Source organism: Tachypleus tridentatus, chromosome 5 (genome assembly GCF_004210375.1).
Source record: "Tachypleus tridentatus isolate NWPU-2018 chromosome 5, ASM421037v1, whole genome shotgun sequence".
NCBI classification, from domain to species: Eukaryota; Metazoa; Arthropoda; class Merostomata; order Xiphosura; family Limulidae; genus Tachypleus; species Tachypleus tridentatus.
The window spans coordinates 21,848,579-21,992,757 of NC_134829.1; the positions used below are offsets into that span (position 1 = coordinate 21,848,579).

The 144,179-nt window shown below is 33.9% G+C and overlaps 1 protein-coding gene and 1 long non-coding RNA gene across 2 annotated transcripts; one reads left to right on the forward strand and one right to left on the reverse strand.

Annotated features, from left to right (window-relative positions):
- The first annotated feature begins 338 nt into the window (after positions 1-338).
- LOC143250686 (uncharacterized) lies at positions 339-77,394 on the forward strand. Its single transcript, XR_013028307.1, has 3 exons — positions 339-970; positions 20,096-20,252; positions 75,209-77,394. It is a non-coding gene; the product is annotated as an uncharacterized LOC143250686 (long non-coding RNA).
- A 7,760-nt stretch (positions 77,395-85,154) lies between these two features.
- Positions 85,155-126,898, reverse strand: LOC143251282 (uncharacterized). The gene is made up of 17 exons (XM_076502720.1): positions 126,858-126,898; positions 119,528-119,625; positions 116,534-116,716; positions 108,012-108,095; positions 106,952-107,060; positions 105,123-105,194; positions 99,747-99,818; positions 94,571-94,642; positions 93,956-94,027; positions 93,749-93,820; positions 92,922-92,993; positions 92,146-92,217; positions 91,357-91,428; positions 88,797-88,868; positions 87,297-88,141; positions 86,024-86,268; positions 85,155-85,395 (listed from the first exon to the last, which is right to left on the reverse strand). Exons 1-17 carry the CDS (start codon positions 126,896-126,898, stop codon positions 85,267-85,269), a joined length of 2,382 nt encoding a protein of 793 aa, XP_076358835.1. The 3' UTR covers positions 85,155-85,266.
- Positions 126,899-144,179: the final 17,281 nt, after the last annotated feature.

Genomic DNA, 144,179 nt, shown 5'->3' on the forward strand with positions numbered 1-144,179 from the left:
GAATGCAAGAACTGATGAGTCGTTGATATATCTGTTATTCGACTGATTTTTCCTGTTAAAACACAACAACACGTGAATGCATAGCACATGTTAACTTAGCAAGACGAAAGAATTTTCTGCTCTTTGAACTTGAATGATAGCTTCTTTTACGTTGTGAAGTCGCTCTCTGTTACAGGTTTGAAGACCGTTTCGCCCCCGAAGTGCCTGGATACGACAGTATAATCGAGATAAGAAGTACAACGATAAGCATCGCGCGCATTTTTTTGCAATCGTTCTTCGTTTAATTGGCGCTATTTCTTGCAGAACGTGATCTAATGTGTTCTCTGTTCTAAAACTACAGGAGTCGGCTTTGGCTTTGAAGTTGTACAGCCCTCTTACACTACGAACGGGAAACAAACCTTAAACAGGAGAAGCAAACAAGGGATCTGGTAAGGGCGAGCTCTCCTAGCTCAAATTACCTTAGACTCGTTGTGTCCCCGGCGTGGTGAGCATCAGTAGCCGGAAACGGAGCTCACTAATGACGGCCAAGAATTCCACCTCTTTTCGGCGCCGCTGCTCGAGTTAATGTGCGTGGAATTTTTCTCTATCCTTGCGCGCCACGCTCTTGTCAGAAGTGACGGTTTTGTAAGAGTTTGTGTATTTCTCCGGTACGTCTTAACTATCATCACCGCTTTTCTCCTATACTGCTCAACGTTTCCTTTGGCGACTTATCCTTTATCGCAACACAACATAAGCGCTTTCTGTGCTTTATCTTGTTTTCTACTTTAACCCTTCACTCTAAGCTAAAAGCGATAACACATTCTGGCACTAACAGTGTTGAATCTTTGACGCTTTGATCGCCCCGATTCCCTCCTGAGCTTCATAATAGGGTCTTTCAAAGCACACGGCTATCACAAAAATCGTAACACCAGAGGCTCAAACTGGCAGTTGTTCATTCTGTTTACGGTAACCAGAGATTTCCTTATCAGAGGTAAGTAATATAACATTAATTAGTGACAACCTTCTGTAAAGACGGGCAATAGATAAGAAGAACTCTTTTCTTGAAACATAGACCCATGTGAAAAAAAAAAAAAATCTTCGGCGTTTAGGGTTAGCAACAATCACAAGTTTCATCACAAGTGTTATCACTGAATTGTTCAGTTACATCCTCGACCTCTACAAACGTATTACCGTTTAAAAGTGAGAGCTGTACATGTTGAAACTCTGATAAAAAAAACATGATAAAAACGTGTGCAGTATTAAAGGCCACATCGTCTGCTGTTCTTGCGTCGTTTTTTTTCTTTTCTTTCTTTTTGACTTGCAGAACTTTAAATTAAGATTTTTACAATTTTTGACGCTTTCGCACTGAAGATTATTAATTTTAAAAGAAAATGTAGAGGGCGAAGAAAAATTATATATGTTTATGGATCTCAGAAGGAAAATATACGATAAAAAATATCATGCAGCCAGACATTTTAGAAATTCTTCTTGCCAAAAGGAAATTCTTTTCATCGTTTCTTACCCACATGCATTCAAAAATTGCAGACTTGTCACCGACTAAAATACACACGATCAATCGAATCATTAGAAGAGAGAGGAAGGGGGGTTAAAAATAGACACGTGTTCAAAATTTATCGTTAGGTAGAATTTAGGTTTACTCGTTAATAGATGTTTTAATCTTGTTTTTTGTCTTCCCCCCGTTTTATTATGTAACGTACATGAATGGAAACTGAGAACATAAAGGTTAATTTATCGATGATGTCGTATTTAGGCCTAGAGGGATATTGAATATAACTGTAAGGGTAGGATTAGTGTACATTAATCTGCCAATACAGTCTTCGCGTATTATTCTTGTAACATTCAATAAAACATTCTTGAAAGATAAGATTAATAGGATTTTTTTTTTGTATTTGTTGAAACAGCTGAACTTATTTAGTGGACTGTGTGGAAATATGTAAACAGTTACTATTAAACAGTAGTAGTGAAAATGAAATAGAGCAGATACTGTTTATATGTGACAACACGTGTTTGTATAATTTTCATGGCTGTTTTAAAGAACTATTTATACCATTGAAACATTATAAGTGGCTAAAAATACTTCGGTTGACAGTGCTTTCCAAGTTTACGTCAAATCAATTAATTTCTTTGCAGAATTCAGAGCACAATCATTTGTCGGTATAATGTTACGTTTTTTAACAAGTTCATGTGTGGTACGTTACCCACGTGTATAAGAAATGTAAGTTGTACAAGTACAAAACCGGAATAAAAGATCAAACATCATGCTTTATTTAGCTCTATACAAGTCTATTTTAAACACTGTTACAAACGGAACGCTTTAACAACCGCGGTTTAAAAAACCTGGTATGTTAGAAATAAATGGAGGGCATCTTTAAACAATGTAAGTAAGGCTTTTCTGTTATATATCGGGTTCATCTCTCATCACTTGCTGATGCCTATCGCTCGTATAGTTACCATAAACGTCTTCACACCAAATTCTTGGCTTATCCCAACTCATTCGTATTGTACACACATACCACTTTAGAACCATCTAATTTTCTGTCTCCGACTAATTTTTTCTTTACAAATGTTTTTGTATTTCTCATTCGTCTCTGAACAACACAAAAGTACGTCCGTGGCTTCACGGTGTATTAGACCCTAAACTTCATTCAGTGGTATAAATACGTTCCTAAATCTAGATGACGAAAACAGCTTTGAACTGAATAATGAGGTTACCTATCTTGATTTGGTGTTCTGCAGCGCTTGGGCTTAAACATGAAATTTTACAAGAGCAGCAGTTACTTTTATCATTGGCCATACGATTACTTTACCCAATCCACTTCTCGTGTTTAGCCATGTTCGTAGACAATTCTAATGAAATGATTCAGAATACAAAAGTGGCATATCTTATAGTATGCTTGTTGTAACAACCCAAATATGTGAAACCATGTGACAATCCTTCCTACCGTTATTAAAAATACACTCGTGTAATCGTATGGCATTTTTTATTGTTACTGAACGAGCCAAGTGCGTAAAATCGTATGGTAATTTTTTATTGCTTCCCATTGACACAGCGGTAAATCTGAAGACGTATTAACGCTAAAAATCGGGCTTCACTATCGGCGGCTGGGACTGCGCATACAACCATTGTGTAACTTTGCGTTTAACTACAAACAATCTTTTTATTTTAGGAAAAACAACCGAGTGTGTGAAATAATGTGGTAGTCTTATTGTTGTTAAAAAAAACAAATATGCGAAATATTGTGTTGATATCATTGTTACACAAATCAAATGTTTTAAATCTTGTGGTAACCTAATTATTTTCATGATCTATTTTTGAATTTCGCTCACAGATACACGAGGAATATCTGCGCTAGCCGTCCCTAATTTAGGAGTTTAAGACTAGAGGGAAGACAGCTAGTCATCATCACCCACCGCCAACTCTTGGGCTACTCTTTAACCAACGAATAGTGGGATTGACCGTCACATTATAACGCCCTCACGGCTGAAAGAGCGAGCATGTTTGGTGCGACGGGGATTCGAACCTGCGACCCTCGGATTACGAGTCGAAAGCCTTAACCCACTTGGCCATGCCGGGCCGTTATCTTAAAAAAAACAAATCGAATGTTTATATAGTAATTTTCGTATTGTTATTTAACAAAGTGGTATTATCTTGTGGTAATATTCTTATTGTTATTTAACAAAGTGGTATTATCTTGTGGTAATATTCTTATTGTTATTGAACAAACTGGTATTATCTTGTGGCAATATTCTGTTTGTTACTGAACAAAGTGGTATTATATTGTGGCAATATTCTGTTTGTTACTGAACAAAGTGGTATTATCTTGTGGTAATATCCTTACTGTTATTGAACAAATTAAATTGTATCAAATCATGTGGTAATCTCGTTATTGTTAACAGACATGTCAAATGCTTTAAGTAGGGTCATAATCTTGTTATTTCAATGAAAACTTATAGAATTATGTGGTAATCTTCTTATATATGTTTAAAAGAAAAACACGTGTGTGTGAAATTCGTTAACATTGTTGTTTTGATAAAACCAAACCAAATTTATGAACTCAAATGATAACTAAATGTGTGAATTCGTCACAATACTCAATATACTCAAATGTATCAAATTATGATACTGTCATTCTATTAAAATATAATACAGCTGTGGGTTTATCGTCACATATAATAGGGTATGCGTGTGGTTTTTTTTTCTTGGGAAAGCCACATCGGGCTATCTGCGGAGTCCATCGAGGGGAACCGACCCCCTGATTTTAGGGTTGTAAATCCATAGACTTACCGCTGTACGAGCGGGGGACACGCATATAATACTAATATGAAGTGAAAAAAACTGAAAACATTTGCTAACACTTAACGAAAACTTAATTACGACAATAATAGTTCTGATTTAATTTTCGTTGAATTCATATGCAAAACTAAAATTATTTTTGTGTCTCCAATTTCTTTTCTTGCCCCATTTTTGCCGCAATTTCAAATGTATAATTTGTTTTTGAATTGGTGCAAGCTAAGAGTGCACCCATTATTATAATTGATATCTAATTAATTGTATTGTAACTCTGGAGAAATAACCTACAAACAGTGTATTACATAATGTATGAACAGTTTTATTCTCACTGGAAACGGGATGTTCGAATTCTCGTCACATCAAACATGCTCGCCCTTTCAGTCGTGGGGACGTAACATGTGACGGTCAATCCCACTATTCGTTGGTAAAAGAGTAGCCCAAGAGTTGGCGGTGGGTGGTGATGACTAGCTAACTATTTTCTCTCTAGTCTTACAATGTTAAATTAGGGACAGCTAGCGCAGATAGCTCTTGTGTAGCTTTGCGCGAAATTCAAAACAAACCAAACCTTACGTTTTATTTTTTCTTCATATTTATAACTATATTTTAATCAATTACAATTTGAAATGCATATTTTTTGTTGATTCTCTATCTCATATCTGATTATTTACAAAGTTACCGAAATATTTCAGTTAGCTAATAGTTTTTTTATTAAGTATGTAATAATTGACTAGTGGTATACGTAGTGCAAGAAAGACATTCCATTTTTAACTACAATAAAAAGTTTACTTATCTTTCCAGAAGACTATCTGAAGAGATATAGAAGTTGTTGTTGTGTTGTTACAAAGCACATGGCTACAGTAACAACACGGGTATCGAAATTCGGTTTCTAGCATTTAAATCCGTAAACACACCTCTGTGCTACTTAGAGGCAAAACCGTCTCTTATCCTAGTCAACAAAGTATTGTAAGGTAGAATTTTTGTGATTCGAGATAGAAAATAAAAGTGTAGTTTTAGTTTTACCAGTCTGAAGTGGAGTTTTATCAGCTTTTTCGTTTGTTTTTAAAAATACGACTCCGTTGGTTCTAAGTCAAATTTATAAATTTATAAAATTACAATATTTTTAGACACACTAACGCGAGTAAAATAACATATTGTACTGATTATTGAAGTGAATGTTCTTCGCTATATCTTGAATAGTAAAAGTTTGATAAAACATTTTGTGAAAAGAAGTTGTTAAAACATTCTGCAAATCATTGCTGTTTGTATTTTAAGTCACATGTTTGTCAATTGTCTTTCTTATAAATAAATACTTTATAAGTTCTTACCTCTAATTCTATTACTCGTTTGGGTAAGTGTTAAAAAAATGAATATCTCTCTTAAATTTCGGAAGGCTTAAGACGCTAATAACTTATTTTGTAGTTTCGTTCTTAACAAGTAAACAAATTATGTTAGTGAAAAGCAAGAGAACAAAAATATAGATTTTGTTTGTTTGATTATGAGTTTCGTGCAAAGCTAAGCGAAGTCTATCTGTGAACACCATCTCTAATTTTCACGTGGTAGACTAGGGTTTGGATTATGGTGAATTAAAATAGGTAATGTGTTTAGGCAGAATGTGAGTTTCCAGAGAGCACATAATCGTCAATTGAAATTAAGTCATATTATTAATGGTTTGAAAGATAAAATTTAATTAAAGGATAAATGTGGCATACACGTATACAATTTCATATACTTTTGGTCTTACTTGCAAATGACAGACAAATATGAACTTAAAATTTAGAATAATAAAAAAACAGCATCACAAGTGATGGAAAAATTAAAAATGGATGAATCGGCTTTGGAAAAACTTGTGGCGAATTCTACACGGTATTAACTGGGATAATGTAAAAATACTTGAACAAGTAACGGATAAAGATAAACTAAATATAAAGGAATTATATTGTTTTATTGTTAAAAACAAAATGAATATTAATAGAGAATTAGGTCCAGGAGTAAATATTTTTTAATCGTTGTTGTAGATGGCACCACTATAAAAACATGTTTATAGTGCTCGTACTCAGGTTTATATGAAACTTCATGTGTACTTCGTGATTTATTCTTCTGCATATGGTGGAATTATTTCTACCGAAACGTGTAGAGTTTTTAACGTTTTTTAACTTATATATTTTGTAAACTTTACAAATAAATTACTGTGTAAATAAAAACGTTGACGCCTCGTTTGATTAATTTCATTTAAATCACTTGGACTACTATTTACCAACGAACAATGGGACTGATCGTCAATAATAACGTCCATGTGGCTGAAAGGGCTAGCATGTTTGTTTGTAGGCGAATCATATCATTCTATGACACACAGATTGCGAGTCGAGTGCTCTAGTCGCCGGGCTATTCGGGCCAAAAAGATTGTTAAACCAAACTTAAAGATCTAAACGATAAAATGTTAGCGCTTCAGACAGCCATCTTTTACTGAGACTGTCCTTCGAAGTGTGTGAGCTCCTCTTGATATCTTAACATAGCAGTTCGACATGTTCTGAGTTAAATATAATCTTTCTTTTGACTTTTCAAACAGTTTAAATCTTACGCTGTTATTTTTGTTATGATATGAAATGGGTTTTATATAACTTTATGTTGTTTGTTGAACGTGCTTTAAGTTCCGCTGTTATTAATAAAACAAAGATTGACCTTCAGCTGCTCGTCTGTCTTACATACTGCTACGAAGATAAAAGAAAAAAATATGGTGGAATAGAGACATTAAAGTCTTTGCGAATGTTTTTAACACCACACTGATGAGAAATATATTTTATAGTAACATGTGCGTATTTCTAACGTTCTTATCTTTGTTCATTATAACCGTGTGCTACAATGGGTGTAAACACGAGTTATATTCTTTAAAACGAATAGTAATAATAATATATTAAACCTATTTTTGTTAGGTCACAAACAGATAAGTTTGTTTGTTTTGAATTTCGGGCAAAGTTACACGAGGGCTATCTGCGTTAGTCGTCCCTAATTTAGCAGTGTAAGACTCAAAGGAAGGAAGCTCTTCATTACTACCTACCGTCACCTCTTGGGCTATTCTTTTTACCAAGGAATAGTGGGATTGACGATAACATTATAACTCCCCCACGGCTGAAAGAGCGAGCATGTTTTATGTGACGACGATTCGAACCCGCGACCCTCAGATTACGAGTCGAGTACCTTAACCACCTAGATAAGTAAAAAAAACCCAACAAACACTAAATGTCTTAGAAACATTGCGATCACATTAGGGACGGTTAGCACAGATAGTCCTCGAGTAGTTTTGTGCGAAATTCAAAACAAACTAACTAAACAACTAACACAGATGTTCACAATTAAACAACGAAATATTTCAAATCCATTTTTTGTTAGAACTTATATATACTTTCGTTAAAAAAAGCAAAAACATCATATTCCATTTATAGAAATATATTACGTAATGTTTGGAGAAGGAAATAATTTCTTATTAGGGACTTGTACTCTAGCGAACCGATGCTTTAATAATAGAACAATTATGTTTTTCCTGTTTTTGTTAAACAGACAAAAAATCATTGAATAATTTAAAAACTGTAATATTTGAAATGTCGAACACGTTGACAACTGATCTTCTCAAGATTACAGAAGATATTACGTTTCGGTTTGTAAGTACATTTATGGACGAAAGTTTTACATTAGTTTAAAAAAAATCAAGACACTTTTTCGTCGTAATGTCCATAAAATATCATTTTACTAACTTAATTATTATTTTATTTGTTCATGCGTTGAACTACTCGCGTACTTTCAACTATATGCGTACTTTCTTTCAAATCTTAAGTTACACTTCCTCAGCTCTGTCGTTGGTCTGAATACAAAGAATAAAAAAACCTTCAAACTGCAAAAAGTTGAGACACGAAAGAATTAAAAGAGATGGGGTGATGGTAAGAGGGTAGTAGGAAGCAGCGGAAAGAACCTATTATTAAAGTGAAGGCGATTAAAAGAGCCAAGATTTAGCATTCGGCGCGCGTTTCATGATTGCCCTCAAACGCCAAGTTGCCACTTCTCGTAAGTCAACGGCTCTAAGTATTTCTCATGGCAGACTTTGATACTGTTACAGATAACCCGTTGTTTTATCTTTAACCCATGCAACTTGTTCTCAGTCTGATTCAGCTATTGAGTTCCGATTAGAGCAACCTATGGCTTTAGAGCAAAACTAAAAATAAGCTATTTAGATATATTTTTTTAGAAAAACTTTACTAGTTATAAAGGTTAGAATGCATTGTTCCATCAGAAGTACCTTCGCTATTCACATTTTCATCACCACGATGTGCCGTCTTCCTTAGGAAGGTTGGTTGTCACAATCCTACACATCTGCCTGTGATGTGATTTTCTCACCAGGTCTTCACATATTGTTATCTCAGTCCACCCTTTAATATTTGTTACCCCCTCTGTTGCTAGGAATCACTGGATGTTATCTCTTAATATGGCCAAATTATCCTACTTTCTTCTTCTTGATGGTTGATACAACATCTTTTCACACTTATCATACTGAGAACCTCTTCATTTGTCTCCTTGTCTGTCCAGGATATTTTTACCATCTTTCTGCACACCTAAATCTCAAATGCTTTTAGTCTATTAATCAATGCTTGTCCACGTTTTACAGCCATATACCACAGCTGACCATATATAGCACTTTATGATTATTTTTCTTGTTTGTACACTTATGTTTCCAGAAGTCAAACTTGTTTTCATACTATTAAAGGCACTTCTTGCCACTTTAGTTCTCTTCACTATTTCAGCTTCACCTGTTATGATCTGGCTCAAGTATGTGAAATTCTCTACATGTATGTATTTTTCTTCTATTTTTATCTGAACTTCTGTGTTATTATCATATATCATATTATTAGGATACTCTTTGTCTTCTTAGCATTCATTCTTCATCCTATATCTCCTTTCTATGTTATTATTCAAAATATCTTGTAAGTCTCGTTCTGTTTCAACCATTACTACAGAGTCATAAGTATATCTTAAACTGTTTATCACCATGTCACCAATCTTAATAGACGGCCCGGCATCGCCAAGCGTGTTAAGGCGTGCGACTCGTAATCTGAGGGTTGCAGGTTCGCATCCCCGTCGTGCCAAACATGTTCGCCCTCCCAGCCCTGGGGGCGTTATAATGTGACCCTCAATTCCACTATTCGTTGATGGAACGAATTTTCAATGCTGCATGATATGTTTTCTGTCTATAAATTATATACATATAAGGAGAGGACACATCCTTAACGTGCTCCTTTTTAAATTTCTTTTTAGTGATAATCTCTCATAAGATTTTATGAAAGCTTCTTGATTCTAATACAAATCTTATATCAACAGCAAACCTCTGCCCTCTATACCTAGGCTTTTCGAATATTATATCAACTTTCATGGTTGACCGTGTCGAAAGCTTTTTCGTAATCAGTGCATCTTTTCCACTCTCTAAGTATTTTTCTGTTATTGTTCTTAAGTTAAAGAATCCTTTCAGTTTTCCTTATCGTGTGATAAATCCACATTGCACTTCATTTATGTTTTCTTCAGTTGTTCGTCGATTTCTCTGTAGTATGATATGATCTTTAATGTGACCTTCAATATGAGACTCATCAGACTTAGTGTCCTGTAATCGGAGTAGTTTGTGACTTCTGCTTTCTTTGGTACTCTGACAGATGCTAAATCATTCATAAGAGATTGAATTTTAACTTCACAACGACCCTTCCTTCTTGGTTGTCGATATTAAACGGATCTCCTCTCTTATCGTAATAGAGTTCATTCACGTATTGAACCCATCTGAATCACAGAGCATCTTTACATATCTGTTACATACACAGATATTTCCACTATTAAATCTTCTTTTAATCGCCATCTCTTTCACCTTTTCTTAGAATTTTATTGTCCAGGCTCTGTTCAGGACTCGCATCTTTTCACATTTCTTGTTACACCAGGTATCCTTAGCCTTTCTAACCTTTTTTTTTTTCTGATTTCTTTATTTATTTCTTTGTATCGTTTCGTTCCATTATGTCTTTTTCTGACTCGCATTGTGTGCAATATTTCATGTGTCATCCACGATTTTCTCTTAATGTTTTTCTTATTTGGAAGAATTTTCTTTGCAAACTCCGCCAGTTTTGAAAGATATCTATTTCTGTTCAATTATTTTGTTATAAGTAATTTGCGTGACTCCTTCGTTTTTGAGCACATAAAATTAGTTGCTTATTTCCGCTGAACATAGAGTTTTGTTTCGTATTCTCTTTGTTTCAGCTGATTCATGTCTAGTTTGTCATTTACATATCACTTTACTGGTTTCTTCAATTTCATCTTCATCTCGACCATGATTGGATTATGGTCAGAGACCACATCAGTTTCTGGATAAGTATGAACTTCTTTCATGCTATTTCTGGTTTACCAGGATGAAATATGTTTATTTTTTGTATATTTCTTCAAATCTCTCTCAACAGTACAGTCTGTAGTTTTGGTGTTGAAACTATGTGTTAGTAATCATCATGTTATGTTCTTCACAAAACTGCAGTAATCATCTTCCTCTGTAATTTCTACTATAAAGGCCATGTTTTCCCACAATATCTAGATGATCTTCATTCTTAACCTTGACATTGACGTCTCCTATAACTATAACAACTTCTCCACGCTTAACATGTTCCATAACTTAATTCAGTTCATCATAGAGTCTTTCCATTTTCTCGTCACTGTGAACACTTGTTGGTGCATATGTCTGAATTGACGTTAATATTAAAAGGCTGACCTTTTAATTTTGACATAATTACTCGTTCTGTTACTGGCCAATATCCCATCAATTTTTCAGCTATTATTTTCTTCGTCAGAATTCCTACCCCAATGAAATGTTTTTCTTCTGTGTAAATTAATATATGATCCCTATGGTTTTTTCTCACAAATAGCCAAGTACATCTTCATTCATGTGTTTCATTTCTTTTTTTCAGCTTCATACACAGTTTATACATTCCATGTATTTATTCGTAAGGTCTGGACCATGATTTTCCAACTTATCCCATCAAATGCCAGCCTTCCTGATGTATTTGGGCAATCATCGTCATTATTATGAGGTGTAATTTCCGTAATACTAGATTCTTCTTCGCTTTCACGTTAAGTGAGAGGTTTGATCGCAGAGGGCCTAACTTCACCTCTATTTCCACCAACATTTGTACATCTAAGGATCATGACTATCTGTGGGGTCATACTTGATGAGGCTCCATTCTCTTCCAAGGTAACTGACCACTAGTTCTTTTCATCAGGAGTGTGACCTCTTGGATGTGCTACCCTTCTGAACCGTTGACCATTTAACGTTCAGGTTCCTCCGTTTCTTCCGCCTCTCCAGTCCTCGTACACTTAAAGGGTAAAATTCTCTGTGCGATAGCTCAGTCCGTCGGTTTTACTAGTGGTTAAATGCTTAGGGCATAAAGTGAGGATTGTGTACAACGTTCACATCCAGGTTAATGCAGATGCAGCTCACAACGTAAAAAGGGACTACTCCCAATATCACCCAGTTTTAGAACATCTAATTACACAAAGCTACAAAAAGCTTGACAATTAGTAAAAGAAAAATCTTCTTACGGGTGTGATACAAAAATGTTTATTTATTTACCAAGCTAACTACTTGTCACATTGTATAAATATCTATCTATCTATGAATTTAATATCTATATTCAGCATATACAAAGTATTCATTTTTATATAAAAATATTTGCAGGTAAATAGACTTTAGAAAAAAAAACAATTACCTTCAATTAAAGCACATAAAATATACATTGTTATATGAACAAAATCTTCACATTTTTTAAAATTTTGAATAATGTTATTATACCGTCTTCTGACACTTCTTCACACATTTGACCTCAGCTCGTATTTTTTCCTTTGTAATCTATTTCAGTATATGACTTTAAAAATCTATTCAGACAAACATGGTCTATATGGTTATCCTTTTAGTTAAAGCAAATAAGATAGACCACTGTTTATACGAATGAACAGTAAAAGTTTCTTCTCCAAATGTCTGAAGCCGTACTTTTTAAATCAAATGATTGAAGATTATATACGTATAAATAGACATACACATACATATTATTACAAATTTTTGTTTATATATATATATACACATCTGATTCTATCAATATTTTTCATAAGATGAGATTCTGTATCCAGTGAGCAGAATAAACAATGTATAGGACATACATCCGGGTTATTTGTTACAAGGGAATGGTATTTTTCCAAGCGGAAGAGTCAAGCTTTCTGAAACACCAACACAACCTCTGCTCACCCTCTTTGAAAGGCTTCGTCACGAGCAGGAGGATGAGATTTATAAAAGGTTACTCGAATGAAGCAATATTGCATATATTGACATCGGACTCTTATTGCTTACTTCCAGTACACAATATACCCGAGTAAGCTCATGCTGATGAAATTATGTGCATCGTTAGGCGTACAAGAGGCCGATTATAGACCAGGGAAACGCCCCCTCTGCACGTGCATAGGACGGACACCTGCATAGAAAATCGTATTACGGTCACTAGAACATTATTTGCAAGCCAGCGGATCCATGCTTTCCAAGCTTCAGAGAACGTATACACATGTGCATCAACGGACAAAGCCAAAGCAATGAGACCGTTTGACGTTGCACACCCGAGTGCGAAAAGCGAATCTGCACCACAAAAGTACTTCGTATACCTAACACTAGGAATGTTTTCTAAAAGAAAACACCTGCAAATATCAAGATTATTGTTAATACAAACAATTAACTGAAACCTAACAAATGGAAACACGCTAGGTAATGTTGGATGTATCATAATTACAGTTAAGAATAGCAGAAAGAATATTAACCAGATAAGTATGTAATAATAACTGGTCCGAATAATAAGGATTAGATTTTAATTAAAACTTTATCAAACAAAGACATTTTATTGATAACGAACAATGGAGAAATGACAGTAAGCATTTCGAAATAATAAAATAAACAGAAGGGTGAAATTGCTGAAAATTATTTGCCAAACCTTTTGTTAAGGTACTAATTTACAAACAATAAAATAAAACAGGTGTTTATAACAGGAAGATGTTTTCAACCGTTTTTTTTACTTATTCATACATCTCTAAAATAATGTCAAACTCAAAGAAAATTGTAATAACCATAATACTAAAATAAAATTAGAGCTGTAAAATAATATATCATTCTACAAGATCGTCTAAACCCAACTTTAGTTACTTCGCCAGGAACGTCTCATTTACACAGAGTGACCAGCGCTACCACGTGACTGATCGTTCTCATTCAAACATAGATAAGACTGTAATCTTGAGATACCTTCTTTTTTACCATTAAAGGACACCCTTGTACAACATTTATGTAAAATTACAGCTAAAACAAGATGAATTTAACGACTTTACGAACACGTTTTGTGTGAAAACTAATACTAGAAGATAAAACCACATGGTACATTTCTATACTTTATTTTACTCCAAAAGATAAATACACTATGAATTAACTATACCTCAGTGTTTAGAACATTCGCGCAAAGCTACACAAGGACTGACTGCGCTAGCTGTCCCTAAATTGAGTTTTACTAATAGAGGTAAGGCAATCAACAGCATCAAAGTCAACTGTTATTAGAGTGTAAAGCCAGATTTTTATTTGGCAACGAGATACTAACCATGGACCTTCAGTTCAACGGTCCTGGACGCTAACCACTAAACCAATCCTGTCTCACTTCTTTATATACAACATGCCTTACTAATTTTACGTAATACGTATTGGTGCTATATTATTTCAAATGTTATTGTGTGGTTAACTACTATACGTAATAACCTGTGGTTTTGGTATTCTACATGAGGTACCGTTTCATTTACTCATTCTATTTCATGGTCTATGGTCTAACAAAGATGGCCCGGCATGGCATGGCCAGGTGGTTTAGGCACACGACTCGCAGTTTAAGGTTCGCGGGTTCGAGTCCCTGTCACACCAAACATTCTTGCCCTTTCAGCCGTGGAGGCGTTATAATGTGACGGTCAATCCCACTATTCGCTGGTAAAAGAGTAGCCCAAGAGTTGGCGGTAAGTGGTGATGACTAGCTGCTTTCCCTCTAGTCTTACACTGCTAAATTAGGGACGGCTAGCACAGATAGCCCTCGTGTAGCTTTGCGCGAAATTCAAAAACAAACAATCAAACAAACTAACAAAGACGTGTAGTCTAAGGTTTAACTATAACAGCTTCTGATTTATTTACTCCACATGGTAGCCTTTAGTTTAACTATTCCATGTGGTAGCCACGTGCTACTAACTCTGTTTCTTTATTTTTTTTCCCACTAAATTTTCTTCGTAAACAAACACTACAGGATTATTTTGACTTTTTGTTGGAACTCAAGCGCTTATTTGTGAGTAAATCAATGAACTGTTTATGTTATGTCTAACTTCATTAAGATTTAACGAGAACAAATTCAGTTTATAATAAGAAATAATTAAGTAAACTTCATATGTCACCAGAACTTACAACGTTAAAACCCGGGGTTTGATTCTCTGCAGTGGACAGATTGCAGATTAGCCCAAATACAAACGAAACGACATTCCATATAAGCATAACGTGTTTAAGAAAGTAATAATATTATTTAAAAATTGTACGGTTCAATGCATTTGTTCCTCTTTTTATGTAAATGAACGTCTTTTTTATGCTGAAAAATACATTCTTGATATTTTAAAAGTATTGGTGGATTTGTTTGGAACACTACTTCCCCCCAACAAAGAACAACAACAAACCCAAAGTATTTTGATAAATACTTTACAGAAGTTCAATACTGAAAAGAATCCGTGGAGCCGAAAGAGTAAAAGAAGAAAATATATAAAATTATTAATATAAAAATCGATTATAATGTTTATAAATTATCAATCTTTAACGAGCGTGATAGATTGTAGTTTTCAATGATTTTTATATAAGATACGGTTAACTCACACGGTCTTCTGAACAAGGCCTAGTGCGTTAAGGCGTGCGCTTCGTAATCTGAGGGTCGCGGGTTCGCGCCCGAGTCGCGCCAAACATGCTCGCCCTCCTACCCGTGGGGGCGTTATAATGTGACGGTCAATCCCACTTTTCGTTGGTAAAAGATTAGCCCAAGAGTTGGCGGTGGGTGGTGATGACTAGCTGCCTTCCCTCTAGTCTTACACTGCTAAATTAGGAACGGCTAGCACAGATAGCCCTCGAGTAGCTTTGTGCGAAATTCCAAAACAAACAAACAAACATTCTGAACAAGGTATTAAAGCCCCGCTTGCTGAGGACAATCGAAATCAGAAGAGCTATTTTATTACGAAACAAATCAACAGAATTTGAATATTTGCAACAAGAAGGAAAAGATCTTATATCAGTTGTTCATTTTTCCAGCCGTATGCATAAGTAGTCACTGTATGACTATTTTTGCTCTTACGATAAAAAACAACAACACTTAGATTGCAGATCATTCACAACCGACGCTCGGAAGCCGCGTAGAAACACACATCTACAGAGGTTCATTCAACGTTTTATCCATGTGAATTGGTTTAATAAAACGTGACGCTCATTATTATTCTAAGTACGACCAAGTTCACGTTTACTCTGACAAGAAAAGGTTTAATCCCTCCTGCAGACCCGGATGGTTAGGGCGCTAGACTTGTACTCTGAGGATCTCGGCTTCGAATCCCCGTCGCACCAAACATGCTCGCCCCTTCTGCCGTGGGGTCATTATAATGTGACGGTCAATCCCACTATTCGTTGGTAAAAGAGTAGCCCAAAAGTTGGTGGTGGGTGGTGATGACTAGTTGCTTTCCCTACAGTCTTACAGTGCTAAATTAAGGATGGCTAACGCAGATAGCCCTCGCGTAGCTTTGGGCGAGATTCTAAAACAAACAAACAAACAAACCCTCCTGCAGAAAATAAATAAAAAATACTAGATTCAATACAACTTGGTAGGCATAACACAGATAGCCTATTATGCGGCTTTATGCGTAACAGCAAGCAAATTCGGCTCAGGTTTACTGAACTGATTCTAATAAACATTGTATATATGCAGAATTAATTAATTAAGTTCATCATATCCGAAATTGTTTGAAATACAAATACTTCAAGTCGTTGTTTGTTATTAAACATAAAATAAACAAAGGGCTATCTGTGCTCTGCCCACCAAGAATATCGAAACTTGGTTTCTAGCATCTGCTGTATTTAGAAAGAGAAAGCAACAATTCTCGGCATCCTCTTTTCAAGAACGTAGCCCAACTTTGAATCGAATTCACTACATCTATTGTAATGAACGCTCAGCTGAAGTCAATGCGAGTTCATCAGTATCACGTCTCGAACCTAGTACTTTTCAATTTGTAGTCTAGAAGATTAACCGCTAGGTCACGTCCAACCATGATCTTTCATCTCGGTTTAGTTATTGGAGGTCCCCATCGTCCAGGTTCATCCACTTGTATCAGGTCACGTGCAATAGAAAATAATAAAACTTAGTTATAAGTGAAACTTTTGACGTTTAGTTACTGGAAATATCGTGCGATTTTATGTAAGGTTATCAATCGGTGTACATAACTTTACTATATAAGAAGCCCGGTATGGCCAAGCGGGTTAAGGCGTTCGACTCGTAATCTGAGGGTCGCGGGTTCGAATCACGTTCACACCAAACATGCTCGCCCTTTCAGCCGTGGGGTCATTATAATGTGACGGTCAATCCCACTATGCGTTGGTAAAAGAGTAGCCCAAGGGTTGGCGGTGGGTAGTGATGACTAGCTGCCTGACATCTAGTCTTACACTGCTAAATTAGGGACGACTAGCGCAGATAGCCCTCGAGTAGCTTTGCGCCAAATTAAAAAACAAACAAACAAACTATATTAGAAAATACTAAAATATTTAATTTGCGTAAAGAATAACTTTATATTTTCGTGGATATTTAAAACTCAGTAAAATTTACCCATTTACCATTGATCATACAATAAATGAAAGTGGACAAGAGAACAAACATTTATCCAAGACTTGTTTTCCTAGAAATCTATTTTTTCAAATCTTATGTATTATTTATTCCAAATCTCTTCACATAATTATGTTCAAGACTATGAGAGGTAAGTCCCATGAACTTCTGTTTGTTTATTTGTAAGTAAGCACAAAACTACAAAACCGTTTGTGCTCTGCCCACCATAGGTATAGAAAATCTGTCTCTAGCGGCATAATCCTGCAGACATACCATTGTGCCACGATGGGATAAACTTTAAGTCTTCAAAGATATTCGCACAGAGCATTTATGAATACAAAGTGTAGCGTTATATATCAGGTCATCCCTTAAATAATGTCTGATTTTAGATTAAGAGAAAGAGAAAGGATTTCAAATACGTTTAATGTTATTTAATCAATAATGTATGTTCCATTATTATTAATCATTTCCTGCCACGACACAAGCTTCTGAATGCCACTTCTATAACATTCTTGGGGTTTGTAGGAAAAGAATGTAGATAGGATAGTTTTGACATCTTCATGTGTTCCAAGCTCTTTTCCATCAAGATAGTTCTGCAAACTTCAGAACAGATGATAATCAGATGGGACAAAGTCTGGAGAATAAGGAGGATGCGGAAGTTTTTCCCAGTCTAGCTCTTCAATCTTTGCGGACGTGATTCTTGTTGTATGGGGCTGTGCATTATCCTGGTGTAACACAACACCTTTACGACTGATCAAAGCAGGCCTCTTTCCTCTCAGTGTAACATTCAAGCGCTCTAACTGTTGACAATAGAAGTCTGATGTAATCGTTACATTGAGTGGCAGCAACTCAAAGTAGATCACACCAAATTATCTCAGCAAACGCTTAAAATGACTTTCCTAGGGTGGAAGTTTATTTTAGACTGTGCTTCAGCCAATTTACCTGCACTGAGCCATTGTCTGCGGTGCTTAACATTTTTATAATATACCTTTTTGGACAGGTTAGTGTCTGGAGATGAAAAAGATGAGTTACCTTCACGAGAGTGCAGAGAAGAGCGAATATCCACTCTTGCTCTAAGGTTGGCTTCTGTCCAAGATTTGACACCTTTTCAAGCTGTTGCAGATGACAGTGAACTGTGAAATGGGTTGAATTGAGCTTCTGTGATAGTTCTTCAACTGTTACAGCACAATCTTCATCAGGCGCAGCCAGCAACAAGTCATCATTAAACTTAACAGGACGACCTCAACGTGGTGCATCACTTAAGCTGTAGTCACCTGATTTGAACTTCTGAAACCACCTTCAACATTTTCTTTCATTGAGAGACACCATAAACACCTTGAATGTTTCGTGTAGTTTCTGCTGCACTATTGCCTTCTTCAAACTCATAAAGCATTATAGGCCTAATGTGCTCCTCAGACACATCCATCTTCATAAGGGTTTATTTGATAGTTTAGTTTGGAAGGCGATTTAATTTAACGGATGTCTTTTATGTTGTTGTTGTTAATTTCAACGATAACTTGATACTCTGCAGTAAATATTTTGGCATGCTGTTCAGTGCTGTGTAAAATTTCGTTTTCAACCTCTGTAATTTTGCTGTTTAATTGATGAATCAGATTAGTTTACTATGTCTGTCTAGGATATGAACATCAACTTCCAATCAGAACACACTGCATTTTTATAGTGAAGCTACAAGTAAACCTGGGAAATAATATAGCTAAGTAAATATACTTTTCTTAAGTCGTTACTTACAAATATTATGATGCGTTGTTTCATCAGTTGCATATTCTCCAGTTAACGATATTTTTTACCGTAACGTTTTATTTACATATATATTTTTTACTTTATAAGGTGATTTAGTTCCATACAAAATTTCATTTTGTAATATGACCTTTTTCTGTAAGCTTTTCGGTTTATCAGATTATATATTTGTACATATATATTTTTTTTTAATTCAGAAGGTCGTTTACTACTGCGTGATCATTAACGTTGAATGACGGATTATTACTGTACAATCTTTCACTTCAAATTATAAGTACTTAAGAATGAAAGTAACGAATAAAGCAATATGTCAACCATACTGTTTCCAGTACCATCGCGGTCTTTCGCCCAATACCAGGACTCTTCAAGCTGGCTGAAATACAACAGACAAAGAAGTGGTTGACATGCTATTTATATCATTAACTGCTTGAACAAAACCTGTTCATCTGTGTGCTAAATTAAGTTAGTGAGCTTGTATATATATATATATATATATTATCAAAGACCAGTTTATTACTGTGTGATCTCTTACTTTGAAAAATGGTTCAATATTGTTCGATCTTTTGTTTGAAAGATAGTTTAATACTCTGTGATATTTCACGTTAAAAGATATGGTTTATTATTGCATGATATTTCACGTTAAAAGATATGATTTATTATTGCATGATATTTCACGTTAAAAGAATAATTTACAGTTGTTTTACCTTTCATGTGAACGATGACTAGATGCTAATTTGTCTTTCTGGTTGAAATATTAAAATGGCGACATACATCTACTTGTTTAAGTATCATTATAGGTATGAAGGTGCGAACAGGAAAATATAGAATAACATTACAGATACTAAACAGCATGTGGAGTACCATGCCATCAGCCAATATATAAAATTAAGAATTTCTTAAAGTAATGTATTTTCAAGGAAACCCACAGAGCAATCCATTAAATAACAAACGAACAACTATGTAAACAAATGTATCCGTAACATACTTAAACCGAGTAACCAAATTTTGTAAAAAACAGATGAAATGCTCTCGAGTACAAATGAACACGTGAGATAAAATATGCTTAGAAACGTCATTGTACCCACTCTAGCCATGAATACCGAAAGAAATGTGCAATAGAGGGCGTTCTAAGAAAATAATTGGGCGTACTATGACATCTGAATATTAAAACCCTGACGTGATGAAAAGATTGTTGAAAATATGAGAAAGAAATGGAAGGTCTCGGGCCTCCCATATGCGTCTGAAGGGTAAGAAGAGTTGATTCATTCTTTAAATTTTGAAGATGGTTTAGATGCTGTTTAGTTTTTAAGGTTGAAAGTTGATCGAATATTGCTTAAACTTGAATACTAAAAGATAGTTTAAATACTTTTTAATATTGTATTTTGGGAAGTGGTTTAATATTGTTTAATTATTACAGTTTGAAATAATTTAACACTGTTTTAATAGACTTTGAACACTGATTTAATACTATGTAATCTTCCAGTGTAGAGCATTATTTTTATTTTAGGCAGAACTGTTTGAAACGTATATCAGTTTATGATTTATTGTTTACATTTCTATGTTTGAAGATGATTTATTTAATCTGAGGATATTTTTCCAAAAAAAAAGTTTAATAATTGTTCATGGTATTCTATTTGAAGCATGAACACTCTGGTATAAACGAGATATATGTTATACATATATTTTTATTTTTTATTGTATTATTTACGTGTTAGGAATAGAGCTACAAAAACAACAAAAAGACCCATAGATGTCTAAAACGAGGACCCCCCTCTCAAATTTTGATAAGTTTAAAAATTATCCAACTTCAACCGAGTTTTTCATTCCACGGTAATGATAAATATAAACAAATGAAGACTATAATAAAAATTTAATAGCTGGAAGTAAAAGGTAGAAAAGATAAATAGTGATTAAGGTAAAGCCTATCAGGTCATGTGAGTTATTAATTAAACTAAGCATTTACATTATATCTAGGCCTCCATTATGTATAATAGGGCCAAGTTGCCATTTCTAATTATAAAACCTTTCGTAAGAGCATGCCTTCAAACATTCATAGTTTCCTCCTGTGGAAGGCAGACACGCTATTGATAGTCTTGAATCACTTCTAACATTACTGACTTCTGGTCTTAAGATACTCAACTCGCAACCGTCAGGTTGCAGGTTCGAATCCTATCACCAAACATAGTCGCTTTTCCACTAGTGGGAACGTGGTTTTGTGCGGTCAATCTAACTATGCGTTGTTAAAAGAGTTGCCAAGAGTTGGCGGAGGAGGTGGTATTGCTTTTCTTTCAGTCTATCACTGCTAAATTAGGGATGGCTAATGCAGATAGTATTCGATTAACACTCCTACGAAAAGTGGGGCCTAATAGGCCCCAGAGCAACTTGAAAGGTTATTAATATTAGGCTAATAATTTTGTATTTAAATGAAATTGCCATTTAAATCCATTAATGAATGGATTAACGAGATTCCCACTGTCCCTATCTACTATCTAGCGAAACCACAGCCAGGGGAACGGGCTTGGAGAAATCAGGACTAGAAACGTCTTTTCGTAGGAGTGTTAACTTTGCGCAAAATTAAAAAAATAAAACAGACGAATAAAATAAACTGCTTCTCATGATACTAAAACATACTGCGTTGTACCACGATAAACTGCTCCTCATGATACTAAAACATACTCCGTTGTACCACGATTAGACACATTAATATTACTGTGTTTCTGAAATGAAAAAATTTAAATTTTACGTCGACTCGTGTTTAAAAACTGTAATCATAATTAGCGACACATGAAGTTTACACGGCCCGGCATGACCAAGCGTGTTAAGGCGTGCGACTCGTAATCTGAGGGTCGCGGGTTCGCATCCCCGTCGCGCCAAACATGCTTGCCCTTTCAGCCGTGACCTTCAATCCCACTATTGGTTGGTAAAAGAGTAGCCCAAGAGTTGGCGGTGGGTGGTGATGACTAAGTGCCTTCCCTCTAGTCTTACACTGCTAAATTAGGGACGGCTAGCACAGAGAGCCCTCGAGTAGCTTCGTGCGAAATTCAAAAAACAAACAATTAAGCTTGTATATTAACTAAACTGAACACTTAAAACACCCAAGTCATTTTATTACACTACAAAATATTCCATTTTTGTACACTGGATTAGCAGTCTGATATAATGTTGTTTTTTTATATTTTTCAACTCGGACCCTGGATAACAAATTGTCATTCAACGATACCGTTGTCTTCATGAATTCATCAGATAGATTGATGTTACTGAATTCTTGTGTTTACAGCTAGAAGCGGGTGGACAAGTTTTCGGTAGAGAACCTGACTAATATATATATATATACATTTCATTTGTGTGTTGTTTAACATTTAAGATCCATTTTAGTTAGGTGTAAGAAAACAAAAACGAGTGGCATAAGTTTTCCCACTCGCACAAACGGGTGGTTCGTAATATTTTGCATTCTTTTGTAAATGCAGCTTTTATTTCTTACGTTACACGAAATTCAAATAACACGAACTCAATGGGCTTCAATAACAACGACAGAAAATTGTTTGTACGGCTTGTTGCATAATGGAAGGAAAATAGATTAATAAAAGTAAAGAAGAATCAACAGATGGATAACTGAAATAAAAAATATAAATAGAGAGAGTGAGAAAGTGCGTATCCTTTTATAATTCTAGTAAAGTTCCAATAGACAAGCTCTAAATTACCGTGTTTTATCGAGGTCGGACTTACCGACAGCACACATTTCATGCAGTCTTACACAAGATCGAATAGATGAGATCGTACAGTATGCACACCACGAGCACAAGTCCTGTCGTAAAGAAATAATGACCTCAATGGAATGATTTATAAACCAGTTATTATCGGTGTGTACGTTAGCTGTTTATATCCAGGGCAATGTAGCCTGAAAACTCAACTGTCTCCTCCATAAGCGTCACTAGAAACGTGAAAAGAAAATAAACTTTGTCTTTGTATATATAAACACATCTGAATGTTGGATTATTTTTTAGACAAAATATGAGACAAACAGATACTCGACTTTTCAGGAATAGGAAGTAGCAACCATTGTTTTCGCGGTTATTCGGAGATAACGAATTACAGGAGAAAGAACAAATTAAAAAACAAAAAACAACTTGTGTTTCTGACCATGAGGACGTGTACTTGTTATTAATATTATTTTTATTTTAAGAATGGAAACCTATGTATTAGACTGAGGAAACTGACAAAGATGATTGGCTCAATGTGGCCTTCACTTGTCGTGGACATTTTTGACGCTTGGTCAAAATCCAGTTCACTATTTGGGCAAAATTTAAGTTTAATAGTTTTGAGACTAATTTGAACTTCAGGAATCGTACTTTGTTTCAATTTTAAAATTTTTATTGTTTTCCTGATAGGACAACGGTAAGTTTGAGGTTTTCCCCACGACATGTACAGCAGGTAGCCCAATATGGCTTTAATTTAAAATAGGTAAGAAAATAAACTTTTTTTTTGCACTAAAGTACGCACCAAGATCATATTAAATAAAGTGAAATCGTTTTACTTTAGTGTTTTCAGGCCCCATTTTGAAATCACCAGCAAAATTAACTACGTAAAAATATTTCTTACACACGTTACGCAACCAAGCTGAAAATATATCTTCTATAAATTAATATATGTATGTATTAAAACATTTTGAAACACACTAGGTTTCATTTAAGCACTGTGCTAGACAGTTCAGTTTTATACCTTTTATTGGAACCCAGTGTATGTATGTTAATAAATAATATGATGAACAAATTGACCACCAATAAGGTGGCTTACGAATTATATAGACTCCCAGTCCCATTGTTTGCACACTTTTAGTCCTATCTGCACATGTAATAGCGATACGCGAGTTGTTCTGTTCCAAATGCTTGTCTCGTCTTCGGGGTTGTCTCTCTCTTTATCCAACCATTATCAGCTAAGAAAATGAACGATGTTGGTGGTCACAGCCTTCTAATCCTGTTAACTTTTAGATCTGCCACAGAGAGGACCTACTTTAAACATGAGAGTGTTTCATTGTTGTATTAGTTATTTTTGCTTTCTTTTTATTTAAAACAGGTGCCAGAAATATAGTCTCGTGGTAATAATAAAGGCACGTGAAAAGAAAGAATGACAGGGAATTTTAACCATTTTCTCTAGCAGCAAATAAAATAACAAATATCAGTTTTGTTTTGATTCAGTTTAATATGTAACGGATTTACTATTCGATATTTATTTTCATATCGATGTTTGTTTCAGTTAAATATATATTTTAAAATGTGTGTAAGTTATAGTGTTAAATATGTGTTGCTAAATTCCCACCTATTCTTTAAATTTCTAGAAGATTCTCGAGTGTAATATATGTTTTACATAGTTATCAACAGAAATTTCTATACCCTCGCGTTAAAGTTTATAAACAGAAATGTCACGAAACAGTTTTATATTGGTTTTTTACAGTTAATGTATTATAATCCTCGAAAGCTATAACTGCTATAATACCTAATAAATGGACTCTATTATGAAATAAACATTTGGAAAGCATGAACTAGAATACAGAAGTAACGCAATTTGTCATGTTGATTAATATAACGTTATCATATAACTTAGTGTTTTTTATCATTTTAATGACAGCTGATAACAAATAATTTTAATATATATATATATATATATATAAGTCCATCCTAACAAATGCATTTATTGTTCAGGATTTTTTTTGTTTTGTTTTGTAAAACATTTTGTTGAGTGCTACACAAGAATATTTTCCGAGCCTTCTGCAGATTTCAATTTATAGACTATAAGTAAAGCATCTAATCAATGCTACTCGCTGCCAACTCTTTAGCTTCCCCTGTCAGACCATATCAGAAGATCTGACTGTTACTCCGATAACGTATTCGCATTTCAAAAGTGTGGAGCGCGATTTTCGTGTGAGGGATACTAACTGGACACGTACTATGGAACCTCAGATTCACAGCCTGGTACACCGATCGTTGAGCCACTTTTTATCTGTTCGTTAGTTTTGTAATACCATCTCGAAAAGTAAACATAGACCTAATTGGCCTTTGTACTCCATGTCGAATATTTGACGGCAGAATGTTTGCAGTCACTCGTGTAAAGCGTAGTGAAAATAAGTTAAAGATTTCGTAATTTTAAATATTATTTTACACATAAATTTCTCTTTGTGGTGTTATCTTTACTGGGTTTCAACCCCTTTTTTTAATTAAAGATCATACGATTCAATTTTCTCTATCGTCTGATATATCTATAAATTTTGCCTCCAAGCTTTGCCTAATTCGAAAATCCTCGTGCTCAAAGCATTAATCTACGCAATCTCATATTAACTGTGTAACATGGTGGCGTTCAATTAGCCGTGTAATCGGTACTCTAAGGAACAGCAGACTAGCAGGGGTGAGTTCTACTTATACCAAGCGCACGTGCAGTAATCACCCTGACATTCCGGTGTCAGGGAGGCTTCATTGTCCATCTTACGAGTCACCAATATTGTTACAGATCGAGCAGTAGTAGTGCAAGCGAATCATGTCAGCAAGAGACCATTGTTATTTGTCTGTACCTTCTCAGTGTTGGCCACCCGCCTCTTTCTCCCAGCGGCTGGAGAAACGAATTTGCAAGCCACATCATATGGTTTTATTAACTCTCATTGCCAAACTTGCTGCCTGCAATATGTATTCATGAGATAAGATATTGATTTTTGGTGGCCACGTTACCCCCTTCTTCCCCCCCCTTCCCTCATCTTCTCTTCTTCTCCTTGATACCTAAATCAGGATCCCGAATGTTTTACGCGTCTAGCGAGATCTAGCGAGATCCAATCTGGAAAAGCATCAGGAAAGCAGTTTCAGGCATCCATCAGATGAGGAGACTCCCTCCCCTCACTACGTTTCGCATTTATTTTAACCAACAAAGTTTGCAAAACCAACTATGCTCAATTGCACACAACCTACTACTCTCTACCCCGTCGAGTCTGACAAAAAAGGACGAACTGGGACCGAGGGTATGGCTTTCTGTTTACTTTGTCCGAATCGAGACAATAGAACAACCTTTTTCTGCACCTGCGCTTTCAAACAATGCGTATTAAAACTTTTAAATACACAGGCATAAAAATTATATAAAAAACAGCGTTAGGCTAAACCTCAGTTACATGAAGTAATGTGTAACAACAATAATTTGGATGAGCTACGCAATTTTAGGAATCGCATTTTTCATGACTGACTGTTGTATTGTGTGCTAAAAAGTAAGATGCGTTTGGAATAAATTAAGGTTAAAAGTTTCTTGTTTCTTGTACATTTTGATGAATAACCTGAAAAAATAAAAATTTGTTGTTGTTGTTGGAAGGGAGATACAAATTTTACGCGCAATTCTTACTTGATGTAACAAGAAAATATTCCTTTTATAATGTTGTTTAAAGTTATCTTTCGTCCACCATAATGAGCGTTTGTTTGCACAACATCTCTGTACTGAATATTTTATATAAATAAATTATTGACATAATTGTTACACGTTATTCAAATCCTGTATATTTACATATATATAGCGATAAGTAAAAACAACTCATAAGTTCCTTCCCTTTCTATAGGCCCGCCCAGCATGTCCAGGTGGCTTAAGGTGTTCGACTTGTAATCCGAGGGTGACGGGTTTGAATCCCGGTCGCACCAAACGTGCTCGCCCTTTAAGCCGTGGGGGGAGTTATAAGGTTACAGTCAATCCCACTATTCGTTGGTAAAAAAGTAGACCAATAGTTGGTGGTGGTTGGTGATGACTAGCTACTTCCCTTTTAGTCTTATACTGCTAAATTACGGAAGGCTAGCGGAGATAGCTCTCGTGTATCTTTGCGCGAAAATTCAGAACAAACAAACAATCAGATAGGAAATGGAATTCAATAAAACCGCATATAACTTAGTGACAAGTGTTGAAACGGTTAAACGTATAGGATTCGTGTTTGTGTTTTGTACGTTTCATGATGAATCCCACTGACTGACTTCGAGTTAAAGGTTCGATACACACATGGACAAGTACAATACTCTCAACTAATTAGAAAACGAACAGAAAGAGGTTATAACTTTGTGAGTGGCATAGGTTTTGTTTTCGTTGTTGTTAAAAAAGTTAACAACCAAGTACAATTCTACGAAACGTTGCTAGGTGCTTAAAAGATTGTTGGCTCGTGCTCAATGGAGCAGGAATTTTCAGCGTTTCAGTATGATATTGATCATGGTTTTCTATTCCAATTTTTCAAGAACACAATCTGGGGATTCGGGGCACTGTTAAATAGTCTTGGGGCACAAACCCTCTTGTCAGCGCCTAACGACGCCTCTGGTAATTCTATATATCTTTCGAGATGGAGACCAAAGTTAACTTAAGTTTCCCGTATGTTTTATTTTTATAAAAATTTGTCACACGCGCTTCCCATCTGACCAGGTATTTACTCTCGAACCGGAGACAATGGATGTAGCGACTTATATTTTATGCGTTCCGACATAAAACTTCTTATGTGATGTTTCAAAAAGAAAATAACCTACTTACGTGACCAGAATGAAAACGTAAAATACTAAAGTCCTTTATGTTTTAAAGTTCAATGGAAACACAAAAACTGTTTGTTTCAGATACCAGCGCAAAGCTACACAAGGGTTTGTTTGTTCGGTTTGTTTTGAATTTAACGAGGGCTACCTGCGCTAGCCGTCCCTATTTTTGCAGTGTGAGACTAGAGGGAAGGCAGATAGTCATCACCATCCACCGCCATCTCTTGGGCTACTCTTTCACCAAAGAATAGTGGGATTGACCATCACATTATAACGCCCCCACGACTGAAAGAGCAAGCATGTTTGGTGAGACGGGGATTCGAACCCGTGATCCTCAGACTACGAGTCGAGTGCCTTAACCACCTGGACATGCCGGGCCGCTACACAAGGCCTATAAGCGTCAACCGTCCCAAATGTTAAACTAACAAACTAGTTTGTCTGTTTTGTGAGCACAAACGTACACCATAAGCTACCTGTGCTTTACCCACGACGAGTATCAAAACCCGGTTTCTGGAGTTCTAAGTTCGCAGATATACCGATGTGCCACTGGGTGGGATTAACAAACAGAGAAAAGGCAACTAGCCAACAACAATTACCGTCAACATATTTTTTTCTCTGTTGTTTACTATTCTCATTGAAAAGTAGAAATTGATACGTCACTTTTATAAAGCACCAATAACCCTAAAATACAGAGCGCAATACTGTGGTAACGGGATGCAAATCAAAGATCTTCAAATCCACAATCCAACATGCTAACCATTAAGTACAAAGAGCAAAAAACAATACAGTTGAGACTGTTCAGTGTAACATCCATAGTCTAAGTTGTTTAAAATACATCACGTCAGGATTAGCGTCCGGTTATTTCTTTCCTTAAAGAGAATATGTTTCCTTAAAATCTTCATCTGTTCGGTTTTGTTTTTTTTTAATTTCGCACAAAGCTACTCGAGGGCTATCTATGCTAGCCGTCCCTAATTTAGCAATTTAAGACTAGAGGGAAGGCAGTTAGTCATCACCACCCATCGCCAACTCTTGGGCTACTCTTTTACCAACAAATAGTGGGATTGACCATCACATTATAACGTCCCCACGGCTGAAAGGGCGAGCACGTTTGGTGTGACGGTGATTCAAACCCGCAGCCCTCAGATTACGAGTCGAAAGCATTAACCCACCTGGCCATGCCGGGCCAAATCTTCATCTAAAAAGACAAGTCATTCGAACTTTAATTCTTCTGCAGGGTCATTTCCTGTACGTTATATCGAGAAGACACAGTTGTGTCTTTGTCTTTCTAGCAATGTTTACAATAGTTAACTACTAAGATACCAAAGATTCTGCTTATAAATACTTTGTCAAGGTTTGAAAAAATTTCTAATTTAAGATCTAAGTGAACCATATTTCTTTCGCTCCAATGCTAAACTTTCAAATTACTGACTAACTAATACCTCGTTCACTATCGACAGGGAATACATATTACATCACGTTGAATAATTTATTATTATTTTTACTTTTTAAAACACGTATTGAAAATAACTGATCAAGTTCAGTGGGTAAATTCGATTAGTTTGCATTCGAAAATATAAAGAATCCTTCGAAAGTAGTTGTTGTTGTTTTGAATTGAGCACAAAGCTACATTATGGGCTATCTTTGCTCTGCCCACCACGGGTATCGAAACCCGGTTTGTATCTTTGTAAGTCTGCAGACATACCGCTGAGCCACTAGGGGGCTCCTTCAAAACTAGACAGAGTAATTAATTGCAATATTGGCGATAATATGTTAAAATTTATTTGTGATTTATATATGTTATTAAAGAAATTTGTGCCTAATTAAGTCCCTGTCCTACACGAAATTTGTGCCTAATTAAGTCCCTGTCCTACACGAAATTTGTGCCTAATTAAGTCCCTGTCCTACACGAAATTTGCGAAAGGAAGAGCTTATAAAAATAGTTCAAAACACGATAACTCCAAATATTAATTCTAAGTTTAATATTGCACTTTACACTTTTAATTTAGTCTTCACTTATTTCGGCCCATCTACCGGTTTGATCAAATGAACTTTATTGTTATATTTAACAAAAAATGTGATAAAACCAGTTCATTTATTGATAAGGTTTGTTTTTTTATAAGTAGTATAAATTAGTTTTTGGTTCTACGCACTTAGTTGGGAAGGATTTCAAAACAACTTTGTGTTAAAATTGGTGGTTCAGTTAAAAACTATACATCTTTAAAATAGTTCTTTGAAATTAACCTCAACTCATTTTTCTTCTTAGCGATAATGAAGTTTATATCTCTGTTAATATTGATAATGTATAATATCTTACGTATAGTCTACATATCACAGATCATTTGATACTACTAAATATATTAGTGCAAGAAACATATAAGATAGAGTTTGTTATTTTTATTTTAGGGCGAATTTTTCTTATAACAGGACGTGTTGAAATCCACATTAAAATAACTTATGAATCTATACATTACATGTTAAATTGTTTTAACAGTGTTGAAAACGCTGACTTTGTGTGATTAATTCGACAAGATATATATTTCTGTTAATTTTTCCAATGGTCATTGCCAAGATGTATAAGGAAACGATTGAAATCGTGAGATGTCTCTGCTGGGTCAGTGGTAAATTTCTGGACATACAATACTAAAATCTGGAGTTCAATTCTCTGCAATAGATAAAGTACAGATAGATCGTTGTGTATATCTTTGTGCTTATGAACAGACAAATTAATCTTGTGAAGCGAGGTGCCTACTCCTCAGTATGTGATTATTGTCTAATTAAACACGAAAGACAGAAATACATCCACGTTGTAACGAATTTCAGTTGTAGCGCGTATCATTCTGATTGAAACGCAAAAAAAAACAAAAGCTGTGGGTATTTTGTACATTGTTACGACAGTATTGTTGCATACAATGTGCACGTAGCATATTGTTGTTGAAACGTAGCAGTTGTTGTTGTTTTGAATTAAGCACAAAGCTACATAATGGGCTATCTTTGCTTTGCCCACCAAGGGTATCGAAACCCGGTTTTTAGAGTTGTAAGTCTGCAGACATACCGCTGAGCCACTAGGGGAACAAATGTATGTGTAAACGTAGCAGACATATTTATATTAAATTATTCTTGATCATATTTCATATTTTCATTCATCATTTACATTTCATCTTTTTTATCCTTGGAACAGATAAAATTTTAAAAATAAACACAAAACGTTCATTATGAAGGCTGTTTATCATCAATATATTTATGTATTATATATGCAGATGTAAAAATAACTTTCTGGGACAGGCACTCATTTTTTTTAGTTGACAAACGGAATCTTGTAGTCTTCAAACCTTGAATTTTGCGAACTTTAACAAACAATCATATATGTAAATAAACGTTACTTTAGGGCTCGTCTTCTTGTCTGTCTGTCATGATTCTTTTATATAATGGCCTTGCTGCAAATGACGATTATAACACATTCTCCTTTGCTGTCATTCGTGATGGTTCAGAATTAGCTCAGACTACAGATGGCGATAGAAACGCAATCACTACAGTTCTGCCTTCTTACGAAACTCGAGTCTCACTACAACGCATGAACAAAAATCCGTTGTTAGTTTTACAGCGTTGCAAAAGACCGTGCCAAATGAATACAAAAACAAAATAATCCAGATTTTGGTATTTTTTATTTCTTACACAACTGTAGAATTTAGAGATATAAATGCTTATATTTGTGTTTAATAAACTTATTCTAAGTTTATGCTACAGTCAGTAAAAAAAACCTATAAAGAGGGTGCGAACGGCTGATGTTACAGTCCGTGTAACTCCTATCATTGTATAGGTTTAGCTCTTATTCATTTTAGAAGTATTATGACCATGCATGACTTGTATACTTGTATTATTACCTGGGCAAAGTAGAACATACAATCCAACATCATAATTACTGAGTATAAATGGCTGGGCATGGCCAGCTGGTCAGGGCACTCTACTCGCAATCTGGGGTCGCGAGTTCTAATCCCTTTCACACCAAACCTTACAGTCGTGGGGGCGTTATTATGTGTTTGTCAATCTCACTATTCGTCGGTAAAAGAGTAGTCCAAGAGTTGGCGGTGGGTGGTGACGACTAGCTGCCTTCCTTTTAGTCTTACACTGCAGAATTAGAGACCGCTAGCGCAGATAGCCCTTGTGTAGTTTTACGCGAAATTAAAGAAAAAACAAACAATGAGTAGAAAGAGCACAAAAGAAAACAGTTGAGGCGTTTCAGGGTGACATCTATAATTGTAGTTGTTGAAAATACATCGCGTACGCATGAAACATGTGCAACCCAAAAGGATTGACGTCTGGATATTTCGTTCTTTGCAAGGTGAGGTTAATATATCTATTTTAAAACACAAATTGTTTTCATTTTGAACCGTCACAGGAATATGAGGTTATATGATCCTAACTATGGTTTAATATTGATTCTTCGACGATGTTACACGTGTACATTACATAGAAAAGTTGCATATCGAACCATAATAGGCGCTACATGATTAACCGTTTAAACAAAAATAAAAACAAAAAAATATATATTCCGTATTTAAATCAAGTAGCCAACAAAACATTCGCAGGTTTTATAAGATATCATTTATTGTAAGAATGTATAGAGGATGAAAACACTGAAAAAACATCTCGATCTCAAAGAAGAGTTTTAAGACGCCCTCTGGCTGGAATTTTCGAGGTAAAATCCAATCACACCAAAGGTACTGAAAAAGATAACACTCAGCGCATATGACAAAATCCAACAACAAATAAGCGACAGACAGACACACTGGACAGTTGACATTTTAAACGATTTAATAATTTCGTTGCGTTAGGCCCATTAAGAAGAGTGGTTCCTTCTTTATGAAGGAGAATGAGGCCCAACAACAGACAAATGTATTTTGATAACATCTTTAGAACAGAGACATTTTAAGAATAATTGGCGTTAAGGTTCTCTTTATGTGATTGCAATATCTACTGAACAATAGCGTAATGTTGTTTGCTACTGCTGCAGTATATACAAACAATAAAGAGCTGTTTGTTCTTACGTTGCAATAGGCATCAAACAGTAGCGTACTCTTTATCTTCTATTACTACAATATGTACCAAACTATAGTGAATTGTTGTTTGCCACTGCTACAAATATATACCAAAAAATAGTGTACCATTTATTGTCTGCTACGGCTGCAATAGGTGTTAAACAACAGCGAACTGTTATGTGCTGCAACTGTAATAGTTAGCAAACAACAAACAGTTGTCTACTGTTGTCGAAATTGGTACCAAATAACAATGTGGTATTAGCTGCTACTGACGTCTCTAAAACCGTGTTTGTTATTTCAGTTTAATAAGTGAAAATTTGAAATGAACATTCGCAAAGTATTTTCAAGTAGGGCCCAGCATGGCCAGGTGATTAAGGCACTCAAGTCGTAATCTGAGGTACTCGCGGGTTCGAATCCCCGTCACACTATACATTCTCACCCTTTCAGCTGTGGGGCGGTTTTAATGTGACGGTCAATCCCACTATTCGTTGGTAAAAGAGTAGCCCAAGAGTTGGCGGTGGGTAGTGATGACTAGCTGCCTTCCCTCTTGTCTTATACTGCTAAATTAGAGACGACTAGCGCAGATAGCCCTCGAGTACCTTTGCGCGAAACTCAAACCAAACCAATTTTCAAGTAAACACGTATTAATGAATTAATTAAAGAGAATATGACACTTCAACAGAAACAAAATAAAACAAATGATTCTAGATCCTAAAGAACGTGCTTAAAGTTTATTCTTGTTGTGCCATAAGAGACCCATAAATTATTTCTCCTGCATCTGTGTTTTGTAGAGACATCTGCTGAGATTGTCTCATGTGCCAACAGCTGTTGGTTAGTCTTAGCCCCAGTTTACAGCACAAAACAGTCGACCTAAGCTGTCTGTACTCTTCTAAGGTCGATTTGAGTACTAAGAAAAACCTAGCATATAAGTTTGATTGTTCAAAATTCAGCATGCGTTAATAACAATCAGACACTTTACTCTCCTATGACCTAAAATTTTGGAACAATCTAGAGTATAAGAGCCAACCTAAGGCTAAAATATGACACTTTGTTTTATATAATCATCGTCTAACTTGTACGTACGCACTTGGGATGTAGAAATCCATGCAAGATACAGAAACCTACGTTTGATATAAACACCCAAGCATGACACAGAGGCCCATGTGAAACGGAGATATCCAACTATAATGCACATGAGCGCTAAGGACTTACACATCCATGTAAAAAGTACACACTAGTACAGGATGTAAAGGTTCAACTAGTGTGTATATACACAAAATGATTACCCTTGTACTGCAGATATGGAAAACGTTTTTTTTTTTCAGTTATTTCATGCGTGTATAACCACATACTTTTACAAGCCTATTAATACTTACTTGTTGACAAAATCGTTCATTTATGGTCACTCATCCACAAGTTCATGAGTGAAAACTTACAGATATATTTTCAATAATCAACTTCCAAATGTATATATATATAATATTCAAGCTTGATGAAAACAACAAATAGCCTGATTACCTATCATATTGTTTCCCAAACTTCCTCAACGCAATGTTTTTGTTTGTTTAAAACATTCCTCAAATGTATTCTAGAAATATTTTTGCTAGCCTCTCCTCATTTGAAAGTGGTAGACAGGACGGAAGACAGGTAGTCAATACTAACTACTGCTAACACTTGGGTTATTCTTCATCAACGAATTATGGGATTGATCGTCACGTTATAACGCCTCTACATCATGTTCAGTGATGGGATTAGACTCAAGATCACCCAGAGCATTCAGAATTCTGACCCAGACCTTCATCCAATAATTCTACAGATACTGGGTAGAGTACTGAGTATCTGTCACCGCCATCCTAACATTTATATATAGAAGTCTCATTTTGGAACTCTATGACCAAGTGCCCTTATTCACAACAATTCTTTTTCTGAAATGCATAATTTTATCAAATAGGTTTCCTACGATTAAACAACATTTTTATTCCTTTTCTAAAAAACAAATAAACTACAAAATAGTAAACAATAAAGATAAATATCCACACCCACACTACTTCAACAGAAATTCAAAAGTTCAATAAGTTAAACATAAATAAGCGTATTTTAATTGTTTGTTTGTTTTTGAATTTCGCGCAAAGCTACTCGAGGGCTATCTGCGCTAGCCGTCCCTAATTTAGCAGTGTAAGACTAGTAGGAAGGCAGCTAGTCATCACCACCCACCGCCAACTCTTGGGCTACTCTTTCACCAACTAATAGTGGGATTGACCTTTAAATTATCACCCCCCACAGCTGAAAGGGCGAGCATGTTTGATGCGACCCGGATTTGAACCCGCGACCCTCGAATTACGAGTCAAACGCCTTAACCCACCTGGCCATGCCAGGCCTCATTTTAATTGTATTCTGTTTCTTTCTTTTGGCAACATGATACAGTTCCTCTCAGTGTCGTTTTCACCATAAAACTTCGTAATGATCTTATGCTGTTAAAAACACAGCTCCACAGCTGGCTTTCTTTACACACCGCAAGCATCGTACCCTCAAATTTTAAATCATATTCATATCATGATTGGCCCTTAAGTTTTTTGCTGAAAGGGCATCGGATATTACCATGATAATACAAAAACTTGAAAGTTAGGAGTGAAAGAAAACAAACGTAATTTCATTTTTATGGGAACATCACAAATGTTTCCCTGTTGCTGGGATAAATATTTCTGCCATTGTATGGAAATAAAAAATAGAAGAAAGTTTGAAACATCAGAAGATAAATGTAATTATTGTTATTTGTGTGGTTTGGTTTATTTTTGAATTTCGCGCAAACGAACAGTGGGATTGACCGTTACATTATAACGCCCCCACGGCTGAAAGGACGAGCATGTTTGGTGTGACGAGAATTCAAAACCCGCGATCCTTGGATTACGAGTTGAGTTCCTTAACCACCTGGCCATGCCAGGGCCTCATTTGTATGTGCAACTATAACAGAAGCTCCCCTATCGTCAGCATAAAAATTTCTGCCATTGGCGTGGCAAAAAACAACATAAAAGTGAAAAGTTTGAAATATTAAAAGCCACATGTAATTATTATTATTATTTTTGAAAGTATAACAGAAATTCCCCTATTGTGAGCATAAACATTTATATCCTTGATATGAGAGGTAAAATGGAGGATGCGTGAAAAACTAGAATTTGTAATAGATAAATTATATGATTTTTTGTTTCACGTAGCGCCGTAAAATGTAAGAACGCTTGTAGCGTTGACATAGCAAAAACACGACAAACAAACAAAAACTGAAAATATAAAAAGTAAAGGGAGATAAAACTGATCTCTGGGGATACCACACAAGTTCTCCTAATTTCAGAATGAAACTTTCTAATGCTGGTTAAGGCCTTCGAAATCCAGAGAAAAGTTTATATTCATGTTTCTTTTAGTAAACAGAAAATATTTATACAGCGTAAAACATTGTAAACCATCCCTTTGGCCGAGTTACCTCGAAATACTGTGGATAGTTAGATTGAATTTTTATTATCCTTGTATATGTCTTCCATCAAAATAAATAAATATATACTTTCAGTGAAGAATAAACTAAATCTCTGAAACTTAAAGTATTTAATATTAAACACTAATTCCATAATTTTAAAACATTTTCAATATTTTAAAATTTATATAAAAATTATTCTTTAAATACACTAAGACTTTTAAATCTACGAATTTAAAGTGCTAAAATCAGGGATTTGATTCTCTCTCGACAGACACAGCTTGCTGTAAGAAAAACACGCATAAGCACTAAAACTTGTTATTGTCGCGAGACTTAAGAAGGACGGGATGTCTGTATGGTGTCAGCACAATATCGTCGGTTTTATGTTGTGCTGCCATCTCTTGTCCAGTTGTTCAACTATTTTAAAAACCTATAAAAAACAACTTGAAATAATGTGTTGCGGAAAAGGTAGGTATGGGAATTAAAAAACTTTAATTAAAATATAGTACAAGAAAATGCTTCGACGCTCTTATCGTCAGGTTTAACAGAGACAGTTGGAAACTGTTTTGGTTAACCTGAAGACGACCTAAGAAGGTCAAAACATTGTTCTTGTGTGTAACTTTAACTAAAGTTTTTAAAACTCAAACCAGTGGATATCTGCAATATATTTTTACCTCGAGCGACTTTTTCTTCATCATGAACTTGAAAATAAATTGTTTTTGTTTTTTTAAATGTTCATCAAAATCTATGCTACCATTTTAATTTGATTGTTTGTTTTTGAATTTTGCGCAAAGCTACTCGAGGGCTATCTGCGCTAGCCATCCCTAATCTATCAGTGTAAGACTAGAGGGAATAGATGACCTTAAAGCTGTACACTGGATGCGTTAACAAAAAGCTGGTTTATCGTAACTTAACCGATTTCATGTTCTGTTATGTGGTTTTTTCCATTTTCATGGATAGTTCAAAACAACTTGTTTCCGGTTTTACTATTGTTTCAAATTTATAGACAATTATTTTCTAGACTTTGAAATATATTTCATGTTGATACAGCTTCTACATATTGCAACTCGCTCGAATTTGTTTGTATTTTGTTTTGAATTTCACGCAAAGCTATTCGAGGAATATCTGCGCTATCCGTCCCTAGTTCAGCAGTGTAAGACTAGAGGGAAGGCAGCCAGTTATTACCACCCACCGCCAACTCTTAGGCTACTCTTTTACCAACGAATAGTGGGATTGACCGTACCATTACAACGCCCCAACGGCTGAAAGGGCGAGCAGGTTTGGTGCAACTGGGATTCGAACCAGCGACCCTCGGATTACGAATCGAATGCCTTAACACACTTGACCATGCCGGACCCTTCTCAAACTTATTTCAAAATTAAGGTGGCATTACTAATTGCATTAAAATACGTATTTATTGTAGCGTCATGTAATTATATTTTAACTCTATTATAGAAAAAAAAACTATATTAAAATGTTACGATTCACATTTACATAGTTGATTATTTATTAAAGGCGTCAATGATTTTGACTAAAACTCTCTATGTGTTACGTGTTTCCACGCGCTTCCAAGTAATATATAAGATTGGATTTAGTTAAGACTATTAATGGCTTTAAGAAACTTTTAATTCTGTAAATGTGAAACGTTGCATTTTCATTAGTTTTTTTATCATTTTTATATAAGCATTGTACAAGTCCCAGTCATTCATACTTATGGTATAATTCTAACAGATACGGCTGTATTTAGTAGTTTTATTGTTTGTTATATTGCATTGCAAAAAATGCAAAAAGTCTGAAAACTCTTGGCCTCTGCATGGCCAGATGTTTAGGGTTGATTGACTTGGAACCTGCAAATCACGAGTTCGAATTTCTGTTTCACCAAACATGCTCGCCCCTTCAGCTGTGGAGACGTTATAATCTGATAGTCAATCGCACTATTCGTTGGCAAAAGAATAGGATAAGAGCTGGCGACGGTTGGTAATAACAAGCTGTCTTATCTCTTGTCTTTCACTGCTAAGTTACGGACGACGAGTGTAGATAGCCCTCGTGTAGCTTTGCGCGATATTTAAAACGAACAAACAACAAAGAGCCCCTGACGAAATAAGTTAAAAACTCCAATTTCCACACGATATATAGTATAGGTTAGACACGTGGAATCTTTTATTTTTTGTGGAGTTTTATAAATTTGAAGTTTTGAAATTTTGAAAATATTTCATTATTATACATTTTAATAAACGTACACATGCTTACATTTGTGGTAAATTTTAATTGGTAATTTGTTTTTCTTTTTATATCGTTCGCCCCCCGCTAGTACAGCGGTAAGTCTACAATTTACAAAGCTAACATCAGGGGTTTGATTCCCCTTGGCGTGTTCATCAGATAGCCCGATGTGGCTTTGCTATAAGAAAAAACAAAACAAAACACACACACGCACACTCTTATATCGTTTAAGAAAATTCCATAAAGTTTTTATTTCAGAAAACTGTAAATGTAATTTGTGTTTCGGTTCGAAAAAATACCTTATTCTGTTATATAGTCTTCACTTAAAAATCACTGGTGAACACTAAATATAACTGTTTTACTATACAAAAACTATAACAAAACAAATAAACTGTTATATAACATGTTCTTCTTGGAGGTATATGTAACATGAAGGGCGTCTTTAAGAATCACAGTAGACAGATGTTTTCAGTGTCTCCGTTTAGTGCATATAGATGTGAGTTTCTTGATTTCCATGTCATACAAATGTCTATTTAGAACATATGTTTTGTTGCTTCTGTTATTTTGAATAATAAACACGTATTAGAAAACAGGCATTCTCAACATATCTATCTAGAAGGCATATGTATCCAAACTATCTCACGGTGGGACAGAGGTAACTTTAAGGAATTACAATGTTAGAATTTGAGGCTAGATTATCCGCGATGGCCGTTTCTGATAGCTTCGTTTGGTTTATTTTTAATTTCGCGCAAAACTACTCTAGGGCTATCTGCGCTAGTCGTCCTTAATTTAGCAGTGTAAGACTACAGGGAAGGCAGCTAGTCATCACCACCCATCGCCAACTTTTGGGCTACACTTTCACCAACGAATAGTGGAATTGACCGTGACATTATAACGCTCCCAAAGATGAGAGGGCGAGCATGTTTGGTGTGACGAGGATTCGATCCCTCGACCCTCAAATTACGAGTTGAACGCCTTAACCCACCTGGCCATGTCGGGTCAGTCTATTTTAAGTATATCTGACTTATAGAAGCACAATCTATAAATATCTGTTCCGTAAACATTTATTTTCAGAATACGTGAGTATCAGTATTTATGTTTAACATTTTTCTTTCAGGAAACCTTATAGGAACGTCACTTGTAGATACCACGAATAATCGTTCATTTTTTTTTCAGTGGTGATTATGTTCCATGTATTACTTCTAAAGACTGGATTTTCCTTTACAATCATGATTGACACACTTCTTCTTAACGTGAGATCAATATTTTCAGAGCACAGCCATTTAGAGAACAGCCATTCCAGTGGGTATTTTTTGTGTGTTTGGTTTTTTTTATTCTTATGCAGGTTTTCATAAACCGACTAATGTTCTGGTAGCCGGAGTGCAAATCACCTTTATGTAAGAATAATGACGCAATAACTGGTCATACGATAGGAATTTATTGCAAACTTGAACTGAAATTCATCCTTGGCTGATTCAAAAAGAAGATAAAAATAATGTAAAGACTGAAGTCTTTAGTCCTGTCTGTGTGAAACAAGACCAATGATTACTTCACTCAGACAGGATGAATGTATAGAATATATGACTGTGTTACGCTGTGGGAAGAGATCTTGATGAGAATAGAACCTGATCTAGATCAATGGTTCTCAACCATTCGTTTTTTGTTCTGAGCCCCTTTGTAAACACTGACGATCACGATCAATTTACTAGCGTTAGTGTATAAAGTGTCTGGTGTATTAAGTACTTACGGAATATATGAATACAACAACTGTTATCTATTTGCTAAATATGTTCGCTACCATTACACATTCTGACGACCCAATTTGAGATCGTGAACCATGGGTTGAGAAAGATTTATAATTACTGAGAAGCTTAACCACAGTATACCTCTCACAGAATGCACTTTTCACTCACGTTACTTTGGTCAGGTCGTAAGTAAAAGTAGGAGATCACTATCTCCAGATACTCCTAAGTTTCTAGATATGAAAATTAAAAAACTAAATATTATTTTTGTCCATTGACACCTTCCATGGTAATGCTCATCAATACCAAAGAAAAATAACATTTTACAGTGTCACCAGCACAATAATAATATGTAACAAAGCACAACCTACTTAAAACCATTCTGAATATCAAATACGTCATACCAAACAAAGTTTGGTGTGCCCAACGTTTTCATTTGTTTATTTTTATTTAATTCAAAACATATTTGCAAATTTTCATTTCCGTCTCATCTTTGGATATCTGAATTACAGGCTTTCCATTTTTAGATTGTTGTATTTGTGATGGCTCCTATATATTTACATAGTCTGAGCTTGTTTTATGTTTCTATACTTTTGTTTTCTCAGCTGTGAACTTATTTATTTAATTCTTACTTGTCTTGAAAATGAAAATATCTGGAGTCTTAAACTAACTAATAGAAAGAGTTTGTTTGTTTTTTTAATTTCGCGAAAAGTTACACCAGGGTTATTTGCGCTAGCCGTCCCTAATTTAACAATGTAAGACGAGACGGAAGGCAGCTAGTCATCATCACCTACAGATAACTCTGGGGCTACTTTTTTACCCACGAATAGAAGAATTGACCGCCACATTATAACACTCTCACGGTTAAAAGGGCGATCATGTTTGGTGTGACATGGATTCGAACCATCGACCCTCGAATTACGAGCCAAGTGCTTTAACCACCTGGCCATGCAGCGCCGTTTTGGTTTTATATCTCGCACTAACTGTCTTCCCTGTAGTCTAACACTATTAATTTAGGGACGGCTAGCACAGTTAGCCCTTGCGTGAAGTCCAATATGCAAACAAAGAAACATTCTACAACCTAAAATTTAAACAAAACCTAAACGTTATGAATGTTATTGCATACAATACAAATAATGTTGGAAACCTTCTAAGCAGTTTGGCAACGAATTTTCACTATGCAAGTTTAAAATACTGTCCTGTGGTTAAAGGGTTAACTTTCTACAGATAATTACATTAAGTTAAGTTATAAATTTAAATTGTATATAATTGTTTGGATCAATTGACTTATTTTTAATCACTTATTTCTTGTGCTTTGTACTGACTCTTATATGTTTTACGACACTCATGATTGGCCTGTAATGGCTACGTGGTTAGGAAGCTTGATTCGTATTAATCTGAGAGTCGTAGGTTCGAATCTCCGTCATACAACACATATTCGCCCTTTCATACATGATTACGTTATAAAATGACGGTCAATCCCTGTATTCATTGCTAAAAGAGTAGTCCAAGAGTTGGCGGTAGGTGGTGATGACAAGCTGCCTTACCTCTAATCTTATACTGCTAAATTAGGGACGACTAGCTCAGGTAACTTTGCATGAAATTAAAAGGACAAAAAAACAACACACCTGAACAAATTCACAGGTGCAACAACATGCATAAAAATAGCTGTTTACATGTATACTGTCATGGATAACACCAAAACAGTACTGTCGTGTTTATATATATATATATCAGTATTGTATATTATTGTATATGATTATAATATCACACAGGATTTATGATAACTCACGTGTGGAAAGTGCAAAGATTTTACATCATTATCTTTGTTTGTGCTGCCATCTATGCATCAATAAATGCAACGTTTTGTCTTGATATTATGAAATAAAAAATCCCAAGCAGAATTCAGTTAAAGTAAGATTTTTTAAGATAAAATCTTTCTATTTGGGTAAGTTTTTGTATTATCCAATTAAGCACACATTAATTGGTATACACTTATGCTAACACAGGCTAAGTACATTGACAACTACAAACGCTGCCAAATCATCACTATACTGTGTTACCATCTGTGGTCAAATCAATTCACTCATTGCAGTCAGCATCACAGAAAAACAAATGTAGGTAAAAGTCAGTGAAACAAAGTTTTTCGCTGTGATTTATCCAAAAGTGGTGAAGGGCATAATTATTTTATTGTAAAAGTGAAATTGGTGTACACGCATCATACACATTTACTAAATACTAGTTACGGTCTTCCTTGTCCCATTCATGAGATTGTTTCTTGTATCAACATCTTGTGAATGCTCATGGTGGTCCATTTCACAATACATAGTTTTGTTACAATCAGTTCACTTAGGATTAAGAAACCTTATTTGAATTAGCTGATACTATGCGTTTTTCACTTCACAAGTTATCAGATTAGGAATAAAAAGTGCATCTGTACACCATCACCCTACACAGCTCATCAAATAATTGAAATCTAAAATCAGCTCTTTGGTCAATGAAGATTTTCCAGGTGCTACTAAGAATTCTAGTCATTAGTCAACCAACGTGTCAAGAATGGACTGTACTAACATAGCAAACAATAGATAAGATTTGGTCATCCAGTTCCTACAATTATCAGCTGTATCTAGAGCAACAATTTGAAAAAGAAAGTCAGCAACTCTCTGATGGAGTTCACTACGTTTTGGTCTGATATTCCACTGGACAACACTTATGATATTTGCTCTATGTCTCAAATTGAATACATTCAGAAAAACAAACCTTTTTGTATATTATCACGCACACGTGTAAAAAATAAAATGGTTACCTTCTGTCCTTGTATTGTGCAAATTCTAATTTTTTGCTTCCTCTTCAGCAGTTTTGGTCACTAGCTGCATCAGGATGGTGTATCATGTCTCGATGAATTATAACAATAGTACAGCTCATTTATTTTCGCTTGACTGTTCTTACAGGTCTGAGGGGATTTTAATCTGCACTGCTTATCTACATGTCCCTCAGTGGCTTAACGGTATGTCTGCGGACTTATAACGCTAAAAACCGGGTTTCGATACCCGTGGTGGGCAGAGCACAGATAGCCCATTGTGTAGCTTTGTGCTTAATTCAAAACAACAACCACAACTTATCTACATTCAAAGAATCTCACTTCTCACTAGCTTTTTAACCTTGTGAGTTTTAACGTTCCTTAGCAAGTTTAACCCTAGTTTGTTAAGCTCTACCTAACGATTCTAACAGCAGTTCGTTGATTGAAAAGTGTTATCGTAGGAGGTAAATATTACTTAATAGACAGGCACAAGTCGCTGTATAATATGAGCTTTAAATATCACAGTATATCTTTTGGTATTGTTTCTAATAATAAAAGGACATGTCTTTGAGTCTGTTTATCTTTGTGTGTGTTCACCATAACTCCAAGAGAAAAAAATCTAGAAACCTGCAATTTTGCACACATATTAAACGGAACCTGAGTGTGTGCACTTGAGCATTATTATTTACCAGCGTACAAGTATACATCGTTTTATGCAAAACACCACATAGAAAAGAAATGTGGCTGCATAGTTCCAAGAACAAAGAACCTAGAAACCTGAAATTCTGCATCTATAATAAGTGGATCATCTGGATGTAAACTTAGGTATTACTATTTATCTTATCCACATGCTTGCTCGCACGCTCATATTTTTAATGAAGCAAGCTAGTGAAAAAATACATACAAAGAAGTCTTTCCTAATATTATAAATACAAATTGCAGACAGACAGACAGTGAGCGTACCTGCGTTCTTTAGATATATAACCACCATTTATTCAAGAGGAATAAACCTAGAAACCTGAAAGTTGGCACCTATATTAATTCAACCCTGAGGGTGTGCAACTGGGTATTACTTATCTTATTTTATCGACATGACTGCGCGCATGCGCTTGCTCATTTTTTTAATGAGGCAAGCTACCAAAAATCGAATCGAAAAGAAGTAGTTCCTTGTATAGCAACATATAATATATAAAAAAGGCCAGTGTATTTTGGTAGCAATGCGTTCCAATAGTAGCTTTCATGTAATGTTGCATAGCAACAAAAGTATATACGGTATACTTCTCTGCTAAAATTTGTTCAGAATACACACACATTCTATCAACCTAATAACCCAAGCAAAACCAAGTACTTTCGCTGTGCGTATAATACCAGGAATCATGAATGATTAATTACAAGAGATAAAGGAAAGGTATAATCTAATATTGTTGGGCTAAAACATTAAAAAAGACATTTCTTTGTAAACAACAACAAAAAACATAACTATGCTGGCATGAGTCGCCTCAACCTCACTAACATAACTGTTGTATTTTCTTATTTCATTCGGAAAGTTATTCAATATGTGGCTTTGGAACACAAGAGAGATTCAAAACATTCGTATTTAGTTTCAGTTTATATAAAGAAAGTAATAGCAATGCATACGATTAAGTTTCCGTTTAAATACGATTAAATGCATCCGTTTCGTTTCATTTAGAAGTAGGGTTGTTTACACTGTATTTGTCTATTTTATTTGTTCTATATCTTTTGCCCCCGCTTGTACAGCGGTATGTCTCCGGATTTACAATGCTAAAATCAGGGGTTCGATTCCCCTCGGTGGGCTGAGCAGATAGCCCTTTGTGGCTTTGCTATAAGAAAAACACACACACAAACACACTCTATATCTTTTACATAATGGAAAAAATAAATATTAGCTGTATCTAACGTTAACAGATGGCAGCACATTGCAAATTAATTGATTCTAAAATGTCTCAGTTATTTCTTTAGATATTTATTTTAATGTATTAGTAATTTTTATAGTTTAGCAGGAATAACCATCATTTAACGGGTTTTTTTTATCAGGTTAACTTATTACAGTCTGATTGGAAGAAACTTACTCTCCAATTTTTCTCGTCGTATCACCAAATATCTACATACTGAACAAAATTATCTTACGAGACTTTCATAAACAAGTGGCGAAAGATGTTATGTGACATTTATCACTACGTCACGATTCACAAAAAGAATGGTTACTTAATCCATTTGCAGTCTGAGTTATTATTCGTATATTGTTCAAATAAACAATTGTAGTAATATTTAGCTATTATATCAGTTTAAATTTACGAGCCAATCCAGCATCTTTTAGCACTAAGCCCAGGATTGGCAACAAAGGTGTCATTCTGGAAACCGGTGATTTAGGTTTACTTTGATATATATATCGATGAATGGAGCTCGGCAAAACTTCTAAAATGTAAAAGAAAAAAAAAAAACAATAACAACTAAATATTAATGTAAATGAGAGATGATGAAAAATTGTTTGTTTGTTTGTTTTGAATTTTACACAAAGCTACTCGAGGGCTATCTGTGCCAGCCGTCCCTAATTTAGCAGTGTACGACTAGAGGGAAGACAGCTAGTCATCACCACCCACCGCCAACTCTTGGGCTACTCTTTTACCAAAACCAACGAATAGTGGGATTGACCGTCACATTATAACCCTCCCACAACTGAAAGTGCGAGCATGTTTAGTGTGACGGGGATTCGAACCCGCGACCCTTAAATTATGAATCAAACGCCTTAAACCACTTGGCCATGCCGAGCCCATGTATGATGTGATCACATTTAGTATTGTGGTGGTCACTAGGAGTAATTTACATCCCGTGATCCCATAACATTGGATGTCAATAACAGGATGTCAAGGGTTTGTTTGAGCAGATAGTCTAATCTGGCTTTGCTTTAAAAGAAACAAATAAATCTGTGACAAACTTGCAGCTTCTATGATCCACATTCCTCATTATCTATTTATCCAATCATTTCCAGTTATGGCTTCGTTCTCTTCGTTTTTCTCTATTTCTCACAAACTCTTCCTCAGATGTGCTTTATTCTCACAATGTGCCAATGATGATATGTTCCTTTTAATGAAATATTTCAACACTATTCGTTAAAAATCGGTTTTACATTACATTTTTAATTATTCGTCCAGTCCACGATTTTCTCATCGCTCTCCTGTAGCAACTTTGAAACTGTACTATTTTCATCATTTTTCTTTAATGTTCAACTTTCGCAACTGTTAATAGCTATGTGAACAAAACTTTAATGATATTCTTCGATATTTCCACACAGTCATCATCTCTACCATACTCTTTATCATTGTTAACTTTCTCGTGAGCTCTATAGAACATCCTACACTGCTGTAATCATTGATCGTAGTGGAAATATTTCCACACAGTCATCATCTCTACCATACCCTTTATCATTGTTAACTTTCTCGTGAGCTCCATAGAACATCCTACACTGCTGTAATCATTGATCGTAGTGGAAATATTTCCACACAGTCATCATCTCTATCATACCCTTTATCATTGTTAACTTTCTCGTGAGGTCCATAGAACATCCTACACTGCTGTAATCATTGATCGTAGTGGAAATATTTCCACACAGTCATCATCTCTACCATACTCTTTATCATTGTTAACTTTCTCGTAAACTCTATAGAACATCCTACACTGCTGTAATCATTGATCGTAGTGGAAATATTTCCACACAGTCATCATCTCTACCATACCCTTTATCATTGTTAACTTTCTCGTAAGTTCTATAGAACATCCTACACTGCTGTAATCATTGATCGTAGTGGAAATATTTCCACACAGTCATCATCTCTACCATACTCTTTATCATTGTTAACTTTCTCGTAAGCTCTATAGAACATCCTACACTGCTGTAATCATTGATCGTAGTGGAAATATTTCCACACAGTCATCATCTCTACCATACCCTTTATCATTGTTAACTTTCTCGTAAGCTCTATAGAACATCCTACACTGCTGTAATCATTGATCGTAGTGGAAATATTTCCACACAGTCATCATCTCTACCATACTCTTTATCATTGTTAACTTTCTCGTAAGCTCTATAGAACATCCTACACTGCTGTAATCATTGATCGTAGTGGAAATATTTCCACACAGTCATCATCTCTACCATATCCTTTATCATTGCTAACTTTCTCGTAAGCTCTATAGAACATCCTACACTGCTGTAATCATTGATCGTAGTGGAAATATTTCCACACAGTCATCATCTCTACCATATCCTTTATCATTGCTAACTTTCTCGTAAGCTCTATAGAACATCCTACACTGCTGTAATCATTGATCGTAGTGGAAATATTTCCACACAGTCATCATCTCTACCATACTCTTTATCATTGTTAACTTTCTCGTAAGCTCTATAGAACATCCTACACTGCTGTAATCATTGATCGTAGTGGAAATATTTCCACACAGTCATCATCTCTACCATACTCTTTATCATTGTTAACTTTCTGGTAAGCTCTATAAAACATCCTACACTGCTGTAATCATTGATCGTAGTGGAAATATTTCCACACAGTCATCATCTCTACCATACCCTTTATCATTGTTAACTTCTTAATAAACTCCACACAGCAATCATTGTTGTTAATGGATCCTAGATATTCGAATTATCCATTCTCCTGTTTCTTATCCGTATTAATTTCATCCATTTCAATCAGTCTTCACGTGCCCGAATTATGAAGTCTGATAACAAAATTATTTATTAATTTTCTGAATGATTCTACTCTCATTTCAAACATTTTCTATAATTTTGTCACGCCGTATCTTCCACATATATATATTTTTAAAAGAACAACGTGATATAACATACCATTTAAGAACGCCCTTGTCATTACACACCTTATATTTGTAATCCCACTGTTAATGTTTACCGTTAACTCATTCCTTTTGTATAATCTAATTAATGAGAATAATACTATAAATGTAACAACATAACATCTGTGCAATTGCTTGTCAACAAACAACAACAAATAACAACTATTATTTCACGGTGGTTTGGAAAAAAAAACATGTGAAATATAATTGCTTTGTAAAGTTAATCTCACAGCTGAGAAAGTGAGTTAAATGTTTTCCATACTAATCTCTGTAAATCAACCTTGATTACTGATGCTTTGCAGAAATAATGTTTCTCTAATTACAATAGGAACTAACTGTGTTCACCGTAGGGGAGGTTTGGAGCTATTGCGTTAGTTGTTGTTTCTCACGTAAAAGTTTAATCACCAAACAGATTCCTCACGTTGTCATCCTGGTCAATACACGTAACGTTAATGTGGACACATGCGCACACGTATCACAAATTTCCAATATATTTATAGTTAGTATTAGGCCTTGTTAACTTTACAAACACTAGATTCTTTATCTGGTCCCTTAGAGATGTTCTGTAGTATTAGAAGAGTATATTATAATGATACACCATATTTGTTACATCCAAACTCGTTGTCAGCAATGGATAAAAAAATACACCAGTTTCTCTACACCAATGAAAAATATGAATGTTATTTAATTGTTGAGAGAAGTAGAAAAGAACACTATTAGTCCGTTGGTTTTAATATTGTTATACAGTTGGTGACAACTTGTACTGTTTATTTAGTGTTACGTTCATTGGTACTATTTATACTTCGAATGTCATTAATTGTATTTATTTTGATATCAGTATACTTTTATTAAGAAAATTGTTTTGTATATTAACTTAATATATCTACTTAGTTATCACCATTAGATTCCATCAACGAACATAGGGCCGCAATCGATTGCGGATTCTTCAACAAGTATTTAAGTGAGTAGGTTGTTAGCCCACTGCACCGAGCCGTCCCTAATTTAGTAGTATAAGACTAGATGGATAGCAGCTAGTCATCACCACTCACCGCCAACTCTTGGGCTACTCTTTTACCAACGAATAGTGAGATTGACCGTCACATTATAACGCCCCCACGGCTGGGAGGGCGAGCATGTTTGGCGCGACGCGGGCGCGAACCCGCGACCCTTGGATTACGAGTCGATTACCTTAACCACCTGGCCATGCCAAGCTGACCGAATCTCTTGAAATACTATTGAGATTACGGCAGGAAACATCGTTAACAAAGGAACCCAACTGATGAAACAATGCACTTTAATATTTTAAAACAGCAATTTAAGAAACGTATACTTAATTAACTACACTGACGACTAGGTTGATTTTAGATTCGCTCTGATCAGAAGTTCATATTCATTATTCTCTTTTTCCCTGTTCCAACCTCTGTCTAACAACACATTATTCAGATGCAGATCTGATGTCGAAGGTATTACCATTAGTCTTCAATATATTCTAGCCATTAGTTACATATCAACCAGCACCAGTTACGTCACTACGATTTCCAAGAACCAGTCACTCTATATAGTTGAACACCAAATAACTTATAACTAGCTACACTAATGCCCCCTCCACAGCGGGATAGCAGCGAAATGTCTGCGGACCTACACCTCTAGAAACCGGGTTTCTATACCCTTGGTGAGCAAAGCAAAGATAGCCCATTGTGTAACTTTGTGCTTAATTCCAAACAAATAAACAAACACTTTAATGAACGCGTCTTTCTTTACAACAAGTGTTGGAAGTTTGTACCTTAGGTCTCATGCGAAACGGAAAATACATTATCACGAATTTTGTACACACCTGACACACAACTACCAGTTGTATGTATGTGATTTTATGGTTTTAAAATGATCACCAACTTACCGTACAAAAAACTTAATTTAAAAAAACTTAAAATATTGCACCAAAACATTTTACTAACCACACAGGACACACTGCAGAACTAAAACATTTTATAACAGTACACAACAAGAACTATCTAAATAAGGCATTTTTAGAACTGTTTAAATGATTTTGTTAAATAATTGTGTAGTTATTAGTATAGAAGAAACAAGCTAATATGTAAACGGTTCAATGTTTTCTGTGTTATACAAGATGGTCCAGAACATAATTTTCTCACACTTAAACACTTTTGTATTTTTAACATTTGCCACCAAAATTTGTTTCTTTTACGTCAGTGTATGTGCCATGATTATAATATTGTTCACACAGTGTATGTGCCATGATCATAATATTGTTCACACAGTGTATGTGCCATGATTATAATATTGTTCACACAGTGTATGTGCCATGATTATAATATTGTTCACACAGTGTATGTGCCATGATCATAATATTGTCCCCACATAACCGGAATTAACTAAATATTGTGAAAACGTAATGTCAGGTAAAACAACGTTGTTAATTAATCTTGAAAGTTTGAAAACTTCCCTAAATCTCACTTATAGATGATCTGAGGTGTTAATTATAGATTTTTAAAGGTTTTTGAGACATAAAAGCGAGTTTATTTTCTGTTGTTTGACAGTGGAATGTTTTATATTTTTATTACGTCAAATGATTTTCATATTTTGCAAAGAGAGATGAGGCACGACCCTGTAACCATAATGAATTTGGCATAGATTTTTCCATTTAGTTTAAGTTATTAAGAAAGTGTCTGTTTCTTTCATTCATATATATATATAGTTTGTTATAACCAAAATCTAGCCGAAAGAGAATAAAAAATTCTGCATCCATTGGAATGATCCTAGGCTACAGGCTATAATGTGGGATACAAAATATACCCTAGGTTTCGGAGGTGACTGAAAAGTAGGACCTATATTGCGATGGGGATACATCGTCTATTAGTCTTAACCTCCGTTCGCCAGTCTCACATAAAAACTAAGACAAAAGCAAAATATTAGCATTGTTAAAACGTTGATACAAAAATTAATATTAAATGTATTTAATGAAGAACCTTTAAATAAAATTATTAAAGTATTTTGTAATCAGTGTGAGAATGAATTAAATAAATATAAAGATATAAAAATTTCTAATAACTATTTTTAGTTGTGAGTAACGTCATTAAACAACTTGGCACTACTTTATTTCTAATTTATATTGCTATTCCTTTATCTTATTTCTTCATGTGAGACTGGTGAACGGAGGTTAAGACTGTTAGACTGCGTACTTCCGCAATCACCTTCAAAACCTAAGGTACATTTCATATCCCACATTATAGCCTGTACCGTGGGATCCTTTCAACCGATGCAACGTTTTGTATTTTTTAATTCTGATTTGGTTTGTTTTTGGTTATAACAAACTAACATTAATCATGGGTTTGGATTTGCTGTTTTTAACGCGGTTCTTTCTCTTGATTTTGTTTGAATTTTTTCAACTCTTCAGTATTAATATTACCTTTATGGTCCCGCATGGCCAAGTGGTTAAGGCACTCGACTCGTGATCTGAAGGTCGCGGGTTTGAATCTCCGTCACACCAAACTTGCCCTTCCTTCGAGCCGTGAGGACGTCATAAATGGACGGTTAACCTCACTATATGTTGCCAAAAGAGTAGTCCACGAGTTGGCGGTGGGTGGTAATGGCTAGCTTCATTACCTCTAGTCTAACACTGCTAAATTAGGGACAGCTAGCACAGATAGCCCTCATGTAGCTTTGCGCGAAATTCAAAAGAAATCAAACCATTTACCTTTATGTTATATATGGAGACATATCTTCTTTCATTATTTAAATTGACTTAACTAACAATACTGAAAATAAAAAGTATTTGATATATATATACCAGCAAGTATAAATTCTCAAAAGAAAAAGTACAAATACGCTTAAGGTAACGTTCATGCTGAGCAGATCATTGGAGTTTTGTCGAACTTTTTCTATAAAAAAATTGTCACGTTCTAATTAGCGTCACTAGTTTCCGAAGAACAAGTTATTTGAGAGGGAAAGTCACGTTTATACATAGGCATGTACTAGTCTTAATGCATAACTGAATTTTTGCAGAACAATTATAGTCGGGTGTTTGGTATAGAGAGTCATTAAATTAAGTAGGTTAATTCTAAGTTATGCTATCTAGCTGTGTTTTCATACTGCTCTCTAATGTTTTATACGTTACTAATGTGGGTATTTAATCTTTGTGGTCACTTCAATGAGAACTTTACGTCATAAGTCTTATTTTTCACCATTAGTGGTCCGATTTAATAACCTGGTTTATTTCTTTTTTCCTGTTTTATTAAGAGTAACTGCCTTCTAACAACCAGCCGCAGTGTCGGACCATGTGAACGAGGTTATTCACTACTGCTTCTCACGTTAAATCTATTCCACAGGCAAAAATTACGAACAGAATTACCCCTCCCCAATGGTACAGCAGAATGATTGCAATCTTATTACTCTAGAACCAGGGTTTTGATACCCGTAGTGGATAGAGAGGAGATAGGCTATTGCGTAACGTAGCTTTGTACTTAGCTTCAAACAAACAAATGAGCAGAAATTGAATCTGATAGATGGGGAAGTAGAGCCTATAAAGCGATGATAAAACCCCATCTCTCGGATTCAATTTTTGCTCATTTGTTACCTCTGACCAAAGTAAATGTATGCGAATTAATATGCTTTCTTTAATCTGATATTTGACGAAGAAAAAAAGAGAACTTGAGCAAAAATTAAACGGAAATTGGTAATAAGAATATATTTATTTAGAATTTGAAAAGTGAAGGTAAACTTTAAAAAAATCAGAGAGGAGAAAAATACAAAACTGCCAATTGTAGATAGCGAGGCACATCAAGTCAATGTTGACTAACGAGAAACAAAGTACACTGAACGTATGAAAATAGGTAGAAAAATATGAACTGATATGTAGAAATGTTTATTTGTTATTAAGCACAAAGCTACACGATGAAACTATCTATGCTATATCAAACCCAGTTGTTGTTTTCAACGTTGTGATTTTTCAGATATACCGCAGAGCCTCTAGGAGCTGTTCAGAAATTAAAACAGAAAATTTTAAACAAGAAACCTGGAAAAAAAGTACAAAAAACCTGCTAGCTTTGTTTGTTTGTTTTGAAATTCGTACAAAGCTACTCGAGGACTATCTGTACTAGCCGTCCCTAATTTAGCAGTGTAAGACTAGAGGGAAGGCAGCTAGTCATCACCACCCACTGCCAACTCTTGGGCTACTCTTTTACCAACGAATAATGGGATTGACTGTAACATTATAACGCCCACACGGCTGAAAAGGCGATCATGTTTGGTGCGACGGGGATGCGAACCCGCGATCTTCAGATTACGAGTCGCACGCCTTAACTCACCTGGCCATGCAGGGCCGAAAAACCTGCTACCCTGTCAGTTTACAACAATAATGTAAGCTAACAAAATACTTGATTACAATGGTTCATTCCACGACTGATTTACCATGTTGAATAAGTACAGGGAATCCAACCTTTCGTTCTTCCTGCTACACTAGAATGAACTAAGTTCTAGGTCATATATACATTTATTTATAAAGTAAAAACCAGGTTATTTGGCATCCACAAAGTTTCTAGAAACGACTGTAGTTGGGTTAATAGATTTATTAGGCAAACGTTTTGTCTCTAGACGTGAGGTAATATCCTGAGAAATGTTTACATTCAAATTACATTTCACCAAGTAATCGTAGAATAATACCAGCTCCTTATGGGCTGTTAATATGAATAATACAAATACTATATCTCTTGATTTATTATTAGTATAAAGTTCTCATTAACTGATTTCTAATGCTCCCAAATTTTTTCTTGTGTTATGACGTTTCTATTCATGTAATAGTTTTACATAGCTGACATCGATTTTTTCATATTTTTACTGACGCTAGTCCCTTTCGTTTTTCATATTCCTTACCTTTAGCTGCTATATTTTACGTGTTTTTTTCTGTATAAAAACTTTACAGTCTAAACGTTTGACTTTATTGCTATGACATTATCAGCATTATATATTTTCAGTAGCAATTTTTGATATTGGTTTCTGGTTTAGTTAAGATTAAGCTTTTACGTTAAATTTGCTCTATTGGCTAATTAACGTTTCTTATAATGTCTACAAATAATATTGTTCCAGAAATACATTTCTTTCTAGTTTTACTTGGTTGCACTGGCTAACTTTCTTATTGTTCTTATTTTTGTCTAGTTTTCGTGGTTTATTGTTCTTGTTTTTGTTTAGTTTTTCGTGGTTTATTGTTCTTGTTTTTGTCTAGTTTTTCGTGGTTTATTGTTCTTGCTTTTGTCTAGTTTTTTCGTGGTTTGTTGTTTTTGATTTTGTCTAGTTTTTTCTGGTTTTATTGTTCTTGTTTCTGTCTAGTTTTTCGTAGTTTATTGTTCTTGTTTTTGACTAGTTTTTCTGGTTTGTTGTTCTTGTTTTTGTCTAGTTTTTCGTGGTTTGTTGTTCTTGTTTTTGTCTAGTTTCTCGTTTTTATTGTGGTTTTATTGTTCTTGTTTATTGTTGTCTAGTTTTTCGTGGTTTATTGTTCTTGTTTTGTCTAGTTTTTAGTTTTTATTGTTCTTGGTCTAGTTTCTCGTTGTTCTTGTTTCTGTCTAGTTTTTCGTGGTTTATTGTTCTTGCTTTTGTCTAGTTTTTTGTGGTTTATTGTTCTTGTTTTTGTCTAGTTTTTCGTGGTTTATTGTTCTTGTTTCTGTCTAGTTTTTTGTGGTTTATTGTTCTTGTTTTTGTCTAGTTTTTCGTGGTTTATTGTTCTTGCTTTTGTCTAGTTTTTCGTGGTTTATTGTTCTTGTTTCTGTCTAGTTTTTCGTAATTTATTGTTCTTGTTTTTATTTTTTGTTTTGTTGTTCTTGTTTTTGTCTAGTTTTTCGTGGTTTATTGTTCTTGCTTTTGTCTAGTTTTTTGTGGTTTATTGTTCTTGTTTCTGTCTAGTTTTTTCGTGGTTTGTTGTTCTTGTTTCTGTCTAGTTTTTTGTGGTTTATTGTTCTTGTTTTTGTCTAGTTTTTCGTGGTTTATTGTTCTTGCTTTTGTCTAGTTTTTTCGTGGTTTATTGTTCTTGTTTCTGTCTAGTTTTTCGTAATTTATTGTTCTTGTTTTTGACTAGTTTTTGTGGTTTGTTGTTCTTGTTTTTGTCTAGTTTTTCGTGGTTTGTTGTTCTTGTTTTTGTCTAGTTTCTCGTAGTTTATTGTTCTTGTTTTTATATAGCTTTTCGTGGTTTATTGTTGTCTAGTTTTTCGTGGTTTATTGTTCTTCTATTGCGTCTTTAATTATCTTTTGAAATTACTCATTTCATTGTTTTGAAGCGTCATTTTATGTTCTTAATTCAAACTTTTTACGTTTTCATTGATGCATGATATCAAGGTAGTTATCATACAATCTTTTACAGTTCCAATTTTTACTTTTTTATCGTGTGCTGAAAAATCGGTTTACATAAGTTTTATCGCTCTTATTCTTTTGGTGAGTTTTCAAGTAGAATCTTTCTTTCAGGTTTCTCTTAAGTTCACATCAAAAGATTTTATACAACCATTTTATTTTTTTACGTCGTAATTTTTTTGTCTTTATGCTATTTGTTAATGTATTCAAGCACCACGTGATTTCATCGTCTCTCTTAATGTCACAAACCATATCATCAATGTATTTCCACAGGAAAAGTAGTGGAAACATAGACCTATTAACTAACTGCATTTGTCTTTTTGATGATGAGGAACAGTGTTACCAATATTGGAGATAATATGGTTTCTATTCTTAAACCTTCTCTCTGTACATAGAAGCTTTTAACTGTTTTGTTTCTCAAAATATAAAACAGTTGTTGGTTCCAAATTCCAGCAGTTGTTTAACGTCTCCTAAATTTATTTTTATATCTATGTTTTAATTGTTGTCAAATATACATGACTGTTTCATTTTAATGTGAGTATTATGAGTTAGATAGTGTATACGGTTTGTTTGCTTATTTAAGTTAAGCCCAAAATTATACAATAGGCTATCTGTGCTCTGCCAATCATATGTATCGAAACCTGGTTGCTAAAGCTGTAGGTACACAAACGTTCTGCTATGTCACTGTGACGCAGTTTATATAGTGCAAATGTTATATTTAGTTATTTTTTGGAAGAATAGCTTTACGCATCGTATGTTTTGTTGCTCAATAGTTATAAATTAATGATTTTTATATTATTGTATCATATTACTAGAATATTCTGAGTCTTTCTCGTTGTTTTAGTGAAATATTATTGCATAATATCTAGCGGCTTGTGGAAATTTCTAGAACTCTGTCGGGGTTTATATATAGGTCGAATATTTAGTTCAAGAGATAGATTCTGTGTAATTGTGAGTTTAGCCATGAAAAGCGTAAAGTGGCGTTCTTAATGTAAAATTATCACAGGTTGTTTTGTAATAACAGATTATAGAAGGAAAATTCATTTCTTCAGTTGTGTTTAAAAGTGAGTGAACCAACTTTTCTTCACTTTGACGAAAGAGGTACAATTGGTCAGAGCTCTGGATACAACTGTGATATCCAACAGTGTAACGAACATTTATATATACATTTTACTTATTTTGATATAATTGTGCTGTTTGTTTATTGTTGAAATATATCGCTAACAAGTCACAAACACCTACTACGAAAAATCCGACTCAAACAAAGAAAGAGACAATTGTCTATTTTATTTAGTATAGTTTGAGTGGCTTCTTTGACTGGTATTTGAATGTGCTTTGTCTCTCTACTGAAGTTACACATATTGGTATTATGTTGTTTTTTTTTAAAAGCTAGTTGTAAACCACAGTTTTTTATTTTTTGATTATCGTTTTAAGACCCAAGCTGACCACTTACATGCCTCCTCCAGTGACACAGCGGGCTATCAGAGGACTTACAACTCTAGAAACCAGGTTTCGATACCCGTGGTGGACAGACACACATATAGTCTATTGTATATCTTTGTGCTTAGCTTCAAACAAACAGCAAAATCATTTGCATAATTCGTATAACAGATTACGTAGTTTCTGCAAAATTATTCCTTGATGTTGATTTGAAATTACAAGTCAGATCCATTACTAACTTGTTCATTATTTAAATAATCAGGTGAAACATCAGATTCATAAAACAGACCTTGCACAGTAACACTTTGCTTTTATATAATAATCATGTTCATAGTTCGTATTTCTCAGATTACTTTCTTCCAAGTTATGTCTCTTTATAAATTGTAATGAAACAAAGGAATTACGCTATACCGGAAATTAAAGCATAGTTTTTGGTAACTTGTGTCGTTCTGTATTTGACGTCGTAATCGATACCAACGTAAAATGGCTACCTTCAATAACTACATACATCATCGTTAATGTGTCTCTGCGAGTGTATATGTCTTTGGACAAAGTAACAACAGAACTCTTGTAGGGACAGAAACGATGTGATAGTGATTGTAAATACAATCAGCGATAACGAAAACCTTCAAAGTAGAAAAATAGTGTAAGTGTAGCTATAAAAAAAATGAAACATTATAACGGCTTGGGGCACGTGATGGTGTGAGAATTTTTTAGTGCAAATAAAGTAAGGGTAAATCGTATTACAGACAGGATTGTATTATCCTGTTTTATTTTGTATTTTAAATTAATCTAGTGACATTAGGATATGATTAAAAAATGTAGGTTGATTTAAAGTTAAAAGCGAAACAGAATAGTCCGCAAGGCTTTATTACTGTTAAAAACTGAACGTTACACTTTAACAAGTTTCAGAAAGTCTATTCAGTCTATTTCAAGCTAGCAACTGATCGGTGTTTAAAGAAGGATCACTGTATTGCAGTTTGTTTATAATTGTAATCATATATCTATTCAGTCTATTTCAAGCACAGTGACTTTCCAAACATCCCGTATTAAGAGTTTTGAAAACCAATAGCTTAAAGCTAAAGTACGCTATGTTTTTCTTAAATTATCAATAAGCAAGTTTACTTCAGTTTCACATCGTATTCATTTTATCACATATTCAGTACGTGTTTATCGTTTTTTATAATTTATACTTTTGATTGAATTATTATTAAATATAAATTTAATAAAGATAATTCTAATTCACATAAGATGATGCTAACTTTCCGAATTAGATGTATTTAAATGTTTGTGAAGAAGGGCAACAGTAGAAAACTATAATAATATTTTCATTGTTAAAGCCAACATATTTGTTTACGGTTGATCGTATTAATACATACGTGACTATTATTTCAAATAATTAAACTAAGAATGAGAAAACGACAATATTTTCAGCACAACTACTTTTTTTGTGTTTTTTACATCTTAGTGACTTCAAAAAGAAAACATTTGAAAATTAAATTATATATACATATCATGGTACTGTGTGTTGTCTGTTTTATGCCCATGACAATACTTCTCAGGGAGTGGATGGATCTTTACCAAAATTAGTATGGGAACTTGTTATATCCATGTTGAGGTGCATACAATTTTCAGTTTGCAGTTTTTATGGGCATTTGTTTTACCACTTTGGGTGGACCTTCATCAAATCTGACGTAAAGGTTTTGTTGGGTCCACCCGGAAATAGATGCAAACTTGCAATTTACATTTTATGTTATGTAACTTTTATGGGTATTTTTGTACAATTACGTATAAGAGAAGCAACTTTTTATGTCATAATATAACCATTCATTAATCATGAACTTACATAATTCAGAATTATCATATTTATTCAAAATAATTTCGAATAATATTTTTCTCTAATACAAATATGATATGTGTGTAAGAACACACATATATACAAAATTATAGAAAAACCCTGGACAGAAGATACCAGATAAAGTTTAAGAGAGAAAAAACACTAAATAAAAAGACATCTGTATTATTTTATTATGTTACCACCGTACGTAGTGTTTTCTGTTTCTTAAACTATGAATATCATATACGCTCCCTAGCTTAAAACGTGTTTGTTTTGCAATAATCACTACCTCGCTTGTTCTTTTCACAATATATATTAATATTTTATCACAGTTAAAATCGGGTTAATCTAAATATTAGCTCACTTAAAACGTGTTAGTTTCAAAACGTATTGATTCTTATAACAGTTATTATGTTACGTATTATCATTCATTTCGGACGAGTCCCTGATTTATTGTGTTACGTATATAAACTATGTTAACGTATTACTATTTCCAGTAACCGAAAATTTGAATTTACAAGTTTGCCAACAAAACTGATGCACATTATTTTCTTTTTTAACACAAATATATTTTAATATACAAAAAAAATACAATTTATAATAACGGCTATTACTTATACTTATTACAAATAATGATTTATATACAACAGTTTTAAAAACTTACAGACAATACTGAGTCTTATATCCATTCTAGAACTTAATATTTTATCAACGATCCAAGTCCACGACGAGCAGATTAATTTTGAGTTAATATTGTCGCACCACGTTCAGGCTAGTTAGCTTGATTGGCCTCACAACGCTGATTATGATATTTAACGTACTCGTAGAAATTATAACCTCTGAGTAATTCACTTAAGCTGAACAGTTTGTAATGTTTGAAATTTAGAAAGTTTCCTGGTCAAATTATGTGTTTTTTCAATCAATAGGCGTTAATCACAATTATAGCTTTCTAGGCCTATAGCACACTGCCTGGAGCTGACCAATAATATTAATCTATTTGTATCTCGGCGGTTGGGTTTTTATATACGAATCATGTGGGACTCTAGAACATTCACTAAAGTTCACTTGGCAGCAATACTGTCAATAACTAATATTATATATACACCTGGTTCATTGTTGATCCTTACGCTCAAGAACCTTCTACAAATTTCAAGAACAGACGGGACTTGCGCAATACGCAGTCAAGCAATCACATGCAATATATAAAAATATATATACATACACAGTAACAAGTGTAGGCACTACGGTAAAAGTATAACAGTAAATCTGTTACACGGTTGAAAAATGAGGCAACCCGCACTTGTTAATTTTCCAATATATTATTTTTTATCGCAGTTAAAAATAAAATAATCTGAATGTAATAAGCATTAGTTCATCTAAAATGTGATAGTTTCACAACAGATTAATTCTTTACTATAGTTCAAAAAAAGGAAGATAACCAGCACGTGATAAAAGCTACTTCGCTCAAAATATATTAATATTTTTATATGTAAGTTCATTATTACGTTTATGAACAGAATAATCCGAATGTTTCTTCTATCTCACTACTAAGGAAGAAAGGACAACTTTCTAAATATTCTCAGGTTATCAGCTTTCTCAATTCTGGTACGTTTTTTTAATGCTCTCTTCCTGTTTTCAGAGAACCATGAATTTTTCTATTATTAAATGTTTACAAGAAGTAGTTTTTTGTTTCAAATCTAGTTATGAGTAACCATAGTTCTTAAAATATGTTTTTTCTTTTTATACTTGTATATTTATTTGTAATATTATCCTTTCCCTAGAATCTAGTAAACATCTTAACCTAATGAAGTCTCACTACAGTACTTCTTAAGTTTTAATTCACAAATAGTATGAAACCGGCAGTAATTCTAGATTCATTTTTTCATGTCATATGACGCTGAATGTAAATATATAATAGTTGGGTGAATGTAAGTACACTAATGAGTTACATATCACTAATAAACATCAAATACAACTGTTTAAAAGTACCTGTATGCATATATTGGCTGTAAGTTAGTCCATTTTGTATATATACCGTATTACTTCGAATTTAAGACGCACTCAACTTTTAAAAAGGGATTTTCAGGAAAAAATAGAATAATAATTATATATGAGTAAATATGTCTTAAAAGAGTTTATTAACGATTCAACAACGTTAATAATGTATTTAAAATGAAATATAATAAATATATATATATATAATATACAGGAAATTAAAATTTTTCTTTACAATAACGTTTCTTCTTACTTTTTTATTTAATCGAAATGATCCTCCAATGTTTCCTCTGACTTACTGTTATATTGTGAAGTTGAAGCATGATACACTCACTATTTTATTAAAGAATTTTATGTTGCGTTCCATTTTCCGCATTGGATAAACAGCATTTTAAAACGATTTTCCAGTAATATTGCCCGACACTTCCTTATAAGCTTTTGAAATTCATCCTCTATTGTTGATGTTGATGTCCTTTTTATTTTGCCACTAGGTGTCAGCATGATTGTATTTATTCAGCCAAGCATCTTTGAATGACTTCTTAATGGACACATGAAGAGGTTGTATGTTTGTTTTTGTTTGTTTGTTTTTGAATTTCGCACAAAGCTACTCGAGGGCTATCAGTGCTAGCCGTTCCTAATTTAGCAGTGTAAGACTAGAGGGAAGGCAGCTAGTCATCACCACCCACCGCCAACTCTTAGGCTACTCTTTTACCAAGGAATAGTGGGATTGACCGTCATATTATAACGCCCCCACGGCTGAAAGGGCGAGCATGTTTGGTGCGACGTGGATGCGAACCCGCGACCCTCAGATTACGAGTCGCACGTCTTAACACGCTTGGCCATGCCGGGCCGAAGAGGTTGTAACTGACTTGTCATTCCACCTGGAATTATCACCAGATCACTGTTTTAGTTCCTTAACCTACTCGTGATTTCATCAGAGAGATGGCCATGAAATGCATCCATTAAAAGCATGCTCTGTTGCTTTAATAATGCACCAGGCTGATGTTCTCGTACACATTCCAAACACTCTTCCATTAACTCTGATGTCATTAATGTATTTTTCTCGTGCACGAACTATTACATCTTTGCAAACATTTTCTCTTGGCAATGTTTCTCTGTTTAATATTACATACGGTGGTAATTTATTTCCATCTGCAGTTAAACATAGCATGACACTAACTCTTAGCTTTTCATAACCAGTGATTTTGATTACGACCTGTTATTCTCCTTTGGCATTTACAGTGTAGTTGGGAGGCATATCGAAAAACTGCCGTTTCATCTGCGTTACTGACTTGGTTTAGGAAATATTGATTCCTTTAACGTAGACCAATAACGCAACGTTAATATTCAATAAGTTTGTTTCAAAGTCAGACGGCAATTTTTGACTAATTGTTGTCCTTCGCCGTAATGATAAACCTTCTCTTTTCATAAATTTCTCACACCTGCCACGACTAGCATTGAAAGTTTGTTTGTTTGTTTTTTGGAATTTCGCACACAGCTACTCGAGGGCTATCTGTGCTAGCCGTCCCTAATTTAGCAGTGTAAGACTAGAGGGAAGGCAGCTAGTCATCACCACCCACCGCCAACTCTTGGGCTACTCTTTTACCAACGAATAGTGGGATTGACCGTCACATTATAACGCCCCCACGAACCCACGACCCTCGGATTGCGAAGCGCACGTCTTAACGCGCTAGGCCATGCCAGGCCTAGCATTGAAAGAAATACCACTATTTCCTGTACAATCTTTTGCTTTTAACATTAAGACTTCTTTATTTCGTAACTCTCTGAAATACATTAAAATGGCAGCATTAATTTCAGGATAACTTCCTTTTCTTGGGCCGCAAAATGACCTTTTACTTTTCTTGCTAGAAAACAATTTGGTTTTCATGTCACGCCAAAGATGTACATTCGCCTCACTCACTGTATACGTTATACCGGCTGCACGATTTGCAATCTTTTCAGCGAACAAAATAACTTTTCTTTTAAATTCGGCATCTTAAGTAAAACTATTTACCATGGGTAAAATACCAATGACAAAAAAACCGAATTAAACAGCGTCTGAAGAAAAGGAAAGTCGCCCAAAGACTGACGACGGTGATATCCAACTACACCGCTAGAGGGACTGACATCGGCAAATTTCACGTTTTGTACGTATTTTTCTAGTCTTTCTGGATTAAGTTATTTTTAAAATATAGTCCAATCTGTTTGGTAATACAGGAATTTTTTGAGTTATTTGAAGAAAATGATTTTTCGAAATTTTCGAAGAGTGAAAAAAATAATACCTCGAATTTAAGGCGTACCCTAATTTTCAGGTTGGAAAAATGTGAAAAATGTCTCCTAAATAAGGTACACACACACACAAACATATACATTTTCAATTTAACCATCGTAGAAATTAGAAGCAGCTGCGTTTAATTTATCCATGAAAAGGTTTTTGTTGTTCTTTTCGACCGTCTGATTACAACAAATGTTAGAAAAGTCTTGCTTTCAGGTAAAGTGTTGCCATGGCAACTAAGAAGGAAATACTACGTCCTCAAAGCGATACAAGAGAACTGTTACAGTAGAAATTATATAGACATCCTCTATCTTATGAATACTGGTGAGTTTGTATTTAATATTTATTAGATAACTTCCAGGAATGTAGTATTGTCAAAAGTATAAAATGTTATAAACGGTAAAAATACACGAGATCAAAAAGTAGAGATGCAAGTAAGGGTAAAAATACACCACGCCAATTGGTAAAGATGTTACCAATGGTACAAATTTATATAAAATATAAGTACGTCCTTATCTGTATGTTTATAGATTTGTATCAGAATTGTTTGTTTTTGGATTTCGCGCAAAGCTACACGAGTGCTATTTGCGCTACCTGTCCCTAATTTAGCAGTGTAAGACTAGAGGGGAGGCAGCTAGTCATCACTACATATCGCCAACTTTTGGGGTACTCTTTTACCCACGAATAGTGGGATTGACCGTCACATTAGTAACGCCCTCACGGCTGAAAAGGCGAGCATGTTTGGTACGACCGAGATTCAAACCCGCGACCGTCAGGTTACGAGGCGTACGCCTTAACGCGCTTGGCCATGACGGGCCTCCAGGTTTTTATATAATCAGCGATTATAAAGATTTTATTTCCCATACTAATTCTGTTTGGAATTACAGTTAAATTTTGAGTTATTAATATTTCGAAATAAAACACGAAAAAGAGGTAAATGTTATAATATTTATCAATATATTTATTTTCGGTGCTTTTCAAGATATAAAACAATTTACGCTTTCTCCAGAAACCGGTTAAATAAAGTGAAAAATCTCTACAGTTTAATGGGTAAAATTCATTGTGATAAGCCAGTACGAGTCTGCTAATTTATTTAAGACATTTGTTCATCTGATTACATGAGTTTTGATTTTATACCTTTTTACATTACACAGTAATTAGTTTATGACCATCCTTTGTTTACTTTCCTAGAGTTAAAAACATGTAAATGCAGAAATTGACTGAATATTTGAACGTTTGAATTCTGAAATCCGTCACTAAATGAAAATGTACAAATACCTTTATTTGCTGTCACGTGTACTTGTTCTTACATTCTGTAAATCGTTTTACACATTACAAATGCGCTTGGTTATCTTCATTTCTGCACTCACTTGTTAAAATGTCACGTGAGAAACTAATGTCAAATAACATGTTTTTACAAGGCACGCAGAACAACTGTGCTCAAGAGCTCTCAAGACCGACTGAGTGAAAACAAACTTGATTTTGTTTCTGAAAACAACGACAACTTGCAAATAAGTACTGGCACCAGTCAAGGAGAAGCATCACAGAAAAAATTTTGAAATGCCATTGGGACTCATTTCTAGAGGAGCATTTGCACTGCCATCGGCAAGTTGTCACATCTGATTCTTCCACCGCGTGCGATGTTCGAAACCACTGGTGTGGTGTTGAAGTGAAAGGCTAAGCTCTACTGTACATACAAGTTAAGATTTACCATTGAGGATCATAAGAAAAAAACAAAAGCGTCATCTACGGATGGTGAATATCATTAGAGCTCTGTAATTGCTATTGAAGTGTTTGTCTGAAAAATTTTGCTTTATATATATGTTTCTAACTGTTGCTGTTTCAGCGCGTAAGGATACAAAATGGACTATCTGCCTTCTATCCACAAAGAGAAACGGAACCATGAATTTAATCAAGCTAATTTTGGTTTTAAATAGAGAAGAAATCAAGTTGAAAGGAATTAAAAATATTTTACACCTTACTAAATCTGTTCTTAGGTTTCCAGAATGTTAGCGTATTCCAAAAACATTTGAACCGCTGGTATGTCACACAGTTTGCAAACGAACCATAAGGTGTTGTAGATTGTCATGCTCAGATAATACAGTGTCTTAATTTGCTATTAAATCCATATCGAATGTTGTTTTACTTCGATTATTCATATATCATAATTCATGAATATTCATATACTACAATCCACTTAGATGCCCGTCTTCCATAAAACAATCTAACTGTTAATTCATATCTAAACACTAACAATCTAGTACTGCTTAAAATGAATGTTTATGTTAATTCATGTGGTTTTAAGATTTAAAGTCCAATAGATTTATTTTTAAACATTTATTGTAATATCTGTATTTGTTTCAGTTTGATGCATTTGAACAATGTTGTTGGTTGTGTATTACGCAAGCCTGGCTTGTTTTATAAATTTGTAGAATATTCTCTAGCGTAGGAATCAACAATATATGCTTTACAAAAATACAGTTGTCAAGAGACAGGAATAGAATATTGTTGGTCGCTACAATTAATATACTACAAGCCTCGAAAGATGTATTGTAATAAATGCTTAGTAATAGAGCTATGAAACTTGATTCACGTAGCTTTAAGTCACAGATTGGTATTGTGTATGATGTTTCAGACGTAAGTGTAGTTTCGATAAAACGCTGAAAAGACAACTGAAAAGAATATTCCCTATTAAAGTTAATAAATCATATATTTTTTAAGTGTTTCTTTTAGCGCAAAGTTATCAGCATTAAGCTTATCACAGGGAATCGAACTCAGAACTTTAGTGTTGTAAATCCATAAACTTACCGCTGATGCACTGGAAGACATTCTTAATTAGAAATATACAGTTCAAACGCAGTATAGAAAAAAACAAACGTTATTCCCCATTAGATTTGGTTTAAATTTCGCCCAAAGCTACACGAGGGTTATCTGCGCTAGCCGTCCCTAATTTAACAGGCAGTCATCACTCTCCAACCCCAACTCTTTTAACAACGAGTAGTAGGATTGACTGTAACATTATAACGCTCCCACGACTTAAAAGGTGAGCATGTCTGGTGTAATGGGGATTCGAACCTGTGACCCTCAGATTGCGAGTCAAGGGCCTCAACCACCTGGCCATAATAAGCCCACTGTCTCTAGATCATATATACTGTTCTGTTAAATGTACAGTTTCAAGGAAATAGTTATAAAAAGGAAACGATAAAAAATATTCCTTTCTTAAATACCTTTTAAACATACTTTTAATGCGGTGTTAAACAGTTAAATTGAACAATAACAAACAAAATTGGTTTAAGAAAGCTGAGAAATGCAACAACTTCATTCTGATATTTTTTTTTCTTTTACATTTACCCCACCCTAAGGTCAGCGGTAAGTTTACGGAATTACAATGCTAAAGTCCGAGTCATGGTAAACAGAGCACTCATGACCTGTCGGAAAGTTTTGCACTGAATCACAAACAATAAGAACAATAATTCTTTATCGGTTTCGCAACTGAATATTTATAACGGCTGACAGTCTCCAGCTCTCATATAATCAAGTGTATAAAAGAAAACTCACCAAATACATATATATATATATATGTATGTGTTATGATAAGATGATTTGAAAATTTTTCCCTATACTTAACATTTATAGTATAATTTTTTACCCCGAAAATAACCAAGATAAACATAACTGTTAATTTCCTTACCCAAAGCAATTTAAAAAAAAAAGAAAAGAGTATTATATAATTTCGTTTGGTTCCGTGTGTATACGACAATTGGTGTACTCTAATTTATATGCAAAAACGGCTCGTTTGGGTTGAGAAAATATTTTACAAAAAAGAGCGAACAACGTTTCGTCCTTCTTCGGTCATCGTCAGGTTCACAAAGAAAGAGGTAACTGACCGGAAGCTGACCACATGTTTAGAAGGGGTTGTGTAACTGAGTGTCGGAATGTAGAGGGCGGTGTTAGATTTTGAATATATAATTTTATTTATTTTATTATATTAATATAGGTATTCCTTTATATTGGTTTATTTTGGGTTTAAGTTGTTGTAAAAGTGAGGGTTCTTTAATTTTGTGTTTGTTTATGTTTGTTTCTTTATTTAGTATTTGAGTGTTTTCTATGGTTATGTTGTGTTTATTTGACTTGCAGTGTTCGAAAACGTGTGAAGGTGACTTTTTTATGTTCTTTGAATCTGGTTTCCATTTTTCTACTTGTTTCTCCAATATAGAAGTCGTGGCAGTTATCACATTGTATTTTATAAATAATGTTGGTGTGGTGTTTGTCAGTGTAGTTTTTACATAGTATAGACCTCAGTTTTGTGCCTAGTTTTAAAACAACTTAAACCCAAAATAAACCAATATAAAGGAACGCCTTTATACCTATATTAATATAATAAAATAAATAAAATTATATATTCAAAATCTAACACCGCCCTCTACATTCCGACACTCAGTTACACAACCCCTTCTAAACATGTGGTCAGCTTCCGGTCAGTTACCTCTTTCTTTGTGAACCTGACGATGACCGAAGAAGGACAAAACGTTGTTCGCTCTTTTTTGTAAAATATTTTCTCAACCCAAACGAGCCGTTTTTGCATATAAATTTCTCAACAAGTGGGTTTCTCGACATCACTGGTGTACTCTAATGATTCTGCCCTTTCATCGATCAATAATTTGTTTTTTGCTTCCAAGACTGCAAAATCCTAGCTGATTTCAGACTATCGCAAGACTGCGCTTTATTAGAAAGTCAATCGTCTCTTATCCTTCTCAGCTCTGTTTTGTTTGTTTTGCTATTTTATATTCGCTACGTCACGTTACGTTCGTTCAGTGAGCAATATTGATGTGTATAATATAATGAATCTTGTTTTGTTCAATACAAGTTTATATGATATGTGAAAACAAAACAAAACGACTTTTCTGTACAATTGCCAAAATACTGTTTTATTCTAGCAATATATATACAAAAATAAAATAAGCAACAGTGATCTTCTTAGCTCTCTCCCCGCCATGAAAATGTATTTTTTTCACTGTTGGAGCAATCACTGGCTTGTGATTTTAAAGTTTTATGAAGGTATTCATCTTTATATTTCTAAACATTTACAAGTCTGTTTTTTTTTTTTGTTAGAATCTGCGCAAGGATTCACGAAGTCTATCTGTGTTAAACGTCTTTAACTGCGAAGTGATAAGTTAGAAGAATAGAGGTTACTAAACACCAGTGACAGATTACTTTTCGGAGTACTCTTGTCAGACAGAATACTGGAATTTGACTGTCACTCTTTTTTTTTGACAGTGACGAGACTTGGAACAAGAGTGATAACAATTGGTTCATCTCTTGACATGACCTCTGTTACGTCTTTCCTGACTGCGTTGTAATAATAACTCTCTTTTTGGACATTCACTTGATTCATGGTATTTTAATATGTTATGTAAACTGTGAAACTCTTAAAGAATATGTCTTTACTGGGGTATATTCAGGAATATGTTCTTGCGGGTAATAAGCTTGCAATAAAGTTCGTCTAATGTTAATATTACATACTGGTCATTTTAAAGAATTTATATTGCTTAATCAAACATATGTATCATTTCTTACTTGGAACATGGCTCATACCAAACTAAAGGAATAGTGCGATCTGGGTGTTAGTTAGTGCCGTAAGTAATTTTGATCAGTATACACTAGCTCATAACTCTGATCTCATATTTGGAAGTGTGGCATGAACATAATCCTGTGTCTTTAGCAAAATTATGTTATTCCATCGTTTTAAAAGTCAAAAGGTCGAAAGCATAGGTGGCGATCTATCACATTAAAAATGTCTTCAGGACACGGCATGGCCAGGTGGACTAAGGGGTTCGACTCGTAATCCGAGGGTCGCGGGTTCGAATCTTTATCGTACCAAAACATGCTAGCCCTTTCAAATGTGGGGGCGTTTTAATGTGACGGTAATTCCACTATTCGTCGGTAAAAGAGTAGCCCAAGAGTTGGCGGTGGGTGGTGATGACTAGCTGCCTTCCCTCTAGTCTTACACTGCTAAATTAGGGACGGCTAGCGCAGATAGCCCTCGAGTAGCATTACGCGAAATTCACAAAACAAAAACAAACAACCCTCTGGTAAGCAGGTCAAAGTTAAGGGCAGCCATGCATGAACTTGGATGAACTTGGAGTACCGCACCAAGTCGTTTAGCCGTTCAAGTAGAAAATTCTTATTATATTTCCATCTTTTATTTGGAACCTCTCGTTGTTGAGGACTTAGTGCATATATTTACCTGTTTATATCAGTTCACCCTGAAATAACACGTTACTTATGTGATGCGATTCTGTTTCGCTACTGTTTGAATTTCTCAGCAAAGCATGCTAGCAAAATTTGCATGTATCTGAACATGAGCCAAATGAATCTTCATACCAGAATTGGTAACGGTCCATCCAAAGGAGCCCTGGCATGGCCAGGTGGTTAAGGCGCTCGACTCATAACCTGAGTGCTGCAGGTTTGAATTCTAGTCAACTCAAACATTCCCGCCCTCTCAGCCGTAGGAGCGTTATAATGTGTCGTTCAATTCCACTATTCGTTGGTAAAAGAGTAGCCCAAGAGTTGACGGCGGTGGGTGGTGATGACTACCTGCCTTTCCTCTAGACTTACACTGCTAAATTAGGAACTGCTAGTGCAGGTATCTCTAGTGTAGATTTGGGCGAAATTCAAAAACAAACCTTCAAAATGGGGTGAAGGTAGTGATAAAAAACGTAAAAGTGAAAATAAAACCACAAAACGTAAAATTTCTGTTTCTTCCCACGGGCTTAATGACTTGGTGTTTGGTTTCCTTGATTCTGTACATAACTTAAAATTTATACAAATATTATTAACCCCTTAATTTTATATTATTGGTTATTCACAACGAATTAATATGTATAATTTAAAATTATCATGTTGTATTCGAACCTAAACCTTTAAATGAAGTATTTATGTATGTGAAAGTATTTGTACATTTGTCTATTTTGAATTTTGCGCCAAACTATAGCACGGCTACCACTGTTAGCCGTGCTTAACTTGAGAGCGCAAGGCTAAATAAAATGCAGCTAATGGAATTGTCCGTCATATTTGGTCTGGCGGGAATTCGAACCTCCGACTTTCAGAGTAGGAGTCGAGTGCTTTAACTACCTGGCCATGAGGGGCTTACAGAATTTATCATTCTATAATTATATAGCATTTTGTATATTTTATGTGTATAGAATGACATAAAGATGGTGAGGTGGCGAGGGTGCTCAACTCGCAATCTGCGAGACTGCAGTTCGAAACCCCCTTACAAAACATGCTCGTCTTACATGGTTACTAACTGTTATAGCGGCCCGGCATGGCCAGGTGTGTTAAGGCGTTCGACTCGTAATTTGAGGGTAACGGGTTCGAATCCCAGTCACACCACACATGCTCGCCCTTTCAGCCGTGAGGGCGTTATAAGTGACGGCCGATCCCACTATTCGTTGGTAAAAGAGTAGCCCAAGATTTGGCGGTGGGTGGTGATGACTAACTGCCATCTAGTTTTACACTGCTAAATTAGGAACGGCTAGCGCAGATAATTCTCGAGTAAGTACGCGCGAAATTCAAAAGAAAACAAACTAAACTTCCTCCTAGGATTTTCTGTGTTTTACCACTTACAATAATATATATATAAGAAAGTATTATTATCCATTGGTATACAATGAACGAATTTTGTCGACAAATTATGGTTAAAATCAGTTATATTTGTTAAAAAAGTACAAAATGTCTAATGTCATTTTCATATGGCAAATGTGGTTGATTATAAATATATAGTAGCGCATTGTCGGTAAACGGTATTCACACATTAGCAACCGTTATGCTAAGAAATTGATTATACAAATAATTTTGTAAGGCTACTATTTGTTGTATTTCATTCACCTTGATGAATTCGACTATCGAGTGAAAACCGTCGTTGATAACTAATATAGAGCACATGGAATTAATAAAAACTAAGACTTTTTTATAGGAACCCCTCCAATGACTTAGCATAAATCTCGAGTTTCGAAACCCGATATGAACTTATCAAAGACGGTCTATAATGTAGCTTTGCGCTTAGCAAGAAACAAATACGATTTTTTTTCAGAAAACCCTGAGAAAGTTAATGAAGAATGAAGTGTTTACTAACACATTAATTCTAATACTATTGTCATGTGGAAAATATTCATTCCATTAGTATTCAATATCTTGTCTTAGAGCTTCTTCAGAAATATATTTCCTTCAGTTGCATCACTGTAAATATTACATTTTCTAGTTTTGTTATATCTATTGAAACCTTCACCAATGTGGATTTAAAGAACTTACTATAACAAAAATATTTGTAATTTTGTTCGCAGCAGTATATCAGAACTGGATAAAACGTACAGTCGGAAGATTTATGTTTCGTTTGTTCTGAGAAGAGTGTACAATAATAAAAATAACTAACACGTTTTGTCCACAAAGTATGTTAAAATCAGTTATAATTATTATAAAAATACAAAATGCAACACAACATTTCTGTTTGATTTGCTGTTGCAAGAGAGAAGATGAAAGAAGACATAATCCTTATTTGAAATACTAAATTTAGATTTACAAAAACAATTATCCGATATTTTTGCACATAAATGTAACAGTTTGTTATCCACAAGCGTATCTTCTTTGCTGTTAAAAATGAATTTTATTTTCTGTGTAAATTTAGATATGTTTACCTGAATATTTTATTTTATTTCTTTGGTGTAGTATTTTCAATTGTTTATTTGATGGAAATATAATAATGTTAAATACGAGTTACGAAATGTTATTGGTTGGATTATTATGGTATAAGTGCAAGAATGTTTTCATTGCACAGTTTATCGATTGGTATAAACAAATAGTCGTTTTGTATCATCTGGGATACTGTAACTGTCATTCAACACATTGAATGTAACTGGTATAAAATAATATTGTTAACACGGTATCATGTGCCTCAGAAATGAATTGTTTCCTTTGATTGTCTTATTTATTAAGTGCAAAGCTACACAATGGTCTATCTCTGCTGGGACCCGATATGGCCAAGCGTGTTAAGGCGTTCGACTCGTAATCCGAGGGTCGCGGGTTCGAATCTCGGACGCACCAAACATGCTCGCCCTCCAAGCCGTGAGGGGCGTTATAAAGCGACGGTCAATCCCACTATTCGTTGGTAAAAGAGTAGCCCAAGAGTTGGCGGTGGGTGGTGATGACTAGCTGCCTTCCCTCTAGTCTTACACTGCTAAATTATGGGCGGCTAGCGCAGATAGCCCTCGAGTAGCTTTGCGCGAAATTAAAAACAAACAAACAAACTATCTGTGCTGTATCCACCGCTGAGCTACTAAGGGACGTGATTTCCTGATACGGGCATACAACAGAAATCTTGCTAATAAACAGATGTAATTTGGTTCGTTTGTTTCGGACTTTTCTCTCAGAGAGGGTTTGTAGAAGAAACAGAGTTACGACTAGTAACTCACAGCCCAAGCAATGTGTGGTTTTCACATTAGTCCTTGGTTTTGCTCTTTTTTTTCTTTATTTAAACAACGAGTACCGCTTTAGTTTTATATTGTCTTACATTGTTTTCCCATAAGGTATTTTACAATGAAGATCAACTGTATCTGTATTTCTTATGAAAAACCAATAGAACATGTCGTACATACTCCGGATTGTAATAGGGAAGGAAAAAAAACAACAACGTCATTTTATATTATTTCAGTTTTTACAAGATAATCATTCAATACACATGTGTTTTTCTTGAAGACGTTCTCTCTGTGTAGTGTTCACCAGAAGGATCGAACCCCCGAAATGTACTGTTATATCTTCTACACTTTTCTCTGAGCTGTACTTATTACAAAACATTGTTTTATACATAAAAACTGTTGAACTACATTTCTTAATTTCATTCAAAATTTCCGGCATACAGTAGATAGACTAGTTAGCTTGGGTCATTTTGACTTTATGTTTTCATCCTGAAAATTCTGTATGCACACTGATATTACATTTACATTTTCAATTTACGTTTTTCATATATTTTTATCTCTTAAAAAATATCCTATTCTTTCAGAATTTTGCTTTTTATATGCTGGGAACGAATAGAAAGTTTTAGTTTATAATTATCTTGAATTAACGCAGATCGCCGCCAATAATAACCTCTAAAATATTTGCCAACCCATTTATGTGTTAACAAAATGAAGTGATTGGAGTTGTTTTGTTGTGGTATCACGAACCAATATAGTAGTTCACAATAGGGGTTACCCATTTGTTCTTCGATGTGTTTTTTTTATTTAATATTGTTCTGACAGCCTTTAATAAAAACTACTGGGAGTATTGTAATAAAACCTTGGCAGTGTTAATAAATGTATCATCATTGAACATTGTGTAGAGTCGTTTTAAGTTTATTTGATTATCCAACAGATAATAGGCGGTTGCATAACCGTTGACACCCAGTCGTTTTAATGTTGTCTGTAGTTAATATGGAGCCTCGTAATTTACTATGTTCATACAAATACTACTGCATACGGGCCGTGGGTGTGATTTATTGTTCATATAGCAAGCACGAAACGTGTACTGTAGCGATTATTAATTTATTCTCGAAAATATACTGACGCTGCGTATCATTTCTTTATGTATAGGGTTTTTAGCTTTCGGACATGACACTACTGACAGGATCAGTCTTTCTTTTGTTTGTTTTTTACCACGGCATGACCGATTTAGGCCATGCTTAAAGCATCTAAAACGTTATACAGACATCTAGGCTGTTTTTACAAAAGAAATATTAAAGCTGTGGTTAAAAAACAACAACTCAGTTTCGATCATCGATCAGTTATCACCGTAGCGGCTAATGGTAATTGTCGAATTATATCCAACACTGTGTGATTGCAAATTTTGTAAGCACTGTAGATAAAGTAGCCACCCCTGAAACAGGTCATATGGAGTGGCAAGAATCGCGTAAGAATGAGAATTTTAGGAGGGGCAGAAAATTGTATTTGAGAAAACATTTAGTTTCTGATAAAGAGTGCAGTAGCAACGGCCCACCAGAGTTTAAGGTCGTCACGGTGGAAGAGGACCATATAAGTGCCACGGCCCAAACTCCATGAAAAACGGAAAGAGAATAAAAGGTAGATTAATCAGTTCACACGGTACTGTGCCTTGCAGTGAAGACACTCTGCAGTACACACTGTGTTTTATTAATAGTAGTGACAGTTTTTCTTGATGACGAGAAACCCACTTGAAATAAAAATGTATCTCAGAACAGCTGGTATTGGTATTAACACTTTATTGATAAGTAGAGAACAACGTTTCGACCTTCCTAGGTCATCTTCAGGTTAACCTGAAGTGTGGTTATCTAAACCATCATATATTTTCATTGAATGTGCTCCAATTCACCCTTACTTCGAATTTCAAGACAACGCCTTAGGAACTACATGAGATGTAACATCTCCAGTTTTAGTTGAATGCTTCTTTCCTTTTTCTTCCCACCGAAAGTAGGGAACTGTATTTGATATACAAATATACTAAAGTTTTATGATTTTTTTCAAAGTAGGTACAATTTGGTTTAAATTTGGTCTAAATATTAACCACATTTCCAAAGTTATTCAATAAAAAAACCCGCTGAAATCTAACCGAAATTTTTGCGCATGCTTCTGAACAAAAAAACGAAAACGTGAGCTATTGGTCTCCAGTTTCTAATACAGCTTCAACTGAAAGTAAAAGTGGATCGTTTTTAGCGTGTTGTCATTCGGACTAAAGACGATTGTTTTAAAGAAGCAAAATTATAGGATGAACAAATATGTGGATATGTAAATATCTATTATACTAAGACTAGATTTACATTTCCATGCTCGAGTTGTCAAAAGAATCATACAGCTGGACAGTTATTATTAATTATTCATTGTCCACTTTTAAGCATAAATTTGCTAGATGTTATGGATTTCTCCTTGTTAAAAAAGTATTTAGTATAACGTGATATTAGATAAAGCAATTAACGTAAATAATAATGCTTGATAAGGCAAGTGATAATAAGAAAATGTTAATCTAGATTTTATTGTGTTACTATAAAGGTTTGCTTGTTGTTGTTTTTTTACTTTCGCACAAAGCTATGCGAGAACTATCTGTCTGAGCTAGGCATTCCTAATTTAGCAGTATAAGGCTAGAATGAAGGCAGCTTGTGATCACCACCCACTGCCAACTCTTCGGCTACTCTTTTACCAACGAATAGTGAGATTGACTATCACATATTAAAGCCTCAACGGTTGAAAGGACAAAACCGTGGTACTTGGATTCAAACCCTCGATCCCCCAGATTACGAGTCGAACACCCTACTGAAAAGGAAGTTATCAACACTGTTTTAGGGAGGGAAAAACACCACCATATATTTTAAAGAATCTTGTTGGTTCTTTGAAGTACAGGTCTGTTTCGAGTAATAGAAACAGTCCCTACTGAGTGTCGCATTATTACTTGCTGAGGTTGTTGGTGTGTATTGACAACAAGCCACGATATCTAATAAAAAAAACACCTGAGGTGTGAAAAAACAACGACGCAATAAGAAAATGATTGATCATGCAACTTAACAGGATGAAATCACAATTGCCAAACTGCTAGCTACACGTATAGCATTGAGAATAATTTTGTTTTATCCACTAGGATGCACCAATTTGAAACCCAAACCAAAATCACGTGATCTGGCTGATGACGAATGAAAGACTTTTTAACGTAATATTTAGGATAGTCGAAAGAGAGAATTTTAGCTTGAAAAATAATGTCAAAACTTTGTCCCAAACCTAGAGTTTGTCTGTTTACAAATTTGGAGTTGCCTTTTAACTTTAAGCTTCCTGTCTTGTTTCTGTATATTTTTTAAAGATCACTACTCCATTTTTTCAAGTTTACAGTGTTTATTAATGATAAAAATAAAAACAGATCAAATAGATTATTTTGTTGTGTTATTTCCGTAGAAAATAGATCATTCATCTTTGGCTCAAACTTGTTTCACAACGAGCTGTCCTTTAACAGGATGTGGTCTGCATTTTGTATCTTAACCAAACTGAGAGAATTTTTCGAAACATTCAAATCGCGTTCCTTTGCTCAAAAAGTTAAAAAGCGTTATGTATAAATGGGTCACAAGAAGGTTTACATGTGAATAAGAACAAAGCTACACAACGGGGAATTTAAGTTCTGCCCACAACGGGTATCGAAACCAGGTTTCTAGCTGCGTAAGTTAGTAGATATACCATTGTTCTACTAGGGGCAGGGCCACAAAATGCAAAAGAGCTGTTTATTAGTTAAGCTGCACACTGCTCTGCCCATCATGAATATCGAAACCGGGATTCTGGCGTTGGGAGTTCATAGACATACTGCTGTGCCACTGAGGGCATGAGATAGCTTACACATAGTTCACGTTAGCCTGTATTTTCTAATGAGATTTTTTTTACGTTGCTTATCGTTAGTAAAGATTTTACGTATTCTTTTCATAATATAAAACCTGACATCACATTTCGTAAATGTTATAAAGTTTAAACTAAAATGATTATTTTATCAAATAGTAAATTATGTTCATTGTTTGTGTTGTATTTCTTTGCATTTAGACACAATTTGTACGTTGGGTTTATTAATATATGATTCAATTTAAAAATAATTTTAATGTGAAATTGATTGAAAAATTACTTGAGCACTAACCCTTCCCGACCCGTCAAAAAATAAAGGTTTGGGGTTTTGTGAAAGTTCTTTGAGATCCTCCAGATTTTCCTTCAGCAAGCTCTGTTAACCAAACTCACCCTTTTATCATAAATGGAAAACAAACCAATATTTAGAAAAAAAATGTTTTCCAAGTACACTTAAAATTATCAAGAACAGTGCAAGCTTAAAATAAAATGACTCATAATATGAGCGTTACCCATAAAAATTGATAATCGGTATTTGTTTATGTTATATTTCAATCAACGGAAAATGAGCAAAATCATGGCAAAGTTCATGATTTTTATGTAAATTTGTGTAAAATACACCAAATTATTATTATTATTTTTTTAGTTATCAGTCTATTTGCCACATTCTATCCATATTACAAATTCATCGGTATTTCACATATACAATAAAGTATTTTTCTAATTAAATCATATAACCTACAAATTATAATCTAAACCCTGATACAAGATGAAGTACGTATATCCAATAGGTCTAAAGTTTACCACAAAAATTATATCACAAAGTTTAAATTTAAAAATTAATTTCAAATACAACGTTTACTAAGACTAACGGCAATACGTTTAGGAGAAAGATGTTTTAAACTAAAAAACTAATAAAGAAGCTGAAAACTTCACGTAAACAAAATAAGAACATACGAATTATAGCCACTGACCTCTAACTTAAATGTTTCGAAAAGTTACCAAGAACTAGTTAGTTTGAGGTAGACATTGCGAATCAGTCATTGTAAACAAACGATATATTTATGTTGAGACAACAACATCATGTTATAGATTTTTTGCTAAGCGATATAGATAAACTGAGTGTTACCGAAAGACTAGTGACTTTTATGTATATTAGATACCTGGTTCACAAGACAGTGAGTGAAAACAAGAATGTTTTAAAAAGTTATGATAACTGGTATCATCTAAAAGATATAATTGATAAAATTAATTTCTTTCAGTGACATTTCAAAAATGTCATCATTAGAGTTTATAAACAGAAATAAACATTAATAGACTTGACACAAGATAATACTACTAACCGATACTGATAGACTTAACAAACTCATAAAGTGTAACAAATGTCACGATGCAATCTGACTCATGTTACACAAACTGACACATGACTTCTAACAACTCGTCAAAAAAAAAAAAAAACTGTTTGTCTCAGATGCAAAGATGAAAATACGACGTTAGTGGTTTTTGGAACACAAATTGTGAAGAACGAATAACTGAAAGATAAGACTCGAAATGTCACGTTTTCTCTTTTCTTTACTCCGTGTAAAGTGGAAATATAAAGACAATCATCTGAAACAATAAGATTCACTTGTTTTATTCCTAGAATACAAGGTACTGAGATTGCGTAGTAGTGTGTATAATGTTTTATAGTGTTTTTCAGCTCGTGTTTGCTGTCCATGTTTATTTCACATCGTTGTATTTTCATCTAGCAGACAAGGACTTTTACAAGATGATAACACAACACTGCAACCCCTCACATTCATATTGTTTAAAACACAAAATGAATTCAATAATCTTTCTTGACTAACTCAATCACCAGATCGAACCATACTAGGCATTTTCGAGAAGCATGAATGTCGCATTCATTGAAATTATATTCTTTCGACACTTTAGAACCAGTTTCGAACCATATTCCTTGAAAAGTGTACTCCAGTCACAGAACATGATCCTTTGCCAACATCTGTTTCACACCATAATCGTTAAAGTGTGGACTGCAGCCGAACAACAAAATCCTATTTCACCCCATACGCCTTACAGAATGGACTACAATCGGACAAGAGGACTTCCGGCTTCTTCTGAATTCTACATGCCAAGTCAACTCCATGCGTTTGTCACGAAAATTAGTGTTCCATCCCGGTATAAAATTCGGATTATTATAATTTTTAAGTGGTGTGAGCTTAAAAAACCAGTAATATCAAATTGCCAACATTACTTAAAGAGAAACATCAGGACGGTAAGTTATGCTGAATGAGTGAGTTGTGTAAGGTTCAACTTTGACATTATTGAAATTTGTCCCTTTTAAATTGGCCTGGCATGGCCAGATGGTTAAGGCACTCGACTCGTAATCAGAGGGTCGCGGGTTCGGATCCCCGTCACATCAAACATGCTCGCTCTTTCAGCCGTGGGGGCGTTATAATGTTATGGTCAACCCCACTATTCGTTGGTGAAAGAGTACCCTAAGAGTTGGCAGCGGGTGGTGATGACTAGCTGCCTTCCCTCTAATCTCACATTGCTAAATCAGGGACAACTAGCGCTGATAGCCTTCGTGTAGCTTTGCGCAAAATTCAAAACAAACCAAGCCTTTTAAATGCATCAGTTGAATATTAAATTGTTTCTATTTGAAAAAAAAACACTTCAAAAATAAATCTTTATAATAAACAAAAGCAGAAAGTTGTGATTTTTTTCTTGGACTCCACCTTGAGCTTTTTTACAAAAGTAGAATTTTTTAAAAACTGAGAGAATGTAAAGATACACATAATTTCTTATTAATTACTTTACTTTCATTTGAGCACAAAAAACAACAAAAATACAATTATGATTATTCCACAAAGGTTAATATAATTTACGCAAGCTACAGAAAGAGAGAATGAAGTTAAATTATAATAAATATTAACAAAGAGTATATATTCATCATAAGAGTGATTGAAATTTAGGAAAATATATATATTATATTATTAGAACTTGTAACATGTTAGGAAACATGAATATAATAATTATATATTTCGAAACATTATAGACAAACAAACATATATATAAATATATATCGAAACAAGCCTCTCAAACTAACCCATCAGTAATTCTGAAGGCTCACAACTTTAAAAACCAGCGCTCAATACCCACGGTGGGCACAACACCGATAGTTCATTCTGTAGATTTGAGCTTACCTAAAGACAAGCTATCGGTCATTTAGCTGTAAGCCTGAGATTTTAACGCTAGAATTCGGGTTCGATCCATGTGAGAGAAACAGGGCAGTTTTTATCTTGTACAAATTTGCTCTATAACAACAAACTCATACAGATAACTAAGTTTACTACGTATGATATTATTGTGGGCCATTTTTCCATTATTGTCCCTCCTCTAATGTTACAAACCTGTATTCTCATCTTCGGGTTCATTGTAATTGAGAAACAGGTGAGTAAAAACTATAGCAATTGTTATTGTGAGGGTCACTTCCAAACGCCTTTACAGAAATAGAAGGGAAAAACATTCACATATTGTTGTGCTTTTCTAGAAACTTAAATTTTAGTATTAAAACAAAAAAGATATGAAGGTCGTATTTAAATACAATATTTTACTGATCAAAGATCGCGGGTTCGAATCCCCGTCGCACCAAACATTCTTGCCCTTTTAGCCATGGGGGCGTTATAATGTGCGGTCAATTCTACTATTCGTTGGTAAAAGAGTAGCCCAAGATTAGCAGTGGGTTGTGATGACTAGTTGCCTTCCCTCTAATCTTACACTACTAAATTAGGGACGGTTAGCGCAGATAGTAGTTTTGCGCGAAATTCAAAACAAATCAAAATACGTTGATCAAAGGTTAAAAATACTCTTCCACATGGGTGGTTATTTACATTATACTATAACCTGAGACTTCTGTTATTACAAGTATTGCGATACTTTCAGGTTCCACCTACATAGTAATGAACATTTTTATCTAAAGGAGTTGTAAGTTGCGTATTTTATGTTTCACAAAAAAACTCACAGTGATTATAGATTACTTTACAAAAGTTATCTATGTGCTTTGTAATACGGATATTCACATTTCAAATCGAACCTGAACCAAAAGTTCTATCCGTAATATTGTTCATTATTTAAGCTTTTTTCATTATGTAACAGTAAATTCCCTTTTACATGAATATGCAATTTATTACATGCAATAATTCGATTTTAGCGTTTATAATTGAAGTTTTAGAGGCCTTCCATCTTAGTGAATCGTGTGCTGATCAGTTTCACAAAAAGACAAAAGCAATTTTAATTGGAATCAGTCAGGCTGAAGTAAACCAGAGATTCTAAAGCTGGAATATATATATATATATATATAATGTATACGCATCAAATCTTGTGCCCTTCAATACATGGTTTAGAAAAGAATGTTATAAATGGGGGGTATAGACCACCCCTTCTAACTATTTTGAGACACACCACACAACCCGTTTGTCCAATACAGAGGTTCGTGTGTTACGTATGTTATAAAACATTACTTCTGCTCGGCGTTTATTTCTCGAATTTTTCTACCGTTACCTTTTTCAACTGAGCTCTCATTTGCAGCATTATGGAGCAAAACTAACTAACTGCCCAATTCGAACCGTTTGTCTGAAGTTTTATAGATTTAAATTCGATCTTTTGGTGTGTCTGTGTTTTTCTTATAGCAAAGCCACATCGGGCTATCTGCTCAGCCCACCGAGGGGAATCGAACCTCTGATTTTAGCGTTGTAAATCCGGAGACATACCGCTGTACTAGCGGGGGGTCGATCTTTTGGAGCGATTGTTTTGTTTCTGAATTTTGCACAAACCTACACAAGGGCTATCTGCGCTAGCCGTCCCTAATTTAGCAGTATATGACTAGAGGGAAGGCAACTAGTCATCACCACCCACCGCCAACTCTTGGGCTACTCTTTTACCAACAAATAGTGGGATTTACCGTAACATTATAATGCCCCCACCACTGAAAGGGCGAGCATGTTTGGTGTGACGGGGATTTAAACCCTCGACACTCGTATTACGAGTCGAATGCCTTAACACACCTGGCTATGCCGGTCCTTTTGGAGCGAACCTGAGTTTCTTTCCTAAATATCACCGAAAATGAGTTCAGCCAACTTCTTATAACAACTTGTGATACTAGTAAGACAGAGTCCACTTTACACAACTTGTGATACTAGTAAGACAGAGTCCACTTTACATACATGTAGTGATATACATTTCTTATAACAACTTGTGATACTAGTAAGACAGAGTCCACTTTACATACATAACAACTTGTGATACTAGTAAGACAGAGTCCACTTTACATACATAACAACTTGTGATACTAGTAAGACAGAGTCCACTTTACATACATAACAACTTGTGATACTAGTAAGACAGAGTCCACTTTACATACATAACAACTTGTGATACTAGTAAGACAGAGTCCACTTTACATACATAACATTTCTTATAACAACTTGTGATACTAGTAAGACAGAGTCCACTTGTGATACTAGTAAGACAGAGTCCACTTTACATACATGTAGTGATATACATTTCTTATAACAACTTGTGATACTAGTAAGACAGAGTCCACTTTACATACATGTAGTGATATACATTTCTTATAACAACTTGTGATACTAGTAAGACAGAGTCCACTTTACATACATGTAGTGATATACATTTCTTATAACAACTTGTGATACTAGTAAGACAGAGTCCACTTTACATACGTGTAGTGATATACATTTCTTATAACAACTTGTGATACTAGTAAGACAGAGTCCACTTTACATACATAACAACTTGTGATACTAGTAAGACAGAGTCCACTTTACATACATAACAACTTGTGATACTAGTAAGACAGAGTCCACTTTACATACGTGTAGTGATATACATTTCTTATAACAACTTGTGATACTAGTAAGACAGAGTCCACTTTACATACGTGTAGTGATATACATTTCTTATAACAACTTGTGATACTAGTAAGACAGAGTCCACTTTACATACATAACAACTTGTGATACTAGTAAGACAGAGTCCACTTTACATACATAACAACTTGTGATACTAGTAAGACAGAGTCCACTTTACATACATAACAACTTGTGATACTAGTAAGACAGAGTCCACTTTACATACATAACAACTTGTGATACTAGTAAGACAGAGTCCACTTTACATACATAATACTAGTAAGACAGAGTCCACTTTACATACAGTAACAACTTGTGATACTAGTAAGACAGAGTCCACTTACAGTACATATACTATAACAACTTGTGATACTAGTAAGACAGAGTCCACTTTACATACATAGTGATATACATTTCTTATAAACTTGTGATACTAGTAAGACAGAGTCCACTTTACATACATGTAGTGATATACATTTCTTATAACAACTTGTGATACTAGTAAGACAGAGTCCACTTTACATACATGTAGTGATATACATTTCTTATAACAACTTGTGATACTAGTAAGACAGAGTCCACTTTACATACATGTAGTGATATACATTTCTTATAACAACTTGTGATACTAGTAAGACAGAGTCCACTTTACATACGTGTAGTGATATACATTTCTTATAACAACTTGTGATACTAGTAAGACAGAGTCCACTTTACATACATGTAGTGATATACATTTCTTATAACAACTTGTGATACTAGTAAGACAGAGTCCACTTTACATACATGTAGTGATATACATTTCTTCACAATCAGTTAAGATCTACATGACTGCTAAATATTTGCGAAAGAAGGATTTTGAAGTAAATACAACACACCCTTATACACGAAGTATCTATATAACAATTTGACTTTACCACAAGGAAACATCTGAAGAAAATCGACATAAGACTATTGACCTGGTAAATAAATACGCTGTTTAAAAATGTCTTTGGTGAAAGATTACTATTTTCCAGGATGTGTAAAAACCTAACAGTAAATAATAAACTAAATATTTATCACAAAAGGTGCTGCTCCAAGTTTTATTTTCTATTAGGACCAACATGTGGCTTCTAGCAGTAGGCATCTAAGAATTACAGTTGAAGTTGTTTGAAAATCATACCAGAACAGAGGATTATGTGCAATACTAAGGGTATTATATTGCCTTATTTTTATTCAATTCAGATAAAACATACGCTATGAAGATAAGCACAATAGGATATTACTTATAAACACCTCACATGTATCTAAGCCTAATGCAGTAACATTAATTAACATATTCACAATTACATTAAGAAATTTGCTTATATATATATATAATACGCACATACTAACAAAAAGATATACACACAGGCATATAAAGCTGCGTATAAGCTACTATTCAATCGGTACTATACAGGTGGTACAACTGACACAAAATAAAGTATTATAAAGAAAAGTGAAACCAGTTACTTATTGTTTGTTTTAGAGAAATTGTTAGAAATTAAACTGTATTATAAATAAACAACTGGTTTGGTTTGGTTTCGGATTTCGAACAAAGCTGCACGAGGGCCATATGTGCTAGCAGTCCCTAATTTAGCAGTGGAAGACCATAGAGAAGGCATCTAGCTATCACCACCCACTACCAACTCTTGGATTACTGTTTTAACAACGAAAAGTGGAACTGATTGTCAAGTTATAACGCCCAAACGGCTTAAAGGGCGAGCATATTTGGTGAGACGGGGGAATAGAACCAGTGACCCTCAGACTGAGAATCTAACACCCTAACCACTGTGTCATGTCAAGCTAATAAACAACTGTATTGTCACCTTTGTCAAACTCTGTATATTTCAAATTAGATATAACTATCTAATAACACAATGGATCTATTATTTCCCATTTGTAATGGTTCTCGAATTACGTCAAACCATAATAACGTACAAACATATTAACAACGTAACGTGACAGCAAGCGCATTGGTAAATAAAGACTAATATAGATCAAATCACAACAAACGTACATATTAACTGGAAGCAATTGGTTGTTTAACGCGACACCTACACCTTTGTGAAGTTGGGATCTATTATTTCCCTTTTTATAGGTTGTCGAATTATCAATGAACAACACTGTACATTACTTTATAACAAACGCTGACATGAATAATAATAAACCAGAAATATAAAGTAAATTACAACACATATTTATAATGGTTGGTTGTAGTATACAGTTCTGTATTAAAGACGACAATTCAAACAAAAGGAACACGCTACAATATAGCTAAGAGGAAATACTAATAGTTCAATGTATTGCCAGAAAAAGTCTATAATTCCCCAGTTAAAAAAACACGTTCTATACTCTTTAATCCATAAAACAAGATGAAAAATTTACTTTTCACTGCAACGCTATTCTTGTCCTAATCTCAATTTATAGTTTACAAAAGATCTAGAATTCATCAGATATGAGTCAAAGAAAGAAAGCAGTTTTCATTTCAGAATATACAGTGTGCAAAATACAGAGTTATAGCCGTTTACAATATTTAGCATAATAACTGTTTACAACAGATCGTGACAATCTCTTAATAAACCAAACTGGAAATATTTCATAACACAACATGACAATCGTTTACAACGCTTAGCATAATAACTGTTTACAACAGATCGTGACAATCTCTTAATAAAACAAACTGGAAATATTTCATAACACAACATGACAATCGTTTACAACGCTTAGCATAATAACTGTTTACAACAGATCGTGACAATCTCTTAATAAAACAAACTGGAAATATTTCATAACACAACATGACAATCGTTTACAACACTTAGCATAATAACTGTTTACAACAGATCGTGACAATCTCTTAATAAAACAAACTGGAAATATTTCATAACACAACATAAAAAGCGTTTACAACAGGCAACACATAAAATTCTTCGAAAGACGACAGACCAATGTTCTGTTAATGTGTATTATGTTCCCTACATAAAATGTTTTTCATACTTAGAAATCGTTAGTGGTTAATTTACTATGGCATAATAATTGTTTATAACTGATCATGATAATCTGTTAACAAAACAGCAATAGTCGTTCACAGTTCACAGCATAAGAACTGTATACAAAGTTGACAGTCTCTTGGTAAAACAGCCGAGCAACAGGTTGTCATTCGAATAGAGTAGAGACTCGCTTCGAGCCTTTTACGGTTATCTCCCGTTTGATTGGCGAGGCTTTAGAACAGATGTAACTTTTAGATATATATCTAGGTAAGAATACTTATATAAAACTCCATAAAAGTTCGAACGTTTCTAGGTTTTATTTAAATGTTAAAATCATACGTCCAATGAATGACAAAAACGTTTATGGTTTTAAGTTACGGTATCTAGACCGCTTGTTCGTCTTGATAGCTTTCTCTTCTGGCCTTGGAACACATGGAAGTTTGGTGTTTCTGTGTACAGCTGTGTCGACTGGCTGATATGAACGAAGATTTGTTGTGGTAACTGTGGTCAACCTGAAACCGTGGAATAAAAAAAAATTAACATCGAATCATCAACAACATCGATTTGGTCTTTATTTCTTTTTGTTTTATATACTAATATTTACACTACTTGTTCCAATTTAGATAAAATATTAAAATGTAGTACTAACTGAAGTTAAGTTTTTGATATAAATGGGTTTCATAGTTTTCAAGTGGAATGGAGAAGATAAGCAACATGTTAAAGTGCGTATAATAAACAGCAAACCCGAAACCAGAGGGTAAAAAAAATCATTGATGGATATTAAGACCTCGTATGTGCCAGTAAAGTTTTATTTTTGTTACTTCTTACCTTCTCTACCTTAATATGAACACTGAAATTTATGAATAACTTTTACCACTAGTACTAGGGTTAAAATTAAATTGGGTTTGTTTTTGAATTTCGCTCAAATCTACAGAAGGACTATTTGCGTTAGCTCTCCATAATTTAGCAGTTTAACACTAAAGTAAAGACAGCTAGTCATCACCACCAACTGCCAACTCTTGGGCTTTTCTTCGGTGTACGTTGGGCCTAATTAAATTGGTATTTAAATAATATATCTAAGTAATCTTTCCTCATCTTCCTAAAGATATTCAACAGGAACTATCTGTTACTAACACGTACCTCCGAGAAGACGACTAACACAGCACGTTTAGGATTTCGTCGATTTGCTGTAGTTGAAGAGGTCGTTCCTGAACTATCCACATTCTTACCCAACGGTCGAGACGAGCGACAGTTGATAAGAATTCTCGACAGCTGTTGTTTGAAAACTGTTGTCGTCAATGTATACAGTATAGGATTCAGAGCAGAATTCACAGGCAGAAGAAACACTGCTATCCAGGCGTATAAAGTTTTGTCTACTTCTATCCCTAAAGTAAAAACAATCAACGATAACTAATTAAAGGTAGGTATAAAGTTTGTCTACTTTCATCCCTAATGTAAAAACAATCAACGATAACTAATGAAAAGAGGGTATAAGGTTTGTCTACTTCTACCCCTAAAGTAAAAACAATCAACGATAACTAATTAAAGGTAGGTATGAAGTTTGTCTACTTTCATCCCTAATGTAAAAACAATCAACGATAACTAAATAAAGTTGGTATGAGGTTTGTCTATTTCTATCCCTAAAGTAAAAACAATCAACGATAACTAATTAAAGGTTGGTATGAGGTTTGTCTACTTCTATCCCTAAAGTAAAAACAATTAACGATAACTAATTAAAGGTTGGTATAATGTTTGTCTACTCCTGTCCTTAAAGTAAAAACGATCAACAACAGTTTATGAAATGTTCTAATTTCAAAACGTCCTGCGACTCCTTGGCATCAAAACATAATAAAAATGTTGCTTTTCTTTGTCGTTTTAAGTCGATTTTAGGACTAATTTATATTTGCATGCATGTTTTGAGATTTACAGTCACGTTTTTATTTTCCAGAAACGTAATTTTGTTTTATAGTAGCAGAAAATAAACAAAATTTATTTTATTTGTGGTGCAGGAAAAAAAAAAGATCAAATACAAAAATTTACTATTCAAGACAATGTAATTAAATAGGTAATAATATGTGGAGTTTATTTTAACAAATATGATTATCCATAAGAATTCACAATATACTTGTATTTATTTGATAAGATACTTGATACTTGAGGCTAACACATTATTTTGAGAATACGTCACTGTTACTGTGATACTTTTGCTGATTGCTAATTCATATTGAGCTATTGATGTTCAGCTGGGTTACTTCCGTAGTAACCGTAACATTAGTATCAACAGACTCCGTTAAGTTAGACCTGACGTCAGTGTTGGATTTTAACGCTGAGCGACAATTGGTTTAGTCACTTGTTCGGTTCGAAATGGAAATGATAAAATGCGCCTCTGTTCTTTTTTATCTCATTTTCTTACCTCCAAGAGCAATAAGTTTAATAAGCACAACGGGAATCCAGCAGAGAAAATCCGTGCTTACGATGAAAGCAAATCTCTTGGCTATCGTTCTGTCTTGCTGCTGTTGAGTGGAACGTAATCCAATCTTGGATGCGGAGATGGTGAAAAACATAGAGACGTAAGCGTACAGGATGAAGACGAAAGCCACCGTGTTAAGTCCGCAAAAAAGAAACGTAGAGTATTCCCATGCCTGGGAGAAAGGGTTGTGAATATGTAGTGGCAGACATACCCCGTTATTTCCGTAAAACTCCAGGCCGTAGTAAGCGATATTGGACAAAGGCAAGGCTGACATCATGACAGCCACTGACCAGACAGTAGCCATGCAAGCAAAGGCTGATTTTACCGTTCGACGCTTCTCAACTACTGATATAGGGTGTAACACAGAGATGTATCTGTCGATGGTGATAACAGTTAAAATTAGCACTGACGCTTCGCTGCTAAGTGTGCTCAGCAATCCACATAGGTTGCATTTCCAGCTGTGACGCCACTGCTTCTCATGCAGGATATAATGGCCACGGTAGGAAACGTCATATCCGGCAATGATGAACAAGTATATACCCATTAAAAGATCGGCTACTGATAAATTCATGATGTAGAAGGAATGAACTGCGTTATGTTCTCGTAACAGCAAACGGCTCATCAAAACAAAAACGTTTCCACAACAAGCTAAGACAGCCACGATCCAAACAGATACCCGAAGTACGATATTGTCCAGGAGATTAGCAACGCTACTGATCCCATCACCACGTGGTTCACATACCCGAACTTCAATGGCAAATTGGCACATGTAGAATTCATCAAAGTAGCTAGGGGAAAAAACAAACAATAGCGAGTAAAACAATGGTTTCTTATTTTCACACATGAGCACTTAAACCTTTTCATTGTTATCACTCTTTTGAAAATTTGTAACCATGGTAGTGATAATAAAATGCAAACTTTAATCTAATTTGAATCATATTATATTAAATAAGATAATGCCATAAACTAACGAGTAATATATTCAAAAACTAAAGTTCAATCTGTTCACTTTTGTTTTTTTAATCCTAGACGATGATTACTATTATGGTTTATCTGTTTGTTTTTGAATTTTGCGCAAAGCTACACGAGGGCTAACTACGCTAGCCGTTCCTAATTTAGCAGAGTAAGACTAGAAGGAAGGCAGCTAATTTCCACCATCCCCCGTCAATTCTTGGGCTACTCTTTTACCTACGAATAGTGGGATTGACTGTAAAATAATAAAGTCCCCATGGCTGAAAGGGCGAGCATGTTTGGTGTGATGAGGATTGCCAGTATTCCAAGATTGTTAATTTCATACACGTCGAGTAACGTCTTCAAGTGACGGCCTTCGAAAGTAGAAAATTAAAGATAGACAAAATGAAACCTAGTTAATTATTTAGCTCATTAGAACAGTTCATCCAACGTTAAATAGAAATCATTTTATCTTCACTAAATTCTACTCACATATGGGTTAGTTTCGTAAGCTTTTCAAACGTCCTTGAAGAGAGTTGGCGAAGAGAATTACCACGTAATGTTCTGAAACCAAAAAAGATAACAAAAGTACTTGAACGTATCTTATTATCAGCATTTAAGTAAAACTTAGAGAAAATGCAATATATTTACGAAATTTTTTGAACTATCATGTTTCACTTATTTCTCCAGTAAGATCCACTGATCTTTTCGCATAAGTGACTTGGGATCAGGACCAACTTCAAGTGATGGAAAGAAAAATCAGACTGTATTTAAGTTTAAAATTCGAAGAGAGAAAATGGTTAGGTTTTTAATAAGTTTTCAGTTATCATGAAGAAATGGTGAGAGTTATGATACAATTTCAAAGTTAGAGGAATATTAGATGAGAAAATAAAAGTTGAGCTTTCTATGTACATTAACATTTTACTTACAAGAAATACATTGAAAACATTATCTCATAATTATATAATAACATTCTTATTTTCTGTATGTAAAGAGTAATGATCTGACGTAACGTATGTTTCTAAGTCTCTATTGTAAAGGAAGACTATTTGATATCTAATATAATAATTATGTTGAATGTTCGTGAGAAACCGGCCTTTGCTTTAACTACTGTTAATAAAGCCTTCATTACTTTGTTCGAAGTACATTTTTTAGTATTTGAAAGTAAACTAAATATCTTTAACTTACGTTTCAAAGAAAATATATGCTAATAAACTATCATGAAATGGATGCATTTATAAAATACGTATTAAGGAAATATGCATATTAGTGGGAGGAAAACGCTACGAAACGTTAACGACCCCCTCCTGTAACTCAGTAGTAAGTTTGAGGGATTATAACGTTAAAATTTGGGTTTTGATACACGCGGTGAGAAAATATCAGATTTATAATTAACAAGAGTTAAATACACATGTAAAGGTAAAAAGGTGGAACATAAATAAAACAAGTAACTTATCACACATATTGTATATAAATTAATATATATATATATATTTACTTTATGAATTTCGCATTGCACGAGTACAAATTGTATTCTCCATTGGAGTATTATATGGCTGTACCTTCAGGGTGGAGACTGTTCTATTCATTAGTCGATTTTTAAATTAATTTAACGTTTATTCTGGCCCAGCAGCGAGCTTTCTCATTCAATAAAGTTAAACAACCACGCATATTGTTTGTGGAAGTGTAGATATAAAGGGCTTATTTTAAGCGTCAACCACATCTACGTGCCATGTCACAGAGCCCGTGACAGTGAAAAAGGAACGAATACCAAGTTTTAACGTATGTGTTCTTAGAAAAGTGTAATTTTGCTCACATTACGTACGTATGCATAAAATTAACTGTAATTTTGCTCACATTACGTACGTATGCATATAATTAACTGTAATTTTGCTCACATTACGTACGTATGCATATAATTAACTTAATTTTGCTCACATTACGTACGTATGTATATAATTAACTGTAATTTTGCTTAAATTATGTACGTATGTAGGTATGTATATTACTAACTGCTGTCATGCTTTAGCAGTAATTACAAAGCATTGTTAAATATATTCTATTTAGTTTGGCTTGTTTTAAATTTCGTGCAAAACTACTTGAGGACTATCTGCGCTAGCCGTCCATAATTTATCAGTGTAAGACTAGATGGAAGGCAGCTAGTCATCACCACTCATCGCCAACTCTTGGGCTACTCTTTTACCAACGAATAGTGGGATTGACCGTGTCATTATAACGTCCCCACGACTGAAAGGGCGAGCATGTTTGGTGCGACGGGAATATATTCTGAACAAACGACTAAAATATTTTCAATGCTGATTTGGCTGAGCAGTTATATTTAATACAGAGACAATGCTCTCTTGTTCATTCCAAACAAAATCGATTGTTACTGCACTCACGAGCCTTTTCCAGCTTTTTGTATTATTTTAAATGTCGAAATGTCTCGAATAAAGCGATTTTTATGTATACTTAGATATTTAAAGAATGGGGTGAATATTCACTTTAGATTTCATTTTATATTAATGTTAAGGTAGAATGAAGTTTAAGGCTATTTTATAATGCCGAAACGTACTGTGAAAACCCCCATCAATAAAACAATAAATTTCCGCAAGCATTCTGACTCTAAAACTAAAAGATGACGTACAAAAGAATTTCACATTTTCATGATATTATATTTAATGATTTAATTTCTCTTTGAGTCTTGGAACGTGTGTATTAATATTCCAGGTAATAAAATCTATTGTATGCTCTTGACAGCTAATATATATTATTTTCTGCCTTCTGGTTCAAATAAAATTATAGAAGGTGTTAACTTACAGAAATGTAGAGTGCTTATGTTTAAAAACATAGGGAAATTGTGCTATTTCATTGAGAACACAAAATTTGTCAAAATGAATTTATAGTACAATTCCTTAAGTATCTCATATTGACTTCACGATTGAAAAGTTTTTCCAATGTAATACTTCATTCATTTGAAAAATACTTTTTTATAAGTTCTGAATACAGATTATATTTATTGCTTATTAGAAAGTATTGCTTTAATTACACTCACAATGATTCTAGTTGAGATAATTCAGCAAAAGCACCTTCTTCGATTATTTCCAGGCTGTTATAAGCTAGGTCACTAAGTAAAGAAAATATCTTTTTCATACATCAAGTATTACAATTTACTTTTATCTTGACACGTTAATAGAAAACTAAGTATGTTAGATTAGTTTTATAAAAGGTAATATTTAGAAATTGTAAAATACTTCTCTTTTAAAAATTATTCTATTTAGTTTTACTGTAATTCTTAATAATTAAGGATCACTTTAAATTACTTAATAGTAGCTCCTTTCTAAGCGTTTTCCTTTTGGAATTACGAACTATTTATGTTTGTTTAACGTTGAGTTATATTCATTTATATCTTTTATTAAAGCTTTAATTAGGTCGTAAAACATAAAAACAGACCACCCAGTAGAGAGACGATTCAAGAACCAATTGTATAACATATAGAGAACAGATCTCCACATAAGGAAAGTTTTCAAAAACAGGTAGTTTTAAAAGATTAAAAAAAAAGTTCAATCGTCAAATAGAGAGACTTTTCAAGAGCTGATATGATATCTTAACTTCACATACATAAAAATATCTTGTCTTGATTTGTTGAACCTTCATAAGATATACTTTTGTGCACCATCATATTTCATATTCCGCATAATTGGTCATGATTTTCTCATAAATAACTTTCAAGTAAACATCTGTATGTTCAGTAAATATTTTTCTTTTTATCTTAAGTTCCTAACACGCCTTGAAGGCCTGTGCAACACGTGCTTTAGTAGATCAATACGTTTGTTTCACTTACAGATGAAGGAGGAATAACATGTTTCCAAAAGCCGTTCCTTTTAGCTTACGGATCCTATTATGTGCAAGGTTCCTATAAAGAAAAACAAACACATATTATTGTGACGTTTTACTAATAATAAGAAGTGAAATATTCTTACGTAAAGTTTTAAATAGTTTTGCACGTTCAAGCTTTACACACTATTTTGATTTTGCTCATTCGCGAAATTTACCTTAGAGCTATTTGCGTTGTCAGTTTCTAATATTTAACTGGTAGCTTAGACGTATTTATTCAACAATACCTACTGCCAGTTTTTGATCTACTTTTTTCTGCGGAATTTCACTGTACCTACATCCTCAAGATAAGAGCGTCATATGTTCCTTAGTAACATCGGACCAGTTAATCCATGGTCTGCAACACTAATTATAGGACTACTCACGGCTCAGCTTGAGAGTAAACCTGTCTTTCAGTTGGTGTTAACTAGGTAAATACTAAGTATTATATAGGAAAGTACTAAATGAATAATAGACGAATCTTAGAAATTTGAAAAACTCGTTTCTGTTTTAAATAGCTACATATTATTGTCTAAATATTCAAATACTCACAAGATATGCAAGTTCTTAAGTCCTAGGAACGCTGGCATTTCTAAGGATTGGATCTGGTTCCGTGAGAGGGATCTATGTGAGTTAAAGTAAAGTGTTTTCAACTTTAAATGAAATGTAAATTTATAAATAGACAGGAATAAATAGTAGTCGATAGATACATAGATAGGCAGTTAAATATGTGACAGTACTCACAAAGTTTTTAAACTGGATAAGTTCCTAAACGTATTAGGTTGAAGTTGTTGCAGTTCGTTCCCATCTATCCACCTGCAGATATTAATCAATGGAGTTCTCTGATTAGTTATGGTCAGAAATAAGAGTAAAGATAGTAACATGTAATTATAGCGAAATGAACGTTGACATCATTAAACCAAACTGGTCAATCCATAATGTTCTCTCTTGGATGTTTATTGTTCATATCATAACGTAAAGATTAATCAGTGTGTTATACAAATACATCAGAATATCTAATACATGTGCTAGTTTAAAGCGAATGCTTCAGAATAGTATTACATATGAACTATAACTTTACTGATACTTGTTCATATGGAACACTATTCTGAAACATTCGCTTTAAACTAGCCCATGTATTAAATATTTAGATGTATTTATATAACACACTGATTACTGATATTTGTTTATTAGAAATGTGTAAAATAGTGTTGTTTATGAGTGCTAGTTTGCGTAGTTTTTATTAATTAGAATTATGCAAAGTACATTATAATTTATTTGACGTCGAGCTCCAATTGCTATAAAAGGTTTCTTAGAATTTAAAATACGGACCTAAATTTACTTTTTTTAACTCATAAGAGTTATTAAAAAAAATTAACAAATTTAATTAAGAAACCTAAAGAGCTTAATCTTACTAAAACTTAATCAAGGAAGTGAAGCCCTTAGGTACATTTTTATTTGAGTTATATCTTTTATTAAAATCAACACGACTTCAAACCACACTCATGCACGATTTATCACTTTTTATACATGAAAAAGTAGCTTAGGAATATTAACTTCGTAAAACTTACAACTGATTGAGCGAAGTGAGAGGATTAAATACCCCGGATGTAAGATATTTCAGTTTGCACTCCCTGAGGTCCCTAGATAATATGTAAATTAAATCACAAAATCAATTATATTACAACAGAGTTCGCCTTAAAACTAAACAACAGCTTATCCGAGACATCTCACAAAATAACTAAAAACGGAAGACATCTGGAAAGTTAACTACTTACAAGCGCCTTAGACTTGATAAACCTTGAAAAGCACCGGAAGAAATTTCTTGTAACGGATTGTAAGATAGATCGCTGAAAATAAATAAATAGGTTTTAATAACATATATAGGTTTCAGAGCATAGGAGCTCAAATAATGCCTTCAAAGACCAGAGTCAAGTAATAAACTTACTCATATTGTTCTAACTTTATTATTACAGTATTTAACTTAAGAGGTGTAAGTATTACTTGCATTAATCTTATGATACCGACCTATTGTTAACCAGATGAAAACGAACGTCGTTTATATTATTTGTTTCATTTGATTATATCAAATCTTGTTTCTCGTATTCTGAACAATGTTGTTCACGTAAAGAAATACAATCAAGAAAACTGAAACCTAAACTCCCTAGGTTCGCATGTATGTACGTTATATGCAACCCTTTACCGACGTTTATTTTTTGTCTTTGCAACAAAGGGTAACAGTACAGAAGTAAAGACTAGCCTAATTATTGTTGAAAGCTTTTAAAGTGGAGCAGTTTCGTTTCATTTATCTGTGTTACAATATCAAGTAAATACACCAAGGTAGCGTTCATAAGATAGAATAAGTTACATCCAGAGATAAGTACTGTACTTACAGATTAGTTAACGCAGAGCTGGATAAAAAGGTGTTGTTCATAAGATGGGATATATCATTTCCGGACAAATGTCTGGAAAACAACAGGATGTAACATCCATAATTAAAACATTTTATTTATAAGGATTATTACAATAAAAATAAATAAATATAACTCATCTAAGCAGATGAGAAACAGGTAGTATGTTCTATATAGTTACATATCGAATTAATAGATTATATTCGTTGCCATGGTTATTGCAGTGCACGATAAATTAAGTGAGATAATTAAATAAGAATATATTTTAAATACGTATAAATTAGATTTAATCGTTCCTTTTTTTTTGATGACTTTAGGAATGTTCTGAGAAGAATTATTCTATGTTGGTAATAACCGGGTTCGGTACTGGAAGTCTGGTTTGTTTCTAATTTGATTAAGGAATTTTCTGAATACGATAGGAGATTACCAAACAAACGGTAGAATAAAACTAGTTAGCAATTGGTACTGACTTATTAAAAGTAATTTAGCAATTAATAATTACGTTTATCTAATCATAGGGACTACTAATTATAACAGTGTTTGATATCCGATCGCCACATCCTTATCACAGAACCTAGCTGACTTATTATTAGTTTTATATAATTTAGGTTTACTTGCGAAGAAAACCACAAACATTTATAAACCCCCGTAAAATACTTATAAGATCTGTTGAATATAAATATTTAAATATTATATTTTATTAAACACAAAGCCACACAAAGGACTATTTGTGTTCTGCCTACCATGGGTATCGAAACCCGGTTTCTAGCAGTATAATTCCTTAGACATAAGATAATCAAAATACACGTATACATAACACACACACACAGAAGATATCGGGACTTAGGCTTAGCTAGTTCAGAGCTGAATATTTATTTAATTATAGCATGATGATCAGAGGTTGTTCCATTGGATTTATTCTGATCTCTTTCAAAGAAATGTCCTTATATGGTGATGAAGAATATATTCGATGCACATTTTCTATTAGATTGTTACTGCGTCAAAGTCACACACATCGTAAACAGTTCCAGTTGCATATAGCCTTATAGATCTGGTTATTTTTTAATTTTGCGCAAAGTTGCACGAGGACTACCTGCGCTCAGTGTCCATAATTTTGCAGCGATAGACTAGAAAGACGGCAACTAGTGAACACTATCCACCACCAACTCTTGTGCTACATTTTTACCAACGAATAGTGGAATTTACCGTTACATAATATTGCCCCCCGCGACTGAAAAGATGATCACGTTTGACGACTCTATTTGAACACGCGACTCACAGATTGTGAACCTAATGCCCGAACCACCATGCCAAGCCAGGCGTGTAGTCTTAAAATAGCAACTGTAAAAATAAAACCAAAACATTAAGTAAATTTCACGTATGTGTCTATTGATTACTGATCTGAAAACATCTATTTTGTTTTTCTTCTCAGTCAAAGTTTTGCAGAAAATAAATTTATAAATAGTTAGAGGTGAGGGAAATGATTTCGTCTAGTCTATTATAGCTTCAGTTTTTCTTTACCAAATCTAATGGATTTATTCCTCTACGCAGAAATGTTTTTTTTTGTTTGTAAATATTGCTATGAAAATTAACGAATCCTGTAACATAATTAGTAACATAGTATTTGAATTAAATATACATTCACAAAGTGACAGCATATGTATGAATGCACAAAAGTGCAAATGTGTGGAAAAATAAATGCTGAAAGTAAAGACCGATGACATAAGGCCTAATAAAATAATAATAGGGAACCTAAACGCCTCTCTTCCTAAAAACATAAATTGTGATACTGCCAATCAATAAATCATTAGTTTTTACTTGAAATAAATTAGATTTAAATAAACATTTTGAGTTGGACATTACACCTCGCTCTGAACAATGCTTCGTAAAATGTAAATCCGTAATTAAAGGTCTTTAATATATATGCATATATATTTACCCTATATAAAAACAAATATCCAACCACGGGCGGTGATCTGATGTATTAACGACTTGCCATATGAATTAATTAAATGTTCCCTTAGCAGCACTACAGCTACGCAACTGTACGTGAAAATGTGTACAATATTCGAACGACAAATTCTCAAAAGTGGCATAAGTTCATATCAAAGTAGTTAGGAAAGCCTATACCATGTTTTCTCTTACAGCTACAAACCAATGGGAACACGTTACTAGTTCACTAGCTTGACGCTATAACAGCCACAAACTTGACGAAATCGGGTCTTACACTTTAATGTTTCGTTTTATTGAATACAGGCTTCCTAACATAAGATTTATTGCAACCAGCTAAAATATTTTATAGTTACATTTACAAAATCATAGTCACTGTATTTTATTGTAATTTTTAAAAACCAGTATGATTAAAATTTTATTGTAGAATTATAAATCTGACTACCATATTTCACAAAAAAGTCCACTAAAATGAATACTCTTTGCTCTAATTTTTTAAAACGACAAATTCATCTGATTATAAAATATACGAAAATATATATTTTTAACTTGCATTCAGAAAGTTTGATATTATAACTAGCCATACAATTAAGAAAAAACCTGTTGCTATATGAGTTACATGATAAGCTTTGAAGCTGGTTTTCAAAAATCCTAAGAGAATATATTCGCATTTGTATTAATAAATGTAATTACTTCCATACCTACTGGGCCTGGCATGGACAAGCGTGTTAAGGCGTGCGACTCGAAATCTGAGGGTCGCGGGTTCGCATCCCGGTCGCGCCAAACATGCTCCCCTTTCAGCCGTGGGGGCGTTATTACGTTACGACCAATCCCACTATTCGTTGGTAAAGGAGCAGCCCAAGAGTTGGCGGTGGGTGGTGATGACTAGCTGCTTTCCCTCTAGTCTTACACTACTAAATTAGGGACGGCTAGCACAGATAGCCCTCGAGTAGCTTTGTGCGAAATTCCAAAACAGACAAACCATACCAACTGAATGAAAGGTCTCGTACATTTTGTAGTAAGATATAGCATCAGATCTTGTGAATTTTATGATAGTTTGTTTTCGTGCATTCTGTGACAAGATAAAGTAGCAAGTTCTTACCTCAGAAAGTACAAAAAACAACCACCAAACAATTTATGAAAACTGCTACTGTATCTTACCACAAAATATACAAAAAGTAACCACTACACAATTCACGAAACCTGATGCTATATCTTAACGTAGAATGTATGAAAACCAACCACCATGCAATTCACAAAACTTACTGTTATATCTTACCACGCAGTGTATGGAAACCAACCACTATACAATTCACAAAACTTACTGTTATATCTTACCACGCAGTGTATGGAAACCAACCACTAACCACTGTTATATCTTACCACGCAGTTCACAAAACTTACTGTTATATCTATACCACCAAACAATTATTAAAACCTCCTGTTATATCTTACCACAGGAAACCAACCACCTGACTCATACATTTAATGTATGAAAACGAACCACCATACAGTTCACAAAACATACTGTTATATCTTACCACAGAATGTACAGAAACCAACCACTATTCTGAATTCATATTTTACCATTTAATGTATGAAAACGAACCACCATACAGTTCACAAAACATACTGTTATATCTGTTAGAATATCTTATTCTGACGCAGTTTACCACTTAATGTATGAAACCAACCACCATACAGTTCACAAAACTTACTGTTATATCTTACCACAGAATGCAGTGTTCATGGATGAAAACGAACCACCAACCACTATACAATTCACAAAACTTACTGTTATATCTTACCACGAAGTGTATGGAAACCAACCACCATGCAATTCTAGAAACCTACTCTAGTATCTTACCACAAAATATAAAAAGACCAATTACCAAACAATTATTAAAACCTCCTGTTATATCTTACCACAGAATGTACAGAAACCAACCACTATTCTGAATTCATATTTTACCATTTAATGTATGAAAACGAACCACCATACAGTTCACAAAACATACTGTTATATCTTACCACAGAATGTACAGAAACCAACCACTATACAATTCACGAAACTTGCTACTTTATCTTATCACAAAATGCACGAAAACAAACTATCATAAAATTCACAAGATCTGATGCTATATCTCACTACAAAATGTACGAGACCATACATTCATTAGGTATGGAAGTAATTAAATTTATTTATACAAATGCGAATATATTCCCTTAGGATTTTTGAAAACCAGCTTCTAAGCTTATCACGTAACTCATAAAACTAGCTACTAAGTTTAATTTATAATTCACAAAACTGGCTACTGGGCTCAACTCACAATTCAGGAAATTAGTTTTTAAGTTTAATTAATAAGCTTTAATTAATTAACAAGATCATTCATAATAAATAAAGTTAGTGTATAACTTTTTCTCATACAAAATACGTTACTATCGACAGTAAGTTTAATATTTTTCACTATGATGTAAGTCCAGGTTATCTCCATTTGGTTAACTTGTGCTCAGGGTTACTGATGAGCAGTGGAATTCTCCTAAACTAATATAACCCCATAACACACAGTGATCAAAAGTGTACATTAAACCGGACTTCCCCACAACTTTGACTTCGAAATTAAACAACTGTTGGAATACTAAGTTTATTTATTATATTTGCTATTGTGCAGCTGTATAATGTGAACTGAATAGGACACTTTATATTCATTTCACCTATCCACTGTATAGGTTTTTCTCATAGCGATTACAAAGCACGTTCACACCAATAGTAAGTTTAAACATCATTTATATAACTATCTACTGTAACTTATTATAAACTCTTCGTGCTGCAACAGTCAATCTCACTATGAAAACCATGTGGATGTAACTATTTTCATTGGCCCGGCATGGCCAAGCGCGTTAAGGCGTGCGACTCGTAATCCGAGGGTCGCGGGTTCGCATCCCCGTCGCGCCAAACATGCTCGCTTTTTCAGTTATTGGGGCGTTATAATGTGACTGTCAACCTCACTATTCGTTGGTAAAGGAGTAGCCCAAGAGTTGGCCGTGGGTGGTGATGACTAGCTGCCTTCCCTCTAGTCTTACACTGCAAAATTAAGGACGGCTAGCACTGATAGCCCTCGAGTAGCTTTGTGCGAAATTCAAAAACAAACAAACAATTTCTATTCATAGTTGTAAATCAGAATCGTTTACGCTAAGTTATACTTACACCTGGCGAAGTTGAGGAAGATGACGAAAGATGTCCTTTTCTAAGACGATGACACCTGACGTCTTCATGATACTACACATGAAAACATCCAGTTAGAAGGATGATTTAGACAAAATATAACTGAAGTTTAGGCCTATTTTAACATGGAAGTTATTTTTAGAGTGATAAAACGATGAAATAATAGAGATAAAGAGGATGGTTATGTTATTAACGTGACCAGTGTTAAGTCACAGAAACAATAAACAATAGGAAACGAAGCAGATAATCTAACATTAAGATTTCATCAACTTTAGACATTTTTATATATGATCACAACAAGCAACTGTTACTTGTTTTAGAAGTAACAAACAAAATATTAAATGTACCATAGATTCTTTTAAGTTAGCTTATTATTTAATTTAGATTTAAGACAAGGCAGTGAGAAAGAAAACCATCTGAACAATACTAACAAAACTGTACAAACGTCGGTTGCCTTGGTTACAGAACTTTAAAACGGAGTCGTATAATCAAAGTATATTCATCACATATTTTGTGATGTTTCAGATTACATTCCGGTGTGTCATTTGTATCCTGAACTTTTTTTTCTTGTAGTAATTTATTGAGGTCTCTTAAGTGATAATATTACTTATAGTTTACTTCAATTTTACTTGGTCTTCGGGTTAACTGAGTTTTCAACTGATCGTTGCCGGGCACATGTTTTAGAGGCGAGAGTGTAAACGGGTACGAGATTGTATGGGCGTGGCAGGTGAATCTTTGGTTATTAATTAGTACAGGTATAAAGGTGTTCTTTTGTATTGGTTTAATTTGAGTTTGAGTTGTTCTATAAGTAAGACTTCTTTGATTTTGCCTTTTTTATATGTTTACCTACTTAATATCTGGGAGTTGTCTCTGGGTATGTTGTGTTTATTTGATATGCACTGTTCAAAAACGTGTGAAGGTGACTTTTTATCTTCTTTGAATCTGGTTTCCATTTTTCTACTTGTTTCTCCAATATGGAAGTCGTGGCACTTATCACATTGTATTTTATAAATAATGTTGGTGTTGTGTTTGTCAGTGTAGTTTTTACATAGTATGGACTTTAGTTTTGTACCTGGTTTTTGAATACATTTGGTGTTTACTGGAATGTTGTGTTTTGTTTTAAGTTTTTTCAAATGCTGGTTATTTTATTGCTGATGTCAGGAACATATGGTATGCAGTAGTATAAGGTTTTGTGGCTTGTTGTGTCTTGGGATTTATTGTTGTTTGTCTGTTGTTAGTCTAGGTGTGCGAGTATCATTTTTCAACAGGTTTTGGAGGAAATTTGTTGATGTTGATGAAGTGTTGTTTTATTTTAATGATTTCATCATTAATTTTATCGGGTGAACATAGTTTTGTGGTTGTGTTTATTTGGTTTCTTACTATGTTGAGAGTTTGTTTCGTTTTAAGTGCCGAGTCCCAGGGAATGTATACTCCAGTATGGGTGATTTTTCTGTGGATTTCTGTCTTGAATTGTGTATCGGTTCTTGTGATCTTGAAGTTGAGAAATGCTATGCGGTTAGTTTTTTTCCTGTTCTCAGGTTAACTTAATGTTGGGGTGTATGGAGTTAGCTTCAAAACTAAGTGTGTGTGTTCTCTTGATGTGAATCTAGCAATTGTGTCGTAAACATAGCTGTACCAGTATAGCAATGGGTGTAAGGCTTGAGATTTGATCTGTGTCATGAAAATGTTGGCTAGAACTGATGACATGAGATTGCACATACTTAAGTCATTTATTTGTAAGTAGTTTTGATTACTGAACAAAAAGTTAGTTTTGCTGGTAGTGAATTCTATAAGGATTGCTAATTGGTTGCTGGGGATATGAATATAAAACTATGTTGTAGGCTTCGATAGTTAGGACTTCAGTGAAACAGGATATTACATAAAAACTGGCCATTAAGGCTTTATGGTTTTGTTGGTTAAGAATATATTTATAGATAAAAGAGTCTTTGAAAAAGGAGCCGGCAGAACTATGTAAAAACTACACTGACAAACACAAAACAAACGTTATTTATAAAATATAATGCAACAACTGCTACGACTTCTATATTGGAGAAACAAGCAGAAAAATGGAAGCAAAATTCAAAGAACACAAACAAACACCTTACAACGTTTTTGAACACTGCAAATCAAATAAACACAACATAACCCTAGAAAACACCCAGATATTAAGAAGGAAAATAAATATAAAAAAACGCAGAATCAAAGAACCCCTACTTACATAACAACTCAAACCAAAATTAAATCAATATAAAGGAACACCTTTATACCTATACTAATTAATAACCTAACATCTAAGTACAACGCCTCCTACAGTCCCATACCCATTTAAATTCTCGACCCTAAGACATATGCTTGGCAACGATCAGTTAAAAACCCATTTAACCTAAGTAGGTTACTCTAAGTGTTTCTGTCCGTGATAAAATGATTGTGGAAATTCAATTAATAACGTAGCGACAAGATTATCGAAACCTGTCGTCAAATATCTTTTTTCTTCATGGGTGTGTATGTCACATGGGGTTATCTGCTGAGCCCACTTACAGGAATCGAACCCCTGATTGTAGCGTTGTAAATCCGTAGACATACCGCTGTATCAGCGATGGGCATTTTTCATGGGAAATGTCCTTAGAGTCTTTAGCCTTATATATATATTTACCTAATATGGTACTTTCAAAACACTATCCGTACAAGTCTCTCGATCGGACAGTGGTAAGTCTACAGATTTGCAACCATAAAATCCGGGACTCTATTCGCCACGGTGAACAGCGCAGACAGCCTAACGAGGTTTTGCTATAAAACACCCACATACCATCTATATAAAATTCGGAATATCTTGTTATCCTTCATATAGGTTTTCGACTCGCAATCCGAGAGTCAGTCACTGACTGGATTCCCCGTCCCTGAACTGAATCTTCGTCCTATCCACTGTAGAAGCGTTATAATGTGACGGTTAATCTCATTACCCGTTAGTTAAAAACATCCAAAAATTATGGTGGGTGGTGTTGACTATATTCCTTCTAATCTATCACTGCTAAATTTGGGATGGCTAGCGCAGACAGTCCTCATGCGTTTTGCCCAAAATTCGAAACAATCATAAATAATACTTCATAAAGAGTATTTCTCAAAACATGGGGGATATTACCTTATAGACCAAGGCACTTCCACCCAGAATATCTCACTGCAACCAGGGAACATCTTACAACTCTATTGTATTCGAAACTAAATTTCCTAAACACACACACACACAACACGAAATAAATCAGTTTAAAAAATCTTTTATGGATGCAAAAACGGCTCGTTTGGGTTGAGAAAATATTTTACATAGAAGAGCAAACAACGTTTCGACCTTCTTTGGTCATCGTCAGGTTCACAAAGAAAGAGATAACTGACCAGAAGCTGACCACATGTTTGGAGGGGGTTGTGTAACTGAGTGTCGGAATGTAGAGGGCGGTGTTAGATGTTTGAATATATAATTTTATTTATTTTATTATATTAATATAGGTATAAAGGCGTTCCTTTATATTGTTTTTTTTTGGGTTTAAGTTGTTGTATAAGTAAAGCTTCTTTACTTTTGCGTTTGTTTATGTTTGTTTCTTTATTTAGTATTTGAGTGTTTTCTATGGTTATGGTGTGTTCATTTGCAGTGTTCGAAAACGTGTGAAGGTGACTTTTTATGTTCTTTGAATCTGGTTTCCATTTTTCTACTTGTTTCTCCAATATAGAAGTCGTGGCAGTTATTACATTGTATTTTACAAATAATGTTGGTGTGGTGTTTGTCAGTGTAGTTTTTACATAGTATAGACCTCAGTTTTGTGCCTGGTTTTTGAATAAATTTGGTACTAACTGGAATGTCATATTTTGTTGCTAGTTTTTGCCAAATGTTGGTTATTTGTCTGCTGATGTCAGGAATATGGTACGCAGCAGTATATGGTTTCGTGATTTTTTGATTCGTGAGATAAATTTACTTTTGTTGGTTGATTTTGCTTTCTGTCTAGGTGTGTGCGTATAACGTTTTCTACGGTTTGTGGAGGAAACATCAATAAGTTATATTCCTGACGTCAGCAGACAAATAACCAACATTTGGTAAAAACTAGTAACAAAATGTGACATTCCAGTTAGTACCAAATTTATTCAAAAACCAGGCACAAAACTGAGGTCTATACTATGTAAAAACTACACTAACAAACGTCACACCAACATTATTTGTAAAATACAATGTGATAACTGCCACGACTTCTATATTGGAGAAACACGTAGAAAAATGGAAACCAGATTTAAAGAACATAAAAAGTCACCTTCACATGTTTTCGAACACTGCAAGTCAAATAAACACAACATAACCATAGAAAACACTCAAATACTAAATAAAGAAACAAACGCAAAATTAAAGAAGCCTTACTTATACAACAACTTAAACCCAAAATAAACCAATATAAAGGAACGCCTTTATACCTATATTAATATAATAAAATAAATAAAATTATATATTCAAACATCTAATACCGCCCTCTACATTCCGACACTCAGTTACACAACCCCTTCCAAACATGTGGTCAGCTTCCGGTCAGTTTCCTCTTTCTTTGTGAACCTGACGATGACCGAAAAAGGTCGAAACGTTGTTCGCTCTTCTACATAAAATATTTTCTAAACCCAAACGAGCCGTTTTTGCATATAAATTTCTCAACAAGTGGGTTTTCTCGACATCACTGATTAAAAATATTTTGCCTATTAATTCATACCACCTGATTCTACACATTTCACAAACCAGCTAAAACAAAATATAATCCACAAACGAGGTATTAATTACATTCAGAGGAATCCATGAATATATAAAGTTATTTAATACTTTTACCCAAGTACACTTATTAGTTACTTTGTGTTATGAGACATGTTGTGCTAATATACACGAAATATGAGCCTTATAAAACTGTTTTTAGGAAACGGTTCAACTGGATATAAATTAGAAAGTGTTACAACGTGTTGTCATCTTTTTTGTGTTAATTTCAATCGAATTATTCGAATGATTGGAACAGAAAATATACCACACAATAGACAGATCAAGATAAAAGATACCATATTTTCTGCTTCTTCAATTGAATGGTGTGTCTTGATGTCTTATGAAGACTCAATCTCTTTAAATTCAAAGCATCGAATTCCAGGGTTATAGCCCTCTCGCTGAGCCGAAGCGATATACTGTGTACGTTAATAATAAAATACTTATCAGAGCAAGAGGAAGATTAATCTGTTATTTTTCTGTTGGACAATGGCTGATACAAATAGTGTCAAACTCGACTAAAACTCCTTGTAATCGCAATATTACTACGCCTGCGCAGTACATACTTAGACAGATAAGATACTTACAGAGATGTAAGTTTTGGTAATTGAGGAAAATCTGTTGCCTTTAAGAGCGGGAAATAGTTTCCAGAAAGATCTCTGAAATAAAAATCGTTGAAGTTAGTTTACAGAATACTTTATCCCAAGTTTTAGATTCTTGGAAAAGCTTTTTTTTTTAATCGAAGAAACAAAATTCTTGTTAGAAATCAATAAATTCACTTCACTAAATAATTATAATGATAACACTGTGTAACAAAATTTTTACTTTTTCTTGTTCCCAGGCAGAAAGTGTAATTTCCCAATTGCTTATGCCTAAAGTAAATGAAAAGGCCTGTTTTCTCTTCAAAATTTGCTTTTGTGGCCTGGGTAATTAAATTTCAAATTTACCCACTTTCCAAAACATTCCAGGTAGATTCAGTGCTGAGTAGCTGATAGAGAATTTTCTCGAACTTACAATACTTTTCAAGAACTTTCAAGTATGTTGTAGAACTTACGAGAATTTTCAAGAACCTTTCAGAATTCTCTAGAACTTTCCATAGTTATATATATACAGGGGCTCACCACTCATCAGTTTAGTTCTAGCTGCCTAATTGAACACATAGACCTATCTGCTGTGTATGTGGCCAATTTATCAAGATAAGAGCAAAAAAGTACTTTGTGGCAGCATCTACTAAAATGTGTGAAGCCTTTAAGGCATGTTTCGGCATGCCAGTCGGAGATCAAGACAAACCGTGGGCATCTCATTTTATCTGCGAGCACTGCAAGAAAACTCCAGAAGGTAAAGCGGACAATTTTTGCTTGCTTGAAGAGTAAGATTTTATATTATACAAATTTTAGACCTTTTTGAAATTGAAATATCTTTTAATTTATTTTTTTAAATTTTCAATAGTATAAAAATATCGAATATAAATATTTTAAATAAACCTTTTACACACTAATTGTGGATGAAATAAATTTATTCTTCATAATAACAATTTTATTTTTCTCTTTTGCAGGATGGTACAGAGGGGAAAAGAGAGCCATGAAGTTCGCTATTCCAAAAATTTGGCGTGAATCCACTGACCACTCAAGCAATTGTTACTTCTGCATGGTGGAGCCTTCCAAACGTTGGGCTGGCAAGAATGCATCTGCTATCATGTATCCGAACCTTCCATCATCCATCAGCCCAGTGCCACACTGCCCTGAGCTTTTTGCACCCACTCCGCCAGAGAGAAAGCAGCCATCCTCAGAAGAAAGCAGCAAATCATAACAGGAGGTAAACGTTAAAAATCCAGATTACAATTTCAGAGGTTCAGCTGGTGAGAGAAACTCATATTTCCCCAACCAAAGAGACCTCAGTGATCCTGGTATAACTAAGTCGAATGCCGATACTATATTTGGAGGTTGATACGTGAAAGTGATTTACATTATAGTCGCAAATCTCGAAAACCTACTCACTTCTAAACATTTTTGTATAACTTTAGTATAAATACATGTAAATCTTGATTCATATGTTGTTTTATTCAGACCTTATATAAGTAAAATGTGTAAATTTGCTCGTTTTTACATAGAAAATAGGTTAATTTCTAAATTTCTTTATCCAGGTCACAAAAGCAAAGTTTTAAGGGGTTAAAGTCCATTTTCTATACTTTTACAACATAAACAATTAAGAGATAACACATACTATCCAGGAACAAAATTTGTGTTACATTGTGTAATCGGATAAGAACACCTTTAATGTCAATATAATTATTCAGAAGATTACATTTTTGTTAACTCTACCTTTTCTTGAGAAGAATAGTTTTACAAACTGTTAACAAAAAAAGATAAACAGGCAATTTAGAAATATAAACAAATAAATTTATCAGGAAACTCACAAAAGTGTTACGACAGGTGGAAGCGGCTTTGGCACTGAAAGCAAATGCTGATGTTCACAGAAAAGATGGTTAGCATGACAACGACAGCTATTTGTTATTTCTTGAAATACTGTTGAAAAGACACCAGCATAGAAACATGTAATTTTTGACACAATGAAATTTTATAGAATGCAAAAGATAATATCAACGTCTTATCCGACTGATATATATATGTCCGTATGATATTTATGTGTCTACATATATATTTGTGTGTGGGTGTTAAAAACAACTCTTCAGTTCTATGTACTTTAACTTCTAACGGGAAAAGAGAAAATACAATTAGATTAAAAACAAAAAGGGGGCGCACTTACAAGTTAAGCATAAACCACATATCAGAAAATACAAAAATATAACCTAATAAAAGAGGTACCTGACAAAGTAGAGCACACGAAGTAGTGAGGGTGTACCATATTTAATCTCTTGTATGAAAGATTATTAGAATTCAGATATCTGTAGGAGACGTGCGTCATGAAAGTCACAAAATCTTATAACTAAAACTATAACTAATCATAGGCAACCATTGTAGGGAGGGAAACATTTGTTTTAATAAAACAAATAACCAAGGAAATGAATTAAAAACGAAAGAAATTATTACAATCTGAAAACATTCCGGTCTTCTGAAAGTAGTAATTAATGAGCGAGGTATCTTAACTTCATTCTGATGACTTTAAAACGTGAACGTAAAAACAAATGCAAATGAAAAGACACCTTTAAAAAATAAATATTTTAACAGATATTAAATTCCAGTTTTGATGAATGAAGGTTAAAAAAATTAATTTGGATCATATTTGATAAATGTGCTAAAACATATCACTCAGAAATTTTTGTTTGCTCTTGTTACTGATTTATAAACTAAATATTTTGTCAAAGCCCACACCCTCTCCTAGAGCACCTGAAATACAATTATTCTATTTTGTTTAAAAGGAATGACGACAACACATAGAAATTCTCCATATTTCTATTTCATATTATAGAAAAAGTGTTGTATTTAGAAAAAAAGAATTTTTTTCTTGTAACTCACCGCAACTCGCAGTTTTTTTTTCACGGTCCTCATCCGGTCGTTTACTAAACATATCATCCCAAAGTTGACTTCTTAGCCAATCTTCTTTTCAAACAAATAACAACCAAACTTAGTGAAAAGTCATTTAACAAAAACTAAATATGTTTCTTAAACGTGGTAGGTGTTATAAAACTTTCATACTAATCTTTGGTAGAGTGTGTGTGTTTTCTTATAACAAAACTACACTGGATTCAGCTAGGGGAATCGAACCCTTGATTTTAGCGTTGTAAATCTGAAGACATGCCGCTGTACAAGCTTGGGGCCTTCAGTAGAATTGACGTCGTTAAGTAAAACTTATATCGTTTTATAATGTGAATTGCCTTGAACTTCAATTTAATGAAGCAAGAAGAGCAAATATTTATTAAAAACTATCAACAACATTGAATGTAAATTATGCCGTATAAATATAATCTATGAAAACTCACTGTATCACATATAAAATTCCATGAATTAATATCATCCAAAAACAGGTGGAAGATGCTAATATATTCCACACGAGTATAAGCCCTTGACAAAATTCCTCCAAACTGATTGGATAAATAAAAAATAACGTAAGATAAAACTAACTCATATCTACTTACGAGAACATTAGGGTCACATATATTTACTTTCATCTATTACACGAGACTTCATTTGCTAATTTTTTCAGCATGATTTCATTATAAGGGACAGGAATTAACTTGAAGTAAACCAACCTAATCTGTATTGAAGGGACATTGTGTTAAGCAGGCACATATTACTTACGTTCAACATTGATGTCATTGCTATCAATAGAGTTCGTCCAGATTGCTTTCACATTCTATACGTTCTTAGTCAAAAAACTAATCTCTTATGATTACCTCAGTGTATCTGGCATGAACTCTTTACCACAAAGTGACACAGAGCAGAGCATAATGAAGTAAGTTATAAAACTAATCAAAGTACGAAAAGACAATAAACATTGCTAAAAATATACATTAATATATTTTCAGTAACTCAACACTGCTGCATTACTAATACATTGACAATACACTTAAATACGTAAAGCACCACATTATTTCTAACATCCCATATCAACACTGCTGTATTTCTAATATATTCACAATACATTTAAATATGTAAAGCAACAAATTATTTCTATTATCCTCTCAACACTGCTGTATTACTAATATAATACATTTAAATATGTAAAGCACTAAATTATTTCTATTATCCTCTCAACACTGCTGTAGTACTAATACAATACATTTAAATATGTAAAGCACCAAATTATTTCTATTATCTTCTCAACACTGCTGTAGTACTAATACAATACATTTAAATACGTAAAGCACCAAATTATTTCTATTATCTTCTCAACACTGCTGTAGTACTAATACAATACATTTAAATACGTAAAGCACCAAATTATTTCTGACATCCCATATCAACACTGCTGTATTACTAATATATTCACAATACATTTAAATACGTACAGCAACACATTATTTCTTACATTTCCTGAAGTAGCTAACTATTTCTGTCTGTTTTCTGAGTAGTTTTTATTATTCTTTCTCAAAGAATAATTTTATTAATAGTAGTGGTTAAAAGGTTTAATATATATAATACCTTTATATGGATACCTTCTATATGGATTTAGACCTATTGATGAACACATGCATTCTGATCATAATACATTTTTAGTTTATAACATTGCCTACACCTAGTCAGACTGATAGATTAAATTCTATATGCTAAATACTCGGTTAATTTTAAGTTTCACTTGTGTGTTAACTTTGATCAGAAGTTGACGATAATTACAGAATTCATTCAAATATTGTGTTGGACTAACTTACTCTAAAATTTTATTTTCTACAAAATTTAAATTGAATAGACTATATATATTAGAATTTATAAAGACGTTTAAACGAAACTGTTTCGGAGTGTATTCAGTACATTAGTAGGATGCGACTCAAAGTATCCTTTGATTTTTGAAACGTGTTTCTTAAACATTGTAGAAAGTATATTAACAAAGTAACCTATAAAAGATAATCAGACAATTAGAAAGAACTGAGGTTAACTAAACCTCTGAAAGTTTCACTGATGTTAATTGGAAGATTTCATTAAGCAGTATTTCACTTGATAATTTTCAGAACTCCGTGATGACGAGAAAACCTAATTGTAGAGAAAATTATATATGTAAAAACGGTTGGTATGGGTAAAGAAAACATTATACAGAGATTTCTCTACCAATACCAGCCATTTTACATATATAATTTTCAAAACTATATATTTATGGCTGGTAATTTGTACAAATGAATTTATTGGCTATTGCAACTCGATGCTAGTTAGCTTATGCTAAATTACTTAACGAAATATTGCCAGATACATTTAGTGACATTTTACCGGAATCTTTTACAGAGGGTTTTATTTGGCTGTTAATGATCGGTACAGTTTATCTATGGCTATTAACATAGGACTTAATTTGAGCACAAAACTTTATTTATTTGGCCATTAACAAAATATATGTCTAATTATTAACAACATTTTATTTCGGATTCTAACAATTAATATGATCTGATTTCGCTACTGAGAAAGTATTTAATTTGTCAATTTAAAGAAAAAGATAATTAATGAGTTGTATTTGATTAATATTATATATTTAGGTCTTCTCTTTGCAAAGAATTTTGTCTAATTATTAAAATGGTTTAGCTGTAGCTGTAATTATTGGATTTGATTTGGCTACTAATAAAAAATCGTATCTAGTTATTAATAAAGTAATAGGCTTGACTAGTAATAAAGGTTCTCACTTTTAACTTAAACATGGTTTTATTTAGTTACCATGCAAGGGTTTGATTTGTGTATGAATATGAATGAATTGCTTTAGTGGGTATTAAAATTCACCTTATATGGCTACCAATACCAATGACCACTTTACTTGATTATTGACATATGCATTTGATTTAGTGAATTACATTGATCAGGTTTTGACTTGTGTATCATCAAATCCATTTTATTTTTTAATTAAAAAAGGTGTCATATGGTTATTGATAAAGATTCCCATTTATTTTTTTATAAATCATGTCGATAGCTATTCTTAACGGATTTAAGCTAACTATCAAAAAATGTACTTAGCTATTAATACCTATACAAAGTCGTTTAACTGTTATTGAAATTTCATAACATAGGTAAGTTAATAAGTAAAATTATAAACGAACTTTTCCCTATGTTAAAATAATTTTCTTTCTAATGTATTTTAACACAGAGAAAATCCTGTGTATAATTCTAACAAAATATATACTTGACTTTATACCACCGCTAGTACAGTGGTAAGTCTACGGATTTACAACGCTAAAAATCGATTCCCCTTGGTGGGCTCAGTAGATAGCCCGATGTGGCTTTGCTATAAGAAAAACATACACTCACATCTTATTATAATCTATTTTTAATTATGATTTATGAATGTAACTCTAGTGGCACTGATTTTATAGTGTTAGAAATCAGGTTTCGATACTCTTGGTGGGCAGAGCGCAGTTAACCCTATGTGTATAATAACGAATAAATGTGATTTGTTTTTAATCAATAATCTAATTAAATATTAATAAAATATTCCCTTTATTTATTAACAGACTTAGAATGTAACCTATAAATTAAACCTATATAATAAAATGACTGTAATATTCCCTTTATTCTTTAACAGAATTAGAATATATTTCATATTTTACTTAATAGAGATCTTGCTTTTGATTATGAACAAAATATTTTATAGACTGGTATCAATTAATTTAACACAATTATCCGCAAAGAACTGACTTGATCATTAAAAGTAAGAATTGTATTCGACTATTAGCAGTTACTGTGCTTTGGCCGTTCACCAAAGATTATACTTGAATGTTAAAATGGATTTTACTTGATGGCCTGAAAACAATTTAGTCATCTATAAAAAATGAATTGCATTTGGTTATCGAAAAAATATTTTATTTGGATGGTATAAATTATTTGACTTATTCATGAGTAAAACAGATGTAATTTCGCTATAAATAAACGATTTCGATCAAATTTATTTAGCTATTACTAATTAATTTCACTTGTTTTACCCAGTAACAGTTATTATTTTTTAATATACAAACTGAAATGTTTTCATGGGCACTAAGAAAATATTGCGTTTGTTAACTGGGAAAAGGTTTGGCTGTTAACAACATTTTTATTGGGTTGTTAAAATGGCTCGGCATGGCCAAGCGCGTGAGGCGTGCGACTCGTAATCCGACGGTCGCGGGTTCGCGCCCGCGTCGCACTAAATATGCTCGCCCTCTCAGCCGTGGGGGTGTATAATGTCACGGTTAATCCCACTATTCGTTGGTAAAAGAGTAGCCCAAGAGTTGGCGGTGGGTGGTGATGACTAGCTGCCTTCCCTGTAGTCTTACACTGCTAAATTAGGGACGGCTAGCACAGATAGCCCTCTAGTAGCTTTGTGCGAAATTCTAAAAATACAAAACAAAAACAAAACAAGCGTTGTTAAAAAAATTTGTACTAGCTTCTAACAAGTAGCTTTGGTAATCTGTAAATAAAAATAATTGTTAAAAAATGGTTGCTAACTACTGACAAATCCTGCAATGTAAACATCCAAATATTCTATTAAAAGAAAACTTAACCTTGCTATTTTGCATTGGACAAAACTTGTGAAAATTTTGCGTAAAGTTATTCAAGAACTTTCTGCGTTAGCGACTCCTAATTTTCTAGAAAGTAAAACAGCTTTGACCTTAACGTTATAACCTTTACATAGTTAAGAAGACTAACATGTTCGCAAACGAATTTCGATTCCTCTCTATACGTTGGGAGTCGAGCCCTCTAACCACTAAGCCATTCTAGATGAAGTAAATGGAGATGGTATAATAAATATGTAAATTGCACTGAAACATATAGTACATATAAAGTAATGTTTTCATTACCAATTATTGATCACTATCAGGTACAAACTAACATCTTAAAGTTTGCTGTCTGAACTTGTATAAAGTTATGTCCCAATTAAAGCATGCTATCTGAACTGATATAAAGTTATATTTTAATTAAAGCATGGTATCTGAACTGATACGAAGTTCTATCCTAATTAAAGCATACTATCTGGACTGATATAAAGTTATGTTCTAATTGAAGCATGCTATTTGAACTGATATAAAGTTATATTTTAATTAAAGTATGGTATCTGAACTGATATAAAGTTCTGTCCTAATTAAATCATGGTATTTGAACTGATATACAATTATGTTCTAATTAGGTAAAGAGGGAACAACAATGAAGTCATTGTATTATTGGTAAAAACAACAATACTTGGAACCAGTGAACAAGATAAATACGTGAAGTAATAGCAAATTTAATTTATTAGAACAGGATTACTTTAGTTATAGCAAACGAACAATAATAAATGTAATCTGGATTTTTTTAAAAAATTGAAAAATCTACTGGGGGAAAGATTGAAATAAATATATCTTATAAATATGAAACAAAACTGGTTGCTTGGAGATAAAGTTTAAGAATTTATACTACTGATAAATGACGTTTGATATGCGTGGAGGGGAAGCGCAAATTGCCTGTTGTGTAGCATTCTGCTTTAAAATTTAAATAACTGTATTAAGAACCCTAAGAATGTTTAGCAACAACTTAGGAATCTGGAATTTCTGTGAGAGATATCTTGTTTAGTGTTATATTTATGACTGAGAAATGTAAGAGTAGCGGAATTGAAAGTACGTTATGCAACAAATGGAACGTTGACAACGATTAGTTTACTTGTTTTGGCGTAATTGACCGTATTGTCACCATGCTCACATTTTTGTAAGTTACTCGTAGACATCTCTATGTATAAATATATATATTGAATTCACAGATGATTTGAAAAATACATTCATTTGAACTTGAAGGTAAAAAAAAAAAAAAATGCATTTCTGTACCAAAGTGAGGTACGTCCAAGAAATCCCTACATTTGGCAACCGTGAGTAATTTTAGTAAATAGTTGAATTCTTGATGTTGGTAGATTACTTAATGTTTTTTTCTTTGGTATCCTTTACGCACCAACGTGTCATACAGGAAATAATATTTCTAAGTGAAGAATGAAATAATAATAATGAATTATAAATGCCCAGGTAAGAAGACGTACAACTAAATTAGTTTGTAACTTAAGAGCAAGAAGCTGTAAATTAAATAAGAAGGCCCGAACAAGGCCTGTAAACTACAAAAGTCTTTATTCGGTTATACAGGCGTAGAAAACCCCTTGAGAATTTTCAATAAAAGCCGAATAAATCTTAGTTAGAAAGGAATTATTTTCTTAAGTTTTATGAATTAAGTTTTAGCTTAAAATTTGCGAATTCTAAAACGATCAGTGAGAATTATGGAATGTATTTAAACGGAAATTAACAAAGGTGTCATCTACATACCGTTCACAGAAAACAAAAAAACGATTGATTTAAACTCTAAAGGAAAATTAATTAACCAGATCTTATCGTAACGGCAAAGCAATGAACTGACGATGACTAGGGTTAGAAGAAACCTCACAGTTAAATAGCTAAATTATAAGTTTTGGCTAAAATATTTAAACTGTCCCTTCTTTGAGCTAGTTGCAATCTAGCTAAGCCACCAATTTTGGTGAAAATAATTAAGTCGTCCCTTCATTAAGCCACTTTAATTCTAGTTAAGCCACCAGTTATAATTAAAATATTCAAACTGTCCCTTTATGAAACTAGTTACAATATTGTCTAATTATTAAAATTGGATCGTATACACTGCCTTGACGAGTATTTAATGGCAGATTTTCATAAACATTCAGCTTGACAAAAACATATGTATAAACTATTTTAGAATGTGTTTTAGAATTTCGCACAAAGCTACTCGAGGGCTATCTGTGCTAGCCGTCCCTAATTTAGCAGTGTAAGACTAGAGGGAAGGCAGCTAGTCATCACCACCCACCGCCAACTCTTGGGCTACTCTTTTACCAACGAATAGTGGGATTGACCGTCACATTATACGCCCCCACGGCTGGGAGGGCGAGCATGTTTAGCGCGACGCGGGCGCGAACCCGCGACCCTCGGATTACGAGTCGCACGCCTTACGCGCTTGGCCATGCCAGGCCAAACTATTTTAGAAGATAAGATAGCCAGAGTGCTTTAGTTGACATTTTATAGAATGTACCATAAACTGTTATCTAATTTTTAAATGATTTATTTTAGATTTACCCTAGTATTTGTATATATGTATATATATAGTTTGACATTTTTTTATGTGAAGAAACTTTGTTTTTCCTTATAGTTCCTCATTAGCTAAAGTTTATCGTGCTTGCGGATGTGAACGATTTTAGATTTTATACTTGTATTCAGTATAAAAAGCACGTGCTAAGCAGTGAATGTTTTGAACTTACAGTTCTATAAATTTTTAAACAGATGAATTATCAAATCACGAAATATCAAAATCTGGTCCAAATGTTATATTCGGATAATCCGTTCAAAATCAATTACTTGTTGAATATTCAGTATAAAAAGCACGTGCTAAGCAGTGAATATCATAGTTTTGAAACTTACAGTTCTATAAATTTCTAAACAGATGAATTATCAAATCACGAAATATCAAAATCTGGTCCAAATGCTATATTCGGATAATCCGTTCAAAATCTATCAATCTGACTAATTAGAGTTTGAAATTAAATTTGAGATGCTCAAGATCTTAATGGAATAATCGATAGAACAAAAAACATAACAGATTTAGACATATATATTTAACTACATATCATCGAGTTTCACGCTTCGGAACCACCAAATATTTTTTTCTTTCCAATACTTAAGGTTTGTAAAAAAAATGTTGCGCGCATCTGTTGCCCCTCTCTCAAGTTTTGGTCCCCATCTAATATCTTGTAGACTCCATTTTTTATTGTAATTAAATGACAACTCCGTGGCAGGAAGTTTAGTGATTTTAGATCAATTTTCTTCTGTGTGGTTGTTCGTAATAACAGTTAGGCTAGGTGAAGCCTTTTCTTACTGTCGTTGCTTTCTAACAACATCACGTTGGTAAGGAATTCTTCCATCGTGTTTTTTACTTTATTCTTTTTCCTGCCTTCTTAGTTTCTGTTGTTTCCTAATTCAATTGAATCAGTAATCTTATAAAGACTTAGGCCAGTTCTATTTTATGGGCAACTTTGAATTTTTATAGCCAATTTTGTAGCAACGCGTGAATGATGTATGTAATACGTTTGAAATATGTAAAACTTAGATCTAAATGTTCGAGAGAAGTTGCTCTAAGACCCTTATTGATGGTTGCTTTTTATTACTTTTATGCATTAAAAATAAAGTTTAAAATAATACAGAATTTAAGAAAAGCAGAACAATTCCATGTGAACGATATTTATGAAAAGAAACCAAAATTATTCTAAAGTGAGGTAATAGAGATAATTCACAAAGGATTTGAACATGCCAGCGCTAAGCGGTTTTTATCAAGTCTCAACCTATTATAGGAGATAGTAAAATGGTAATTTATCATAATCTTACCACATTTCCACTCATCCGATCCGTCAGGACAGTCTGGTTTTCCGTCACAGTTAAAACGCTGTTCCACGCACAGTTCATTGTTATTACAAGGAAAAGAGTGGAGGGAACACTGTTCATACGGTTTAGAACTTCTATTTTTGGATAAACTGGATCTTGATGAAACGTTTTGATCGGTAGGCTTATCTATATATGTATATAACAGTATTAAATGAAGGTAGTAAATGCATTTAAAAATTGGTTGGTTTTTTATAGACACTTAATACTAATGTAAAATTTAGAAACAAATACAGAAGATTTCCGAGAGTCTTGGTCGAAAAGTAAAATAATTTTACTAATTTGTTTGTATTTTTTTAAACAGAAAACTATATATTGAAATATCCGTGTTATTTCTACCAATTGTATTTCTAGCTTGATAAAATCTCGTAATTTTCGCTGAGCAACCAGGAAGCTAATTTCATTACACCACCACTGATAAAAACTGTAATATTTATTATAATGTCTTTAATAAAAAAATTAATGTGGTCTTAATAATAACTCACTCACACATGAGAGAAAACTTGTGGATATTTTGATTTAAAATTTAAGTATAAAATGATTGATTTAAAAATAACTATAATTCTATAAAACAAATATAAAAATAAGCTGAATTCCATATCTTGTAATAAGTTAATTTTATGTAATATTTTTTTTCCAAACTACTTGATTATTAACAAATTAGGCCCGGCATGGCCAGGTGGGTTAAGGCGTTCGACTCGTAATCTGAGGGTCGCGGGTTCGAATTCCGGTCGCACCAAACATGCTCGCCCTTTCAGCCTTGGGAGCGTTATAATGTTGCGGTCAATCCCACTATTCGTTGGTAAAAGAGTATCCCAAGAGTTGGCGGATGGGTGGTGATGACTAGCTGCCTTCCCTCTAGTCTTACAATGCTAAATTAGGGACGGCTAGCACAGATAGCCATCGAGTAGCTTTGTGCGAAATTCAAAACAAACAAACAAACAATTAACAAATTAAAAATATTGTTAGTCTGAATGAAAATTAAAAATAAATTACCATATCTTTTGTTACCTCCCTTTTAATACCAAATATAAAATCCATAACGAAGTAGATGGTTCTATGAAAATTATTAAATTTAGCATTTTTAAATGCTCACCAAATGATTTTTATTTTGACCCATAATTAAATGATAATAAACTAAACTATTGAGGTTAACTTGCTTTAAAACTTTTTTATCAATCTAAGACTACCTTGTTCCTTCTAATGCTTTATACAGCTTTCCGAGTTTAAGTAAACACGAGAAACTTTAATAGTTTCTATGGTTTCTCAAGAATTCTTATGTAGTAATGCTATAGAAAAGATATGCTACAATAACAAGCGATAGATTATTTTCCTTTCGTAGAATGTTTTGCACATTTTAGTAACGGTTATTCATATTCAATAATTCGCTGCACAACAACTGCTTCTTGAACACTGTTGGGTGTTCTTTGTATATTTTTGTCTGCTGATCACGAAAATCACATCCAAATTTGCTCATCATGTACCGTTTCATCGAAATCTTCTGTTTTGTCATGTTTTTTCTTATATTTGTGTCCAAAAAATTTCCTTTTTGTAAGAGACCTATGAACATTGTTTTGTGCAGTCTGGGCATGTCCAGGCATGATATCAGGCTAGGTTGGAAGCTGTTCTGTGGAAGTATGCAGCCCGGGCATACCTGGGCAAGCCGGAGTCAGCTTGACACTGTCTCAGCAGGCTATAAAAGTTGCTTGAATACACAGATGCTGCTCATTGGATTAATATAGACCTTATAGTGTGTACGTATTGCTTCAGAATATAGCATTGCCTCAGTAGTACTGTAACAAGTAAGATAGATGCTATAGACGTTTTACAGGACGATTGGTGTCGGTTAATATGTCTTGTCAATGTCGTAACAGCCACGATACATTCTGCTATATTTTTGGCGAGTATACGCTTGTTTATCAGAGACGATCAATGACTGCTCTTGGGAAGAAAGCATATCATCTGTACTTCGGTTGTAAGATTGGTGATCAAGACCAGTAATGGACGCCTCATATTTGTTTTGGGACATGTTCTGTCTGTCTGAGAGCTTAGCTCAGAGGCACTCCAAAGACAATGCCGTTTGCTGTCCCGATGATATGGCGAGAACAGAAAGACCATGTGACGGACTGTTACTTCTGTTTGACTAATGTGTCTGGTTTCTCTGCCAAAAACAAGAAATCAATTGAATACCCTAATCTGCCTTCAGCAATGAGACCCTTGCCACATGACAACAATCTTCTAATTCCGAAACCACCAGAGTAATGGACCTTAGACGAACCAGATGAAGAAACTGCAATGCAGAGAATTGGCAGTGACATTGATTCGGATTTGAACCGTGCTCCTCAGGCGGTCCACGTCACCAGGTACGAAAATTTCTGTTTTTCGAAGCCGCCAAGATGATATAACCAAATTCTTTGCACAAGTTGATAGTCTCTGCTTCTGTGTTGACATCGACGGATTGCTCACTGCTTTGAGTTGTGACCACGACCCGCAAGGGTGGTGTCTCTTTATTGATTCATCAATGTTAAGCCTAAAAGCTGTTCTGTTACACAATGACAACGTTCACCCTTCAATACCTGTTGGTTCTGCAGCACACATGAAAGAAACCTACGAGAACATGGAAATGTTGCTGAAGCACATCCAGTACAGCAAGTACAACTGGAATATTTGTGGAGAGAGAATATTTGTGTTAACTGTCTATTTCTCAGAGTTCCTACGTGGTGAAGCAAAACCAAACCTATATTTGTGCATACCCACCAGGTACCTGTCACAATCAGCAAAAACTTTTCCAAAAAAATGTTATGCAGTGTTATCATATCCAATAATTTATGTATTCTGGTAGTGAAACTTTAGATTATTGCATTTCCATGTATCACTATTATTATTAGGGAATTAATATAATGTATTTAATGCATATGCAAAAGAAGTGCGATTTCTTACCTGCTAACTCCAAGTGATTTCCAGAAAGACAAAGGCAAATAATTGTCGCAGCCAACCGGAAGAAAAACATGATTTTCAGCATCAGTTGCTCTTCGACACTAACAAAATAAAACACGTAAAAAAAAAACAATTATTTATATATATATATGACAGAACGTCGTTGCGACTACCATATGTCTTTTTGTTTATTTCTCTGTGTTCTAAATGTCCATTTATCCTACCTGTCTTTATTTATATTACTTCGTACTTATGTGTTGTTCGATCTTTCGCATGACAAGTTTTGTTCAAAAATATTTGAGTTAATAATAAAGGTAAGTAACGTTTTTCACCAGCGCTTTTCTAATTCATGTATTGTTAAAAAAAAAAACACGTTGATAACTTCTTGTTAACGTCTAACAAAGAAAGGTCCACCCTTCGAAAGTGTTCGGGTTATAGGGTGTGTGTGTGTGTGTGTTTTCTTATAGCAAAGCCACATCAGGCTATTTGCTGAGTCCAGGGTTATTAGGTTTCGTGCCATTGTACTATGTACTATGAACCTTTTTAAAAAACACCAAATCTGATAATACCTACATCCTTTAGACACCAAAACAAAAGAAAATAAAAACACAACGAAAATTGCTGAAGTCTGATAATAGATCTAAGTTAATAGTTACAGCAAAAAAAAAGTTAATTACAGAGTAGGAAGTATTCTGGTTTAAATTATTAATAACATATTGTAATATATTCTGGTACAGATTATATCGTTTGTTTGTTTGTTTGTTTTGAATTTTGCGCAAAGGTACACGAGGGCTATCTGCGCTAGTTGTCACCACCCACTGCTAACGCTTGGGCTACTCTTTTACCAACGAATAGTGAGATTGATCGTCACATTATAACGCCGCCACGGCTAAAAGAGCGAGCATGTTTGGTGCAACGGGGATTCGAACCCGCGGATTACGAATCGAGTGCCTTAACCACCTGGCCATGCTGGGCCTACAGACTTCATCATTCTATAACTATCGAGCAAAGCGTTTCAAGAGATATCTTGTTAAAAAACTCCAAAGATTGAGATAAGATAATTTGAAATACTACAGAAAACAGCTTGAACGTAGAACTTTTCCTTAGTAACAATATATATAAAGAAAATACCAGAATTATCAATAAGTTCGTATTGAGATGTATTGTTATTAATGCTGAATATTTTAAACTGTCTTACTTTTATAAAAGTTAATGATTTGGCTATAATGAAACGTTTTAAGTTACTGTTTTACACGTTTAGCGTTGTACTGATGTCTCTGTGATCAGCGTGTTCCTTATTTCGTTATTCACCTTACTAGTTGATACATATCTTAGATTTGTTTATGTTTTTATTGCATTTATCTTCTATATTATACCATAGGTGATTAATTTCTCTCGACCGTTAGTCCTCACAGTCCTTTTGTTTGTTCTTTGGTCATCTACAGTTTCAGATTGCAATCTCATGTTTCATAATACTGTGACTGGCATGGTCTCTCTGTATTACGCATGTAAACATATTCAGAAATATGTCACGCCAAAGCAGCGGAATATGTGATAACGCAAAAACAAAATCCAGGGAGCACGTTTGACAATAAACAGAAATGTTGTTTGTTTATATTCGCGCAGAGCCACTAGAGGGCTGCTCTACAAAGTGATGTCATTCTGACAGGAAGTTACGTAAACAACAAAAGTCTTAAGGATATTAAGTTTTCACCAAATGATTGAATATATTTTACTTGGGTATTTAGCATTTGTTCACAAGAACGGAACTTTATGTGATACGTAGGCTAGGTGGTCAAATAAAAGACACTTTAGAGTTCAGGCAAACTTATCCCTAAAAGGGTTTGATTTGTTTGTGTAGAATTCCATGCAAAGCCACACAAGTGACTGTTTCCATTACCCGTCCCCAGCTGAGGAGTGTAAGATTGGATGAAAGACAGCTGGTCATCACCACCCGTTTTCAACTCTTTTTACCAAAGAAGAGCGAGGTCTTTAATTTGGAACTTCTGTCTTAAAGGAAGATTTGTTTGTTTGTAGTTAAGCGCATAGCTACACAATAAACTAGCTGTGTTCTGCTCGCCACAAATATCGAAAACCGGTTTCGAGTAGCGTAAATCCACAGACATGCCGCTGTGCCACTGGGGCGTTTTATAGGAAGACAACCAGTAAGCAGTATTTATCACTTAATTAATAGACGCAGTTACTCTTAAGAAAACAGTAGGTTTTACTGTCACGGTCACAGCGCCTCCACTGCTTGGATCTACTGTTAGCAGGTGGACACGCCTGACCTGAAACGTTTTCGAAAAAAACAAAAAACACGCATATAAAACGAAAGAAAGGAAAACAGATTTGAATAAATAAAAAAGTCCTAGAATTTCTTATACCGATCTTATGACTGCAAAAGCTGAACTGTAGAATTTTTTTCCATTGGTCATCAGCTTTCCTTTAAACAACAATGTAATTTCAATAAACCAGACTATTTGTTGGAGATGGGATGAAAATGTTGTTTTACTTTTCTTCATTATTCTAAGCTCTTGTTCTCAAACAATATTCTTTCTCAAAATTCCAACATCCATAATTTGATACAATATTTCAAATCTTTATGAAAATTATCTCACACACCTGTTTAAATCCCAACTTAATACTTAAGGAAACAAAGTGAATTCGTTTTATATTAACCACAGATGCAGATTTATGCGATTAATATTCAGTAAGGGGCGGTTAGCCGATTGAGGAGAGTAAGTTTAACATCATATAAGTAAAAATATCTCTAGAATAAAGGTTTTAAAAATTTTATAGCCAAAACGAGGTAATTAAACAGCAACAGATTTTTACAGTTAAAAGCCCTCCAAGCTTACTACTTTGCCAGAATGCAAATTCTGAGAAGTTATCAAAAAACTTCAGTTCCATGTGTGAAACATTATTCTAATTGCTATTTTTTGTATACTAAAATTTATACGTATGTCATATGCAATTTTTTCTTTTTTACTGTAGAATCACTAAACGTCTTTTTATACCGTATTTAAATTAAATACGAAAAGTAATACATTTCACACACAGTAACTGGTGAATTAACTTATGGTCGAATTATTCAGTGAAGCCTAATGACTAGTTATCATAGTTTACCATATAGACATACCTTTTTGAATACAGTCGTTAATGGATATTATTAATAATCGATAGAAAACATATGAAGAACTTTTGAAACAATACATACAATGAAATAATTTGTAACAGACAGATGTTAAAAATAAAAGAAGTGTTAATTAGAAAACGTCGTTCCAATGATGTGCAACGAATAAGAGATTTACTAGTTCAAGACTGTCATAGTCTTATTGAAAAGGTTTACTTATTTGTTTGTTTCAAATTAAGCACAAAGGTACACAATGGGCTATCTGTGCTCTGCCCACAACAAGTATAGAAACCCGGTTTCTAGCGGTGAGAGTCTGCAGATATACCACCAAAAGAACGTGGAATTTCGCGGTTTACTTATGTACCAATGTCCACATTCACCTAACGTGTATAATATATTTACAAATAATTTAAATAATGATCAATTAACGAAACTTTATACTACCTATTCAAGTAATTAATTTATTTAATTTTTAACGTGACCACAATTATTACACAGCTAACATAGTTTGAGTCTGGACGTTAATTTACAACTATGCTACTGAAGGTTATAGTTTGTTTCAGATAACACACATAAGCGATAATATTTCTTACAAGTAGAGGATATCTTGAAAAATAATTCACTTGCCTACTTGGAATCTTCAGATATGTCACGAAGCATGTGACAAAACTTGAACTGAGCGGTATGGTCCAGCAAGATCGGCCTCTCAATCGGAGAGCGAACAGAACCCACTTACCAACCGTTCAACTAAACAATAACATCAAACTGTCACAGCGCCATCTAGGTTTAAATGTCTTAGACTGAGATAAAGAGAATATATAATATGAGGAACGGTAATTCCATCTGTCATTACACAAAACGCTTAGACATTAATATCATATACATATAACAGTTTTAAGTTAGGTAAGTGAACAGAAGCACTTAAATCATGAACACAAACATATATATTCATATTACCTAACGAAATACGATAGAAGACATCAGTGAGACAGTGGATAATACCTACAATTATGTTTATACAAAACGGTAATATTGTATAGTAATTGCATACAAATGGTGTTTCAATACAGCATATGATATTATTCACAAAACTAAAAACAATGCTTTTATGGAACCTGCTTGTATATAGGTTAGGGCTAGAATAGATGAACTGTACTTGGCATTGTTCATTACTTTATTAGATATATTATGAGACAACTGAATGTCAGCTCTTAATTTCCGTCAAATATCTTTTATAGAGATATACAAATGAACCTGAATCTTGGATATAGAGCTGAGTGGGACACGTGATCAAAAATACTGTCATGATTTAAGATGCAGTATTACCGTGTCTAGAAACTACTTGGAAATAATTAAAATAAAAAATACAACACGAAAACTGGTTGCTTAAATATAGCATAACAGCGAATAGCTATTTTGTTTATGATTCTAGAAATAATAAAAAACAGATAATAACATCCGTTTTAGTGATCTCCAATGTCTGATAGGTTACCATGGAGACATCACAGAATTAATCTTTGGTTATTGTTTACACGTATGAGTGAATAAAGTCCCAACTCAGTAACAGCAGCAAATTTGATTTCATCTATCTAGCTATCCGTCCACTTGTCTTCCAATCTGCTCTTTCCCCAGTGGTATAGTCGTAAGTCTTACAGCTTACAGAGATAGAATTAGGGTTTTGCTACCAAAGAATGGCAGAGCATTGTCAGCTTATCACATAGCATTGATATGAGTAACAAGCAAATTATCTTCAGTGAGAAGATTTTCGAACATTCATATTTTTTGTTCTTTTATGGTCATTCATATTTTTCTGTTATTTTATGGTCATTCATATTTTTCTGTTTGTGACTTATAAAGATACAAGTTATAATATTATTTAACTCTGGTCCCTACTGGTTAACAGTTATCTCTCAGCAATAGCAGAGCCAATGCTTTAAAGTGTTATTTACTTACGCGGATACGCTATAAGTTTATTCGTTTCACCTTAGTATTTAATAAACATATTGTGTATAATCGTAAGAAAATTTCATAGATTTACTAAGAACCTCTGTGTTTATACAAACTACAGAACAACAGTGATATTGAAGATTAAATCACTTTGTCACAGTTTATTGCATGTCTCTATACGACGAAGATAAACTATATAAATAAATGACGAGAAACGAGAGAAGCAAAAGCGACGAAAATGAAAAATAAGAAAAAAATAGTGAAAAGAAATGAAATAAAACAGGTGTTAACGATATGGTAGGGAAGACAGGAAGTTAACATAACAACAGATTGAAGGCTATAGAACTAAGATTACAAGAAGCTTTATGTGATACAAACCAACAGAAATCTTACACATGGTGTTAACTATGTGCTTTGTGTTAGAGAATCGTAAATTCCATATTTACTTTTAGGTGTTAGGTGTTTTTGAATAATAACGTAAATAAAAATGTCTAAGGGTGTCAGTCATAACATTTGAATCAAATACGTTTACCTAAAATCATTTCTTGGGACATGATGAAATAATAAGGTTTATTTGTTAACAGAAAGGGAACAATATAGGACTTTCAGACAGATTAATGAAACAATATGAACAATATAGGACTTTCAGGCAGGTTAATGAAACAATATGAACAATATAGGACTTTCAGACAGGTCAATGAAACAATATGAACAATATAGGACTTTCAGGCAGGTTAATGAAACAATATGAACAATATAGGACTTTCAGACAGGTTAATGAAACAATATGAACAATATAGGACTTTCAGACAGGTTAATGAAACAATATGAACAATATAGGACTTTCAGGCAGGTTAATGAAACAATATGAACAATATAGGACTTTCAGACAGGTTAATGAAACAATATGAACAATATAGGACTTTCAGACAGGTTAATGAAACAATATGAACAATATAGGACTTTCAGACAGGTTAATGAAACAATATGAACAATGTAGGACTTTCAGACATGTTAATGAAACAATATGAACAATATAGGACTTTCAGACAGGTTAATGAAACAATATGAACAATATAGGACTTTCAGACAGGTTAATGAAACAATATAAGTCTTCAGACATGTTGATGATAGATAATCAGGCGTAGTTTTAAGTTGTCATTCTACCAACATTGACTTTTCGAGAATCTTACATATTTTTAAAACATTAAAAGCATTTTATAGCTAGAATCACAGAAATCCATCACGCTAAGCAAAATATCCATCGTTGACCTTAGAAAGAACGTTTGTTGTTGAAATTGTTGACTGATATAATATGATATTTCTTTTCATACAAGAAAACTAGCTTTCTTATGAACTCATATTGCATTTCCTTAGTAATAAAACTGGTCTAGATCAGTTTCAATAACAAATGCTATATACAATAACCTGATCTATTTATCATTATTTGTTTTTTAACAAAAACCACTCTGGGTTATCTATTTGATCAAGCGCAAGAAATCGAACCCACAATCAAGCGTTGTATGTCTATAAACGTATCGCTGTCCAATCGAGATTGACATTTGTTATCGAAAGAAATAGAAATAGAACAAAACTTTGTATGACAGGTAGTGAAGATGGGGATAACATAGAAATAGAACAAAACTTTGTATGACAGGTAGTGAAGATGGGGATAACATAGAAATAGAACAAAACTTTGTATGACAGGTAGTGAAGATGGGGATAACATAGAAATAAAACAAAACTTTGTATGACAGGTAGTTAAGATGGGGATAACATAGAAATAGAAATAGAACAAAACTTTGTATGACAGGTAGTGAAGATGGGAATAACATAGAAATAGAACAAAACTTTGTATGACAGGTAGTGAAGATGGGAATAACATAGAAATAGAACAAAACTTTGTATGACAGGTAGTGAAGATGGGGATAACATAGAAATAGAGATAGAACAAAACTTTGTATGACAGGTAGTGAAGATGGGAATAACATAGAAATAGAACAAAACTTTGTATGACAGGTAGTGAAGATGGGAATAACATAGAAATAGAACAAAACTTTGTATGACAGGTAGTGAAGATGGGAATAACATAGAAATAGAACAAAACTTTGTATGACAGGTAGTGAAGATGGGGATAACATAGAAATAGAGATAGAACAAAACTTTGTATGACAGGTAGTGAAGATGGGAATAACATAGAAATAGAACAAAACTTTGTATGACAGGTAGTGAAGATGGGGATAACATACTTACTAATACTGTCGGTTTTCTTCGCCTAGTGCAGGATTAGCCATATTAAATCTTGGCTTAATAACACTTCCGAGGAAATAAGTTAATTAAACATCCTTTTAAATAATACACTTGAGAAAATAAAAGTTAAATAAGCGCCCTCTTAAATAACACACCTGAGAAAATAAAAGTTAATTAAACATACTCTTAAATAATACACTTGAGAAAAAAATAATGACTGTTGGATGACAGTTCGGACGCGTTATTCTACCATACCCTACAGTAGAAGGCTACGCTGCATACACAGTTATGGAAATATTTCATCCCTTCAGACCATACCGAGTCTACCTGCTCGCTCTAAAATCACGAGAGGAGTTATCGGACAAAGCAGATTCACAAACACATTTTTTTGTTATTGTTAAATCCAAATCTACAAGTTGGTCTATCCGTTCTATGGAACCACGGGTACCAAAACCCAATATTTAATGTTTTGTAAAAGCGATATATGTAAAAGCGGATCGTTTGGGTTGAGAAAGTTTTTTCTTTTCGTTTTTCACGTAGAGGAGCGAACAATGTTTCGACCTTCTTTGGTCATCGTCAGGAGAAGGTCGAAACGTTATCCTCTACGTAAAAAAAAACTCTCAACCCAAACGAGCCGTTTATATATATATATATATATATATATATTTTACAAGTAGGTTTTCTCGACATCACTGATTATTAGACTTATATGTATGAATTCATTACATTTAACTTCCATACTCATTAATTCATTATTACTGATGATTTCTTGATACTAAAGAAATCGTTATGATCCTGTTTAACACACATTAACAATTCTAACTTTCCTATGTTCCAATATGCCTACATACATGTTTCGGATAATACACCTTAAATTAAAAAAAAATAAACAGAAAAGATAAAGTCCATGTGACTGTTACCAATATTAACAAGAGCAATCAGAGAGATTAAAAACCCTTACCTCGTCTCCACTTTTCGATATTGCATGCGTTTATATTAAATAACGTCAAATTTCACTTTCGTAAACTCATAAAATCATTTTCATATCCAAAATGATCAGTGATCCGGATCATGTTTTAGTGTGATGAATAATCTCAACGTAAAGTGTTCATAACATTTATTACAAATTCGATTACACTTTACAGAGTTTATAAACCGAAACCGCAAAAATACTCTATGCCCCGTTATTAAAAAAAAAAATGTTTTAAAGTGATTCTGAATCCGGACCAAATGTGGGAAGTACTATTCCATACTGATGCCCCATCTCGTCTAAATTAAAATATATTTTTACCTTATAACCATCTAATTATATCACAGAGGTTTTAAAGAACTTTCAAGTGCAGTCTTTTTCTGTCTTATATACGTAATAACAATAGCATGTGTATAAAGCAGTCTATACAGTAACATAAATTTATTTCTCAACTCTTTTTCTGACTCTCGTATATCTTGTGAATTTTTTTTATCTTATTAGTTTAGATGAAACAAAATACTGTAATCACGTGTATTTCTTATAACACTTGCGACTTGAATTTCACCTACCATTGACACGTCCCGACGGACTTTACAGCTGGCGACTAAACGACTTATTAATTGTTTCAAAAAACATAGTACTTGTGTGTGTGTGTGAAGAACCGTTGAGCAAACTGTCTCGCAATCTGGCATGTACCTTTACAGACTCCGGGGAGTGACATAGAGGTTCGGAGTTTGGAACTGACAACACTAGGTCTTCATCTTGTGTTTATCGGGTACATGAGCTAGTAATATATACAGTGAACATTCTTCGGACCAACAATCAATCAACCACATCAGCAACGACAATTATAAAAAATATATTGAACCAAAGTGTGTTTATCCTGGAAGACAAGAATTCATTAATAATTCGTTTGAAGAAACGATGGGCTGTAATTTATTCCTAGGCGCTCTAGTGGTGATAACTTTATTACACGGGCACATTTCAACTAATCGCTCCTTCTTGTCGAACAGTTAAAATAGTAATCCTTGCAAAGATAAGAACACTGATATTCTGACTTCATTGAACTTATAATATTCTCACTCTGGTTAAGATTCGAGATAAAAATCTAAAAATTTAGTCAAGAAAATCTCCAATTCCAGAGATTTTTTTATCAGAACTGTACAGGAGAGAGTAACCAGACAGATTTTTACCCATCACACATTTATGTTTCATATAATCGTTGATACGAAAACACTAAAAAAAAAAGTGATCTAACTCTATCAGCAAAATAGCTATTGAAGAGGGAGTCACAGCTATAAGTCGTAAGTTACCATATGTAACATGAAACTGTCCAATGGAAAATGGTACAATGCTCTATTGAAGAATACCACACCCCTTTAATAAATAATAAAACGTACCAATACTGTAAATAATTGTATTGATAAGACTATGAAAGACTGCAATTTAAAAACTAGGAGCGCAAAGAAAATTAAACGTTCAAAGTGTTTTCATAGCAGGTTCCAAGTTTATCAGTCCATTTAATAGGGTATTAGGACTTAGAACTGTAAATTCTTTTGTATAATGTAATTATATGAATACGGTAACTTCAAGTATATGTGAACGAAAGCCTAAATGGTAAACGGGTTTAAATAGATAGGAATGAAAAGAATTTCTAAATAAATGAAGTCTCGGAAACTGCTAAATTGTTTTAAAAAGGTGTTGAATAAAAAAAGAGTTAAACATTGAGGTAGCAGCAGATAAAATGTTGCTAAAAACTGATGGAAAAATGGGTACAAATTAGCTTTTCAAAACAGGACTTTTTTCCACTCTAGACGGTCGAGAACTCCTCAGGTGATAAATATCCCCTTTTAATGCTTTCTTCTTAAAATATTTATCCAGATGAAATAAAAATACTAGATAAACGAGAGTCTTGCTTGTTAGAACATTTATCTATGAGTTTAGAATTGTGATTAATTTCTTTCATAGGTTAGCTGTTGAAATACAGAATCATTTGACCAGTAATAATTTTATCAGCATTAATCTGGTTTCCCTTCTGGGAGACTACGCGATTTTTTTATTTTAAAGCTTTCCTTTGGGGTGTCTCCCGGTGGGATAGTAGTACGTTAACTCTACAATCTGGAGCTCAATTCTCCACTGAGAAGAAGACAGAAAGATTAATGCAGTTTCTCTCTAAAACAAACAACTAGTCTTTTCTGGCTTTATACCGATGTTGTATTGGTAAATAATCGGTATGTTTTGTTGATAACATGATGTTTCATAATTAGTGCTTTGAATCCATTGAACTTGACTGTGAACTAAAACATCTTTTCTCGTAGATTGGGGTTTGTGAGAAAATATGTTTTAGAAGTTTAGAAGTTTACGGATCTTTCGGTAGTGTTCAAAGTTTCATCGCAGAAAAAAGTTAATCTAATGAATAGGGGTGAATGGTGAAAAAAGAAACTAATTATAAGTGACTTTTCGAATCGTTTAAAGGCAGAAAAGCTGGATGCAGGATGACTTTAGTGTTGCGTTAGAACAGAGTGGGTAAAATTCCCTGGTATTTGCTGAGAAACTGGTGATTTTTTACATAACTTACAAATAATGAGATTTACGAAAAAGTCCCACTTTCGTCCATCATATAATCTCTTTTACATATTTAACATTTACCAGTTAAGCCTAAGACAAGCTAAATTAGGCTTAAAAATGTGTAGTTATGATGGGGTTGTAATTGTCTTTGACTGAGGTCACATATATAGCATGGTTTGAGAATTATAGTAAAATAATTTGATCTGTAAGTTAGGAAGCACTGGGTATCAGATGGGTGATCTAATAAAATACTTTGTGTTTATGGGTTGAGTGATCTCAAAGAAATTTACTAATTGGTTTCAAATCTTGCATGTGTATACAGAAAGACGGAGTGCAAATTATCAAAAAGTCCATAAATTTCCGTAGTTCCACTGCAACCTATGCTAAACGTTGTAAGTCCAACTACGCTACTAGCATTTATTTAATATATAACTGATAAAGGTTCATGACAAATCAGTAGTGACGGGTAGTAGGGTTCAAGGTCCTACTTCCTTTTCTTATTCCCTAAAAGCGCCTTTTTTTCAAGTCGTATACATTTTTACATCTACAAAAAAGACCCGCCTGATTCCACAGCTGCTACAAATTATTTTAAAAAAATAGAAACATTTCAGCCTTAAAATAAATGGCGCATATGAACTGGTAGGTTTTTACAATACAAAGGAAAAAAAAACAGGATTAGATATACTATTAAGTAATACTACTCGGGAATTCATTGTTTAGTTTTGTATCTTAACAAGTATTTATAACATCATTTGAATAGGAGTACGAGAAAATCCATTAGCTTCTTATGTTTCTTACGTTATGTGTACAAGAAGTAACTCACTATGTATCTCCAACTCCCTTCAAAAAAACAAATAGGATGGTTGAAGAGTTGGTTTTGTTAATGATTATCTGTCGTTTTAGTGACCTCTGCACGTTACTCTAAACCAAAAACATTTTACTTTTTACGTATCTTTGAGACAAGTTGTAAAAAAATAATTCTGTCTTTGGCCAATGGCTACCCTTTTTATTTGTTCCAAAAATTAATTAATAAAATATATATTACATTAAATCGTCATAAAATTTAATATTACGGCTAATATTACAAAAGGTTTTTTTTGTTATTATTTCTAGCACCTGCCGCTGGTCGATGTAGAACCTCAAAGCTTCAAGACCTCCACCATTTGGTATTACAAAGTATAATGACTACATATCCAACGAGAAAACGTTAGCACGAACTCACTGAATATTTTAAGAGCTTTGTGGTTGTATTCGATGGAACTTAGAAGAGTATGTTTGAATGATGCCAAGATGTCTAAGACGCATGAGATTAATTCTGTTCGGTTGTTGCCTGAAGAGATAATAAGTCTTTAGAGATTTTTATACTTGCGTATCTTACGTAAGGTGGGAAACAAACATGTTCGTGTTTCTTCTACAACAAACTCTCGTGTCACTAGTAAGAGATCTTTGGCTTCCTTTATGTCATTTACGACTGATTACGTGGTTTCGTATTCTTAGAGGGAATCTTATTTGAGCTTAACACTTTCTTTTATTTTAGAGTTGTTTTTCAGCTTTAGCTAAATATATATCATACACGCCCTTATGCCATCCCACTAAAGCTTCCATTCACTTTACTAGGCTCCCCCGTGGCTCAGCGGTATGTCTGCGGACTTAAAACGTTAAAAACCGGGTTTTAATACCCGTGGTGAGCAGAGCACAGATAGCCCATTGTGTATTTTTGTGTTTAATTCAAAAACACAAACAAACACTTTATTAGCATTAAAAATATTTTACAGTCTTTTTTTTTCATTTTTGAGCTACTATGAATTTATGGAAAATAAATACATATACATGAGTGTGTGGCTAATTTTCCCATTTTGTATACAAAATACTCACGAGTTGTGATTTTTCTTGGCTAGGTGTCCCAGTTTTATCTCATTTAATAAACCTGATGAAAGAATTTAACCTGAAAGGGATTATTATTTTTTTATTCACAAAGATTCTTGATTTCTTTCAAGTGCTCAGATACCTTTCAAGAACAAACTATGAAAAACTGTCCTGCATTACTTTTATCGGCAAAGTCATTTTCATCGGAACTTCACACACGTGGAGAAAGAATTCATTAAAAATGTATTCAGAAATAGCCGCTGTATAAATGGTAGCATCTCTGTACCTTTTATTGCAACCAGAGAAAAACAAACAACCAAAAATACGTAAATATAAACTAACCTATCGACTCAACACCGCCTTCTGAACGACGGTAAACAAGATATTGTCGTTCCTACAAATTGCATTTTATTATTATTCTAAGAACATATTATTAGTCTTACACTTTTAGGGACGGCTAGTCGCTTAAATTCAAAACAAACATCCTACAAATTGGAACATATTATTACTTAGTTTTTAGTCGCTTATGAGGTCCCCCGTTAGTACAGCGGTATGTCTACGGATTTACCACTCTCATATCTTTTGTGAACTTCCCTTTTATTTTATTATTTTATGGCCAGTAAAATACTGTAATCACGTGTACTTCTTACGTTACTTGAAACTTGAACTGTTTTGAAATACATTTTCCAGAATTTCACCTACTATTGATACCTCCCGACGGACTTTACAGTTGGCCATAAAACGACTTATTAATTGTTCCAGAAAACATAGTACTTGTGTGTGTGTGTATAAGGAACTGCTGGATCGATTACCTCAAAATCTGGCATGTATTCGGCCCTCTGGGAGGGACACAGAGGTTCGTGGTTTGGAACTGACCACATTAGGTCTTCACCTTGTATTTGTCTGATACATGAGCTAGTAATATATACATTGAACATTTTTCAGACCAACAATCCATCAACGACATCAGCAAGGACAATTATTAAAATGCATTGAACCAAATTGTGTTTATCCTGGAACACAAAGAATTCATTAATAATTCGTTTAAAGAAACGATAGGCTTGAATTTATTCCTAGATGGTCTCATACTGATAGGCCTAGCATGGTCAGCTGGTTAAGGAGCTCGACTAGTAATCCGAGGGTCCTGGGTTCGTATCCCCGTCACACCAAACATTCTCGTCCTTTCAGCTGTGGGGGCGTTACGAAGTCACGGTCAATCACACTATTTGTTACTAAAAAGTAGCTAAGAATTGGCGATGGGTGGTGATAATTAACTGCCTTCTTTCTAGTCTTATATTGCTAAATTAGGAAAGACAAGCACAGACAACCCTCGTGTAGCTTTAACGAAATTCAAAACAAACAAACACACTCGTACTTATTGAAAGCTTCATTACACGGGCATATTTCAACAAGTGGCCCTCTGTCATCGAACAATTAAAATAAAACTCCTTGTGAAGATGAAAACACTGGTATTCCTGCTTCGTTAAACTTACAATATTCACACTCGCATTACGAGTCGAGATAAAATCTAGAACTCAACCGAAAAATATCTCAAACGTCGTAGGTTTTTTTTATATCAAAACTGTACGGAAGAGAGTAACCAGACATATTTTTACCCATCATACATTCATGTTTCATAATCATTGACAAGAAATCCACTCAAAAAATTAAGAACTGATCTAACTCCATCAGCAAAACAGCTAATAAAGAGGAAGCCACAGCCATGAGACGTAATTATCATATGTAATAGAAGCTGTCAAATGAGAAGTGGTACAAAAACAGCTCAAGAGAAAAACCAATAAAAACTTTAATTACGGCCAGTAACGATATAAAAAAATCGAATAATTCTCATAACTTATTTATAGAAGACTCACAATATTTATATTTTACGTGGTCCATAAACCCGGAAACATCTGGATGGGATTTTTAATAGAGTTAATCATTAGCCTTTTAAGCCATATGAAAATACATTGCTGATACACACTGTTCCAATTACATTAATGATGGAAAGAAAAGTCTCAAATATTCAGCAAAATCGTGTTAACTTCTCATCTTCCTTTGTCATTTACATTAGGCATAAAATAACTTTATACCATCAAACCATATGGTGGAAATTTTGAAACTTTAAAGCTACATCTCAAACATACACAAACGCTTGAACCATCTATCGATACTTCAGTACGACTAACTTGCCACGAAATGTACTCTGTCAATAATTAATTTTACAAACAAATAAAAGTCATAGATATTAACGCAAAATTAGATCGTCAGTGTACAATCTATTTGTAGCTATATAGAAAGTGGTAAGATAAAGGTGATTTTTTTCTGTAACAATCTAAAACTATTGTAATAATTTATTAATTCGGCGACGTTTGGAGCAAACGCTTTTTTTTTTCGAGCCAAAAATCGAACGTGTAGGTTAATGACAACTACTGAAACGTTTTGAAATGACAATACACAAAACAGAACGTAGCAAGAGATAGAACTAAGAGAATTAAACAATGCAATGTAAACAATGTAATTAGAAATGGCGGTTAAAAACAGCATCAAAAATCATTAGAAAAATAGAACAACGTCACATATGAAAGAGAGAAATAACTTAAACGTTTTAAGATAGTGAAGGAAGGGTGTTTTAAAAAATTTATAAAAACACGAACCGTTCGTTAATACACAAAGAACGTAACCCAGTTTATTCTGTGAGCTGCCATTTCATATGTACATCCACATATTTAGTTTATTATATTACTTGTAACGACTGTAACCAATTCTACAAGGCCGGGCATTGTCAAGTGGTTAAGGAACTCGACTCGTAATCCCGGGGGCGCAGGTTCAAATCCCCGTCACACCAAACATGCTCACCCTTTCAACCGTATGAGCGTTATAAAGTGACGATCAATCCCACCATTCGTTGGTGGAAGAGTAGCCCAAGAGTTGGCAGTGGGTGGTGATGACAAGCTGCCTTTCATCTAGTCTTACGCTGCTAAATTAGGGACGACTAGCGCAGATAGCTCTCGTGCAGCTTTGCGCAAATTCAAACCAATAATTCTCAATATTTTACGTTATCTAATATAAAAAAAAAAATGTTCGCATGCCAGCAGAATGCGAATGGAATGACACTTGTAGCATTCAAAATTTTCGTCCGTATGCAGATACATATATGCATCAACCATTATGCCCAAACACTTGCTACTTCAGAATTCAAGCTTCCGTTACATATCACTAATGAGAAAATAAAGTGAAATATACGAACGTTTCTCTCTATTATGGTGCTTAAATTATTATATTATTTATCACATTAGTTTATTTATATTTCTTCAAGGTTGTTATTTTTTAGTTTATTCATTGATTCGTAAAGGTACTGCCGTAATTGGCAACTGCATAAATAACTAACAAGAAAATGCAAATTAACAGCTGCACACAATTATTGTCCATACATTAAACCACACATAGAGTAAATAGAATATACATAACTGGACATTTTTATTTCAAGTAAACTTGTAGTGGAAGTTAATTAATAATCTAATGCGTTTATATTTGTAATAATTGGAGTTAAATAACAGAAGCACTTGGAGCCCAAAACAGAATTACCTCGTGGACATTTATAGTTATTTTGTTTTCACACGCCGAAAGGAATATAAACTTTTCAGATAGAGTTAACAAGTTTAAATTAGAATTAACTGTTGTAATTTCCTTTACAATACAAATGAGTCTGTGAACACAGACTTGATAAATTGTCAAAACTCAATTTTGTTTAAATTTGCTAGTCACAGATGCTCGATATGGAAGACCAATTATTACTCTTAAGACTTTCTTCAGTGATAACCAAGTTGGTCTAAATGCATAAAAAACTGTACCCTATATAAATATACATATACAGTGAGTCATTTGACTATGAAAAAAAGAAATACATTTGATAAAGTTCTTAAAGTGGAAACACTTTCTTACACCATGTCATGATGTATACTATTCTAGCAAGGTTTTGGAAGTTATTTCCATTTGTTTATTTCATTTACGGGCCGGCGTGGCCAGGTGGGTTAAGGCGTGCGACTCGTAATCTGAGGGTCGCGGGTTTGCATCTCCGTCGCACCAAACATGCTCGCCTTTTCAGCCGTGTGGGCGTTATAATGTTACAGTCAATCCCACTATTCGTTGGCAAAAGAGTAGCCCACGAATTGGTGATGGGTGGTGATGATTAGCTGCCTTCCCTCTAGTCTTACACTGCTAAATTAGGGACGACTAGCGCAGATAGCCCTCGTGTAGCTTTGCGCAAAATTCAAACCAAACCAATCATCGGCATAAAGATAGCAACCATCTTTTGAACATTTAACTATTAAATCTTTAACACAATTATTGATTGAGCCTTAAGGAACTTAACGATGAAAATTACTGAAATTAGACTTTATATCATTAATTGAAGTAAAACATTGCCAATTGTTGAAATAAGGTTTTGAGATGTCATACATTTTACCTTGTAGACCATAAATATTACACCTTAAAAGTAAAACTATATGGTTAACATTATCATATGCTTTGGCAGTGTCCAGGATACAAGCTAAAATAGATTTATTGGCTTCATAAGCCTTGATAATCTTTATCGTAATTGCCAATAGACGCTTTTCCGTTTATTTTGTACCAACAAAAACCAAATTGTGGATTACTTAAAATATTATTATTTTGTTAAAAGACAACAACAACAAAAAACAATAATTGTATTAACAACACCTGCTATTATAAAGTATATGTTCAACAACACGTGCAGATAGAGATAAAATAGATATCGGCTGATAATTTTCTACATTATCTGGATAACTACCCTCGTTATTGGGTACAATTTTAGAAACTTGAAGTATCTTGTACCAGACACTTTATCTGCCAGTGCAGTTAAGGCAGATTTCATCACCAAATGTAGTACATCATCCCAACCAGATGAAACCAGATGATAGTCTACCAATTTATGTTCAAATTTCAATCGCGGTTATAAGTGCAAGGTAAATGGATTGAGCTATTGATTTATCTTGGCACTTAACGTTGATTGGAATAACATCCTACATATCTTGACACTTAACGTTGGTTGGAATAACATCCTACATAATAAGATAATTGTTAAAACTATCTGTAATACTCTTAGAATCTGGAATAAGATAACCCATCTTGTTACAAATTCATGATATTTTGTCTTTACTTTCTTTAGTTCTACCTAGTCCTTTGTTGATAGTTCGCCATGTGTCACGAGATTCCTCATTCTGAAAACATCTATCAAAATATTTGATCTTATAATCAGATTCTTGATGCTGGACAAGCAACTTAAATCCAAGTTATTTAGTTTTAGTACGACAATAGAGTCTTTGTTTTAATTTTGTTTTACGTAATAATGTCATAGCCCAAGACAGACATCTTGAATTATTTAATTCTACAGCTTCAACAAATGGAAGAGATACGAGTTTCTATGATGTTTTTAAAATGAAGAGAAAGCTGAATCGACATCAGATTTATTATTTATAACCTGGTTTATGTTAACAAAACATAAAGTAGAAATACAGAAGTAAAATCTTTTAGAGTTTCAGCAATAACTAACCTTTTCTGAATGGCTATAAATTTAGGTGAATGTAACAAAGTAATAAAATATAATGATAACACATGGAGATTAGAAACACCACAACAGATTAATTTTAAAACTACAGTTGCAACAATTTCTAAAAACATTATCGAATGTTGAAACTACAGTCGCAACAGTTTCTAAAAACATTATCGAATGTTGAAACTACAGTCCCAATAACGCTAGTAGGTTGAATACGAGAGTGAGCATTAGTTACACACATTAAATTGTGTAAATCAAATTAGAACATGACTTCTATCAGTTGTAAATTGGATGTAATGAAAAAAAAATCAAATTAAAACCACCGAAAAATATTCAGTGAAACCAATACATTTATGAATTCACTCTATCTTCCTAAAAGTGGGTGATAAATACTGTAAGGTGTATAAGGCTTGTCAACAGTAAAAGTACATAATTCAATATAGCTTGTAATAAAAACTGAATTAAGATTAATATGTTAAACTAGGACGAATACATACAACAATTCCACCACTATGCCAAGAGGGCCCACCAATGGAATCCACATTATAAGTCAGTAAAGGGGAAGAAATATCGATATATCAGGTTCCAAATCCGAGTAAAAAGATTAGGTTAAACTACTATCTATCTTATGATTAATTCTTCATATCAGATTAATCTTAGTACTCAGAAAATAGCAAATTAATTGACTTCTCTTTACTCTGGTTTGGATTAAATTTGGTTTGAAAAAAACCCATATAGCTATTAATTATTCTGGCTAAATTTCAGGAGAAAAACGCTTTGCAGCTATTTTAGTTGACCATTCTATTTCAAAACAGTCATCCATTGCGTCTTCTGGAATTGCATTGACCGTTTTTAAAGGACTTTCAAGTTGAATACCACCATTACTAGAAGTTTTGGTATTAACTGTCTGGTTCTCAGCTGCATATGTTTGAGAATTATTATTTATCCGAGGACGTATTTCTATATTACTTGTACTTCTAGCATTAAAGCTACTGGAGTATTTCCTCAAAAAGACAATAATTCTTGCCTACATTTTTATATCTCATTGATACATGAATTCTACTGCTTCTTGAAACTGAAGTTTTCCTTTATAGAAAGATTTGATATTTTTCTCATTTGCTGGCAAACTCTTCCCCATCACACCAAACATGCCCTCCCTTTTAGTTGTGGGGGTGTTACAATGGTATGGTCAATCCCACTATTCATTGGTAAAAGGGTAGCCCAAGAGTTGGCGGTGGGTGTTGATGACTACCTGCGTTCCCTCTTGTGTTAAACTTTGCGCAAAATTCAAAACAAACCAAACCAATAATAAACGTGTTTGGAGCAAGTTATGCGTTTAGCTTATCAAGTCAACTGATATCTAACAAGTGGTGCCGGGAGACATCGTTATGGAAGACTCGCTACGAAAGCTACATAACAGCTCAGAGTACATCTGCTGTCAACCCTACAGCGATCACTACTTCGGAATCATTGAACATAGAAATGTCGCTACGATATTGATAACTAGGTTTTAAACCCTCAGCTATTTCGTCAGTGAGAAAGCGGGGAAAAAACTGTTAGTTCATTTTGGATAATAAAAAAACGGAAAAAGAACCTGTCGTTATATGGCTCGATGTGCTTCTGTATTATGTCGAAACTACGTGTATCTATCCAAACTAGAACCTCATTCACTAAAATTAGTTTCTACATTCCTTCACATACAAACTCTATTGCACTATGTTTAATCAACAACTGGTCAGTTCCAAATATTTGTTTTCTATCGTAAACCACTTACTTATCGATAATACCATAGTTTGATATTTTCTTTTAAATTAGGTATTAGGAAATACAGATCTTTATACTGTTTCAGTACATAAAATAGCCCAGATTATCAATTTTGTTTTTCTATGACAAGATCCTTAGTCTTATTGTCACGTCTCTTCAAATGTATAGAACTCTTATAAAGTTTATTGTTGTATTCGACACTTAATAGTCCTCGTATATATTATCTTAAAACCAATGGGAATGGGAGACCTTGGTTACAGGTAATGATCATTTAGAGAACTCTGTTTACCTGCTCAATATGACCACTCTTCAATTTAACGACAACCTATGTTCTTTAATGTAACAACTTGGTCTGCAGTTTTTATTCAGATACAGCTCGTTTAAGAAACCTGTCACAGCTGGTAAGAATAGGTAAAATGTAGAAGTTAAAAGTACAGAAGGATATAAACCAGTCTAGACCTATTTTGAATTTAAGTATTTATTATTGATTTAATCACTTATTACTGACCAAAAAAATATGTTTTAATCTTTAAATAACATTTTATAATTTTTAATTTTTACCCTAACCAGTAGAATACTTTCTGTTTTTATAGATAGGCTCGGTTTTCGATGTGATGATGTTACTCACTAGATGGCAGTAGTATAATAAACTGAAAGTTATTCAGTGTTTTTAGAAAATAAAATAAGTTCACAATGAAATTAAATACACCAACTTACGGACTAAAAATAATGACAAAGTTTGACCAGTTACTACCATTGTATGAATATGTCGGAAATAAAAAAAAATATTCTTGAACAAATATTGCATATAAAAACAAAAAACAAAACATACAGTTTCTGCAGAGATACATTAGCTACTATTATTTAAATACCCTTTAGCTGTCATTAGATATATTTTAACTCAGGTTTGAATTACCCTAACTAATTGATACTCTAATGAACTTCGTTTGAGTAAGTATAACTTTAATACAAGTTGCAAGTAAAACTTCTAGAAGCACTAATGAAAGATAAAAGATTCAGCAGTAAACACATACTATATTTATAAAAAATAAAATCCTGTTCAGGGATTTCAGACATTTTTCTTGTTCCCCACACAATGATGTAGCATCAAAATATTCACTCACACCTCAGAAAATCTGTTGATGATGTGATGTGGGAACGTTTTCTGGATCCTTAAAACATCTATCAATAATATTATGTTAGACCATTCACTTCGACCTTAATAACGCTTATAAATGATGTGATTTTAGAGCATTCACTGGCACCTTGGATCATCTATCAATAATGTGGATTCAGAACATCCTCTGACAAAATAAATTGACTGCTAATGATATGATGTTAAACCATTTTTAGGGCCTTATATTTATATTACGTACAAAACGTTTCAATTATTTCATTTCTTTATGAAATTTTGCGCATAGCGTACAAAATCCTATCTGCGCATGGTTCTCACTTATTTTGAAATAGTGGGCTAAAAAGAAGACAGTTAGCTGACAGTATCCTCTGCCTAATTTGTGGCTACTCTTAACTAAACGAATACCGAGATTTGACTGTCATTCTTGTTATGAACCTTCATCTATAATGTGCAAGTTGTATTTTGGTGGTAACTGAATCACGAATCTGTTAATCTAGATTGTGTTCATGCTAACAAGTACGCAAACCCAGGCTATACTCGCCGTTTAAAAATGGCTTCTTAAACTGCTCATCCAAAATAATTTACGATATAGTTTTGAACGGAATATTCTCAGAGATTTAAAATAAAGAGATCTTTGAACAGAATTTATTACAAACATACCAAGTTTGCAAACAACATTTTTCACCTTGTTTCCTATTATGATTCAACGTTAAGACATCCAAAAATTCCTAAATTTAAACAATCATTTAATCGTATATATTTTCAGTTCAGTCATTCAACTAGTATGTCTCACAAATGTTCACATTCATTCAGAACTTGCTAATTTGTCTGGAAATGCAAATATGAGAGTTTAAAGAAGCTTCTGAATATTAATGCATACATTATGACTTCGGTTATACATTAAGAGACAAACTTTTATGATTAAAAGTACTTTACTTTTCAAGTTTGAATCTGTTATTTAACACGTAATTTTACACATTCTAGTAAAGTGTGACTTTCGTCGTTGAGTTATTAGGTATAATCCAACGAGCAAACTATTGAAATTAATTAACTATTTTAAATTTATTTCCTAGTCTTTTCAATTCTTATGTAAAACCATATTAATTATGAAAAAATAAGAGTAACTTTCGAAACTGAATTATCTATTTTACAGTATCACTAAACAGCTCTGAAATCCTGCTTATCAAAGGCTATTTAATAACCTTCATCCGGGTAACCGTGTTAAACCTTTAGAGTGAAGCGACCGTAAAAGAGAGCTTTTGAAGCATTAAGGCCTATTCTTTTCTTTCTTAGTTTTATTCTTGTGTAGCGAGGATGCTGAATTTTTCAAGCATTTTTAAATTAATACACTTATTATTGAAGGATCAGGAAAATGATCTATTTAAAGAAGACTTTAAGAGGCTTCATACAGCAGAAACTTTTTTGTTTCCCTGTTTCAACTTTGAAATACAAGGTACAGTTAGTACATAGACATTTGTAGACAACTCATGTTGTTCATCTACAGAGGCTGTTTTGTGGAAAATAAGTATGTGGTTGACCCTTGTGATACGTTTAGAGACTGATCACGGAAACAATCTGAAGAAAACACCAAAGTAATGAATGTGACTTTCAGAAGGTTTGTAGGCAGCTCTATAGATGACGCTACGTGGTATTCGCTTGCACACTAACGGTTTGGTTTCTCCTATGTTAAGCACAAAGTCGTGTGAGTACGTAGACATGCCGCTGTGCCATTGGGGGCGTCACACTAACAAATCATTAGACTTTCATAACACGATAGAACTCGTTTGTTAAGTTGACGTTATGGACATTAACGTAACCAAACATAACATGAATGAATAGCAATGGGCTTTTTGGTACGTTTAATAATACCTTAAATTCAGCCATAATCGTTCAAACATTAGCCAATCGTTTCTTTAAACGCCTTTATATTAACTGTATATACCACATCCAAAAGTAACACGTTCTAGAGGCCAACAACTCCGTCAGAAAACCAAAGCCATCTTCGCTGAAGATGATTCTACCCTACCAAAGCTTAATTTTACGTGCACTAGTCATGCCATTTTTACTATTAAAAATGAAAAAAAAACACACACGATGCAACAACACTATGAATTATCTTAACAATCTTAAACACCTCAGTCAAATACCTTCTAATTCTTCTTTTTACAAGACAAAAATAATTTCAGCGATCTTAAACTCTCCTCGTGTAAGAAACTTTCTATTTCAGGTATTATCTCACTAGTCCTTTTCTGAATCCTTTCCGACAATTCAATGACCTTTCTAAGGTAAGGAGCTTAAGACCGAACGTAATACTACAAACGTAGCCTAACCGATGACATTATGAAACTATTGAGACATGTATTTAGTATTTCAGTACATTAAAAACTAAAATCTTATTTGCCTTTCCATAGAAAACAGCACTTTGCTTGGATGGCTTAAGGAACTGTTCATTCAAAACACCAAAAACGGTTTCTTCCACAACATTATGAAAGTTATTCCCATGAAAATTATACTTATAATTCTGACTGTGATATCCTTCATTGTATTTATTAAAAGTTTCCACTTAGCAGCTTCATGTTGCTTAGACTTTCATTAGTAAAAACTAAAAAAAAACGGTAAATTTTAATAACCCAGCTAACCCGTAACATTTTGATTACTCTTAATATATTTGAAGCAATTCTCACTGTTTATTTTTCAATTTTCAATCAACTTTTCCGTCTAGTTTTTTACCTCCTGGTTTACTATCCCATTCAGCCCATGTGATCTACTTATAATTCCATCCCGCCCCTGGTTAAGTCTTGACAGTCTCTTGATAGAACTTAATAATTAATTCCTCTGATTTAATCTCTTCCCTACATTATTTGTCCTTGTTTGTTTGTATTTTTTGAATCTCGGGTAAAGGTACTAAAGGGCTATCTGCGCTAACCGTCCCTAATTTAGCAGTGTAAGACTAGAGGGAAGGCAGCTAGTGTGATCCCAACCCACTGCCACCTTTTGGGCTACTCTTTTACCAACGAATACTGGGATTGACCGTAACATTATAACGCCCCCACGGCTGAAAGGGCGAGCATGTTTGGTGCGACGGGGATTCGAACCCTCGACCCTCGGATTACGAGTCGCACGCCTTAACCCACCTGGCCATGCCGGGCCACACATAACTTTCTTTCAATATTCATTGATGCACTTGATAAATTCTTAAATAAGCTTTTGATGCTTAAAGTTTAACAATAGTCTTTCATAAAACTTTAATCTTCAGATATTCATTATTTCTTGGTTCGTTTCTTTTTTGAATCCTGTAAAATTAGAAGTCGTAGAAATTGAAAACATTATAAATTTAAAATGTACAATTATAAACGTCTTATAATCTCCTTTATTTATTTGTAAAAAAATTCAACTTAACATTTACTGTGGAGCTTGATGATGGTCTGACATGATCAGGTGGTT

What these genes read in the sequence shown, in the direction of transcription:
- LOC143251282 (XM_076502720.1), bottom strand. Translation starts at nt 126,898, where the DNA reads ATGGCTAATCCTGCACTAGGCGAAGAAAACCGACAGTATTA. An exon ending in CCACCTGTCGTAACACTTTT is followed by an intron (nt 105,195 to 106,951) that starts GTGAGTTTCCTG and finishes TTTTTATTTCAG; the next exon opens with AGATCTTTCTGGAAACTATT. An exon ending in CTCACTTCGCTCAATCAGTT is followed by an intron (nt 92,994 to 93,748) that starts GTAAGTTTTACG and finishes TAATATCTGCAG; the next exon opens with GTGGATAGATGGGAACGAAC.